The sequence below is a fragment of the Thamnophis elegans genome, chromosome 8 (assembly GCF_009769535.1).
Source record: "Thamnophis elegans isolate rThaEle1 chromosome 8, rThaEle1.pri, whole genome shotgun sequence".
NCBI lineage: Eukaryota > Metazoa > Chordata > Lepidosauria > Squamata > Colubridae > Thamnophis > Thamnophis elegans.
The window spans coordinates 57,793,930-57,938,108 of NC_045548.1; the positions used below are offsets into that span (position 1 = coordinate 57,793,930).

Genomic DNA, 144,179 nt, shown 5'->3' on the forward strand with positions numbered 1-144,179 from the left:
CTGAATTTCACCCCTGCTTCATACCAAATTGAGCTATAGTTCTATGTTACAGGTGTCCAAGATTTCAAAAAGGCATTTTCCCAACCTTACCTTAAGATCCCAGGGATTGGATCTGGGACTTCAAAGTAATGCCCTACACAACTGAGCTTTATCCCTTCAACAAAATGATATCAAAGGTAAAGTCTTCTTTGAGTTCAAACACTATCCAAACACCCCCCAAGTCTGAGATCAAATGAGATTGGCTAGGATTGCCACCTGCTATGAAAAAAAATGATATGACTTTATGATTAAAATGTTTGCAAACATCATACACTTTAATTTATTAGTGTGGTTGGTAATGCATTTCTACTGCATTTTAAGAAACAGGAATCTGTCTTAAGTATTCCAGAAAAAAAATAGTCAATATATGTGCGAATTAGTATGTGCTGACTGATAAATATGAATAATTATTAGGAATTGTACACTCTGATTTTAAAGAAAGGAAATATGTGCATACTAAGAGCATCAAATGTGCACAATCCCCAGTTTATAAGCATCTGAATTTATATTAACACCGCAGATCGGTATGGGGCAGACAGGATGAAAAAAATCAAATCTGCAGGTGCTGAAAGAATCCTAATCACAAAGATATGAGCTTCTATGTGCCATTCTGATGCACACTGAACTCTGGAACAGGGTGACTGATTTTTATTTGTTATAAGGCGTTCTTTATTTGGCGTCTTTCTCTCTTGTCCTACTTGTAGTTTTCAAATATCAGCAAATTAAAATTTACAATATAAAATGCCAGTAAGCAGGATAGAACTTAATAGAAAAGTAGGCAAAAAGAGTTTATGTGAACAGTTTGCCTTTGCTAGATCATGAAAATCTCTGCAATGTGTAGGAACAATGAAGGCTACACACAGTTTCTTTTTGATTCAAGAACATATACAAAGTACTGGGCACTGAAAAAATGAAATGTATATTTGTCAGTTAGGATTGATTGAACATGCATTGTAAGCTATTCACTGTTTAACAGAATTCAAATTCTGGAAACTACACATTTATTTCTCAGAGATTTTTTTAAAAAACAGGACAGCTTCAGTGTCTATATTTTTAGTTCAAGCTTTTTTTTTTTAATGCACACAACTTTGACTTAGAGTATTTAGAGTATTTATTAATACTTATAGGTTGCCCTTTTCCCTGAGGGGACTCAGGGTGGCTTACATAAAATGAGGGGAGTGGGTATACAAACAATAAACACACACAATACATAAAGTAAAATAATAAGCAACATTCATTCATAATTCGGGTGGGGGCAATTATCTTTGTCCCCAGGCCTGACAGGCTAGCCAGGTCTTGAGGGCTGTGCGGAAGGCCTGGACCGTGGTGAGGGTACGAATCTCCATGGGAAGATCGACTTATGACTTTAGTGGTGCCTGGAATGTTTTCATAACTCATGGCGGTCATAAATCCAGACATCCACATCACTGGACTTTAAGACTTTTTTGTGGTGGTCATTAAGCAAGTGAGGTAGGTATTAAGTGAATGTGGCAGTTGCTAAGTGAATACATGAATTCTATCAGCATTTTTTTTTGCCGGAAAGCAGTTGAACAGGCTGGAAACTGGAAAACAATATTGTAAATTGTGTCATGGGACTGCAGAATGCTGTACCAGTTGAGTAGGTTGCCAAGCACCCAAAATGCAGTTGTGTGACCATATGTGTGTTTGCGTGTGTGGGCATGTGGCCATTGGAACTTCGGAACCAGGTCATAATAGCTTTGTGAATTTTGAATGGTTGCTGAAGTGCCAGTCATTAAGTGAGGACTACCTGTACAATGGAAACATGATGGCTCAGTGGTTAAAAATGCTGAGCTTATCAGCTGGAGATTGACAGCCTGAGTTTGAGACCTGAGCTCTGCGTAACAGTTTTAGCTCCCATTACTTGCCCCAGCTCTGCCTACTTAGCAGTTCCAAATCATGCAAATGTGAATAGATTAATAGGTACCACTTTGGTGGAAAAGGATTCTGTGCACTTTTGGCATATAGCCAGGCTTAATATGACCACAGAAATTGTCTTTGGACAATGCTGGCTGTCTCAGCAAGAAAGGAAGATGAGCACTGTGGCCTAGAATCGGACATGACTGAACAGGAAAAACTTTACCTGTACAGAAAACAATGTTTTTGCATATCCAAAATAATATCCCCATCTTAATTTAGGACGTTGTGATTTCCTTGCTGTGGATTACCTTTTATTAAGTGAAATGAAAGTGAATGAGCAACCTTAGTTTAGACACTAATGGATCAAGCTTGCTGGTGTTAATTTGAATTTTTCTGGTTGTCAATGTTTTTTCCCCAGTATTTTGAGTTTTATCACAGACACTAAAATGGATGGAGTACGTTTCTGTGTGGCAAAAGACATTATACCCTTAAAGCCTTCTCAAGCTCCCGCACGGAGTAAACACGCTGAATCTATCAGCCCATTTTTCTTTGGTGACTTCATCAAAAGGTTTCTAGTATCTGATCTGATCACAAGCCAAGACCCTAGTCTTAAAAGGTTGCCCACTACAACAGGATGTTTTGTGTGCCAGGTCTTTTTGCATTAAATCTTTCTTATATATGAGGTCATGCACTTGATGTTCTCCTGAATTTACTCTTTTTTACAACTAAACATCTGTATGTTATTGTACTTAGTGTAAACTGGTCAACAAAATTTATTCAGCGATGGTATAGAAACTAAAAAGAGAAAAGTTTGTTTTCCAATACAACATTCAGGAAAACAAAACATCACATTCTAAACCTACCATTTATCTCCAGAGAGTTTCAAGTAAATCAGTGAGATCTGAATCATGAATTTATTGTACTTTATCATACACAAGCCAATAACCCGGCATTGCCCAGGTATTTATTTATAGGGAGAAAATGTCAGGACCTAATTTCTAATGTTGGATTATTCCCCTTACCAGAGGGAGCTCACTTGTGAAGCTGTTACTACGGCAACTCCACTGCGCTGCACAGTAGAAGCCATTTTAAGGCACAACAGGTTGTATCTTAATAGAACACACATTCTGAGGGGTTTTAGGGGTGTTTTACCCCCACCGTATTTGTTTCCAGAGAGTAAGTCATCTGTGTACCAAGTTTGGTTGAAATTGCTTGAGGCATTCCAGAGTTATGCTGGAACACACACACAAACACACACACACATTTTCCTACCAAACACTCCAAGCCTTCAGGATTAAGGGGTCTCATATTAATAGTCACTGATATTTTCTCTGCTTCACCTTACAGTTCTTTCAGCCTTTTTGCTAGTACAAATATTCAGAGCTTATAACAATACACATGGACAACTACTTCGCTTTTTTAAAAAAATCATGTACTGATATATGACTACAAAGCTGGAAAAAAATTATTTTCCCAAGAAGTTATATATGAAATTTAAAAATAAAGCTTATTTACTACATACTATTTTGTGAGTGCCTACTGGGGAAAAAAAACATGTTGGTATACAGCTTCTGTATGTTGAAAAACACATAAAATGTACTATGCCCAAATCAGGTGGCAGCACCTAGCTGATTTTGGCTGAACTTAGGAGACCACCAGAAAATGCTTCCATCTAGGAGTTGAAAAACCATCTCAGAAGGCAACAGCAGACCTTTATCTGCATTGCTGATAGTAAAACCACATGGACACGTCCATAAAATTATTAGGAAATAAGGATGACTTTCCTACAGTTTTCTGAAGTTGGTTATTATGTACAAAATTCTTCATGGGCAATTTTTCCCCTTAATACAAATAATAATGTTTGGGGGTGATTTTGATCAGGATCATAACTGAAGCTGAAACGGCTTATCTCAGGGGTGAAATTCAGCAGGTTCTGACAGGTTCTGGAGAACCGGTAGTGGAAATTTTGATTAGTTCAGATAACTGGCAAATACTACCTCTGGCTGACCCCAGAGTGGGGTGGGAATGGAGATTTTGCAGTATCCTTTCCCTGGAGTGGGGTGGGAATAGAAATCTTGCAGTATCCTTCCCCTGCCACCCTCTTCAAGCCAGAACCGGTAATAATAATAATAAAAAAAATTCACCACTGGTTTATCTTCCTATTCCATGCAGATCTGATGAATATTAGGATATCCACATCTAATATCAACACTAAAAATAGTATATGAAATTGCTGTTTATGTGAAACACATTTCTGTGATACATTAATTGCTCTAAGGAGGTGCAATATCAACTTGATGATCTTAATATCATGACCCATTGATCTTGTTCACATTGAATGCTAATCATTAACATTTGCTGCTCTGTTGTGTGTGTGAATTAATAAATGTTTAACAAACCATGATTTTAAAAGCCCTAATTTAGTACCTTTAGTCTTTCCCCCACCTTTTATGCTGTTCCAGCTTCCACAGGAGCTTACAACTGTTTGTAAGAACTCAGTGAGAATATCAACAAATCCATTAATCCATTCTGATTTCCTTGTTGGGATCAAAAAGTTGAATCGAAGAGCAGCAGCTGCTGCCTTAGGACCCTATAGGATCTATTATGCTGAACAAGAGGTTAATTAATGGACAATGAGGCTGCATCCCATTGATCTCTGGGAGATGCTTAAAGGACTACAGCATGTAGCATTCCAAAAACTTTGATGCATAGAGGGAGGTCAGAAGGCAAAGAAGTTTCTTCTATGGAGTCAGGAATTCTTGTCAAGTCTGCTAGCAGAAGGAACACAAGACTTTGTGATCGGACCACATATATTCTTCTATACTGGAAGGTAAAATACTGTAAATAATTTCTTTCTTTTTTTTAAATTTTGTTTGTACAAACTTCACACCTTTGCAACACATTACATTGTTTTACATATCTGTTGTGATTCTTTTATCTATACAAATAAATCTTTTAAACTATAATTTTATATATTTGAGCATTTACATTATTTCATACATTTTTTTCATTCTATATATAATATTCTAAATATTCTATGTATAACAGTTTTCACTACATTTAAGTCATTTTTTATAATATTTAGTTGGTATAGTCTATCTCATATTTCTTTTAATCATTTTCCGGTTTTGTAGTTGTCTATTTATTTGTTGATCTTTCTTCCTTTCTTTTTTGCTTTCCTGCTTCCCCCCCCACCTTTCCTCTAGCCAATTGTACAATAAATCCCATACGTAGTAGTATTCAGATTCTTCTTTCTCTTTTAGTTCTTTCGTGAACCTATCCATCTCTGCACATTCCAATATTTTTTTTATTACATTTTCTTCTGTTGGTGTATAATTATTTTTCCAGTTTTGTGTGAATGTAATTATCGCCGCCGTAATTATGTGTAGAATTAAGTATCTAATTTTTTTTTCATAATTTCCTTTTATAATTCCTAACAAAAATATTTCAGGTTTTAGTGCAATTTGGTGTGTAGTAATCTCCTCTAGCCAATCTTTTATTTTTTTCCAATACTTTTTCGCAGATGAAAATACTGTAAATAATTTTATTTAGCCTCCTTTAGATACAAGAAAACTCTTATCACTGTATAGATACTTAGCAACTTGCATTTCAAAGTGAAGTAAATTTCTTTGCTATTGTTTCAATACAAGTAGGTATGTGCTTATCCATGGTGAACTAACTATGGTTTGCTCAGTTTTAGGATTTGTACAATGTTCTAAAACAAACCATCCTCATGGGCCACATACATGGTTCAATGTGAACATGAACTCAGCCTATATTTAGCATCACAGCCACACCAGTTTGAGGCTAAATGTTATACAGTCCCTTAAATAAAAATTTAATGAAAGGCAGATACCATAAATTATTGTAAACTTAATGGGGCAGAGAATTTAGCAGGAAGTAGTAGTAGTATTTTGACACTGGTGAAATGTTTAAAAGACTCTAGGAAGTATTTATTTGATAATAGCAGTCCAGGGGTCTTATAGTTAAGCATTGGATGTAATGAAATTAATTATATAGATGAAGGTTTAGCCAAGGTTATGTAACAGAGATAGTACACTAGGTAACCTCCAAAAGTGATATTTCATCAACATAAATTGAAATACATTGCTCTCTACTCTTTTTATTCAAGGGAATTATGAAAAGCTTTAAAAGAAGCATTTTTTCAGTGCATTTTCCAATGTCGGTGGTAAATGCAAAGCAGTTTGTGATGCATTTAATCATAGAACAATCTGTGATAAAAAAAAAAATAAGGTGCTTATATCAATATGTTGATGCATCTGGCTTCAATATTTCCATCCTTTGCTCTGCATTTTTTTTAAAAGTTTGTCTTATATAGGTATTATTCTATTGTAGACTGATATTGTAAAATATCAGCAATGTTTTCTTAAGGCAACAGAACTTTCTTTGGGAATCCATGGTCTAACATATGCAAACTGCATAAATTACTAGGTGTCAGCAAAGTGTTGTGACTTTTCTGTGTCTCTTTGTTGCCATCTAGGGCTCATGCAGAAACTCAAAAATAGTAGCCCTCACCATGGAGAATTTAACGTTAAGAGGATAACTTGGAAATACAAGTTGCCATTTCTAGCAACAGAACCTATTCATTTCCAATAAATAATAATAATAATAAAACATTAAGAGGAAGAAGTAACAAAAGTAGAGATCTACCCAGATACATCGATTATTTTAGTACATGATATGAACTATATAATATCTCTAGCTCCTGGCTACCCTTTGCCTATTCTCTTTTCTCTTTACTCTCATGCCTTCCCCATTATTTTTGGTTTGTCTCCGTTATCTTTTTCAAACTTGTTTTCCTAGCCCGCTATCTTGTTTTCCTGCACAGATAGTCCCTGATTTATGACCACAATTGGAACTGGAATTTCTGTTGCTAAGCAAGGGGGCTGTTAAGGGAATTGCGCCCAATTTTGCAATCTTTTTATTTGAATCACTGCAGTTGTTAAGTGAACCATGAGGTCGCTAAGAGAATCTGACTTTCCTCATGTATTTTGCTTGTTGGAAATGAGCTGAGAAGGTTACAAATGATGATTATGTGATCCCAAAATGCTGGAACTCTCATAAATACATGTTGATTGCCAAGAGCGGGAATTTTGACCACATGCCTGTGGGGATGCTCTATTGGTTGTAAGTTTTTTTTTTCAATGCGGCTGTAGATTTGAATGGTCACTAAACAAATGGTTGTAAGTCAAGGACTACTTAAATTCTCACTTTCCTGTTTCTTTATTTTCTAGGACATACTTCATCTAACCTATTTGTCCTTCTCTGCAATAAGCTCAACTTTACACATTATGCTACACCATAAAATGATCAGGTATAACTTTGTATGTAGTGATATCTCAGCTATTCCGATTTGAAATTATGTGTCAGGGTCCCATTAACACCACTAACGAAAAAAGACTGCGAGGCATGAAGTTCCTCAAAGTTCCATTTTATTAGAGATGTCATATTGGCACATCTGGGAAAACCCGAATCTGAAAGTTTCCAGGTTTTCCCCACCCAATTGAAAGTGCAAGTCCCTGTCCGGCACCCACATGTCCATCACATGGTCCCATCAGGCACCGTCCCAACTGGAAATGCCTCCCAGTCACACCACTCCAGGTACAGGGCAAGACATCCTTGATTCTCTGAAAAAGGAGTGTTATTTTGACTATATATATCCCACTCCATATAATCTCCCCTCCCAATTTCCCACAGTATTAAATATGGCAGTCTGAAGGCCCAATGCAAAATATTCTAGGCCTGACATTATGGTTTGTGGCTTAAAGTGTGGCTTGAACACTTAGTGGCTAACCATTATAGCTAATTCAATGAATCATGTTGTTTTTTTTAAAACTCATGTTTTAGTACTTGGTGTAAAATCAACCAATGCCCATCTCAGGAAAAATTATACATTTATATGTCAGTATCTCATTATCAAAAGCCTCTGGCTGGCTTGCAATGCCATAAATAGCAAAGTAAATAGCAAGGTGCAACCTTAATGCTAATGTCAGCCCTCCCAGGTAAACTAGGCATGAAACACCATTAAATAAGCTAATTCTACTTTATTGTAAAAGTAGATTAACAGAATATTGCAAGTCTGAAGATACACATTTCCTGTTGACACTTTGAACCCCTGATCAATTGGGGGAAGGTCATTCCTATTTTCTTCGTCCTCTGTTAGGGTTAAGAGCCACTGGGGGCTCTTCTCTTCTTTTCTGATAATTTCTTAGGCAGCATCTCTTCCCCTCATCCCTTATAGTAATTCTCACATACCATTACATCTAATTCAAACCCTGTCAATTTGTTAGCAATTTATTAATTGCCCCAGATAGCATACAACTCCATTCAGAAGTCTACTACATATAACTTTGACAACAGCTTTTTACTTGGAAGTAACAATCATGGGCATCCATGCCAGGTTGTCAAATCTGAGAAATAGCAACTACAGTGTGTGATTCAGCACAAAGAATGTACAAAAAGGATAGGATTTGGATTATGACACTGTGCTATTATGGTTTGGGTGTGTGTGCAAATAAACACAAGAAGATATTCAAGACTCCAATGTCTAGATACCACTGCTACTGATTGGAACTATTCTTGCAGCTAGGTATGGAGCCACTCAAAAATATTTCCCCAATTCAGAAACAGGAAAAGATGATAATCAAGTCAGTGTTTTCTAATTAAGATGCATGGACTTCAGCTCCCAGAATTCCTCAGCCAGCATGTTGCCTAAGGAATTTGAGAAGTTGAAGCCAATATATCTTCAAATTACTATGGTTGAAAAACACTGATCAATGGTATAGAAAACCACTGAACAGCAAAGGAAGAATTGTGTTTAACCTTTTCCAACAAAAGATAATCTGTTAGATTCAAGTTATTCTGAAACAAACTGGGTCTGAAAGAACCCAAATCAAAATGGTGGTAGAAATATAAAGGTTTGGATGGGAGAGGTAAAGATCATTATTATAAATGAGATTTTAAAACTAAACATAAATTAATCATGTGGACATGATTGTAGGATCATTACATTAAGTGAAAAGAGATCTTGCTCTTAAAAGTCAGAAACCAATTTTGAACATGTTTAGAAACAAAATATGTTGTTTGCTTACCCGGGGACTAGAGAGTTGTAAATTTGAAATGAACTGGGCATTAACATTTTGGATAGACATTTATTATTTATAAGTCTAGCTTGTCAAAAATACAGTTATTATATTAGTTCGGTTGTATATACAAAAACCATACAACTGTAAACTAAAATGTTTGTAGTTCGTGTTAGAATTTCTTTTATACTGATTATAGAGTATTTACCAGTGCCATTAATTTTTAACATTGCTACAAGACATTGTGTGGATAAAGTGTCTATGAAAGAAAGAAATTCCCAAAGTGAGTAGAACATATTTTTTCCTAAGTGCCTGATAATTTTATTTATTTCTTACATGTTGAATTCATATATTTAAATATAGTGTGAGACAAGAGGATTGTATCCAATCCATTAATACAAAGTAAAACTCCATTTTCATCCTTGTGCTAATATCAAATAAATACTTTGATTTTAGATGAATTTTTCTACTGATTGAACTATGAAATCTATTAGTTTGTGCAATTGCTAGGGAAACATGCAGCCACAAAGAAAACTATGCTATATTTTGTAATTTTTCTGCTACTGCATACAAAATGTTTCATATTTCTATTACATATAATATTTATTGTATTCCCAAAATAATCACCCATTATTTCTAGCAAGGCAAGTTAAAATAATCACATTTGAAAAGAGTGGAATATTATCCATTATATTGCACCTGACGTAAGAAAGCTAAGAAAAGACTATACCATATTGTCATTGAATTTTGAAAAGATAAATTCAACAATATCAGAAGTTTGATTTTTAAAAATATTATAACAATGTTACATTTATATTAGATACATTGTGGAATAAAAGGAGAAACATTAATATGTGTCAGAAAATCAACACTCCCTATATAATTTAAACCAATATTTTTGAACTTATTATTTAAAGTAACTTAAACATTTATAAATAATATTAATAATAAATGTATACATTTATTGTACTGCATTAATTTCAGAAAGTCTTTCAGCAAAAAGCTGGAATATATTTATTACTATATTTAATATATATTTTTCTGATGAAAAGGCAGCTGCCATTGGATTGACTCACTATAATCTTAGTGGCTGCTATTTCTCAAGACTCTAAAATAACCTCTGTTGAGAGATTTGTTCTCTGCTCCTGTCCATCACTGAAAGCAACCATATGCCTTGTAAGCTGTTCTAGGAACCAACTGGGTTTAAAAATGAGTACACAAAGAACAAAATATATATCTTCAAATACTTGGCACATTGTTTTCCTTTGCTCCCAAAGGAACAATTGAAAAGATTAAATCCATAAAGAAATACCTGAGACATAAGGCATTAAGACATTCTATTTGGAAAATGTGGTTGTTATAATATGGATTGCCTGCACCAGCGACATCATCAGATGTGTTGCTTTGATGTTTAAGACATCTCAATGGCATGGTTATATAATTTCAAATGGGCCAGTTATGTCACATACATCATGTCTGTAAGTAAAGTGACCAAAAATGAGTTATATGGACTCACCAGTGAAGTCTACTTTAATAGCTACCCTAATATTTCATTTACTTATCTGAGCATTTTTTAAATGAAGACTTTAAATTTCAACTATTTTGAAAATCATGTATATATGTATGCTAATGTAAATTTATAAAAATAATATGCTTTCACTTATAATTTGTGAGGAAGAAAGAAAGAAATCCAATTAGAGAGTAGAAAACTGCCCATGTGATTTCAGAATGCATCTATTTAAAAATGGATAACCATAAACTTGCTAATGACCTTCAAGTTAAACACATCTTCCAAGGCACAGAAACAGAGTAATAAATACATCTGGTGAAAAACAGAACTGGCTCATGTATATTAACAATTGAACAACAGCTTTTTAGACAGACTATGCACAACAAATAATTTTAGTATTTGAAATTTGCATAGTATGAGCTACCAAGTGTAGATTCTAGTTTAGCTACTGACTAGATCAGCAATCTAGAAGGCTACTAAAATAACCACCTTCCAATTTACACAATACTGAATGCTGGGCAGGAAATATTTTAAATGAAATGAAATAATAAAGAGAAACATCTCACAGCTTACTAGCTAGTCCTAAAGGTCTCCTATAGCTCTTCTGTGCCACCCTGTTACAGAATGGAAAAATCTGAAACCTGGATTTTGTCAAAAACCACTTAGAATCCCAAAACTTTTCAGATGCAGAGAAGATGCCATAAACCCTCTTCTAAATCCACCTTTGCACCTACAAGCAAAATACTAAATCTTTCTGCCTCCTTTTCTTCTTATGTTTTATCTATAGAGTATTGGGATTCTATATTTTTGAATGTTTTTAATTGGTAAATGCACTTAGATTATTTGAAGCTCTAAACAAATAGTGAAGTTTATGGGCAGATGTAAAGATACAGAAATAATAAGAACAAGCATCTTTCAACATCTGTGAGTGCTTCTTCTAAGGACGATTTCACAAAAAGGACATGTGTCCTTTTGATTTCCTTTTTGCCTCTTTCCTTGTGATACACTCACTGGTGGACAAATAAGATTCAAACCTACAGTTAAGCACAGGTCTAATGAATACTTAATACTTTCAGACTAGAATTGAATATAAAATATATATTTCTACTATTACTAAATAATACGTGGAGAATGATACCATACTTGAATTAGTTACTGTATTTTTTGCTTTACATCCACATATCCGGTTTAGGTGCATTAATTACACGTTCACCGTGATCCCAAGAATTACAATGTCATTCCTGAAAAGTAACTTTCCGGTGCAGCTGGGCGACATAACACTTCTTTTACAAAGTTGTTCTAAACAGGTAGCGATTGCAAGGGCAAGTACAAATTCTTGAGTGGTCCTCTTGATGTAGGCGTGGCTTATTCGCACATTAACATAGTTGGCATACTAAACATCGAGGGATGCATTTCTGGGTAAATAACGCGAAGACGAGACTCCTAAAAATGATTTTTTAAAGCAGTTTTGGCTCTGCACCGCGAATGCCAACGCTGCGTTGGTTGGGAGCGCACGTTAGTAGTATATATGCTTGTTGGTTGGCTGGTATCTTTCTTTTTTTTAAATGGCTCTTCCACTTTCTATTTCTGTATTAACAACAGTTGCACGTGAACGCTAAGTACAGGCTCCTAGGCACTTTTTAATCTCTCTTTCTTCTCTCTCTCCCCCCCCCCCCCTTTTCAGTCTATTTCTGGGTAGTTTTCCAGCAGAACTATTTACAGGCGTGCATTTCTTTGCGGCGCAGTTTTATGTGCGTCTTGGTATTGCAATCCTTTCGTGGTTGAGGGAGACCCCCGGGAGAAAAAGGGCGTCCGGACGGCGGCTGGGGCCACGACCCCCGGGGGGGGAACTCTCAGCCTGGCGCGCTGGGGAGCAGCCCCTGGCCCACGGGGGGCCAAACTCATCCCCGCCGCCTTCCCCTCGCCAAGCCCCTCCTCCCCCTCGCTCGCCCCTTCGCCATTCCTCCCCGCTCCAGCCGCCCGTCTCCCTGGCAGAGCCTCCCCCCCCCACCCTAACAGGGCTGCAAGGCGCGACGGCTGGCACCCGTCAACTCCGAGAGCGCCAAGCAAGCGCGCCTCGGGACTGGCAGTTCCTGAGCCCGGGCTTTTCCCCGGGGCCAGGCGGATGCCCCCTGCGGGAGACGGGATGCTGCCCTAGATAGGCCCCGTGCTCCGCTCCGGCGGAACCTTCGGAGGTTTCTCTCGCAAGCCCTGGCGCTGCGCGGGAAGCGCGGCTCGGGGAGAGGCGGCGGCGGCGGCTCCAGGAAAAGGCACGGCGGACCAAGAGGGAGCCCGCGAGGGAAAGAGCCTCAAAGCGCGCTCCCTTCCCTGCCCCCTTCCTTCCCCCCCCCTCCCCTGTCTCTTTTCTCCTCTCCCTCCTCCACTTTTTTCTGCTCTTCTCTCCACTCTCAAACTCTCCCCCCCTCTCTTTTCACATATACACACACACACGCGCGCACGCTCTCCTTCTCTCCGGCTCTGTCTTTCTCTCTCTCCCCCCTCACCCACTACACGCGCGCGCGCGCTCTCACACCCGCGCGCCCTCCTTCGCCGAGCCTTTCCTTCGGCTCCTTCTGTTCCTGTCATCTCCCTTCCGCTCCTGCCTGGGCACCCGGCGCGCTCGCTCCCTCGCTCGCCTGCCCGCCTCCCTCCTCCTGCGCTCTTCCACTTCTTTCCCCCGTCTCTTTCCCTCTTCTACCTCTGCTCTCTCACCCCCCCCACCCCTCACCCTCACCCCGTCGCGCACCTACTTACCTTTTGCACCCCCTTTTCACACCCTCAGTGCACCTGAGCACCCGAAGAGCGGCGGGCGGCGGCGGCGGCACGAAAAGCACCGGCGGCGAGCAGCATGTCCCGAAGGAAACAGAGCAAACCCCGGCAGATTAAACGTAAGTTTTCCAAAGAGCGGAGAAAAGAAAAAGGGGTTGCAGGGAGAGGGCGGGGGTGGGGGGTGGGGGTGGCTGTTTCCCAAGGCTGCTTTTCTGGTTCTTTTCGCTTTCTAAGGCTTGGTTAAAAATAACAAGGGAGTGGGGAAGGGGTGGGAAAAAAAGACGAAAACGAATGGAGAGAGAGCACAGCTGAAGTGTGAGCGCCCCGGGTCGAGTTTGGAAGGGGCTATTTGTCTTTGGAGACCTGAGTTTGGACCTTCCTCTCCCCTCTTTTTATTTTATTTTTTTAAAAAATCCTTCTTTTTCTTTAAATATCTTTTTTGCTTTGAAGGATTCCTGGGCAGGCTGGTCATTTGGGAAAGTTAGCATTAAACTTCGCTCTTAGGAGTGGCTGGCTGGCTGACTGACTGGAGAGGGGTAAATAGGGTTTTTTTTACGCGTAGAGAACTTTCTCTCTTCTGGGAAGCGTGCGGCCGGAGATGTATTTGCCAACAAGCAGTCCCGGGGAACGGAGGAGGCGGGTGGTGGGCGAGAAAAGAAAAGAATCGCCCTGGAAAGCAGCCCAGAGAGCCATCTGAGCGCGTGCAGAGTGCCATTTCTTCTTGCACCCCCACCCACCCCTATTCCACTCGCAGCGAGTTCCTGCCACCAGGCCAAAGGCACGCGTGCTATTCCTGGGCTATGGACGGGTGGGGGGGAGAAGAAGGTGGCATCACGCAACAGCGGCAGCAGCGGCTCGACTTTTTTTGGAGTGGGGGAAATAGCACCCTCCTCCCCAAACTCTTCCTTTGGTGGGAGGCGAGGCTCCTTTGCAAACTTATTCCAGCGAATTCCCGTCGCTCGCAAGCAAGCGGCGCGCGTGGAGGTTTTTTAGCAAGCGCCCCCCCCCCTCGTTATTTTAATTAGGATAGAGGTGGCCCGGGGAGGTGGAGCAGGTGAATGAGAGTCAGACCTTTTGGCAACCTTTCCCTTCTCGCTTTCCCTGCCCCAGCCTAGGACAAACTTGGGGGATAGTCCCTTATGATGTCAACTTCCTAAACTTTCCTGAGCGCCGAGATTCCTTTTTGTTTTGTTTTGGCCTTGGTTTCTGTTCAAGTAACCGAAATTAACATTACGTGTTTACAAAAAGAAAGAAAAAAATTCCCAAAGAAAAAACAAACTAGTGGCCAAAAATCTTTTGAATATCCCAACCTCTCCTCCAAAATGTCTTTCAAAGATAGTTGTCACGTGACCTAACCCATTCCTTTCTGGTTTTAAAAAACATTGGGGATTTTTGTTTATTGCCTCTAATAGGAATTAAGATAAAGATAAGGGTCAAACCGTCCCAGAGAAATCTGGATTAATGTCGTAAAAAGAATAGTGCTTCTCAGTGTAACTTTCTGATACTCCCTTTTTAGCAAACACCACTTCCATAGCCTTAAAATATTTTTGTAACTTTCACTTTGTTAAGGCTCCTTGCCTTTTAGGAATAACTTCTGATCCTCTTTGCTTCATCTTTTGCTAAGGAAAAACAGTTCACTTAAGCAGTGTACACCCAGGAATATTACTGACTGGATGAGCTTTCTACTGCATAATGTGGCTTGGTTCTTAATAAATAATTAACATTAATTGGTCACCCGATACAAAGACCATCTCAGTCTATTTTTTTCATACTTTGTTATCTCCCAGTTTAACTGTTAAATGTTTTTTTATGCCTACCTTACAACGTCAGATAAAGGCTTTTGCACTAATTGAGGCCATTGAATACTGTGATAGGTCCCAAGCCAGTTTCTGTGTCTCTTTTCCTCCCTAGTAAGATGTGTTAAATTAAAGAAATCAAATCCACTGTTTATTGACGCATGTAAATATTTATGTGCATTCTTGTCTAGATGCAACACCCACACTATGGGGCCATTAGGGCTGTGGAGTATACTTTGGCTAGCGTTAGGTTTAACACTATCGAGAACTTTGAGTGCTGTTTCCCACTACTCAGATTTACTCGCTCTTTAAAGATAACTAGAAAGATTTTCAGAGGAAGAGGGACCCTTACGTTTGGAGAATCTGTAGGGGTTTAGTAGGAAAGTGGGCTAAAAAGGCATCCTGGCTGAGACTGGACTCTGCAGATGTTTTTTTTTAATTCTTCGACAGTGTTGCCTGCTCACATCTAAACTCTCCCCATGACCATTTCTTGAATATATTTAAATATTTAGCCCATGTGCAATTCTCCAGAACCGTGAGGGAGAACGCACACTATCCCTCCTAGTGAAACAACCCCTAGTGTGACCATCATAGTTGACAGCTAAAATAATAGGAAAGCTACTGGGGAGAGTAAAGCAGTACTTTTAAGCCTGAAATCTCAGTTGGCAAAGAAGTCTGGCTGATAAACCATGGACAATTTAGAAGCTGTTATGACGAGGGGTAGGAGGAAGTCAGGAAAAACTCCCAAGACAGTCAGTTCAAAGGACAAAAAGGTTGTTGGGCACAATTTCCCCTCTTTTACTTCATGCAGTTTTCTGCTATCTAAAATTGTGATTTATGCAGTATTTTAATATTTTGCTTATTCTTTCCCCTTGGGTGCTCTCTGGGCAGTGATAAAAAAGCGACGCTGAAAGAGCACCATTAATTTGCTCTGATGACTGGCCAGATAAGGGTAGATAATGGGAAAGATAAGCGGAAAAGATATACCATCAGAAACCCGATTATTACCATTAAAATTCCAGCCCAGCAATCTGCAGAAGCCTGATAATTCCTTCTCCGTTTCCACCACTTTGGATGATAAGGCAAAAAATAGTCACTCAGGGCTCCTTGATTAGACTGCCTGGATTTCGTGATAATACAGTGATAAATTATGTATTTTGCCCCATGTTTTGTCCAAACATTCAGATTTCTCTCTTTTTTTCAAAGTCTATATTTTTGCCTCCCTAAAAAATAAAAAAATAAATAAAATAAAATGCCTTCTCTTGTAAGCTTTTATTGTAATCCTACTTTGATAAAAAGCAGTGATAGGAGAGGTGGTGTTTTGTGTGGGAGACCCCCATATCAATGTTATCAGCCCATCTCACTGCACCAGCTGCTAGCTGTTGTTGTTTTTTTGCCTTATCATCTCCTGCCAATATGCCAATAAATTGTCCAGATTGTTCTCCATTTTGTGGCTGCAATGCAAAATTTATGACAGAAATGATTTTTTTTTAGAGCAAATGCATTTCTTTATATTAGCAGGGATGGCTATGTAGTTTCGTTATTGTTATTTCTTGTTGCAATCGTCTGGGATCTGATATTTTATGAACAGTATTATTTCAATTTCATTCACACTTACTGACGCCTGGGGAGGAGAAAATGAGTTGGTTATTTAGTCTGATTATTTTGAGAATAAAACATTGCCAAACTAACTGCTTCAAGAAAAGAGGAAGCTTGTAAAAACATTGTAATTGAATACCAACAAAGAGGTCAAGATATTTATTGGAAAAGATTATCAGAAGAGATCCAAATGGAACATTTGATTGTTTTGTAATATTTAGAAAAATGTACTGTGTTTTTAGGTTAAAATTAGATAGGGGAGAATAGCAAATTATTTTCAAATGATGCTTAAAGAGAACTTGTAAATTAAGCATATTTCATAAATTTTTAAAAGCCTATTCATCTTAGGACAAATATGTTTCTAAAACTTTCTGTTGCAAGCTTTGATAAAAAGTTTCTATTAATTTATAATATTTAATTTTTTTTGCCTATCAGTCTTCTGAGTTTATGCACTTTCATACTTTTTCATAATGAGCTAGAAGAAAGCTATTGTGTTAAGAAGTTTTCTCCCAAATACAGTAATAGTTTAAAATCACAATAAACTTAGCTTATTTAACATAAGAGTAGGAAAACACATACCGTAGTCCTTATTAATATTTTTACTCACGTACCATTTTTTTAGGCATAAAACTATTTCTGTCCATAGAATTTTGCTTGTGTCAAATCCTTTTGCGGAAGAGCTGTATTTTAAAACCAGTTTGTATTCTATATTATCAGTAACATCATTAGTTAATTCACATGGAAAAATAGAGTAGAGAATATTTCTTTATTTTGGAAGCTCAAGTATGGCAGGTTACTAACACTTACAATTCACTTGCCACTAACTCTTACAAGTGTTTAAAGCTGAACAATTGATTAGTATTTATTTAGTAACAATGTTACTTTGACCACGGTGATAACTAGGATTTCATGGCTGCAAAGTTGTTTTGCCTACTGTGTTGCCATTTTGGTTTTACTGTATGTTCTTGCATTCTAGTGGATATGTATGCATGTATGTATTGTATGTATGCATGTATGTATGTCTTACATATATAGTTTAGATTAATGCTATGTACACCAAAGAAATAAAACAATATTTTATATTTATAGCTTTTGCAATAGGAGATCTCATTTTCCTTGATTTAATATTATTAAGTAATTATAAGCAACTTTTCAGAAGCTAACCAGTTCAGTTAATATTTTGGTATTATCCAGGTGGATATTGACTAGAAAAAGGCAATATCCAGAAATATGTTCTGTTTTAAGTCTATTAAAAAAAGTTCCTGGAATAGAAGGCTTCTATTTAGATGCATGTGTTAAAGTTCATTACCCCTATGAACAAATTAAAATTAGAGAAGTTTGGAACATAATCTTCAAGGACTAAAGCCATATTAATCAGTTAATTAAGTGTATACTCTCCTTTACATTAGATTGTATACTATTTAAAGCAACAAACTTGGAATATTCTCTGTAAGCAAAACAGACCCAGTAACAGACCAACATCCCACATTGTTTGGATATGAACTATGCATGATTTTGTTTGCCTTGGGAGCCAAATATTAATTTTGTGAAAGTAAGTAATCTTTTTCACTATGAATTACATAGAGGAGTTTAGTTTAGGAAATGCATTTTATAAATATGATAAATATAGTTCGCATGTAAAGGAAAGCAATGAAATCCAATAATGCACTTATAATTTTCAGTCTGTGTTTTTATTGCCATTAGAAGTAGCGCCACATGAATAGATTCTTACAGGTATCAAGGTAATGAAATGAAAATGATTTATTTGTAGTGCCAATTATTTTACCTTTAAATATGAATTGAAACAATAAACATTGCAGTTAGAGTGCCAATAATAAAATGTATCTGAAGTAACACATTAAAGAACCAAGATTTGAACAGTTGATTAGAAAAAACATTCTAGCGAAGTATATTATATACAAAATCAGTAAAAATGTAGAATAATACCAGAATGTCCTCCACTTTATGCCCAATGTACTAAATGGAAATTTAAAGGGTTTTTTTTCCTAACTTTACAAATATTTTTAGTGGGTTTTCCAAAACTGACTTAAGTAACTTTCCCTTTTCATACTGGAAGAAGTTACTTAAATATGTTGATATGTACATATATTGACAAATATATAATAGGAAACAATGCTTAAGTTACAATACAACTAGTAGATTAGAAGCATATAATGCTTTTCTACCAAGAATGAATAAATCTAGCATTTTTATTGGATAATAATCATTTGGGGAACTCATTTGTAAGTTACATGGAGATTTTATTTTTATCTATGGCTTATGTGAACTATAGTCAGATTTGTATGAGAAATTAGCTATGTCTTTCTGGCAATGCATTTTAAGCAAATAATTATGCACAATGATTTCCTTCCTTCCTTCCTTCCTTCCTTCCTTCCTTCCTTCCTTCCTTCCTTCCTTCCTCAGAAAAAGAATGGATTGGAGCATATAGATCTATTTTAAAATTGAAATGTGTTTTTCCTTACGGTTCTAAAGAGAGATGCAATTAAACGAGGATATTTGAATGTGCTATGCATGGAACAGAGACACGTTCTCTTTAAGGTATTAGCATAAATCTGGCACATTTGTTTATTATGTTTCAAAATCAGTCACTGGTATCTCTGCCACAGGTAACAATTGACTTTTCAGGCTTCAAGTTAATAGCCTTGTCTCTTGCTTGTAAGGATCAATATTAGTATTAATTAATCACCATTATCAATCCTAGGATCTGGTTCTATTTGTTGTTACATCAGCAAATATCAATATAGAAAGTAGACTCTCTGATCGTCATGGCAACTTCATCTCTTGGGTCAAAGAAAGTTTATCTTATCTGTTCATGGAGAGTGGCAAACTGTTTAGGGATCTAGTTTGAACTCTAAGAACATTGATTTAGTTTTTGTTTGTGAATTGATGCTGAATTTCAATCACAAGGGATAGGAAAGATTTAAATATTAACGCCTAGAGGTATGTCCAAGAAGGTGTTATGCTATTACTGTCAGATTGTCTTTCTAAGATGACACAAAGAGAGGGAATGAGAGGTGTGTCATTTGGATTATTTCAAGCTCAGTAATTTGTACATTTAGCAAACATGTCTAGAATGAAAGTGAGTTAATTTTCTTGCTTGTATAGGATAATATGTTTTATCTTCAAAGGCCTGAGAGATTGGTATTGGTTGTGAAGCAAAGATCAGTGCAGGCTCCTTTTGTTCAATGGAATGGAGATGTATTTCACTGCTTGGTAGAACTCCTTTATTTTTTAAAAAGAAAATAACTACATCATTTCTTCTTATATCTCTCTAATAATGACTCCCAAGGAAGAACCAGAGGCAATCTAAATAATTTGTTAGATGCATCTTTGGAAATTGCTGAACTGATAAATATGATTTCCTGAGCCTGTAAAACGAAGTATGAATTCCAGTTTGCTGCTATTCACCATAATAAAATATTGATGTATAGCTCTGTTGAAAATCTCTCAAGAGTATTTGGTTCTGTGCCACACTTTCTTGAAATATTGACATACAAACACATCACTTTGTTGAAATTCAGAATTCAACATAGAGGAAATTCAAAACCTCATCCAATCTTAATATGGACAATATTTTCAAACACATTATTGGGAATAATTGCTACGCTCAACTAGTAGTATGGCCAGATATTTACAATATATTTTAAAAAAACTACAACATACTTTTTATGGCTATTGGTATATCAATAATATAATTAAGAAACTTTAATTCAATATTGTAATTGAGTAATACAGTTTACCTATTTACCTATCATCATTAATGCATAATAAAGCATCTCAACCCCAAATCCATACTTTTAGGGACTACTGTATGTAAATTAAATAAAATACCCATGTAAGTATGCAATGCACAAAATATTTTTAGTGCCAAATATCTCTGAACTTGGAATTGACGTCTCTTTATTGATTACTTGGTGTGATCAAATGTCCTCAAAAATTATTGCCATTGTGACATGATAATAGATCAGTATGGCTGTCACTAATGTTTTCTCACTTTACAGTGATTAAGTTATTTTAAAAAGAAACACATGAAGTGCAATATAAGATTTGAATAATTTGTATGAAATTCTTTGCAGATCTGATTTTTAAAAATCAGCCAATGAAATGCTTTATGTTAAGAAGTATAAAGTTAACAAAAATAACTCTTTATTTTTCCAAGACCCTCATTTCCATGTTTAGTGAGAAATGAAGAACATACATTGTTTTAGTTCTAAACATTCTCTTCTCTGAACCAGTTGGGAAGTACAAAGCAGTTGCTATTCTTCAAACTTAAGCAAATATATCATTTGCTACTAATTTTCTTTTCCTTCTACTTTGCAGTATACAGAATATTTCTGAGATAATATATTTTTCTGAAGGTCAGAAAAATAGAAATGTAATAATAATTGACTTTGGAAAAATGCTGAAGTAGAAACTTTGGAAGCCATTGGGAAAAAGTTGTGTTGTAACAATTGGGGGTTGCTGGAATACCGTATAGTTTTCATTGTTCAGACTTGGCATAATCGAATCCACTAAGGAGAAGAAATATGTTGGGCTAAAGAAACTTAGAAGTAGGGAGGACAATAAAGACTGTGTGCTTATTAATTGACTACTGCAGTCAAAGTACTGGATTTTGTAAAAAAAAAAAAAATCTTCTTTGCATCTATTGATTGATTGTAAGATATTCAGAATTGCACAAGTGTTTGGTAGTAAGCAACATGGATTTTTAAAAATTGTTGATATGTGGAGTAAATTCATTAATAAAAATGGTATTCTGAGTTTTTGGAGGGTGTGACATTGGTTCTTCTGAGCTGATATTTGCCTTTTATATAGAAGAAAGGAAAAAGATGATGTAAATATTCTATTGAACTGAATTCCTTATTATTTCTTATGCTTATAGCTTCCCTCTGCAACAACTATTTCAAAATAATTAGTCATATTTTTTCTTCCTAACCAAAGTTTTGTGTTCTGAATTCACTCTTTTTGAAATACTTCGTTTAGTAACATTTATATATCTGATACTATAAGAATTGCTTGCTTTTCTTATGTTTTTTGTTTACAAAAATAGATTAATTATAATGAAGATGCAGTTGCATAAACTCAATGTACATACTACTTTTGACAATTCTATTTCTAAAACATATAAAAGGGGTATTATAAATGATAGTTTTTGAAGTATCATTATCATGTACAAATTATTTTAACTGTTACATGTTGCTTCAGTGTGGCTGTCTTTGGTTTTACTGTATTACTATTACATATAATGTCTGCAATAATTTTTTTAAACTGTCTTAGAACTATTAACTCAATTAAAGGATTTAATTTTGGAAAATTTAAAAATATTTTTTTTACACAAGGTACACCTTGCCTAAAAGAAATAATGGATCCATAATGTTGGAAAGATTTTTACGTGTGAAGCTATTTATGTTTCTAGCAGTTTTTTTTAACTTATATTATGATTTTCTTCATAATTTTTTTGCTTTTATCATAGGTAGAAAAACATTCAGGCACTTCAGATTAAAAACAATAATTATGTTTATTTAAAAATAAAATCCTGAACAAAATACCTGTACGCATGATTATTTAAATGTAAGGGTAATGGAGAAAAATTGAATTATAACTTGACAGTTAAGTCCTATGAAACCTTAGTAGTCTGCGCCATTGTCTCCCAGTTCCTATGCATAGTATGTGATTGTGCTGTAATAGATTTTAAACTAGAAATATAACTTCCTACTTCATAAAGAGAAAACATTAAGGTACATTCCTATATTCATTTTCGGACATATAAGGAAGTCAATGTGACTTATTAATGACATTTATAGTTTTATGCTGCTGATTATAGTTGAATCAGAAATGAAACTCTCATGTTAACAATTTGTTCCACTCCATATATAATATATACATGAACTAGAATTAATAATGAGAATGTGTTACATAACTCTGGTTTTAAATATTCTTACCAACCTTTAAAACCTGTTTCTCTATTTTATATGGACAACGCATAGATCACCATGCATAATGAATTAGAGACCCCCTTTGAAATAGGACTTGAAAAGTAGTCATGAGAGTTCAATTCAAATTTGAATGCTTTATTTATAATTTAGTGTAGTTTAGACTAATTTAGTATCATTTGAAAGAGAGAGAGAGCTTCTAAAATATAATGTCTAAGTCCTTAAATAGTGGGCATCACAGACAAACAAATGCATATTTTGCCATCAAGTTCTTTTAAGCTTCTGAAGCCAGGCCTACAACTGGGTCAGATGATAAGATGAGCACAACAGCTAAAACGAAGAGCACCTCTGATAAAAACTGATTGATTGATGTCTGGCTTCCTCACCATTGCAAGCAGTTGACAGTTAGTTTGGGATCAGATGATTTGGCTTTTGCGATAGATGAAGGGGTCTGTTAGGTAAGTCTGAAGGACATACAGGACATTTCTGTGTTAGTCAGAAAATACTAGATTCCCACAAGGTGGGGCACTGGGTTGCATATTTTTTACCTTATGTCTTAACTTTCATGTTCAGTTAAATGTGTTACAAACCTAAAATTAATATCCATTCTAAAATTAAGACAAATGAGAGATTGTGATATCACTATTTTTGAAGATACAAGATAAATTCAAATGTGGTATGCCAGAAGAGTGGTGTTTTAGGAGGGACACAGCTTTGAGTCATTGGTGAACAGCTAAGCAGTTCTATGGGAGAAAATTATTTCATGCAAATAATATTTGCCCATTAATGTTACAAATATACAGAAAGTACTTAAATGGATATTATCTCAGAGGGACCACTTACTATAATAACATTAACAGAGATTACATTTAAGTTGACAGTTTTCTTTCAAACACATGGACATTTAATATTCAGGGACAGCAAATAGACAACTGAAAGATTATGCTGTTCATCAAACAAGGCTTTCAAATCAAACCACATTTTTTTGGCAGAACTGCTTTAGAATTGGAATGCAGAACAACTTGAATTTGAATTTAGATTTTGGACAGTTTTGTGTTTGTTGGAAATACATTATGATGTATCTCTTTACTCTGAGATTCAAGAGTCAAATCTCTAAAGAACAGTTATATTTCTTCTAATCTGTTAGCTTAATATCAGTAGTTGGTTTTTTTAAAGGATGTGTGTATCTGATTGTACTGAATATAATCACAAACAGCTGTAGTTATTTTTTTCTGTGGCTAATAATTGTAAACCCATACAGGTGAAATGTGGCCATTTCAAATATGATTTGCTGTACGTACCTCACAGTGCATGAATTACAAGGCACACTGTTTTCACATAAGAATCTAGGAAAAGTATACTTATAAATTACTTTTCTTGTCTAATGATATGTGCCTTGACATCATTAAAAATTAAAAATCAGTATCTGTAAGTTCAGAATACAAGAGGGCTTTAAGTAAAATCTTTTTTAAAAAATAAAGGGCTTTTTTTAAACCAAGAAAGATGTTGGTTCATTATTACTAATAGTGTGAATAATCAATTTAGCATTTCCATGTCTATCTTTGTAAAACTTGGTTATACTTTTATTACAACACTAAAATTGCCAGGAGCAATTCACACATTTTTGGAAAGTTAATAATATGTGACAAAGGTTGCATTTTTATTTAACACATTATACACTTCAGTTTACAATTCACAAACAGTGCAATTTTTATGTATCTGCTGAAATGTCTCATGAGATTTATTCCCAGGTGTATGGAATTACAGGCTAAAGTCATTTTTAAAGTGCTTTCCTTACAATTAGTGCTTGTGTAATAATTGTATATGATTCTTTTATAATTACCCATTCAGTACATTTTTCTCATCTCCTCTTTGCTGAACTTCTAAAAAATATGTAGCCAAGTAGTTTGATGTCTTACTTGATTTTCTTTGGAGTGTTCTACCTTTTATTAAGTAATTGAGATCCAGCTAATTATACCCAGAAGAAAATAAGGACTAATTAATCAAAGAAAGAAAAATAATAATATTAATTTAGTCAAAATGATCAAGACCAGCTATGTTACAAATATATAAATGGACAGTAACAATCAGCTACTTAAATTAACTACACTGTGTAATTTTATGATTAGTCCTGCAGTGTAGAGAATTTCATTTTAGTGCAATTGGAGGATATTTTGATGGAAATGGTCCTGGAATTCTCTTTATTATTCTTTGACTGTTACCTCAGAAATATTGCTGGTAAAGAAAAAGAAAGATTGAACTTAGGTTTGAAAAACATATTTAAAATTACATTTGCCACATGTACAGTATCTGTATACAATTCTTGTTTTGTATGGAAAATGTTGCTTTTCCAGTTGTAATCAGTTATTGCTTGATTGTTTCTAGATGTTATAAGGTCAAAAAAGGAGGAACCCCCCCCCCATATTAAATACAGCTTCCAACTTTTTCTCTTTAATAAAAGTGTTTTATATACTATTGGTTTAATTTTGCATCAGCATATTGAAACTTTTTTTGTGGTGTTTTCTTAAGCAAATTTATTCACAGTTAATTTTTTGTTAAGTCCACTAAGATGGACCATGTGGCAAATAATTAAAATTTCACATTTCTTTCTTATGTTTGGATAACATTAATATATTATCAACACATTTTAATATGAAAAAATAACGTTTTGTCTAGAAAATTAAATTTTTCACAAAAAAATTGTTAGGGTCATAAAACATATATGCATTTATTTTTTAAAAACTTAGCTGTATCCTGGAAGCTGCCAGAATACTTCCTAATATATTTTGCTCTAGAATTAACTATTGCAGTTTTTTTTCACTATGGAATTTTTTAAAAAACCATGGTTTTAAAAAATTAAATTGAAAGTTTTAAGTACTGTAACTCATACAAGGCAGGTTTTTTTTAAAAAAATAAGCTGTTTTGAGTCTTATATGTAGTCCCAATGGATACAAAACTCTTCTACATTTAAAATATTCACATTTAATCCTATGGCAGCAGTTGTATTAAAATATACACGTTCCTTTCACATTTAATGGACCTACAACTCAGTAAATGTTGATATCAGAAATCTAGCTTTTATGAGCTAATATGTATATTTGAAATGTTAGGAACATATTAAAAAAAAGTTACAGCCATTACAGTAACTCATAATAAAATCTCAATGTATCAGAAGGCGAAGTGATACGATTATTTCTTAGCCTGTCAATCCTTCCATGATGATGTCTACCAATTCAGCTTCCAGCTTGCGTTTGTCTTGTTTCAGGTTAGGGGGCACTTCCAAACAAAGCAGTGGACAATTGAGCAAGGAGCCTGGTGAGGTCTCTGGACGGATTGCTTTAGGTATATTGGCATCATGTTGTAGCCTGAGATACTTACCATAAGTTTAAGTAACATAAGTCATTCACTTATTGCTAGATTATAATACCAGAATAAATTAAAAAGGAACAGAATGGGAAAAATGCTATTAATAAAACATTTTCCTGGGAAGTGGTAATTACTGCTACTCTAGAACATAAGTTAAGAAATAGATTTGATGATAAAGCTTTAATTGCTGGGGGAAATTGTATGAAAGGCGTACATATCAACGTTGTAGAACTCTACTTATTTTACAGCTGATGGGAAGTACTTCTACACACTCTTGGTCAATTATTGAATAAAGGATTATGCAGGTAGTTCTCAGTTTAAGTTTCGTTTCCAAGATCAGTCTTTAAGTGAATTTGTATGTAAGCCAGAACAGTGTATAATACAGTGTAAATAGTATCGTGTAATGAACTTGAATCATTGTGTATTTAACTTGAATTTTCTTGGAATAGGCTCTCTTCTTAACTAGGTTTAAACTGGAGTGCTCTTAACCCAGGGACTTGTTATATATATTTTCGTAGATTTTCAGGGGTGTAGGTATAAGACCCGAATACAACAAGACCAGCACGCACGCACGCACGCACACACACACGTACGTGTGTGTGTGTACATGTAATGTTCAGCTAATGAACTTCCTACAACAAGTTTGCTTTACCACCCTAAAATATTTATGGAAATATTTCACTGAAGATTAGAAAATCTTATCTTGAGATCATAAATAAGTGCCTATGACTTTCTTCAGAGATAATCCTGCAGTTCCAACACCTGTTTTGCCCACTAAAGGTATGGATTTTTGTTTCTTCATATTTCAGTATCAGATTAATTTAGACCCCGTTTTTCAAAAAGAGGTTTATCTGTCCTTGTTGGCTGATGAAAATTTTATATTCTGAGCTGGCTGCTATTCCAGAAACCTTATATTTCACATACATCAAATGTTTTAAAATCTTCTAATGTTTAAAAGCTTGTCATTTAAAAAAAAATCCAAACAGATTTTTTTTAAAAAAATAGCCTGAAAAGCAAATATATTATTGAAATATTGTTATTTCCAGTTTATTAGGAAATTTATATCTTTAAATTATTTCCAGTATTATCTTGTCTGATATTGGTTTAGAATGTATGTTGCTATTAAAACTAATAGGGGAAAAATGAAGCGTACATGAAATGCATCAAAGTACATCTACATTTTTTAAAACCATAAACATCTTTTTGCCGGTAGGAGTGAAATAAAATATGAGTGTAAGCGAAGCCTATTGATTTCCAATAAATTAACTTTTAAAAGCGGTAGTCATGAAGATGTGATAGGATTGGCACAAGGATCAAAAATATAATAGAGCAAATGATGATGCCTTCTTTCAGCTTCTCAGTCAATGAAATTTGGAGTTAGGAAAAATATGTGCTGTTTACCCAATGAATCACATTTCAATTTTTGTGAAACGGATTGTAAAGTGATCCCAGAATCATATTATGACAAAGCTATAAAGATCCTGATGAAAACAGAACACCTGCCATGTTCTCAGTCTAAGAGGGGAAGAGAAATAACATTACTAGATCATGCAGTAATGAAAAATTATAGACATGTTTCTAGTGTTCTTGGAAATATGACGAATATCCATCAATTAGTTATGTGCTGATCCCTCACATGGGAACAAGACGTCAAAAGAGAAGGACACATCTCCAACCCTTATCTTTGTATCAATGCATAACTTGCTAGGCTATGGCATAGCACTCAATTGGTTCATTCTCAATGACATTATCATGAATGGCCCCACTAATTTCAGTACTAAGGCAGCACTCCAAGCAGATGTCTGGCTACTGTTTTCAATCATTATTCTGAAAACGTAACACACTGTTGAGATGGGCAGCCATACAAAATGAATGAATGAATGTACAAGAAGAATATTGTACGTAGGGCAAAATCATCCTAGATTGCAACCTGCACAAAACATTCCCAGGAAAAAGTGCTCAAGACTATTCCAGGACAAGAACTTTTTCTGCGCAAAATGAAGTGTCAAGTTATAAAAGGAAGGGAGCTAAAGAAACATTGGCAGCAGAAATTCCACACAGCTCATTGTAAGACTTGGTTTAGGAAGCCAAAGATGAGTTTCAGCTCCACAGGAGGAAGAATAGTTGTAAATGCTTGTTCTAAAAAAATATGCTATCAAATTAAGACAAAAATTTCTGAAGCCTGTACATGTCACAGTCATCACAAAATAAGTACCATTTAGCCATAGCAACTAACAGGTACTAGCAAATCATAAGCCATTCATTCTGTCTATAATACCAATTCCACATTGTATAGTTCACTAGAAATACAAGAGGAATCATAGCTAAGTCAAATAATATATTAAAATGCAGACAATGTAGTTTCAAATTCCGAACATAATTTATATATTGTAATTATATGCTAGGAAAAATAGGAACATCTTACAAATTATATACAATGTAGTCTCGATAGCTCAGTATCTCAAGGCCCGCAGCAACTTTCAAAATCAATAGCCTGTCTAGGTTGCTTGGCTCATTGTACCAATATCCTTGTTACCCCTCCACCTTTCACCCTACCTTATCTCTTTTTTCATTTATACCATTGACAGTACTATATATTCTGGAAGTAACATTCTTTTTTATTGTGCCAAAGGTGCTTTTCCAAAAGGCAATGAGAATTTCTTGGTTTTCTTTCTCGTAAACATTTTGCTTCTCATCCAAGATGTTTTCAAGAAAAAAACCCAAGAAAGTTCAGTTGCCTTTTGGAAAAGCATCTTTGGGACAACCATGACCCTGGATGATTGAGAATGTCCCTGGACATTCTTTTTTATTGCTGTAATTGTGTGACGTGCCTCCAATAAAACATTACTAATAATAAAAATTAAAGTAATATGAAAGTAATTGAAAGCCAAATAGTTTTATTCAAAATATAACGCCCGGTTAGCATAATATAATAGTATAAACAGAATATACCAAGATGCATTAAAATATACAAAATACTATTTAAAAAAAAACTATTGAAAAGAGTAGCCATATCATCATTTGTGCATCCTGAAGGAATGGTTCTATCCTACATCATTCTAAGGGTGTTAACATGTATAGGAGATGACCAGATTGAGCCTGAGGGCGGGGTGTCTAACATGTCATCAGTCTCAAGTCCCTTCGTCCCACAAGAGATCTAAGTCCAGCCCATCTTGAATTCAGTTGATGTTTCTAGGCAATGCCAGCTACTTGGTTGTGCTGTTTAATGTAGGCCTGTTTCTATCGCTATATGTTGGACTATCTCTGAGTCCCTTCGGCAGTTTGCATCTTGGATTCTGTCTAGTCAGGTCCTGCTTCTCTGGATTTGATACTTAGCACTTGTTCCTATATTGCTCTGATGTGTGTGTGTCTGTGTGTGATGAACTGCAATGCAGTAATCATTCTTTGTAGTAAATATGCATTTTATTACTGGCTGTACTCATCATGGCAACCATTTCGTAAAATAACCATATAATACTCTCAAAATTCCAAGCATCTTCTTGTTCCAAAAGGTCATATTATACAAATGGGTCACAGGGGAAATGTACAAAAAAGTCTCAGTGGTTACGCATAGTAGCATAATATTCTCCCATCCCTTCTGATTTCTATAGTGTTCGTTCTTTGAAGCTCCAGTTCAAACACAGAATAGGCTAAAGGTGCCATTGCTGTTTGTGTTGTGGTCCCCAACCGTGATGCTATTTGCCTAGAGGGGCAAGAAGTGTTAATGATGTACTTAAGTGTGGTTGGAAATGTTTTGAATAAAAATCTTTGCTTATAAAGTGCTCTTTCTTGTTTTTCCCTCGTTAACAGAGTGTTCCTTTGTAAGCTTGCAATATGCACAATCAGAAATGTAATTTGATCCTGCCTGCCTGCCAGTAGAGTCTTCTGTGCGAGATTTACACAATTTACGTGCCAATAGCAATCATATTTCTCGTTTCAGGACTTGGTGGAAATAACATTATAGATGGACAGTAATAGTTAATTAAAGAGATAATAGGGGTCCACTTCAATGTGAATTGAGTTAACTCAGGCCCCCTGGCCTGGCTTTGATATGAAGTATATACCTTGGGAATGTGTGTATTGAATTAAATATTTTACTTCCCAAATAAGTAGGTTAATACCAGCGGTGGGATTCACTTACCTTCTCTACCAGTTTGCAAATGTGGTGGGTGGAGCCTCCTGCCGCCACCGCTACTGATTGGAGAGAATTGGCTGAATACGACCTCTGGGTAATACCGGCGGCAGGTGGTGGCAGGAAGCTCCACCCACCTGCCTGATGTAATGTGTGAGCACTGCGCATGCGCAGAAGGCAGACGCTCACATTTGCAAACTGGTAGAGAAGGTAGTAGGCAGTAGGTAGAAGTTACTTACACACCTGTCCGTGCTTTTATATCACACCACCTACACTAAATTCACATAGGATTGACCAGAGAAAATAGGATTTAATTTCTTTAAATCTCACCAATCAAAGATTCCTTTTGGTTTAGCAATTCCTTTCCTTTTTTTAAAAAAAATCCCTCATTCTTACAAGATATTGTCAGTATTGTCCCTTAGCTTAGTGTCATTGAGAAGGCTGCCTAGAATATGGCTTCTAGAAGAACTGTTTTGAGAGTTTCTATGTTCAAACATACATTCTTCTCAAATAGACACCAGAACACTGTCATAGCCCAAACTGACCTATTAATTAGCTGTGCAGATTTTTTCCCCTCAGGAATCCCATTTTATTTTGCTATAAGAGAGAATGAATATTTCTGGTTATCAGAATTTTTTTTCCAGGAATATGCCTTGGGATTAAATTAGTCCACATCACTGTGATGGTCTGCTAAACCAAAAGGAATCAAAGATTCCTTTTGGTTTAGCAATTCCTTTCCTTTTTTTAATGGAGGTTGGTTTAATAGGTGTTCAATTGACTGCTTTAAGAATTTTTTTTTGTATCTTTGACTCAAACTTGACATCTGGCCTTGATAAGTCCATGCAATCTCTTGGCAATATTTTCTGAAGTGGTTTGCTGTAGCTTTCTTCTTAGAGTTGAGAGAGAGTAACTGGCCCAAAGTTATGCAGCAGAGCTTGTGCTAAAAGTCTCCCAGTTTAGCCTGATAACTTAACTGCTAAACAATTTGGTTTTGAGATTAGTTTATCTTAAATGGTGAGCTATGTAGTGGAACCGAATGAGAAGACAGGTAAATAATTTGGAAGGTATACTCATACATCCTCAAACTTCATTTATCCCAAGGACAAGATTTTTTAGAAATAAAAAAATGGGGAAGTGGCTAGAGACCAGGCTAGAAACCAGGAGACAGTGAGATCTAGTCCCATTTTAGGCATAAATCCAGTTGGGTGACCTTGAACAGTCACTGTCAACCTTAGGAAGGAGGAAATAAAAAGCCACTTCTGAAAAACCATGGCAAGAAAACTGCATGGACTCTTGCAGCAATGTCCAAGAACAGATTGAGCTGGAAAAAAACCCCAATATTTTCTAACAGAAAAAACCTATATAGCTCATCGGATGATTTTTATTCTGAGGATAGAAGGAACAAAGGAAGAGGATCAGATATTTGTAGTGTTTTTGGAGAGTTTCTTCATACCAGTACTTAGGCATTTCCAGTGAACAAGTGGGTTTTAGGCCCTAAGATGAGCAAAAATAATTATCAGGTGCTTTTCCCAAGGGCAGTTTGAGAATAATTTCTATAAAGAATAAGGCTCATTCCATCTTCACAGAAGTCATTGCTTATGGTTTCAAGGAATAACCTCTCTCAGCAAGTACATTTATTCTGGGGGAAAAATCCAATACTAGATGTACAATACTTATAGAAGATAATACTTGTAAAAAGTATTTTCAAAAATTAATGTCTTTATTACAATAGTGAGTTATATGCAACTTAGAACAGGCAGTTAACACATAACATAGTTTTGGTCAAAATGCATTTCAGGTAGTTTGTGTTACGTGATTTCATTCATTGGAAATGATTCAAATAACAGGTTGAGTTTTCATTTTGATTACACATCCATTTCATGTCTATTTCATATTTTCTTCCAATGGTTAATACTTCCACCAGTTCCATTAGATGATCAGAATGTTCCGAGAAACCATCATAAATAAACCCAGTTCTCTTTTAACATTTAGATAAAGCAATGAAATCATTTTTTTCCTGCTCCCTTTTGCTCCATTGTGACCTATAGTAGATATATTAAATATATCTTATTATTTTCATAGATATTTTCTCCAGTATTTTGCATCATCAGGATCACATTCTACAGTAGAACAGAAGTTTATGGATGAAATTGTCTGTGTATGATTAGGTAAGCTAGTGACCTATTATAATGGCACACTGACTCCTAAATTCCTTGACTGCATCAAGAATGTTAACAGGATACCCTTGGAAATATTTGCATTTACATTCGCCAGAATGCATTTTTCTTGTCTGTTTCAATTTCTAACTATTCGTAACATGTTAATTTAAAGAAACAAAAGCTTCATTAATTGATCTTAATGAGGCCTAAGATTCTTCAAGCAGAATAAAGGAAAAGAAAAATGCTTGTGCATTGTTGATATTTCAGTTCAGGATTATCAAAAGTGAAAACATTGTTTATCTTGATATATGAACTCAGTCTAAGACTTGTATTCAACGTTTGTTCCCATCATCAATATCAATCCTTAAGAACTGTCTGGACTAAGCACTCTTGAACTGGGGGGCTCCTTTTGCTACAACCTTAACATTTTCCATATTGCTTCAAAGATATCCTTGCCATTGGCAGAGAAATGTTGATGGACACACAAGGCTTTAGGGAAAAGGGAATTTAGCCTCTTTCCTTGTTATGCCACTTGGTCAGTGGAAATAACATGGTAGATATATGGAAGGTTTTCTTATATGTAAAGGCCTTTGTAGACTAGAACTATTATTAACCTATGGATGGTTAAATAATGAGAGGATTAGAAGAAAGTGCAGTTTTTTCAGTAAAATCTATGCCTTAGAAAAATGACTGACTTTATTATTGTAATTATATTACTATATAGTTATACTATTAATATTATTGTGATGAATATAACAAATATGTGAATTATGACTGTTCAAATAACTGTACCCAGATCACACACTGTTTGATGGAAATGGAAAGTAATATAAACAAAACAAATAAAACATGAAAAAATAAAATAAAAATGACTGACTTTAAGATGCCAAAATGCTGGTTGTTTTTTTTTACTGCAACCCATTAACAAGATTATTCCTATTCAGTTGTTCTACATATGCATTGTTTGCTTGTTTTCTATCACTAGTACGTTTTGCCTGAGTTTGCATGGCATTCAGTAGAGAATGCTGTTTTTAAATGCCTAAGTCAATAAATGCAGTATTTATTCAAGGTTTACAGAGATCATAGAAGAGGTTGAAAAGGGAATCCACAGGGTTAAAAGCGAAGTACAGATTCATGAGCAGTGAGTTGTTGTGTCTCTAAATCCCAGACATACTTTATTAGGGCAATCCAGCTGGTTTGTTATTTCTGTCTCCTCATTATCAACACGCTTATGGTATGGTCTCTTCCCCCTCACTTTCAGTGCCAAGAATTTGGCAGAGACACCAGAGAGGAGGTCAGAGACTGACTTGGGAGGAGAGTTGTGAAACAGAAAGTGCAACAGAGAAATCCAGTGGTTGCAAAACTAAATCAGGTTTGTTTTTATCATGGGTAGGCTACCACAGTATGGTTCCATTGGCAAACAATAATTACAGCTATGTGTAATTAATTACAGAAAAACTGATATATTGGACTCTGTTCTCTTGATACTTTATGCTGGTGTTAACTTAAGGCAACTACATGGATGTCTACAGAATTAATAAGGGAGGAAGTTAATGGGAAATGTTACCTTTAATTTCTGCTAACATGATTTGTCGTTTTAAAGGTAGATAATATTTGGGAAAGTGTTAGATAGTGTCATGTTAGAAATTAAATACTGTATAAGCAGTATATTTGAGTACACTAAATATGAGTGCATGACAGAAAGGAAATGTGGATGCAAACAAACAGATGCAGATTTATAGGAAAGAAACTGATGGGAAATTATTTTTCTCACATCTCCATCAAGTCTCTTTTCAAATAACATTCGAGAAAACATAACCTAAATTTTGGTATTTGCAACTTGATGTTGACTATTGCATAGTGTTCTTAAACAGGAAGCTGCATTTCACATTTCAGTGTCAGCAAAGAGAAAGGTTATGGATATAACCTTTCTTTTTCCAGAAATTGGCAGTCAGTATAATTTAGCAGTGTATGTATTTCATGCGATATATGTGTAAACTTTCAGTTGTGGATTATACTCCCCCTTCCACACACTACAGGCCTTAAATGACAGCTCCCCACTTCGCTTTCATATAATTGTTTTCTTCCTTCTGTCACGTTAGTGGCTAATTACTACTGGGTGCTGTCCAGATCCATTAAAATTAATGGGAATATTGCCATTGAGTCATTAGTTGGCAGTTCTGATTGTGTAACACCTCTCAAATATAACAAGAATTATTCATTAAAGTAAAGACTTTAAATAAAGACTGAAGCCTAACTTTTTCAATAAGTTTGTACTGATGATATATTTACAGAATAGTTCCCAGTATATATAGTGCTACAGTGGTACTCTATGAGATGAATATTTATTTATCTCTATATCTATTTATTATTTATTTATTTATTATTGTTTTTTATTTTTTTATTTAGTCACATGTGTACAGGAATAAGAATAAACATGAATGAGAACACAAGAAATGGGTACAAATAAATGGGGACAGTAGGACAGGGACATTAGACATGCTGGTGCACTTATGCACCCCCCCCAATTGTCAATTGTCATTACTTTTTAAATGCTGCATACATTAATGACAGAGAAAATAAATAAAGAGAAGTGAAGGCATGAATGAGTAGAAAATAAAAAGGGAAGCAATCTGCAGAACTTTTAGTTACACGTGCCTTTTCAATTTACAGTGGGTTTGAGAATAAGAGAGTTCTGTAAAAACCATAACAAAATGGGGTTGATGAGAATTTGACAAGGGGTATGTTTTAAAACAGTGGTTTGTAATGCATGTGTGAAGACAGTCTCAGGCCAGTGTATTAGCAAAAATATAGAGGGGAATTTTAAATAGTATTCCTTAGAATAAATACATAATATTTCCATGTTAATAACATTGAACTAATATATTTTATTTAAGCTGTACCATTAATGAGAAGCCCTTGGACATGAATGCACTCTGTATAGGTCCTTAGTTTGTACAAAAATTTTTTGTAGAATGTGAAATAGGCAGGCCTGATAATAAGTAGCCAAAGCATTGCCTCTACTAAAGAACTTGGAAATGGATATTCCAGGGATACTGAAGAATATCATATGATCTGAATTTGGAAGGGAATCACTTTCTCATTTTCCAGGTTAATGCATATATTGGAATGCATTTATCCTTTTATTTACGCTTTTTAAAATGTTTTTCATCTTAAATGAGCATGAATGTATGCATGAATACATACATACATACATACATACATACATACACACATACACACACACACACACACATATACATACTTTTTTTTAGAAAATAGAAAATCTTTGTGTAGAAAATAATTTATTTTTATTGCAATAGAATATATTGTAAGTTTTATATTCTATTGCAATAAATTTTATTGCAATAGAATATATTGTATATGTATATTACAGGAAAAAAACGATTAAGAGCTGTTCAGCAATCTTAGAAAGTGGTGAAACCTAGAACTAAGGAGAAATTGCTTATGGAGAACAATTCATCAGTGGAATGACTTGTTTCCAGAAGATAGAGGTGCTCCAACACTGCAGGTTTTTAAAGAAGAGATTGGACAGCCATTTATCTGAAATGGTACATCTGTTTCTTGCCTTAGCAGAGGGTTGAACTAGAAGATCTTCAAGGTTCCTTACAACTTTGCTATTCTTTAATTCTGTTATTCTTTGTGATTTTTACTTTATTAAACAGATAATGAATGCTGTAATAATGGATATCCTATATTGGGAAGCAGTTGATCTACAATTGAGTTCTCTTTTAGTTATGTAATTTCAGTTTAGTTGCATACTAAGATAGAACTTCAGGTGGTATCAGACTGATTGAAGTCATATAATAAAAAAGTTGTTTAGCTTTTAAATAGAATCTGTTCAATGCTATTCTTTTCCTCCATAATAGCTTGTGTAGTTCATCCAGTGGATTAATGGCATTTTGCTCTGTATTTATCTACTGTGGCCGATGGCAGTCACAGTAATGCTATGGAGTAGGACAAAGTAAAACACTGTGTGATAATATCCAAAATGAAAGTATAGTCTACTAAATGAAGTTAGTGTTTAAAAATAGCTCTGTGTTTTTATTATTTCATTACTAAAATGAGTTTATTGTAAAGTGAATGCACCTCATGGTATGAATGGCATGGAGTATAAAGTGTTAACAGCATTAACCTTAGTGTTAATTTAGGCAATTAAAATCATTATTTGTTTACAAAAAATAATATTAAGAAATCAGAATCCTTTTCTAGTTGCATGCTTACATGAACACCATGGATAGGGACAAAACCATGGTGTGTACATATATATTATATGTATTAGTTCCATTGATTGATTGATTGACACAATTTTTGTACCTTATATGCATAAAGTAAGTCTAAAATCATGACAGCACAAAAGTAATTATAAACTGATCTGATAGCGTACCATCACCCCTCCTCCCATCAAGATTGAAACTGGTAAGAATGAATGGTGTTCATTTTTGTTCACAATATTAAGGAGGATACATCTTTCCATTAAGGAGGAAATTATAAATAAAGTAGTCTTCCTGTTTCCTATGAAGTTGGGAATACATCTTTATGGATACATGTAAAACTGGCAAAACTTACTTGGAACATAGTATTCTAGTTGTAAACATAACCCAGTTCATGAATTTTAAGTAACAATCAGCATTTTCAATTATATCCTGAAACTCATAAGTTTGCCTATATTTTACTGAATTAACTTTTACCTGTTAGCAGATAGCCTGTAGATTACCTATTTTTCGGAGTATAAGATGCACCAAGGTTTTGAAGAGGCAAATTTTAAAAAAAGTTTTTGCACCCTGCAAACCTTCCAAAAATGGCCTGTTCTTTTCCCCCCAAAAAGAGGGCATGAATAGCCTTTGGAAGGCTTATAGTGTGCCTCTGGGGCGGGGGAGGGAATGACAAAATTGAGCAAAAAATGGTGCAGTGGTTAGAATGCAGTACTGCAGGCTACTTCTGCTGACTGCTGATTGCCAGCAGTTCGAATCTTACCAGGCTCAAGGTTGACTCACCTTTCCATCTTTCTGAGATTGGTAAAATGAAGACCCAGCTTGTTGGGGGCAATATGCTGACTCTGTAAACCGCTTAGAGAGGGCTATAAAGTACTGTGAAGCCGTATATAAGTGCTATTGCTTTCTAACTCCTTGTAACCACTAGATCTGTGACCCATACAATTTCTGATCTTGTCAGGCTTCTCCCAACAGATAAATAAACATAAATAAGCTCAGAACCTCTGATGAGTAAAATTTATTATAGAAAAGCTATGACACATTTTCAATGATTGTTGTGTATCACACATGAGTTCTATTTATAATGAAATCATTGCTCAAATTTCTACATGTCCTGCTCCTACCAATGTAATAGAGTCTGCTAGAAGAAATTCTCTTTTGTGCAAAAAGAGTCAGTTATCATCTGTTTCTTGTCTTGGTAGCCACCAGATCTCGTATTAAGCTGTTTGCCTCTGAAAGTGTGACAGTGTCTCAGACACACTGGGTCATGAAATGAAAATGACAAGAACCATATATGTGGGTGATGAACATGTGTCGCTCAGGGTTGTAATATTACATTGCAACATTTCCCTGTTTCAACACACAATAATCAATCAACACCTAGATAAATGTGAGTGATATCCTTAAAAATGTAAATAACCCAAAATCAATTACAGTTCAACAATTGGGGAAAAAAGTTAAACCTCTTCTGATGACCCATTCCAACACATAGCTCTCAAGATTCGTGATTACACAAGAAGCAACTAACATGCAAATCATGGGTGAAAAACACATTGTCAGGGTTCCAAATAGCATCCAAAATTAAATCAGAGTCCAAGGCAAAGTACTGCTCAACGTTCCAATTTATTAAGAGAGCTATGTTGGCACATCTGGGAAAACCCAAATCTGAAAGCTTCCCCATTTTCCCCACCCAGTCGAAAGTTCAAGATCTTGCCTTACACCCACCAGCCCATCACAAGGTCCAATCTTCCACTGCCATGCTGGCAGTTCCACCCATCCAGTTCCGGTTAGGTGCAAAGGTGCAGAGTCAAAGGGTGACCTTGGCTTTCTAGAAGGAATTTTGTTTTTGCTACATAGCATCTAACTCTGTACAATTCCCCCCTCCCATTTTCCCACAACACAAAAGGCATAATAGAATAATAGAAAGTGTGGCAGGCCAAACATCCAATAGAAATATGGCTGCAGGCCTGACACACATCTTATCAGCCAAATAAATAACCTACCATCAATAAGGCATCAGTTACTTGCAAAACAAGGTTTGCCCATAAGTTCACATCTCACTTCTCTCAAACCCCTTACAGTGATAAAGTTACCTAATTGGTCTCCCTCCCGCCTCAGATTTGGAGAAATCTTGACAATACAGTAAGATTCAGATAATCAGTTTCTTTAAAGATCTTCTGCAACTGAGCCCTAACCACTTCTTCCAAAACCTTTCCCTAAGTAGTCGGAGACGTGGCTTGTCAGATCTAAGGATGGCTTGTTCAGCAGATGACATAGCACTGACTCTTTCAAGATACATAAAGCAACGGAGGAGGAGGACAAGATAGGATGTGCATAAAGAAATTATTTCATGTTTTGTTCCTAAATTTAACACTGCTGGTTATAGCCGTTATTTATATACTGTATGTGGTAAACTTGTGACATTTCTGCCCTTTCATAATAGACATCTAACAATAGAACAGCTCCAATTAAGAAGAGGAACATCAGCCTCTGGCATCTTATTCTGTTGTTCAATCTCTCTCTCTCTCTCTTCCCCTCCCTCCCTCTCTCTCTCTCTCTCTCTTTCTGTTTTTTTTTGGCAAGGAAGAATTCATTTGTTTCTTAATTAAGAAAAACACCAATAGCATGAAAAATCTTCTTATAGTACCTGAATGATAATTAGGTGAAAGGTATAAAAACACACACACACGCACACACACATTCCATCAGCAGCCAAAATGAACTTGAGCTGATAAAAATGAACTAAACTAGCCTTGCATAAATCGAGGCTGAGAGAAGTGTACAGTCATTATGGCTAAGACAATATGCAAACTATCTTCAAAGAAATCAAATTGCTAGAGTGTTTTCATTTGCATGTATTAACTATTAACATAATGAGGAGAAGTGACATTGGACCTGGATTGTGTGTCTGTTTGAATTGATAACTCCACTGTATCTGCAAATAGGCACCCAAAAATCACACTAGTAGTGAGATCAGTGTTGAACTCTGAAGAGTGTCTTGGAGCCCTGAACAAACCTGATGGAGTGATGAATGCAAACCATCATTTTTGACAACAGTTTTATAGCAGAGTCATTAGTTTTGTGTCTTAAAGGTACAGATTTCAGTTTTTAACTTTTTCCTCTTAAATTATGATCACTGGCAATGGAAAAAGGCTAGTACTGATTTCAATAACATCTTCATGCTATATTTAGTCAGGTTTTTACATTTAATTTGAGAGTCAGCGTGTTAGAAAGTTTGACTTGAAAGACCTGCATTTAGATAGCATCTCTAGTATGGTCTAATTTCATAGTTGTAGGGCAACAGGATTAAATTATTCATAAATAATATGTATAATTGGATGATGAAACATTTAAATGTTATGGGAGCTTTCAGAAATATGTTTGTGCATGTGCATATATGATAAAAGTAACAAAAATATATATTTGGGTGATAAATAAAAATTGCTTGCCAGAACAAATCCATCTGTGAAATCTAATAATATGCAAAATGAATGCTTAATGAAGCTTCATTGGAAGGCTGTTCCTTAATTTAAGAACCATAACTTTTCTGTTCTCATCAGTGTTCTGCTAATGTTGAGAAAGCAAGTCTTTTGAGAAAATATTTTATAAAAAAAGTTACTTTGATTCATGAGAAGTGATTCCTTGAATATTTATTTCAGGTATTTATTTTAAGAGTGATGATTTCAGAGGGTAGAGTTACCACTTGAATTGATCCTTGAAACAAGTGAGTAGCTAATGAAGGTAGAACAGAATTTGCAGGCTGTGGGAAATCCTGATAAATACCTGATCATGGCATTATGTAATTCCATCTTTATGTATAACTTATTACTGTAATTCAATCCACAGATGATTAAAACATGAACATGAAACATGAACAAATGAGACTAGATTTGATTTTTCTATGGGAAAGAAAAGCAGAGAAACAGGGTTTGTAGGTGGGCTGCTGCCGGTTTGGACTGGTTCGGGTGAACTGGTAGTTCCAATCACTGGCTGGGCCCTGCCTGTCCTATTTATCGCACTCTCTGGCTTCCTTCCCCTTCCACAAAGCCCAGTTGATTGCCACACCTCACCTGTTATATTCAGCGCAGCCGCCTGAGAAGATTTGCTTTGTGTTTGAAGCCGCACGAAAGTGAGGAAGGCGCATGCGTGAACGAAGCCATAGTGCATGCGTGCCCGCACACATTTCCGGAGAACCGGTTGTTAACATGCATGTGCAGCCCACCTCTGTGTAGAAGGTATAGCTGCTCAGTCCTTTCATATATAATTCTGAAAGTTATAGCAATTAAAACAACCTGCCTCACAAGTCATACACCATAAAAGTTGTACAAACTTTCCGCAGATTAAAAGTTCAATAGCTAGAACTATTATTTGCTTTTATTGTTTCTGCAGTAAGTAATCCCCATGTTGCCTCTTCCACCAGAATCTTCATGCATGAAAACACTGTCAATAAGCAGATGATCAAGTTTGAGTTTAAGCTCAGCTGAATTCTGCTTCTTGGTTTGGCTAATTAAATGGCTGTTTACAAAATTCTTTTAAAGCATTAATATGATTACAGTTGGGTTTTCACCTCTTAAATATTACATGAATATGGCCTCATGATTATTTAAACAATATGGCATATTGTTCTGTGCATACAGGAAAAAATATATCTATTCCTTCTATGTATTTTATTCTTCTGAAGCAGAAGTCTTTGAATATTCCATCTTACTCTACTCTATATATTTGTATATAATTGTAGCTATACAATTAAAAAAGAGAGAAAAACAGTTATTGTTGGAAAGACATATATAAAAGATGAGGTACAATAACACAAATTGTTCTAGAAATGTAGGCCCCATGACAGAGAATAGATAGTGTTAGCATTTTGTGGGGATGTTTTCTGTTGCCTGTTATTTCCATCTGCCTTGGGACACTGACAAAATGGTGGCATCCTTATTAAAAAGCCCGTGTTTAAATTCCATCTGTTATAGTAAGCAGGTCTTCCAGGGGGCAATAAGGATTTCCCCTATGGCTATACCTGATTGCTTTGTGCATCTGTTTGTTAATCTAAAAAGCCAGCACTTATTCTGTACTGTAGAGCTTGAATTCTCCATCCTCCCTGCCCCCATAGTTTGTCAAAGGACTGCAATCAGGCAGACTTTTGCAAGTTAAAATACTGGAACATCTGAGTAGCTCACTACTTTACTTACAGTGTTCACAGTGGTAGCTAACATGGGCACTGACTTCCACAGGAATCTTTTAAAAAGAACCAAGTGCATGCACTGTCCTATATCACATTTCTAGGGAGGATGCAAAACTGTGATTAGGTAAGATGTTTGAAACCTAGTGACAGTGAAACAAAACTCAAATTATTTTGCATTCATTAATAAGGCTCAGCCTTGGAATTGAATTTTAAGGTTTAAGATTGAGGTATCTACGGCAGCAGATAGAATCACACTAAGGCCCATTTAGGCTATCAGATCTAAACTCCAGCTCAGGACAGGAATAGATTTAGTAAAATTAAAGCCACCCTGACAGATGGTTGCCTTGCCTCACTTAAATATATCCAGTGAGGCAAAGGTCACCACCTCTTTGGGTAATTAGTTCCACTGTTGAACAACTTCTACTGTTCAAAATATTTTTCTAGCATTCAGTCAGAATCGGCCTTTTCACTATTTTAAATTTCTTCTATCTCCTGCACTTGGAGATAACAAATAACATATCTTAGCCTTATTTTCGGTGGCATTCTTTCAGGGATAGTGAATCTTGATTTACTGACCTAGATCAACATGCAATGGATCAGTTTACTGTTACTTGGTTAAAGACTTAATCACACAAATGACATGAATTACCACAGAATTGTGTTGTCTATTTAATAAATACTAGGGACCCAAAGATACTTTTTCAAGAAGCAACTGGACTTTTTGATTTTTCTTTGAAGATGTTTCACTTCTCATCCAAGAAGCTTCCTCGGGCTTCTTCTAACATAACTTCTACTCCCCAATTTGTGTATTAAATTAAGGTTTAATTGCATTTGAAGATACATTGAGTTCTTTAGGATTCTTTTCATATTTGCCTCAAACACTTCTTTACAGAGTTTAAGTTTCTAGTCCCATAATCATTGTTGACATTTTGAACTGTTTGTCTGAATGCTTCTTTTAGTTTTTAGTGTCCAGGATTGGATCTGATTACTGAAGATCTCATTACTGTAGAAGAAAGTGAAAATATTATTTAGTATATATAATAGTAACTTAGGAGCTGGTACATATGCTTATAAAGTTTGTTTATCAGTACTCTTGCTGAGGTTAGGAGAAAAGCTATTATTTAATGTCAAATATAATCCAGTTACACTTCAGACATACGTTGAGGTGGTTTTTTTGTTTTTTTTTTACTATTGTGCTGATGCTAAGAATCAAAATTCATCGTTCATCAATAGAATAGAGGCTTCAAAAGCAAAGTAGAACTTGGTTATTTTATATCCTGCGTCATACAAGGATAAAAGAGAAGAACTCCAGTACTTAGATTGTTTGACTTTTAAAACATCTTAATATGTTCTTGGAGAATTGCTTAACAAAATGCTGTTATTTTAGTGAAACTTCTACTTGCTAGAATTTTATATAAATTTCAATGGCCTTAAATATGTTATTTTAGTTTCATAATACTAACAATAAATGTAATGTAGTTTGATCATGATATGATGTTCAGACAATAGTGGCCATGATAATAAAAGAGGCTCTGAAACTTATTCAGAGAAGAATCTGGATGGATTACTCCCTTTCAAATCACTATAACGCTGTCCATTAAAATGTAAAACATTGACAAATAATATTTTACCTGTATACTACTAAAACTCTTGTTATCATGAACCTTTAACTGGTTGAGTTGGTACATCATAGGGCAACAACTTTTGAATAAGATACATATCTGAAATGGGCTAACTTACAAAAGCTGGGATCAATGATTCCCAGAATGAAATTTGGAGAAGTTGTGACTTCTTCAGTGTTATTGGCAGCTGCTGCGCTGCTCAACTGGTGCTGTGATCGTATCTTAATTTTCAATGTTCTTTGACAGTTTTCTAGCCAGGCTTGCATTCCCTGACTTCCTCCCCCACCCAGCAGCACCCACTTACCTGCCTGATGGAAAGCAAAAGGAAGCAAAGGGGGAAGGAAGGAGGGAAAGAGATTTCTAATGCTCCCTGCCAGATGCTTTCAATGAAATGGGAAAGCCAGCAGGAAGTTGGAAGTTACTTTTGCTCAGTTTTCCTCTCACTGCTTTTTTGGCTACCTTTGGTCATTCTGTTTCTCAGTAAGGAAATATGTCTGAAATGATGACCCAATGGGGTAAGGTTTGTCTAGTTAATATTGGAACTATCCATGGGACAATAGGTAATATCACCTGGAATAAGTTTCAAGAACACATTCTTGTCTGCTAGTCTGCTGCAGAAAAATAGTTCCTTCCTTCCTTCCTTCCTTCCTTCCTTCCATCCATCCCTCCCTCCCTCCCTCCTTCCCTCTCTCCCTCCCTCCCTCCCTCCCTATCTTTCTTTCTGTCTGTCTGTCTGTCTGTAATCTCATATATAGAGAAGTAAGTATACAGAATCCATTTATGCCATCTTGAAAGAAGGTATTTGAAATAATTTTTTGTGTTGCCCAATCTTTACATTTTACATTTGTTTTTTTCTATTCTGAAGGTGACTATATAATGTATGTCAAGGTTTTTATACTTGCCTTTTATCAGTCCACTGTTTTTTAATTTACTTGTTTATTTGTTTTCAATTTACTTGTTTCAAGGAATGCATCCAAAACCTGGGACACATTATTTCCTTGGGATTGAAATTTGGCAAACCTGTGGCCACTTAAGTGCTGCCAGAATGTCTTATACATATTAAACAGGACAGGGAGAAGGCTGAGTCTTGTGAAATCTTTTAATGGAAAAACTAAAGAGCAGGTCCTCCTTAATCATTGAATTGGACCTCCCATTAAAGTTCATGGCTTTTCGTTTTGGATTTCCAGATTCTTAAGATCATCTAAAAAAAATGCACAGATGAGCAATAAAGATGATAAGGTGTCTGGAGGCTAAATGATATGAAAAGTGATTAAGAGAACTAGGCATATCTAGCCTAATGAAGAAAAGGTTTATGTGTGACATGATATCCATGATGTGAGGGGCTGTCACAGACAAGAAGGGGTTAATTTATTCTCCAAAGCACCTGAGTATAGGACAAGAAGCAATGGGTGGAAGTTTATTTAAGAGATATACACCCTGAAATCAAGGAGAAATTTGCTGACAGAATAATAAATGAATGGAACAGTTTGCCTCCTGAATTTGGGAGTACTCCATTGCTGGAATTTTTTTTTTAAAAAAAGATTGGGCAACCATTTGGGGATGGTCTGGGATAGTGAGGATAAGATCTCCTGCTTTGGTCAGGGGGTTGGATTAGAAGACCTCCAAGGTCCATTCCAGGCCATGATTCTATGCGTTCCTTGAGTTGCTTTTCTTACCAAGTTATCAAATGGAGATCTTTGCTTGAATTTCTGATATTTATCTAAGATGGAATCATTCCTATCAATTTTGGTCCGATCTGTAGGAAATTCTGTTGGCCTACCCATAATGAACAAGTCACACTGAATTGTAAAGTCAAGAATTGATCCTGATCATTCCTTCCCTTTCAGTCTCACCAGTAAATTTTCAAGGGAATGGAACCACACTATGTAGGATATGCTTTGCTTCTGGCTGAGGTAAGCCTTGCCCCAAATGGTGTGGTAGCTGTATCATGGCATTGTGTAGGCTCATCATGTCTGAATCTACCTGCTTTTGATGCTTGATAATGTATCAGTCACTTGTTTTGCAGACAGCAGGGTGTCCTGAGGATATGTTGCCATATTCCAGTTTTACAAGTGAAATCTGATGCCTCTCTGATGAGAGAATAGTGAAGCTTTCAAGATTAACGTCAGCAGTTGGAGATAAACAAGGTCAGGAAACAGGAGTTGCTAACAGTCTTGTTAGAGTATTGAAGCAGAATCTTGAAAGCCTCTCAAAGTTCCTTGGTACTTATATATAACCCAGCCAAAATGAAGTTGTTTTGAGTTTCTTTGTCATACTTTCTACTTTCCCAGGATTCAGCTTCACATCTTCCTGACGTTTCTGTTCCAAAGACTATTCTGAAGTCTTCAGAATTCTTCCTCTCCATCTTCTCTCCTAAGAACAATGGACTTGGCCCTCTTCTAAGTTATCTCTTCCATTTTCACTGCTGTTCCTGATCTAATTGTCCTCTCTTATACATGTCCAAACAAACTAACTAACTAACAAACAAAGGTTTCCTTTGAGTTTTTGATATGAAAACATGATAAGAAGATGTGAATGAGGAAAAAATATTTTACACAACTTAGTATTAAAAGAACATTCATATACCCTGTTTCCCTGAAAATAAGACCTCCCTGGATAATAAGCCCAATCAGGCTTTTGAGCGCATGTGCTAAAATAAGCACTCCCTCTAAAATAAGCCCTCCCTGAAAATATTGTAACACAGCAGCTACCATGAGGTGACCACGCTCTCCACCTCCTACACCTCAAAAATAATAAGACCTCTCCGAAAATAAGGCCAAGCACTTATTTTGGGGGTCAAAATAAAATAAGACCCTGTCTTATTTTTGGGGAAACATGGGTATATTCTTAATTAGGAATAAATGCTCCTGAGTTTGGGACAAATTCCTCTAAATAGAGAAAATTTGTTTGATTTCAATTAGGGATCCTTTGATTACTAATGTACAGCTGGTTTGGATAATTATTCCATATCTTCCTTGTATAGAGTTCTATTCAATTTGTTTTCCACTGAGGTGTTAGAATTGTCTGTAAGGTAATTCTTTCACAAGGTAGGTATTGTGGGGAAACAGAGGCTTAATGACTGTTGAATACACATTGTGGATGTCTATGAATTACTCTCCGTTGGATTGGCATTCTGATTCACAGTTGAATAGCCATTCTAATCCTCTATCAGCATGCATACCTCAGCCCACAGATATAATTTGCATCAGTTTGCCTGTTTATAAAAAGAAATAACCTCAATGAAAATGCATATTTTGTAAAAATAAGATATCTGAGACATTCTATGAACTTTTTGTGGATATTATATCATATGAAGAAACAAAGTGGATCTCACTGGGGAAATTAAGGAATAGGTATGACACATTCCTTTTTTATACTTGCTTTTAGTCCTTTATGATAGCCAAACACTTTTTTTTCTTTCAGAATGAGTCCCTTCATGCTGCAGTTCATAGTATAAATTTTCTTTTATACTTTTGACAATTGCCATGAATGCAGATTATGAGCTTTTAAATCTGATGATTTAAGGCACTGTTTCTCAACCATGGCAACTTGGAATCTGAGGGTTGAGACCCATATACAGCATTCTGGAGTCGTCAAAGTTGAGAAACACTATTTCATCTGCAATCATTTGTAGACTACTACTCAGCCACTGAAAGATTGCTGAATTAAATGTTGAAAGCCACTGAAAGAATCCTAAATTAGGTTTTGCTGTGAGATGAGATTATTCATTTTAAGGCCTTGCATTCAGAATTAGCGATGTGATCAGCAATGTAATTTCATTTACTTAGAGAAGTCATAAATCTAAGAACTGTATGATTCCTGACAAAAAAACCAGATCTTTATAATAGGAGAAAACCTAGTGAGTTTTCTGTTTTCTCTTTAAACTGCCTATTCTTATGCTTTATTCAGTTTCCTGACAGATTATATCTGTTATGTTCATTTAGGCTAATATACTCTTTTCTGCACATGCTCCCCACACAATAGTGGACAATGCGTACCCCAACCATTGTCACTGGCTTTCAACATTAAAGCTGGAGTCTTGCTGGTTGAGCTATTGCAATTTTTAAAAGAGGATGAAATACTATCAATGGGATTTGCAATAGACTGTCATTCTGCATGTTTAAGATCGGGCAGCTTAGAAAGTTTAGCATTCTTTACTTTCCAGATTTGAGCTAATGGGAAATACACAGCCTAAAAAATATCTTAATGGAAAGCAGACTCCTAAGTCTGAATTTGTTGAAACCTGATTTTAGTCACCTCCCGATTCGAACACTCTTAGTCTTTATAAGCATCAATCTAACCCCACAAGGATTTTATTTAAATGGGATGCCATATATAACATATGTTTTTAAAAACATATCCTTATATGTTTTTAAGCCAGTCAAAGCAGTTTAAAATATCAGAATGCAGCAAGATAAGGCAGGTTGTGGATTTTATTTAGCTTAGTTTTGTATTGATTTTGATGCAGAGAAGAAGAATGTCATTCTGAATGAATCTCATATTTCTTAGTTAGTTTGTAATAAACCTCTTTCTTGCTGGCACATAGTTTAAATGTTATGGCAATGACCTGTAGATCTTAAATCGGTTTATATGTTTAACTATTTGATAGTTATACTATAGTATTACTATAATATACAGCTAGTACTATATACAGTAAAGTACTCTCTGGGGATAGTACAGATAGTTCTCAACTTATGACCATAATGAAGTCGGGCATTTTTGTCATAAGGACGGTCCTCAGTTGAGGAACCCACCTGACTGGAAATTATTTTATCACTTTTGGAGGGGAAGTTTTTAAGTGAATGCCATGGTTGTTAAGTGAACACAGCTGTCATTTAACTAACCCAAAGTTGTTAAATGAATCCATGAATTCCTATGGGTGGTCATTTGTTAGGTCATTACAATTTAGCTGTAATCAGAAGTATGACTTCTATGGGTCCGACTTTGCTTCTATACAGTTTATAACAAAGGTTTTGGGGTAGCTTATAGTCAGATTAGTTTATAGTCAGATATTATACATACATATACATATACATACATACATACATACATACATACATACATACATACATACATACATGTATGCATAAAAATATCCCTACATAGAGAACAGCCACCTTAAGCATTTTAATAGTGATTACTTTTTTGCTGTTTTCCTGGAGTTCTTTACTTTTTAATAAATATATTAATTGAGTTTTGGAAGGCTATTCTTTAAATCAATATTGAATGAGTGAATGATACATAACATGTAAATAAATAACTGCCTAGCTGATTAAATAATTTTTAATAGAACTCATTACATACTTAATCAGTTGGGATACCTTGCTCTTAACCAATTATACTTGAATAGTTTTTACACTATTTCATTCCTACAAATAAATATATTTGAAATTTTTTCTGTAGGGTACCTAAGCATTTGTGGTTGGAAAATACATCTACTTTTCTCTGGTATATAGAGAATATATATACTAGACATATAGTGTAGTTTGCAGATATAATTTGAACTTTCTTAATGCATTTCCCTGGTATCTATTGGCAAACTTTGACCCAGCTATAAAATCACACTCTAACAAAAAGGCTACTGTAAAAGGTTGGTTGTGGCAGCCACTTATTCCAATGATTGTTTTCTTCCTAGATGTAGAAGGATTTAAGCCATAGGAGCTTTCAATAGCATTACCAAGACATGAATGTTAAAATGAAAGTGACATAAAATATGGGTGCTAGTGTTTTTCTTTGTACTTTGGAAGAGGAAATGTGATTAAGATATACTATAAAAAAAGCTATACAAATGCAGCAAAATTGTTAAAATATTCAAATATGCCATAGTGTAACAAGGAAGCACAGTAATGCACTGAAATCAGCAATAGAACAGCTGTGTTTTAAAGGACAGTACTTTGAATGTCACTTGACAATTTGCTTTCAATTAGAAGTAATTTACAGGAAGATGCCCACAAGCTAATCTTTACAGGATAATTAAGTTCCATTTTCTTTACTTTTAATTAAAAAGCAGAAAAGATTCAGCTGATCCATAAAAAATATTCTATTTAAACATTCATCAGACTTCACACTCTTTTTTTGTTATTTGTTATAGCAGATGTTATCAAAACTGCAGTCTGTTCTGTTTTAAAACCAGAATACTTGGTAAGTGAGATGCAGAGTGGCAGTAGGCGTGTGCAGCTGAGGTATGAGCATCAAACATCTGTATTTTGAAATAGTTGCCTGCGTATTATTTTCATTGCTCTAATTTTGTTAATTTTTACTTTACTTTTAAGCCTCTTTGCAAAGCAAAATAATTCCTTAGTATATTAGAATGTAAGAATAAAACATTTGCCATGTTATCCAATTACTAATGTTTTTATCATCTAGTTCAGAATGTAAATTCTCTCTCTCACTCAAGTACCCACCATGAAACTTAACAGTAAAATATTTTTTCAAGTTTCTTCTACTATTCTAGAACCAATAGTAATTTTTTAATAGTAAATTAAAAAACAAAGGATAGGCAGTGAGAAATAATAAATGCCTAAGAAGCAGTAGAAAGTAACTAAAAATATTGCATTAATTAAAATTCTAAGGGTATTTTCCACCCTTATGAAATGGTTTGGTGAATGGGTAGGGAATGGGGAGACCTGAAGGTTTTGTTCAATATCTTACGGATAAAAATAGCAATGTGGGAGAAAAACAGAGTTTTATCTAACTATTTACATTAACATGCATTTACTCCTTCAACATGATTTCCGTGGAACTGTGCCTTGTAACATTAAAAAAGAACATAGGGGAAACATAGATAGAACTTAGACAGTAGTGTGGCTCATCATGTACTGTGGCCTTGCCACAAATGTGGCTTATCTTGTTGAGGGGATGTATGAAAATGATGATGAGCGATGCTCTCAGAGTAATAGAAACTGTAAATATATGGATTATTTTAAAGACTTGCATCCTGCTCTATAGAGTTTGTTTGAATAGAGGCCTTATACAAGTTGTTAACAAAAACATGCTTGAAAAACAAGTATGAAAAACTTGTTTATATCTTTTCTCTCATTTATTTTTCTTAAAGATAAATAGAAAGGAACATATGAAAAACAACAATTTATCTTACTTTTCAGGGAAAAAGTATTTTTTAATGGAATAGTTCAGAGGCGCAAGCATATCGTGCTGTGGTGGTTTTATTCAGCAATAAAACTGCAGCTCTTTTGTCACAGACTGAACTGTGACAAAAAGGCAGGCAGTGAAATTATATATTGTCAAGAACCTGTTGAGCATTTGGGATGAAGATATTCCTCTACATAAGATTTGGATCGAGCTGGCTAAAAGATGAACTGGCCAGAGTGCTGAAACTACAAGACAAATCTGCCTTTAAATGGTCAGCAAAATAGAGTTCCTTTTTCCATTTGGGGAGAAAAAGAAAATAAATTGAAAAACATTCCTCCAGCAGGTCTGCTATTAGTATCCTTTCGCCAATCTGTTTGTCATTTTTAGCCTGAATTGTTCACAGACAAGGTGAGCAAAAAACTGAAAAAAGTCTGTACATCTCTCAACTTCTTTGAAACATGATATTATATCCTTGACCTGATTGTATGGACCATACTCTGTATTTTCCAGTGGAAGAAATTTTGTCCATGTATATACGAAACATATTTTCACCCTACGACAAATGAAAAATCTCAGCTTATATCGAATTAATACAGTTAAAATATCAATAATATTAATCTTACCATTTTTTGAATAAAACAATGTATGGTTTTAATTTGCAAAAAAATTCCTAAAATTGTTTCTAGAACAAAACTTCAAATGTGCTTATAACAGGCCAGAGTGGCAGTTAGTTTTTTAAAACAGTTCTAAGCAATTGTTTATGTGCTATACTTGTTTAATATGCAGCTACTCCATCTTAATATTAGCATCTTAACAGCTGGTTTAAATAAGTATTCCTAACTGAACTGCTACAAGTGTAAACAATGCAATCCTATATATAGCTTATACAAATTCTCCCAGATGAATGCCTGCAAAATTAGCAACCAATGCATTAAAGTAAAAATGTTCATATCTGCTAAATTGGAAGTATGTTTTCCTTAGAAGTCAGCTTACTATAGCAGAGGATTTCACTGCAGCAATGTAAAAAATGTTAAATTTAGGGTTTTCATTTGGATTCATGGGAAAAAAATCTAAAGTCTTTAATATGACATAACATTGAGAATTTCTCAGTGACCTTAGTTTACTTATTTTCTTCCAAAGGACTTGACCTTCCTACAAAACAGTCATGTACTGAGAGGAATTGTTTAGACCTGTGGTTTCCAACCTTTTTTTGGCCATGCCCCACTTAAGCTTCTCTAAAATCCTAATCCCCCCCCCCCGATATAATTCATACTTTACTCAAAAAGTGAACTCTACTCATGCGGAGGAAGCCTAAAAGGCCATTAACTTGGTTTAAGGTTCAAATTGCCTCCATTAAAAATCAAATTGCCCTCCTGTGGGGTTTCGGCCCCATGTTGGGAACCACTGCTTTATATTGAATGCTTGTTCTTCTAGGAATTAAAACCATCCCCATTTACTGAAGAAATTACTGTATTGAAAAAAAAATATCTTTCTTTCTCTCATCATTAAAGTTTCAAGAAAATATCCAATAATAGTATGGGTGATAACATGAGGAATTGCTTGGTTAGAATCTAGTTAAGTGTTTGACTAGATTCAAGTGTTTGACTAGATTAAGAGTCAAGGTGGCATAGTGGTTCGAGTGCAATATTCCAGGCTACTTCAGCTGACTGCTAGCTGCAGTTCAACAGTTCAAATCTCACCAGCCCAAGGTTGACTCAGCCTTCCATTCTTCCAAGGTGGGTAAAATGAGGGCCCAGATTATTGGGGGCAATATGTTGATTCCGTAAACCACTTAGAGAGGGCTTAAAAGCACTATGAAGCAGTATATGTCTTAAGTGCTTTTGCTATTGAGCTCACACCATTATTTTTTGCTAGTTTAATGCAATTTATTCTTTGGGCAGCTGAACAGCATGATATCTAATACACAATACTGATAAACATAATAAACAGCATTTGCTTTAAAAGTCACTTCAAGGAACAAACTGATTGATTATATGACTTGTTTAGCCATTAAGATACTTTTAATCATGCAGCTCATATAAGATTTTTCTTAAGGTTTTTTTTTTTTGCAATATATATGTTATTATCCTCCTCCTGTTCCCCATGTTCCTACTTCTCCTTTTCTATTATTTTGTACTATTGAGTCCTTGTTAACTGGGTATGCTACAAATATTGGAAAATAAATAAATAGTTCAACTACATTTTTTGAAAAAGAAGACTTAAGATTCTAGATTCATATTTGTTTCTTTGAGTGAAGGAAGAAAGAGGAGGAAAACCAAAAGTATTTCCTGTTGTGATCTAATATGGTTAGGCAAGATTATCAATAGCGGAGACTATTTATAGCTCAGGGTTGAAATGAGGAGTCCTCTCTCAGCTTGCTTCTAGTGCTGATGATGTTACCTAGTTTGGGTAATGAAACATATGCAAGAAAACAACCAAGCTTAGGTAAGATTATATTTTTGATTGGATCATCTTAAATACTTGAAATGAGGTATATTGCTGATCGTTACCTTTAAAGCCCTACATGGCTTGGGACCTGGATACCTGCGGGACACCTCCTGCCACACACCTCCCAACGACCTATAAGATCACACAGATTGGGCCACCTTCGGGTACCGTCAACCGGACAATGCCGGTTGGCGACTACCCGGGGGAGGTTTTTCTCTGTAGCCGCCCCGGCCCTGTGGAACGATCTTCCCGCAGAGATCCAGACCCTTCCCACTCTCCCGGCCTTCCGTAAAGCCATTAAAACCTGGCTGTTCCGGCAGGCCTGGGGCTGTTGACCCCAAAATATGGTCCAGCCCCACTCAGAATGGAGTGCATGATGTGTTTTTTAAATCTATCTTTTCTTTCCTCTTCTTTTTTTTGATTTACTGTATTGTTAGCCGCCCAGAGTCCCACGGGATTGGGCGGCATACAAATGTTATTAATATGCTGCCTTTTATCATGAAGTTGTGTGATTTGAAATATTTCCCAAGGTGATAATTCCTTCCTACAATAGATTATTATAGGATGGTTGTTCTGACCTAGGCTTCCCAAAGCACAAAGCCCACTCCTCGTCCCGATAAAACCCTTTTATTTAGTTTAAAGTGAATTCCTCTCGAGCAAAGCCCCAGCCAAAGTCCCAGTCTTTCAAGAGATTTCACAACTACAGATCTTTATCAGGCTTGGAGAGCTGCCAGGCCAATATCTTCCAAACGCCACTCTGTAGCAGACAATAGTAGAAAATTTTTTGGTAGGAAATATTAACATTTATGGGACTTGGTTATTCCAGTACGCATGGTAAAAATAATTCTTTTTTAAAAATTTCATTAAGATCCATTAAATTTTATCCAACATTTTGTAAAGAATATCATATAAAGATTCTACCTGATATTTAATGCATTAAATGAGAAGTTTATGAAAGGCCATAATTCATGCTTTTAACAACTCCTTTGCTTTTAGCAAGCTATAATGTGTGTATAGATAAAGGTGCTAGATTAGTGAAGGCTAACATTTTTCTCCTCACGTGCCAAAACCATGCCCACACCCATAATGCAATGAGCCCCGTCCCCTACACATGCGCACACTACCCCTTTGATCACCCTCCCCTGTGCTAACCCTCCCCCATGCATGCCCCTGACTCCACCCCCCATGCACATGACCCTCTGAACAGGCCTCCCTGCAGCCTCCTGGGACCAAAAACAGGCCACGAGGTCACCTCCTCATGCCCCTTTTGGGCCTACAGGTCTCCCTGCAGCCACCTGGGACCAAAAATGGGCCACGAGGGTGCTGCACCCCCCCATGGTCCATTTTGGGCCTAGCAGGCCACCCTGAAGCCTTCTGGGAGCAAACATGGGGTGCAGGGGGCGTGCTACACCCCCATACTTCGCCCCGGCATATGCGCACATAACCCTTCCTCATGCATGCGTGTATGTCCACCGCCCCACAAACACATGCGTGCACCTCCTCTGCATGGCAGAGACCCAAAAACAGCCAGCAGGAGGGGTGCGCACATGTGCGGTGGAGCTGAACTGGGTGATGGCTCGTGTGCCCGCAGAGGGCTCCACATACCCCCTGTGGCATGTGTCCCATAGGTTCACCATCATGGTGCTAGATTAAGATAGGAAGCACCAAATTTCAAGATTCCCTATATCACTGAACATTTTTCAAGTCAATTTAGCTCATTTGTTTTAGAGAAAATAGAGAGAATGTACTGTACAAAAAATGTTTGTGAGATTCTCAATCATCCAGGTCATGGTTGTCCCAAAGCTGATTTTTCCAAAAGGCAACTAGATTTTCATGGGTGTTTTATTTTCTTTGAAAATATTTCACTTCTCATCCAAAAAGCTGAAGAAGAACTGAAGAAGCTTCTTGAATGACAATTGAAATGTTTTTTTAAAAACATTTGCCATTTGGAAAATCACCTTTGTGACATACTGTACACCAACTTCAGCTCTTGTATAAAAATAGTAGGATATTAATAAAAAAAATTGTACTGATATCTATAGAACATTTGTGTTCCAAATTTAAAATACTTCATAGAACTACTAGATATATTGCAGATAATCAGGTTAATGTTAAGAAGTGGGCAGCATATTTGATTCCACTGCTCAGATGGAATCAATGGATTCCAAAAAATTGCCATATTCCATTGTGTCATTTCATTGGCACATGCCAAGAACTTTGGTTTTCAGGTTAGTAGTATAAGAACCCACTAAAATCACAATTCATTAAAACTCCATTTGTGACATCAGTTGCAATAAAGGTTGTTTCCAAGCCAGTCCAGGTAACTGGCATCAAAATGTGATATTGTAATTTTCATTTGTAGAATACATCGTAATTACATCATAGGATTGAAAAACAATAATGATGCAAGTGACATGGGTGCAATGAATTACATAAATTCAGACTAAGTGGACATTTAGACTTAACAGACATCCTGTTAACAGCCACACATGCACACCAAATGTTCTGTGAAATTGAGATTTTTACAGAGCAGTGAAATGGGATATTCCACTAGACCACAGTTTACAAGTTCATTGAGAATCACATATTTTCTATTTGACCATTGTTAGATTTAGGTTATAGAACTGGTCTCACTAAAGTCAGAGTGTCAGCACTGAAATTGGAAGAATTGTGAATTTGATGAATGGTTCCAAGAGGCAGCAACAATGGGGATTATTTTTAATCCTTAACATAGTTCCCTATGTACTTGCCAACTCTGTTCCACAGAGTTAGGTAAACTTGTAGTTTGCCATATTTTTCAGAGTATAAAACGCACCCTTTTTCCTCAAAAAAAGAGGCTGAAAATCTGGGTACATTTTGTACACTGAATACAGCATTTTTTGCCTCCCGAAACCCCGCCCCCTTCACCAAAATGGCCATGGGTAGCCTTTAGGAGGCTTATAGAGTGCTCCTGGGGGCTGGGGAGGGAAGAAATGAGTGAAAAACGGGCTGTTTTTCACTCAATTTTGCCCCCCACCCCAGCCCCAGGAGCACTCTATAAGCCTCCTAAAGGCTATGCATGCCCTTTTTTTGAAAAAAAATAGGCCCGTTTACGTAAAAAAAAAAGGCTGTTTTTGGGTGGTCTGTAGAGTGCAAAAACTTTTTTTTAATTTGCTTCTTCAAAATCTTGGTGCGTCTTATACTCTGAAAAATACAGTAGATTCTAGATGTGAACAAATGAATGAGTGGGAATGAAAAAGAAGAAAGCATATGACAATATAATAAAGGCAAATAAAACAGCAGTAATTAGCCCAATCAAGGCTACAGATTTGGCATTTAGTATCTCACAAAACAAAATCTGTATATCTCATTTTGAGAGATGATACTTTTCTAAGACTCACTGTGAACTGATCTCACGGGGGAAAAACTTAATTTAATTATGCCGTTATCTGTGTATAACATTTCTGCTTAATTTAGCCAGACTTTATAAAAGGCAGCAAAGAAAACTAAGGTAGTCATTGACTTATAACAATTCACTTAGTGACCGTTAGAAGTTACAACGGCCTAAAAAAAGTGACTCATGACCATTTTTCACACAACCCTTGGAGTATTCCCATGGTCACATGATCAAAATTCATACACTTGGCCATTGGCTCTTATTGATGATGGTTGCAGTGTCCCAAGGTCATGTGATCAGCTTTGGTGACCTTGTGACAAGCAAAGTCAATGGGGAAGCCAGATTCACTTAACAACTGTGGCCAGAAAAGTTATAAAATGGGACCAAACTCACTTAACAACTGTCTAACAATGGAAACTTTGGGCTCAATTGTGGTTATAAGTTGAGAACTATAAGTTGAGAACTTCAGGAATAGACTTTGAGTTAAAAATATTAAAAGAAATGCCTGTAATAGTTAAAGTATTGAGAAAAATGTTGCACCATCTATAAATCAAGATTATATAATGCCTGCTGAGATCACTGATAGAAGAAATAATCTGCCTATACTACTACAGAGAAAGTAATAATAACTAACTGCAAAAGTGAGTTTGAGAAAAAGCATGAACAAAATGAAGAATGGAATAGAAAAAAATTCTTTATTGAACAAGTGTGATTGGACACACAAAGAATTTGTCTTTGGTGCATATGCTCTCAGTGTGCATAAAAAGATATATTCATCAAGAATCATAAGGTATAACACTTAATGATAATCATAGGATACATATAAGCAATCAAGGAAACAATAAATATCAATATAAATCATAAAGATATAAAAAAGAATACTGCAATACATAAAGCAAGATTCTAAAGGCAAAGTAATAGTTTAAAATTATGATCATTCATCTGAATTGGTATTACTACATACCAAGTTTTAAGATAAAAAGAAAGCAGTTTATGTCATGAGAGTATCATTGTATGAACCGTACAATTCTTTTCAGGAATAGAAATGAAATATATATATTCAGAGGATTATACTTATAATACATGAAACTTACTTAAAACTTTTAAAACTTTCAAAGCAGAAAGTATCCAATAAAATTTCACTTCATTCTACTCTCAAGCAAGAAGCTGTTTTTTTTACAACCCAAGACCAGGACAATGTACAATGAAGTCTTTTTAATTTTTATTAAAAGCTTCAATAAAAAAGACTAATGAAATTCCATAATACACCCCCTTGGGATATCACAGTAATTAATCATAGAAATTAGTGGGATGGATGGGTGAAATTTATTTGCTACCCATCTCATGGTTCCAGCAACTCTGAGCAGCATAAGATAGCTCCTCTATAGGTAGCTAGTAACAGAGTTTTTCTTTGTTTTAAGTTATTTATCACGGGAAAAGTAAGTTTGCATCCTCATAAAGCTATAACTATAAGGGACACGGTGACTCAGTTGCTAAGACGCTGAGCTTGCTGATCAGAAAGGTCGGCAGTTCAGCAGTTCGAATCCCTAGCGCCGCTTAACGGAGTGAGCTCCGTTACTTGTCCCAGCTTCTGCCAACCTAGCAGCTCGAAAGCATGTAAAAATGCAAGTAGAAAAATAGGGACCACTTTGGTGGGAAGGTAACAGCGCCTTCTATGCACCTTTGGCATTTACTCATGCCGGCCACATGACCAAGGAGACATCTTCGGACTGTGCTGGCTCTTCGGCTTTGAAATGGAGATGAGCATCACCCCTAGAATTGGGAAAGACTAGCATATAAGTGCAAGAGGGACCTTTACCTTTTTAAAGCTATAACTATTACCACCTCTATATAGGTGTTTTTTAAAAAAATAAAAAATACTAACTACATATGTTTAATCAAACAAAATTATTTTCTGAATTCTGCGCCAGTGAATTGTTGCTAATCTATGGCAGAAATCTGTTGGCAACAGTCTATTGCAATCATTAAAATAAAACAAAACAAGACAAGACACCCTGTAGTCACTATTGACTCCTAGTAACAGCATCCATGCAGTTTTCCTGGCAGCATTTCAGAGAGGCCCTGCCATAAACTCTTTTTTTTTGACTTGATAGTCTACAGCACTGGACTTCCCAGGAGTTCCCTATCAGGCACCATCCAGGGCAGGTCCCAAGATCAACAAACTCAAACTGCCACCCGCTGAGTCACTGCAATGGCTAGAGGAAGGAGCGGTTATAGCTTTTTTAAAACAGAAAATTTGTTTCTAAAAAGCTTTATTCTTGAATCCTTTACTTTTGAGTCTATACAATATCTGGACTCATTAGAGAATGGCCCCTGAACATCGAGACCACAAAGAGTTGTCTTATTCACAAACCTATTTCAGCAGAGTTTAACCACCCCAGATGGAAATCAGCTAATTTAATTATCACAAAATTTGTCATCATGGTTAAGGTGTTTTTTAAGACTAGACTTAATGGTCTGTGTTCCAGTTTTAGCAAAGTCCAATGGCTAATTTAGCCTGCCCTTGTGGTGAGGATTCAATCAAATCTTATTTTTCATAGATTTGATTGAATTGCTATGTCATGTTTGGTTTACAATTATAAGTTAAGGCTTCTTTCTTCTACATAGTCCAGGTCAGCTTCAAGAGTTTTATTTGACATTTTTTTATCAGAGAGTCCTAGTTTTTTATAACAGTGCCAAATGTGCATAGCTATTGGTCTCAAGCCTTCATTTATCTATATTTTAATTCTTTTTGTTTACACATGAGTAAAAATCCAGATTTTACAGTACAATTGCAGATATTATTAAATTACTTTATTATAAATTGAGCATGTACGGTCCCTCTTAGATTTAGATACTAATTTTATCCAAGAATTTTAGTCTTAGTAGTGTGCACTACTGTTTAATATTTTTATTCTGTTTATTCACACCTTATTCTATGCATTTTATTTAATTGTACTTTTTATTTTTTAAACATCAATCAAAATTAATAGAATCTAATCTAAAGTTGATTCAGTGCATTGTAGACCTATTGAAAAGTAGGTGCTTTTCAAGGGCAGTTTCATATAAAGCATACTGTAATCGTCCCAACCTGAATGTAACCAGGCATGAATGACTATGATCAGGGTCTCCAAGGAAGAACAAGATGATCTTTTAAACTCCTTCTGGCCACAGCTGTCAGCTGGCCTTTCAGCAGAGTCCACAAGTACCTAGAAACGGTGTTCCAGCTCTGTCTTGGGAAAAGCAACCTCATCCAGGTGCAAAGATAGACAGTCTCCAAGGTCAAGTCAAATAATTCAAAAGCCCTTAGCCATTCAGCCTGGCTTAGCTGAACCTCATTGCTTTCAATTAAGGTTCCACAAGCTCCATACTTAATGAGCTAATAAATGCAACAACTTAAATTTAATCAAGTTATAAAACCATTGTTATTTCTCCTAAAAAGTGTTGGATCACGTAAGCATTCAGTGTAATACACAACTGCAATCCAGAAATGTTAACTTCAATTCCATATCTTTAAAAAGAAAGATATCTTTATCTCAAGAGCAAGCTATATAACAAAATAAAATAATAGCTGCATATTACTTGATTGTAACTAGTCTTGGCTACATATAGAACAGAAACACTTTCCTTAGATTATATTTCATTTATTAAATAGTGATGTAACACCTATGAAAACCATAAGCATAAAATCTTGGAGCATTCAAACATCAGCTAGGCTTGATTTACAGATTAGTTTATGGTGAATCCACAAACTGTACTCTGTCATTGGCACTTAATATTAATATGATTTCCGTAAACAAAACAGCAATTGCAATTTACCGGAAAGGGATCTCCAATTCCAGCTTTTATTGTTCAGTCTGAATAGGTCAATTGATCTCTCTTTCTCCCACACACACCAATCCATCTACTCATCCATTTCACCCAGTGAATCAGCAACCCAGATTGAGAATGGGAACTCCCCTTTTTTTTATTTTCCCTGTGAAGACATTCATTTGCATGGCCAACTATAGTACTGATTGTTATAAAGCAGCGGAAGAGAGCAAAAACCAACTTCTAAATAGCTTATATATAGGCATATTTAGTGCATCAGCATGTTTTATATGTAATTTAGGGTGTGTCAAATTTTTCAACTTTCAATTTCCAAACGTTATGGGTGTTCAAAGGTTTGTTACATGGTTTAAGGATTGTAAAGATATTTTGGTTACTTTAATATAATTTAGACTTGCTTGGTAAGTAACTATATGGATATAATAGCTTTTTAACATCTTGTGTGCATACCTGAGAAAGTTAGCTTGTTCAGGTTTTATGCCTCAAAAGATAATCACCAAGCACCAGGAAGGAAAGCCAGGCATTATGTGCTGTTCTCAATTTCATGAGCCTGTCCCTGAAAGAAGACTTGAAGATGTTCCATTATGTACATTCTTGATATTCAATAGGGATCCAGGCATACATTTCTGAAATCTTCCTTCCTTCCTTCCTTCCTTCCTTCCTTCCTTCCTTCCTTCCTTCCCTCCTTCCTTCCCTCCTTCCCTCCTTCCCTCCTTCCTTCCTGGGGGGTGGGGTTGCAATTTAGGAATAAGGCTAAGATTAAGCCATCCATTCATTTCTTAAAATTTCTGAATTTCGCTTACAAAATAGTCTGTGGCTCAACTCACTATTAGAGTGTAGCCTTCAAGTTGACAGAAGAATCCACTGTTACCTTAAGATGTTTTTTCTATGTGTAACACTTGGTGCATTTATCCAGAGCCAGCTGATAACCTGTTGTGCATGATGATGCCATTTTGGCATAGATTAGTATTGAAATTTACCCCTGAACACCAATTCCCTTGTAAATGAAACATAGCTTGAAAATGAAAACTATTCATGCAACTACAAAGTGGATAATTATCTGCCAAGATATAGTCCTGTTCATAGCCTTGTGGTTGATTTGATGTAATGGTTCATCTCTAAGTTTTAGGATTCTTCAATTGTAAAACAGACAATTGTTGAGGTGTGATCTAATCTTTTTTTTATAATTTGCTGCAAGTTTTAATATTAAAATTCATGATTTTCAATAATATATAGACATGAAAGTACACTAAAATGCATCTCTTTTAGGGTAAAAAAGATTAAGTATGTTTCAGCATGTCCTTAAAACCGAGTTTCTGAATCTCAGTAACTTTAGGATATGTGGGTTTCAACTTCCAGAATTCCCCAACCAGCTTTCAATCCCAGTCTACCTTTCTGCCTATTCTGTGATGACCTCCACCAGTCAGAACTCTGAATTATATGAAATGGGTGAGGGAATGGAGGGAATGATGAGGGAAGGAGGGAGGGAAGGAAGGAAATCTTTGTACTCATTCAAAAGTGTGTTCTAATACAAGCTTGCATTAAAAAATACTGTAAATCTTTTGCACAGAACATATTATATGAAATCATCTCTCAACCACGTTTTATTCCCTGCACTTCTGCTTTCTGCTCATAATTTAGACAACTCCCATAATTAATTCTTAGAATGTAAATGTCTCATTCCCACTTGCCATGAATCATTTTTAAAATTGCCCTATTTCCTGGCCTACTAATTATTGCTTGTCTGAATTCCATTAGCCCTCCCCCTCCCCCCTTTCCTGCTTTCCCAATCAGACAAGTCACACTTCGAGACATCTTGTAACACAAAATTGAAAACTGCACAAGGTAGATTTAGGATATAAAGTTATTTTTAAATGCAGTTATTAACAATAATTCATTTTCTCCAGGAACCACTTTTAATTAAAGATTATTATGTCAAATGGCATTGCCCACCTGTACATTCAACATAGCAAAATTTTATTCCCATAGTTCTGATGCTGTAAGGATATATCCCATACAACAAAATATCATGGTACACTCAAAACCAAGGAATACCTGGGATGGGTGTCTTATCTATTTATATTATTTTATGAATTCTGTCTCTAAAGTACGTTCCGTTTTTTTAAAAAATAAATTCTGAAACAAAAATATTCCAGGGGCCATTCCATATTTGAAAAGATTTCAATTTTAAAACAATGTAGAATATATACATAGCGATAAACTTACTAGAAGCAGTCAAAAACAAATCAAATTAAATTTAAAAACTTAACAAAATAAGCAGTTTTTGCCTAAAACAAAATGCTAGGTTAGCTCCTCCCCCCCAAAAAGTAACCTATAGAATTTGAGATCTATCAGAAAAAAATGAAGCCATTTTTCAATATCATGCACTGAATGTGTGTGTGTGTGTGTGTGTGTGTGTGTGTGTGTGTGTGTGTGTATGTATGTATGTATGTATATATATATATATATATATATATATATATATATATATATATATATATATATATATATATATATATATAGAGAGAGAGAGAGAGAGAGTTATAAAATAATATAAATATATAATTCTAGATAAATAGATAGATAGACAGACAGACAGACAGACAGATCAACCGATCTATAGACCAGGTTCCGTCAAGAATGGCAGAAATGATAATATGCCAGATGAATTAGGAGACACATTCAATCCTTGGAGGAAGAACAAGATCAAAATGTTATTACAATGTAAAATAAGTTATGATTGCTCACTAAAAAAAAATAGCACAGTATTCATCCTAAATAACGAATAAGCTATACTGGAGTGGTATGAATGCTTCTGGAAAAGGCTGTTATCCTAGTCTACAGTTTTTCTTTCTCACATCTTCTTCAGTAGATTAGAAAACAGGGCTGTAGAAAAAGTTATAATGGCTATGACAGAAGCACAATTTCTCAAATCTTCTATATCCTCCCCCCCCCCCCAGCTTCTGTGGCAGGTATGGAATTGTTTCAAGGTGTTCTTTGGATGGCAGAGACTTTACAGAGAGACATGGCAGCCACTCCCATAATGATTCAAAAACTAGTGTTTTGTATGAGTTCCTGTGAGTTCCAAAATCCTTCTTTAGAAGATGGTTGCATTAGGGGAGAAGAATTGAGAAAGGGCTGTGGGGGAAAGGCGTCCATGAAAAATATTTCAGCATCTTGCTTCAATTCAACTCTAGAAAGAGCACAGAGAAGAGCAACAAAGATGATTAGGGGACTGGAGGCCAAAACTTATGAAGAACGATTGCAGGAACTGGGTATGTATGTTGTTATAAAGTAAGAAACTAATGCTGCTCTAAAGGAGCACAAAGTTTTTCATATTAAGTGAAAAGCACCACATTTTAGCCACTACAACATCATTAGCATCTGAATAACAGCAGGAATATAATATTTCCTAACCCCAGTTATTCAAAGGATTTATAAGACTGATAGAATTGGGAAACTATCAAAGTACCTCCGGGAGGGCTGCAGTTGGAACATTGCTATAAATCAGATTCTGAGCCACACAGAGGAAATATTAAAATAGAAGCCCAAACATCAATCTCTTTTTGAGATTATACTTTTCAGAATACCCTTCAAGTCAGCCTATATATTGCAGCAAAGCTAGCCGTAGAAAGATGTAAAATTAAAATTTGCTTCAAATCAAGTCTGAGGTCCAGACAATTTAGTGAGAGTGGCAATATATATATTTTCTTAGCAATAAGCTGAATTGTTTGGTTGTATATTGGATCTTTTTTACTTCCTAAATTATTATAAAATTCTGGGGTTTCCTGGTTATCTTCCTTTGGCGATCGTATCTCTTTTTAAGATCAGCCAAGGCTTAGAAAATTATGTACCTGCTTGCTTGCTTGCTTACTTATATGTCTGTATGCCACATACTCCAAATATTCTATACCAGGGGTGCCAAACTCACATCGTCACGGTGGCATCACTTGATGAATTGGGTTTTCCCTTCCCCCCTTGCTAAACCGGGCATGGGCATGGAATGGCCAGCATGTGGCCCCTATACCAGTGTTGTGGCATCCCAGCAGCCGAGGATCTGGCAGCAGATTCAGACAGTGAGGAGGTTGGGGAGGAACATGGGCAGGGGTGGATTTCAACCAGTTCGTGGCGGTCCCCGCGAACCGGTTGGTCGGCGAACCCGGAAGTAAGTAACTTCCGGGAACGGCGAAGAGCCGACCTGCCCGCCCGCACTCCTTACCCGGTTTTGACGAGTTCTGCGCTTTCACGCATGCGCAGGACGCATACAGCGCCTGCGCGATCCTCCAGGAGCAGCTGGAGCATCGTACAGACGCTAGTACGCATGCGTGCACTGCACGCGTGCACGAGGATGCTGCTGGCCCCGTTCCAACCGAACCGGTTGGAACGGGGCGAGAAACCCACCCCTGAACATGGGGCAGTCCTGGAGTCTGGGGAAGGCTGATCAGGGCTCTGCATTGGAGGCAGAGATGGGACCAGGACCATCTGACAGTTATCAGCTGCCTTCAGAATCGGACATCAGTGGGGCAGAAGAACAGCTGGAGCCTGTTCCCAGTGTGCGCATGCGTAAAGCTTCCAGAGGGAACAGCTAAGGAACAAGGGTCAACTGGGGAATAAAGCCACAGGTGTACAGTGAATGGCACCTCCCATAGTAAATAAAGAGGAGTGAAAGGCGAGGGGACAAATTAGTTTAAATCATTAGGGTGAATATCTGTTGCTGATTTCTTGCCAAGTATTGTCTGCTACAGAGTGGCATTTGGAAGATATTGGCCTGATAGCTCTCCAAGCCTGATAAAGATCTGTAATTGTGAAATGTCTTGAAAGACTGTTGGCTGGGACTTTGCTGGAGAGGAATTCACTTTAAACTAAATAAAAGGGTTTTATCGGGATGAGGAGTCGGCTTCGTGCTTTGGGAAGCCTAGGTCAGAACAACCATCCTATAATAATCTATTGTATTTTTGTTTTACTTTTTCCAGAGAACAAAGAACTATCACTTACTTTGGAGGGAAGTTATTGAGGAAAATCCATGTTTTTCTTTAAGGAATGGAAATCTAGTTTTGCTAGTGGTTCATGTACTTACATATTGTTCTATTCACTATAATTTCAGTATGATTTTAAAAACGGGAAAACTCTTACAGTTGTGTCAATTTCTTTTTTTATAAAAGATTTACTCTTATGTATTCTCCTTTATGTAAGTACTTTAATACATGCTTTTTTCTAAGTAAGTACCATTATATACCCTATATTTAAATGGAAATGGCTCTGACGTGCTTTTTTAAACATGGCTTTTCCAAATATATGCTGATTGTAATTATTTTTTTCTAGCTGAATATAAAGAATAGCTATGGAACTTCTGTATGGCAACCAATTCTGCCTTTGGAATAACTACATTTCAGTGTAAAAGAAATGTGAGTTACAACATTGTTTCTCAATCTTGGCAACTTTGGGATGTTAAGTCCGCACATCTTAAATTTGCCAAGGTTGAGAAACATTGGGTTTACAATTTCCTATGGCTGTTTATAGGGAACAGTGAACATTTATTGAACCACTTGGTAAAAAGCAAACTGGCTTTTTATGAAATTGAATTGTTTTCTCTGATAGAAAAGAAAATAATTGAATTAATGGTGGGCAGTTGGGGTTGTAAAGCCATCTGAATAAAGTAACAATTTAGCACTCAAATTGTATTAATAGCTATTACACTTCCAGTCAGAACAACAACAGAATGGATAGAAATCCTTGCTGAATGTTGAGGAAAGGTTGTTTATTATTAGTAGATAAACTAGATGCAGAATGTTATGATTTAGATAATAGAATCTGTTATTCTTTGCTACTCCTGAGTACAACAGGAAACTCATAGTAAGTTAATTAAGTTAATAAGAAATTATTATGTTGATAACAAAGCCTGTAAATATATTTCAAAAGTATGATTATAAATTAATATTCATAAAGTACCAGAAAAAGTATTGTTAACTACTGAATCATGATAAGATAAATTACACATCCAATGGAAAAATGATAGATGAGAGTTTTCTTAGAAGAATGTTTCTATTTTGGTGACTAAAATGTGTTGAGTGCTTGGGATCATCTCCAAAAGACAGCCACATCACATTCCTACTTAAATATGAAGGCACAACAGATAATCCTAGAACTACTAACAGTTTATATTCCTATCTGTATTTCATAGCATTGTGATATCTATTAGTACTTTTATGGATCTTAAGTTGATTTCTTGTGGAAATTCATTGGAAAGTATTTTTAAAAGATTTTCAGGTGTGAAACTACAAAAAGTGTTTGCAACATACAAATAAGCTTTTACGTTAAAGTTAATTAGTGTCTACATCAGGATAATTTGAGCCTGGTCTTTGGGCCTTGGGTGAGAACTCCATTTGATGATCCATTGGTTTATTTTCTTGTCTGTACACGATACTCTCAGAGGTTTTCTCCAGTATTAAAATGCAAACATGTCAATATTCTTCATACCTTTTAGCATTACTATTAATTGATATGTATTTTTTGTTCTGATTTATGAAACATATCTATACATCTACTTGCATGCTATAAAAAGTATCAGGTATTGATGATGAAAACCTAAAGATTAATAAAATATTAAAAGTTTCCTATATCATCTGTTTTGTTTAAATGTTAATAGCACAATTTTTTAATTTGGCTTTATGTGCTGCTTGTAATATAGGTTCTGCATATTATTTTATTCTTTTAATGTGGATACATTCTCTTTCTGGTGGCTTAATATAATGAAAAATATAGCATGTCTTCCTATATAGATTACCACTATCTAATGAAAACATGCTGTACAAACCCATAAAATGACACATAAATGTTTAAGATTAAAATGTGGTTTCATTTAAGAGAGTTGTAACATAAGCATTGCATACATTACACATGCATGCATACATCTGCAAGGAGGGAGATTCTCCCAGTTAGTAAATCAGCCATCTGTATTAGCCAGCAGTGATATAGGAAGATCATACAGATAGATGCATTTTCACTTTGTGAAATTTTATACAACATGGGAGCTACTTCTATATTTTACCAGAAAAATTACATGGGTAGACAATGTAAAATGATTGGCAATAGAGGTAGCCTTCACTTAACAATGGTAGTCTGCACTGTAATTTCTGTTGCTAAGTGATGTGGCCATGATATCACATGCACTACTGCACTAACTGGGAACTGCACTACTTAGAAATGACAATTCTGCCAGTTCCCAATTAGTGCCATTAAGGAAGGATCACACATTCTTAAGTGAGCACGTCAAGAGATTGTGATTTCTGACTTCCTGCTGGTTTTCCCATTGATATTGCTTGTGGGAAGCTAGCAGGAAAGGTCACAAGTCATAATCCTATGACTGTGGGGCACTGCAATTGTTGGAAATCCAGGTTTTTTGCCTAGTGATCATATGACTATGGGGCTCTGCAATAGACAGAACTTTGATTGTAAATATTATTCATTCACTGTTATTGCAAGTTCAAATGATCGTTGAATGGGTATAGTATGGATGATGTGTCTCTCACGTAGGATAGGCTATTGAGGATCCTTTGCAATACTCATTGCCTTTATAATGTGGATATATTTTAATTGGTATGCCTTTAATTGCTTTTGGTATGTCTAATTGGTCATGTTTCTACTCAGGAAAAAGAAAACCACCTTGCTGCTGGTCAAATGAGACACAGTGCAAATCCTTGTGCAACATCTCCTTAATTTCATATGATAGCAAAATAATGCTCATCATCCAACATAGCTTAGTCACCTACATGAAAAAAGATGACAGAGATTCAGACTAGCCAAGGAACATGATACATTGCTGATCCATGTGTTTCATAAATTATAGAAAGGCCTTTGATAGGTTTTGATTTGATTTTGATGACCAACATGCTTAGGAAAATGGGAATCCCAGAATTTTCATTGCCTTCTTACAAACCTTTGTCCTTTACACAGGACAGGAAATCCCATTTTGCATGGAACATAGTGAAACAGACAGGCTCCTGGTTGGCAGAAGAAACAATTGATAACATGCATTATGCGGATTCCTCCACTCTAATAGCTGAAAATCTGAAATTTCTACTAATTGAAGTTAATTAAAGTCAATATTGACTCTTGTCAACTGCCTGGATAAGTCCCTGCAATTATCTTGTTAAGGTTTTTCAGAGGTGGTTGGCCATTGCCACCTACTTCCTAGGGTTGAGAAAGAGTGACTGGCCCAAGATAGCCCAGCTGGCTTAGTGCCCAAAGCAGGACTAGAACTCACCAATTTCTAGCCTTAACTCCTGTATTAAACTGATTCTCTTACATTTCTGGAGATACCTATTTTAGAAACCTGTGAGCCCTGTTTTACTTGCTGTGAATTTTGTTGTTTGCTATGGTTTATGATGATTGCTATGCTATCCTCTGCTATGCTATGGTCTTCATAGGTATAGAAATTAAAAGTTAAAATATTTAAATTAATCATCTGTAAAGGCTTACATGTTTTGGACATATGCTGATGGAATTCAAGGAAATGCATTCAAAAATCTGCAAAGGATTATAGTAGTAGCATTTTTGGATTATATGCCTGAAAATCCTTCTTTGTTTAATATGATTGGGTGATGTAAGTGGTTATCTAGTAGAGACAGAATAGAATAACAGAGTTGGAAGGGACCTTGGAGGTTTTCTAGTCCAACCCCTACCTAGGCAGTAAACCCTACACCACTTCAGACAAATGCTTAGCCAACATTTTCTTAAAAACTTCCAGTATTGGAGCATTCACAAGTTCTGGATGCAAACTATTCCACTGATTAATTGTTCTAAATGTCAGGAAATTTCTCCTCAGTTCTAAGTTGCTTCTCTCCTTGATTAGTTTCCACCCATTGCTTCTTGTTCTACCCTCAGATGTGTCAGTGCAGTGAGAACTTCTTGAAGTTTCACTCATAGAGCATATTCCAGATGACCTATGAAAAAGAGCTGCTTCTGGCAGATGAAAAGCACTCATGTGATACACTGCTGTGGACATTGTGGATTGTGTTGTTGACAAAATAGGACAGCATTGTACATAATTACTTTCAAACTCATCATTTCTTCTCTGTTATATTTGTCTGAGATATCTTGTGATCTTTTCCATCTTTCACTTTAACATTCGTGAATTGTCAGGAATTCTGATGTAGAAAGCATGAATGGGAGGCACCATGGTATTCTTCTGCGACGACTGCGGGAGGTGGGGGTGGGAGGCGCTGTTTTACAGTGGTTCTCCTCTTACCTCTCGGACAGGTCGCAGTCGGTGTTAGTTGGGGAGCAGAGATCGACCCCTAGGCCCCTAACGTATGAGGTGCCGCAGGGTTTGGTCCTGTCCCCCCTTCTTTTCAACATCTACATGAAACTGCTGGGTGAGATCATTCGACGGCACGGGATAAAATACCACCAATATGCGGACGATACCCAGCTGTATCTGTCCGCCCCGTGCCAACTCAACGAAGCGATGGATGTGATGAGCCAGGGTCTGGAGGCTGTTAAAGACTGGATGGGGGTCAACAAGCTTGTGCTCAACCCAGAAAAGACCGAGTGGCTGCTGTGTTTCCCTCCTGCGAATTGGCCAAGTGTTCCATCTCTCAGGCTGGGGGGGTCAAATTATACGCCCCTCAGACAGGGTTTGCAACTTGGGAGTCCTCCTGGATCCACAGCTGACCTTCGAGCATCATTTGTCAGCTGTGACCAGGGGGGCATTTGCCCAGGTTCGCCTGGTACGCCAGTTGCGTCCCTACCTGAACCGGGAGGCCCTCACAACAGTCACTCGTTCCCTTGTGACCTCTAGGCTGGAATACTGCAATGTGCTCTACATGGGGCTGCCCTTGAAGAGCATTCGGCGACTTCAGCTAGTCCAGAATGCAGCCGCGCGAGCGATTGTGGGTGCACCTCGCTTCACCCACGTTACACCTATCCTCCGCGAGCTGCACTGGCTGCCTGTCGATCTCCGGGTGCGCTTCAAGGTGCTACTTATCACCTATAAAGCCCTTCATGGTAGTGGGCCTGGGTATTTGAGAGACCGCCTACTGCCAATTACCTCCACTAGACCGATACGATCGGATCGATTAGGCCTCCTCCGAATTCCATCTACTAGCCAGTGCAAACTGGCAACTACCCGGAGGAGAGCCTTCTCGGTGGCTGCTCTGACCCTCTGGAACGAACTCCCCATGGAGATTCGGACCCTCACCACCCTTCAATCCTTCCGCGCCGCTTTAAAGAACTGGATGTCCCGGCTGGCCTGGGGTTAAGATTTTAACCCCACCCGAATTGTGTGACTGTTGTGCTCTCTTCTAATATGTTGTATTGTTTCCATATTGGAATACTGTTTGTCTTTCCCCCCCCTCCCTTTTTGAATTGTGAGCCGCCCAGGGAAAAGGGCGGCATACAAATAAAGGAAATTCAATTCAATTCAATTCACCATCATAAAACTAGAGAACTAGTGAAGTGAATTCAAACACTATAAACATTCTAATTCACATTGTGTTAGTAGAAATAGTAATAAGTTAAAACATCAGTAAGTCAAAATGATAGGTTTTACAATAGAATTTAGCAGTCCTGCAAACTAATTCCTAATTCAGTTTCTAACAAACTGAATTGCTTAAAAAGTAATAAAATACAGCATTCATTCAGAATTTAGCAATAGCAATAGCAGTAGACTTATATACCGCTTCATAGGGCTTTCAGCCCTCTCTAAGCGGTTTACAGAGAGTCAGCATATTGCCCCCAACAATCTGGGTCCTCATTTTACCCACCTCGGAAGGATGGAAGGCTGAGTCAACCCTGAGCCGGTGAGATTTGAACCGCTGAACTGCTGATCTAGCAGTAGCCTGCAGTGCTGCATTTAACCACTGCGCCACCTTGGCTCATTACCTATTGAATTACCTCCCATTACCTATTGAATATGTGGAAACCATTTTTAATATCCATCTGTGACATCAATATATAACTATGACCCTGGTTTATTTCAGTTGTTCTCAGTCCTCATATTCATTGTCTACAATTTAGTAGTGAGTATCCTACTTTAATATAAATCAATGGCATAAATGAGGGGTAGGCAACTGCTTAATATTAGAAATGTAAGAAAATGCCATTATTGCAGTCTGAAGGATGCTATTTGTCCATGATGGGATAAGGTTTCCTGCCTTAGGCAGGAGTTGAATTAGAAGACTTCCAAGGTCTTTTCAGCCTTATGATTCTATGAGTTCTATGAGTAACTGAAGTTATATTTTTGTCACATTCTTGGGACAAATAATTTCTGAGGTGTGGAATAGACACGTGATGTGTTAACTGGTTATCTGGCATTGGTAGTGATTAATAAAGTGTTTTTGCCCTGAATGTTTATTTGCTGTAATTAAATACATTTACTTATTTGGCTAAAAGCCAGAAGAGGAAAATTATAATATAAATGCATTATAAAACCTGTGAAGAGTATTTGTATAGCCGCATATCTTCTGATTTCCAAAAGTTGTTGTTTTACTTGAAATGCTGAAGAATGTATTTTAGCTGAATTTATGGTAAATAGACAATATAAAAACTGAAGAGAAATGCAGTGTTATTTATCAAATCATAGAATAGAATTTGGCTCAGGATTTTTTAATGGTTAACGAGGGACTGAGGGAAGGATCAAGAAAAGACTATTTCTTAGTCTCTCAGGAGTATTACAGTAAAACAGTATTACAATAAAATATAATATAAAAATGATAATATTTGCTAGGGATGAATTTGGAACACAATGGCAGAAAATCACACATATAAAGAAATTACCACTAAATGGTTAAGTTGATGAATGGCTGGAGTTAATAGTATGTGGAAGTTCCTAATTAAGAGATGTTGTATATAAACCAGATATAACTGGGATATATTCTGCTTTGTCCAACGCACTGGTTTTATATTGTTCCCATGCATTTTTTCCTGAAGAAAAAGAGCTTTTCCCGTTAACTTGATGATCTGTACTGTTAAATGCCAGATTGACTCTGAAACCAAGGGGGGAATTGTTCATTTAAACCTTATCTTAATGCTGATTTGTTTGTTCTTTTTCAGTTTAGTAAAGTTGGGTGGACTGGTCTTGATTGCTGACTGCTTTATTTTTAGCTGTTGATGGTAATAGTGTCCTTTTTTAAGGGAATCCTAGCCTTTGTGCTGTTTTAAAATTATGGATTTTTTTCTGTAAAATACAGAAAATGTTTGATTGAAACTGTTTGTACGAACCATTTTGGAATTAATTTCAATTTGGAGCACTAATTGAAAGCATCAAGAATGTGGTTGGTTGCATGAGAAAATTACTGTTATTTGTAACTTTTGTAACCTGATTATCTGTCATCACATTTTTGTAGACCAAGAAAATGATAATAGAGTGTTTAGCACGGCTTCTGTTCTGCCTCTTTTGCACATTGCATTGAAACCCACACATCTTAAAAGGACTGAGTTTGTGCTGTAATGCTACTTTACTATTAAAAAAAAAACACGATAGCTTTTGTTTTCCTTGCAACATTCAGATTATTTCTCATAATCTCTCCATCCTGCACTGGTGGGATGCCAAGCACATCTATAAGGATTCACCCTCTGCCTCTGTCGCTGGCTTCAGAGGAGAGGAGAGCAGAGGGCAGGAGGGAGGAGAGGTGTGTAGAGGTGAGGAGAGGCAGCCAAAGTGTTTGAATTTGCACCCTAAAATTCTTATATCTTGTTTTCCACTTGCAATTTGAATATTTGAGGCAAATGAGGATGGGCCTTACAAATGCTTTTTTTCTATAAAAGTTTGGAGACTGATGAGGAAAACAAATTTGTTTGCTTAACTTAGGATTCTAGTCCATTTTAGTAACAGCCAATTCCATGAGTTTACATTTCCAATATTCAGTTAAAAGACTAGGCAATGAAACATAATAATCCTGTCACCTGATATTATGCCATGTAGCAACTAAGGAAAGATCTGTATAGCCATTAACCCCAGGGAACTTTTTATGGTTTCCACTGGTCTTCATCCCTTTTTGAAGTTTGATTCTTACAGTGGTATCAAAGTGTTACCATAATGCCTGGTGGTATTTTATAATATATAGCGATCTATGAAGATTTCTATGAAGCAATCTACACTTTCTTTTTAAATAGCAGTACAGGTAGTCCTTGACTTAAAATTTTTGTTGTCAAGTAAGACATTTGTTAAGTGAGTTTTGCCCCATTTTACGACCTTTCTTGCCACATTTGTTAAGTGAATTATTGCAGTTGTTAAGTTGGCAACATGGTTGTTCAGTGACTCTGGCTTCACCATTCAGTTTGCTTGATAGAAGATCGCAAAAGGGGATCACATGATCCCAGGACAGTGTAACCAGAATACATATGAGTCAATTGCGGCTGAATTTTGATCATGTGACCACGGGGACCCTGCAACATAAGTGTGAAAAATGGTCATACAAGACTTTTTTAGTGCCTTTGTAATTTTGAACGGTCACTAAATGAACTTGTTTTAAGTCAAGGATTACCTGTCTAATTTATACAACTATTTCTGTCTTGTAAAACTATTTATATTCAAACTAATTTATATTTCTGCAGACGTAATCATGTTACGTAATCATTGCTTGTGACAAACAGATCTGCAAGCCACTTTTTAATGTTTCTTCTATATTACTAACATTACCTGACCATCATATTTACTACTGCAGTCTGTTGCTATGATAATTTACACTTTAATTTGGATTTTCTACTGTTCCATTAAGAAACAGTGTTAAAAATATCTGTCTTTTAATAATTTGTTAGGCTAATAATAAAATTCTTACACAAAGTTATAATAGATGTAGTTTGTATCATTTTCTAATTTAACTCATTTTATTTTAGATGGCACTTTGTAGTGTTTTATTTCAGTTGTAAAATTTTGTAATCCTACTGTTTATTCTATGCAGCTTATTAAGATGCCATGCCCACTCCAAATTTTCTGTAGATGTTGTACCTCTATTTACCCAAAGTGCCTACTAAATTCACTGATGTAAATATGTAAAGAGAACTGCAAACCATCTAGCTTTGCTGTAATGTGTTAGTGTTTCTCAGAGATTCAAGAAAGAATCTTTCCTATCACTATAACTAGATGCTTTTCCCAGTTTGTTACATTTTCAGTTATTTCCATTCTTGGTTAAGATAACAACACCACCACATTAAATTTATTTTCTGCCTGACTCCTGGCTAGTATGGACAAGTAAATATTATAGGAATTCAACATATACTACATGCTTGTAGTATAAACATATATTATGATCTCCATCTAGAAGAAAATGTATATACTGAAGTGTCTGAAATGACTTCGTGTGGAAAAATCCTCCTCAGTTATGTTCTCAGCATTTGGTATTCTGGAATATCATCACCGAAAGAATAATATATGTATGAATCATTTAAATTTGTTTCATTCCTTCACTGAATGCTTTTGTGTTGAATTCCTTAGTATTAATCTTATTATACGATTCTAATTCTAAATATTTGGCGGCAAAAATCTCTGTCTACAATCTCATTGAAATGTTTACTTTTGTAGGATACCTTGTTTAATTTTGTAAACTTTCTAACTTTCCTTAATTACCTTTATTCTAAGAAAAAAAAAAAACCCAAACTTTGCTTTCCTTCCTCATTCAAAAAAGGTGCAGTTTCAGCTCCTTGATCTTGATGCTGCTTTTTTGTACATTCACCAACTATATTTTCTGCTGTGATTGTTTAAATTTTGTATTTGTGTTAATGGGGAGGTCATATCAGGTGAGGGTCACAAGACCATTGCAAGATTCATTGACCATTTTTCAGCTATCCCCATTTCACATTATAAAAGACTATACTTGGGGCTGAATGAGACATACAGCCCACCAAATATTTACTTAAATCTGTTTATTTAATCTTGCAATTTATCAGAGTACCTGAAGTGCTCTTTATTTGTAACCAATATTCAGTGTTCACTTCTAGAGCTTATACAATCAACCACTTTTAACAAAAACAGAAAATAATCATGATTTGGTTTCTATTTTGTGTGTAAGTATACCTTCAAGAAGTTAATTACAATGACTGATGCAAATCGAGAGCAAAATAAATAGTTCTTGGTTAATTGGAGTTTTTTATGATCTGAATCTTTCATTTCAGGTTAAATAGCCATGTAAACAATAGCATGATCATTAACTTTAGGTAATTATTGTAGGCGTGTGTATGGAGTTCAGATTTCACTGGAAATATATGCAGTTGTTCAGTATAGCTGACTGTAGATTAGTGTAAGATCTTTAAGCTAAACTTTGTAGTTTAGCGTAAAGCATTATTTTTTTAAAAAATTCAGAAAAAGCAAAACATGGCAACATATATATTAAATGAAAGTGGATTTGTCCTTATATTTTCTAACTAGTATATCATTTCCCTGCTACCAGTTTGTTTTCATTCAAGATCACTGATCTTAAATCATAAAAGCATTTGCAGCATGGGATCATAATATTTGAAGGTGCACCTCTTCCTATATATTTTTACCCAATTTATAAAATAATTTATCAGAAGATCTAATTTGGGTACCCTTATGTACTTAGCTATTGTACTAAAGATGTCTGGGAAAAGACCTTCTCAGTGTCCCTTACCTCCCTAAACCTGAAATGCCTTTTTAGTAGAAGGTGCTTAGAGGCTTTTAAATACAGTAATATATAGTGTGACAATATGCTATAAGGGAGTCTTTGAATTCATTTTCCTACTATCATATTGTACTTCTCAAATAGTTATGCGCAAAAGAAATTACAACAGGAATAGTGAAAAGTAAAATGAAGTCTCATTAATTCTATTTATCACCGACATGATTCACTGAATTTCTCCATTTCTTTCTGGCTTTGCAAATGATCCTTATATACACCATGTCTATTTACCATTTCATACTTTGTCTTTTGTTCTTTAAACTTCTCATAGCAGTCTCATCTACGACATTATTGGTCTTTTGTTTCCTCTGAATCTTTTCCTTTCTTTATAGATTTATTTCATGATTTCATACTCACTTATCTGTACAGCCATATTACCACATTGTCCTTCTTTTGTACTGGGCACTTTCTGATGTATTTAATCCCCACCTAGTCATCACCCATTCATTTTTAACCCTGTCTCGTTATTTTACCAACGCACTTCTTAAATATACTATTTCCAGAGTACTTGGCTTAACTTTTATGTTTCTTGCCCTTCCTTACAAATAGTTCACTCTATTTTTGCTGTCATATAGGACTATCTTACTTTCTAGTGTATTACTTTTCAGATTCATGCTCCTTTTTGCACTCTACAATGTAATATTCACTGCAAATCATTCAAATGTTCAGTCAACACGGCATGCAAACTCACATTACCAACCAACACTTATCTAACATCACACTTTATACATATATCCATAAATAGATTCAACAGCCAGGGGGACATAACATTGTTTTATTTTACTCTCTGCTCAGTATTGAACTATTTATTCACTAAGCATTCAGTTTATTCTCATGCTTGTCTTTTATTATAAACCAATTCTCTAGCACTCAGAAATCAACTCTGAACTTCCACACTGATACAAAACTATGGGTCACGTGTATTAGCATACACTTCCAAAATTAAATACTTGTGAATATTATAAAAAAGAATCTGAACCAATTAATACTAGAAAGTATTCATTGGTTCCATTTGTATCACGAGTGGAGGATACTGAATATTGTAATCCAGCTAGTGATAGAGACAGAACTGAGTTGGTAAAAAAGCATAATCAGAAGTAAACCTTCCACTTACAGTATGCATGTGTTACCAAATGAAATAGTTCTGGGAAAGCAATATACAGTAAAAACTGTTAATGATCATGAAGGGAGTTATACAAATGGACATACTCTGAGCAACCAATAATTCACAGACTACCACCAAATCCATTACCAAGATGAGGCAAGATAAATTGTGCAGCAATTTATAAGAGGGCAGAAGTCCACAGAGGTCCACAGAATAAGGCAACTAGAATTAGAATTGAACTCGTGGCCCTTCAGGGAAACCTAGGATGCAACATTTTATTTATTTATTTATTTATTAAATTTATATGCTAGTCATCTCACTGATAAGGCAAACCTGGCATACAGGTTTACACAAAATATTCCTGAGGTTAAAAACAGTTTTGTTTATGAAGATACTCAAGGAGAACAAATGAAATAGTCAGAGGATGATTCAAATACTTCAAAATAAGAAATGACCAGAGGCCAACAGATATGTCAGACTTATATATAACCACTTTGCAAGAGAAGAAGCCATTTGAACCAAATCCAAACTTAAGTCAATCAACACATTTGACAAAAATCTAATATAAAGACAACTATCCTACACTTTCTTTAAATCAAAATTGTAATTTTGTGTGTTTTTAATGATCTTCCATAAGATCCAGAGCCAAATCTAGTCTCTACAATTCCTGGCCAGTATGAATTCACTGTGCTTCCTACGTTTACTGTACTTCCATTGTCGTATAATTTTTTTAAGATTTGATTTTGATGTTTGAGTTAACAAGTTGCTGTGAATCTAAAAATAACATTGAAAGATTATAAAACAACTGTGAAGTCAAGCTTATGTTTGGAGATTTCAGTCTTTTTTCTGTATAGTTTTCCTGACAATAAGGTAGAAAAACCTTTTTGGTGTTGCTTTCTTCCGTGATGTTTTTCTGACTTTCCACTCTAGCAAACAGCCCTAGCAATCTCTGGTGGTCTCCCATCAAAATATCTGGGCACACTTAGCATAGCCTTTAGCCTAGAGAAGGTTGAATAGGCTCTATAATTTGCTGTGATATAAAACATATCCTAAAGTGATGTTTTGAATATTTTCTTTCTTTGCCTGTAGATAGATTAAATATTCATATTGCAAAAGACTACCCATATTTGGTTTTCCTTCAATAAACTGGTGGGATTCTTTGCCTGCTTCAATTGGGTATGACTTAAATACAACAAGATGTCAAGCTTGACTTGCATAATTAGATATTGGTAATGGAATTTGGTGGTGATGTAAGTCTTTTAAATATTTATATTTCCATTTGTATATATGAATTATATACATGTATAAATTTAAGTATATTGTTCCTGTGTCAGTAAGAAACATTGGTTCTGTGATATAGAGATGGAGCATATAACGTGTGTGTGTGTGTGTGTGTGTGTGTGTGTGTGTGTGTGTGTGTGTAGAATGGATATTCTAAATTAATCTGGCTTTTGAAGAAAGAAAAGAAAGTAGTGAATATTTAAACAGGAGATGCAAAATTTCCGGAAGAAATTAGTGTTCGTTTTCTTTGATCTTGCACTGATCTTAATGCAAGGTTCACTTAATCGTAAGAAGTATGTTAATCACTAAACACACTGGAGTATTATTATAGGCTTCAAAGCTTTACTTACATCCTATTTTTATTTCTTATAACAGATGTGAATAGGCAAAAACTTGTTAATAGCAGTGCTCAGTATATGTAACTTGTACAGTGTTTTAAGGATATTGAATGGATACATGGGGCATTCTTTATTTTGCCCTTATCCAGTTTTACTTTACAACAAATGCTTCGTTAGTCTCTAGAATCTGTTATCAAATATGTAAACTAGTCATAAGTATCTTCATTAAGGCATGATCAAGATTCCTTAAACTGGGATAAACTTACTTATGGTATTTATGGTACTCCTACTAATAACCAGAGGTAGTGATAGGGATAGAATGTGAATATTTCCCATCATTTCCAGATAAATATTTTCAGTCAAGGCAAGTTCTCAATGTGTTAGTCATACTTAGAACATATAACGTGATAATATCATATATTAAAAATATTGTTATCAGGGTACAATAATCTTAATTTAATTTTTATGTTCACATTGAAGTTAGTATCCATTACCTGCAAAAACTGCCATTCACCATTATAAGACATCAATAGTACCTGATTTTATATAAGAAATATAAGAGATAATACCACCTGATCTCCATAGTTAAAAATTAAAAAAAAAACTCTACTGAGGAGAAGATGGGTTGGATTGGATCAGATATCTCCCCTCAATGGAAATTTCATTCAAACCTCTTAAATAAGACAAGTGGAAGAACATTATTAAAATACTGTAAAGTTCTAAACTACTTAAACATCTAAAGGCTTTTGAAAACTTTATACCCAAGCTTAGTTAATTCTGTCATGCACCAAGGTGCCAAAAGATTGAGAAATGATGAATGTTAATCCACTTTTATAAAATCAAAGGGTTCATTTTTTTTTACTGTAAAGAAATTATTTGAATAAAATTTGACCTTTTCTTGAATAGTTTTTAGGTCAAATTGAACCCTGTGTTAAAATTCTCTAATATCTTCCTTGTATTAGCATTTCAAAACTCAATTTAAATACCCATAGAGTTCTTTTTAATAAACTTTGTAAAATTCAGGTAATTTCCTTCAACTTCCTTGATTGAAAAAAAGCAGTAGGCAAAGATATATAAAAAGATGCACAGCTATGAGCAAAACCTGAAATCAATTATATATAAAAATAACATAACACATGGAACGAAATTAATCAAAAGAAAAAAAATGTACTATATGATTCTCTAGTCTTCTACCTGCAGGCAAGGAACATAAATGAAAAAAAAAACCTCGCACAACATTCTTCTCTCAGATAAGGAAAAAAATTAATAAAAATGTTTCCTTCCAACAGATCCCCTGATGCAACTAATGTTAAAAGTGAGCAGCTGCAGGAAAAAAAAACTTGTTCATTTAAAATACTTTCCATTTTCCTCGGCCAAAGAAAAAATAGCTTTTGTCTTCTGGATTAACTCAATTACATCAGGTGTGTGTGAATCTGCAGTGTTCAAAAACAGTGCCATACCCTTCTTATCCTTGTCAAACGGCTCTAAAATGACTTGAAATTATTTGACACAGAGTTTGAAAAGAGAGGGAAGATGGATAGGTAGGGATAGATGATAGATAGATGATATTTGATATGACTTGGTTTTAACATTAAATCATTCTAAAACTTCTATATAGGTCTTCATTAAAAGCCCTGAATTATGCTCATATTTAATCATTTAAATGAGCCAGCAGTTTGCAGCATCCAACAAAAAAGCCAACACAGTTCTAGGCTGCATAAACAGAGAGATAGAATCAAGATCACGTGAAGTGTTAATATCGCTTTCTAATGCCTTGGTAAGGCCACACTTGGAATAATGCATCCAGTTTTGGTCGCCACAGTGTAAAAAAGATGTTGAGGCTCTAGAAAGAGTGCAGAGAAGAGGAACAAAGATGATTAGGGGACTGGTGGCTAAAACATATAAAGAGCAGTTGCTGGAATTGGGAATGTCTAGTTTAATGAAAAGAAGGACTAGGGGAGACATGATATCAGTGTTGGATATCTCAAGTGTTAGATATCTCTTCACAAAGAAGAGGGAGTCAAGCCATTCGCCAAAGCAACTGAAGGCCGGACAAGAAGCAATGCACAAAAAGCAATGGATTGAAACTAATTAAGAAGAGAAACAACTTAGAAGAAAGAAGAAGAAATTTTCTGACAAACAATTAATCAGTGGAACAACTTGCCTCCAGAAGTTGTGAATGCTCCAACACTGGAAGTTTTTAAGAAGATGTTGGATAACCATTTGTCTGAAGTGGTGTAGGAGGTCTTCTAGTCCAACCCGCTGCTTAGGCAGGAAATCTACACCACTTCATAACCACTTAAATGGTTATCCAACATCTTCTTAAACAACAGAGTTGTTATTCTATACCTAATCAGTAGTAGAATGAGACTTTTTATGTATTTATTTAATTGAACTTGTGTGTTGCCTCAATTAGCATTAAAGGAAAAAAAATGAAAACAAAAGATAAAACTCACAAATGATGATGATGTTCATGTAAAAAAAGAAGAACACATCAGAGAAGAACACAACAAAGACTGCAATATGTAGGTTAAAAAAAAGAAGTCTAATATTAAGGAACAGGTCATAACTACTGTATCCCAGGTTCTGGTGGAAGAGCCAGGTTTTGTGAAAAGCAAATGGGTGAAGTCCACATAAGTAGGGGAATGTTGCTCTGTAGGGCAGGTGCAACCATATAGAATTTTTATGCTACATCATTGATTAAAAATGGAAGTTAAATCTGAGGGTAATCATAGTTGAATACTAAAGTAGGTCTATATTACCAATACTCATACAGCTCTATAGCATGCATTGTCTAGATCCAATAGCTGAAAATTAGATTGTTTGAGCTGTATTCACACAATTACCCATAGTTTCATTCAGATGGCTTCCATCTTTGAATGTTTAATATTTCATAATAGATCAGCTTTGCAGTTTTGTAGGACAATTTAGGTAATATAATACTACATAGCTAAATCTGAAAATAGGAATTTAATTTATCAGAATTCAATTTAGAGACTGAGATGAATTAATTTTTTTAACTTCCCTTTTGAAATTTCAAATACTGTTTTGATGGCATATATTTTTAGGAATACTGGTAATGAAAAAAAAACCTGTCAATAATTCCCCAAATAGAGGAATGGTACAATTGAAATGATCAGGAGCATGCAAATTGTTATATTGAAAGTCTACTTTTCTCTTAAGTTCATAATGTAATAATTTATGTTTTAAATATGGTGTAAATTTGGTGCAGATTCATTTTCTATTTATTGCATTGTAGCTCCTGTAACTGATACTGCTTTAAACCTTGGTAAGCTACTGACTAAGTTCTGTCATGTGATGCAAGAGAATGGTAGCATACACAGTTAATTTAGATAAATATTGAAAAGAGGGGACTAAGTTCTCTTAGTTTAAAAATGTATACAGATTTCTCTCAGTTTTTATTTGGGTTATGTTCCCATGAAACCTAATATAACATAAATTTACATGAAGAGAGACACTGAATTGCTGGGGAAAAATGGGATTGTGGGATACGGTGGCAAATTTTGTAACCCAAATTGATATACAAATGTGCTAATAAAACTTAGAGCTGTATTATAAACATTACTTTGCTCATATATGTTGACTCATGTCCTATGCACATGAAAAGTTTTTTTCCCCATTTTTATTATGGCTGGCATTTTTTAAAATTCAGTAAAGGAGTTTTGGATAGGAAAAGACTCGATTTGAAGGTCATGAGAATATGGCTGTTTTCTCATTAGTAGAGCTCAAATTTCCTGTTTCTGTAAGTTGTTTTGCATTCAAATTCTTTGATTCGTTTTATCTATTGAAGGATATGTTTGGGCTGAATTAAAATGATTCAGAAAAGGTGTTTTAGAATGCATTGGCATGTTAATGCACTGTCTCTGTAAAGTAGCCATACTATTTTTTCTGAGTGAGCTTTTAAAACTATTAACATTGTTTTAAAATTTAAAAAAAGGCTTCCTAAATTAGCTTTATTTGTTTTCTGGACTTGGAAGTCTGAGAAAAGATACAATGCATCTGTAGACAATATCCCATTTCATTATAAACCAGCCTTATCAGGTGGAAATTCAAGGACATCAATGCTCATAGAAGTTTTATTTGTTGGTCACTTTGAAATCATGGAATGTAATACTTCTAATGTTTTGTTTGTCTCAATATCCTCTTTTTCTGTCTTACGAAAAAGGGTTAAGATTCATTTATAATGTGTTATTTAAAATAGTGTTATTGTTGGCTCTTATATAGCTATAGTTTTATTTTTTATTCTTTTATTCTTTTGATTTGTTTACACTTTCTTGCTATTCCTGTGGAGAGAAAATATTTTTTTTTGCTTAATAAGCAAGATAAATACATGAACGGGTGTGAACAATAAGGCATTCATCAAAACTTTACAACTGATTCGGTGATTTTAAAAATTGGTTATCTGCCTATTTATTTTTAATTTGGATATCTTCGCTATAGCAGCCTGATTAAAAACTTGGAATACACTAGTTAGCATAGCTCAAATGTAATAAACAGTAATAAATAGTTAACTAGATTGTGGTTGTTCCTTTGAGATGTAATATGAGTCCTGGCTTTGCTGCTTGAAGTTAGATAAAATCTATTTTTAATAAAAAGATTTTTCTTATTTATTGGTAAATGATATTTTTATCAGTACTTTTATATAATACTTTTAAATAATATTGTTTAGACTGTAATACTATTTAATGGAAATACTTTTAATGAAATTTTAGTAAACATAATTTTAATGATATTAACATACTAATTTCAAAATGTAGTTTAACATAACTTTTATAAATACTATGTTTTGCCTCTGAACAGTAAGGCGTTATTGGGACTTAGATGAATGATAATTCTAGAACTGTAGAGTGTAGATTTGGTTAGACTTAATAGCAAGATGGTGCACAAAAATAGCATGGTTGATAGTGCTGAAGCTGACACTATGGACATGGAATACAACCTGAGATAGGCTGAGATAATTCTAGCATTCTAATCTCTCCAAAACAATTGATGGGACTCTAAAATCCTTAAGGAACAAACCAGAGTTCGTAAATGATGAGAAAAGAGGAATAGTAATAGGAGGCTTACCAATGTAAGGGACAGACACAAAACTGTTTGGATCAGATAAGAATAACAAGTTGAATTCTGCCTTTCTGTTATGCATATCTTGCACATGGTGAAAAAGTTACCAAACTGACTTATTGCTATATTTTCCTGCTTATATACAAGAACAGGAAAAAACTTTTCAGGGAATAGTAAAGCCATGCATAAGAAGAAAGTGCTCCTGATATATATTCGTTAGGAAGATTTTTTTTTGTCAATTTGTAATTTAAGAAAGGTAATCTTCTGATCTTAATTCTCATTCATTCATTCTCTCCCTCTCTCCCTCCCTCCCCCCTCTCTTGTTGATCACCTGTTTCTACATACAGAATCCCAAATCAAATCTTTAGGTATGGCTTTTGCTGCTGTATTGGTACAGTGTTCTTGTTTTTTTAAAGGCCCCCTTGAAGATGCTGTTGAGGATGAAGAGGAAGAGTGCCTATCTGAGGAAAATGAAATTATCTCCAAAGAAGACTTTCCCCTGGAGGGAAACTTTTCTGCAGAATTTGAGTCTGGGAATCTGAACTGTGAAGATGTGGAATACTTTTGTAATAAAGGTAATCAGTATTATGCAGTTCTTGGTTCAGACATAATGTAAATTGATTTTGTTTTCTTTGGAACTGTCTTATAAATTTACAGTGACTCCTTAGACACTATAGGCCACGGATGTCAAAGTTGATCATATCACGTGACTTATTTTTTGCCTTTGTGGAGCCGGGGTGGGCGTGGCCTGTGCATGCCGCCAGTTTGACACCACTATTATAAGGCATATATCTTTCTGGGAGAGCAATATGTTACATAAGGCCACTTCTTAGTAACCTTTTTCGTAGCAATTGTGTCTTAATGCTTTATTGACAATTGTACACCAACTTTTCTGCCTACTGAGGTAATCTCTGATGTCAACTTGAGAAACCACAGGCTATAATGCAACTCTTCTTTGGTGCTAGATTGATTGATTGATTATGCATCATCAATTCATTTTCAGTTCCTAGCAGACACATAGATAGAATTTCTTCCTAATGATCTATATCTATGCTGGTCTTTCAAATCCTCCAGCATTTTCTTCTCTTTCTTTCCCCTTTTCTCAGCATTAGAGCCTTTTCCAGAAAGCTAGGTCTACATATAATGTGTCCAAAGTAGAATCATTGAAGCCTTGTCCTTTTATGTCTTGAGTGGGAATACTAGGCAGATTTTTAGATGATACAATGGTTTCATTTCTTGGCTTTCCATATTTTCAACAGTCTATATCAACGCCAAAGTTCACAGGAGTCAATATTGTCTCTGTTCTCTTGCTCAGAGTTCAATTTCACTCCCACAAAGTGTCACAGAAAATGCCATGGTTTACATGATTCTGATCTTTGAGATAAAGAGATATCATCTTTTCCATGGCCTTCATGGCTATACCAAGTGCTAATCTACAACATTTCTTCCTGTTTATTCCTTTACTATTGATGGCTGAACCAGAGGTGGACATCACATAATGTAATAACCAGTTCGTCCAGAACCGAAAATGTGAGTCCGTGCCTTCCGCGCATGTTCGCTTAATCAAAAACACGTTTAAATAGGACGGGACAGCACCAGGGTGGATGGATGGGCCCAACCCAAGTTTGGTATTGTATGTTTTAAGAATTCAGGGTGTCTATATGGTAAGAGTCTAGATATGAATAATAACTTGAAGTCAGATAAAGTTGATGATGATTCCAGGAGCTGGGCTTCAGAATTTGAGTGAATTTAACTAAGGATGTCAGCATTCATTTACACTGATCCCATTGTTATTTGATTCAGCATTTTTCTCTTTCCTGCTGCATTTGTAGGTATCTTTTTTGGGGACATTTTAATGCTAACAAAATCTTTGGCAAACTGGAAAAGTTCCTATTATATCCACTACTTTCTTCTTTTATGTGACCACGTGTAAATATTTTCTGCAGCTTTTATGTTTTGTTCATACAGCCAACTTATTTGCTGTCTTGTCTGTGTATATTTAAGATAATCAGAAAGGTCAAAAGTAATTTTTTTTTAAAAAAAAAGATGCTTTGAATCAGTAATGATTTTCTACCTCCTCAAGACTATCTTTTGTGTTTTCCTAATGCTAAGTAGCCAGAAGCAGAATTAAGACAAGGCAGTTCTACCTGTAATCATTTTGAGATCCACGGGGAAGCCTTTACGGATGATAACTTTGCTCCTTTTTTCTTAGCAGGATTAAGAAGTCCCATACTTTGCATGTCTTGCATATAGTGATGAGTTTTTCAGGGCGTGCTTAGCCCAAAGAGTTCAAAAGGGAAGGGAAAAAAGAAACCCTCCCAAAAAGCCAATATGACTTTGTTTTTTACCTTGCTGGAGGAACTGTTTGTGCAAATCGTCTATAAGCTTATTGACCTGAATCTTTGACTCCTTGTTTTCTCTGGATTTGACTGGAGTGTAGACACTGATAGAGCCGTGATAGAGGTGATTGAACAGCCCCCAGCTTGGCTTGGCATCAAGCCCCACAACCCCCCTAGGACTGACATTATCATTCTCTGAAAATACTTCATGTCTTCTCAAGCTAACACAGTCTTTTTTTAAATTTATTTTTAATTCTTCCCAGAGCCTTTATGTAAGAGTTTTAAAGAAAATGAAGGGCACGACAATTTTTAATAAACAAAGATAGTGTATAAAGTATGATGAGAGGTATCTCTTAAAACAATAGGATAAAAAAAGCAAAGTTACTGTTTGTAATTTGTGAAAATGATTTTAAAAATCAGCACTATCAGATGCCTAATTTTATAAACAAAAGTGAAGGAATTTTCTCTTGGATTATCTTTCATTATACAAGTATAGTCACTCCGTGTAACTGTATGTATTCCTCTGCTGTTTTTTCTAAAGCTTGAGGTTGCTTTTTCAGAAGGACCAGTTGTTGCAAAAGTAAAAAAAATAATCAGAAGGAATATTTTTCTGCAATTACAGTTCTTCTGGAATATGACTTGTTTTCAAACAGGGATAGCTAAAATTTGATTACCACATTTGAGATAAAAAATGTTTCTTTTGTAGGTCTGGTTGACCTTAAACTTTGAGGGAAATTGCTTGTAGAAGAAATTTAAAGAATATATTTGTTGTGGAATATATTTGGTTTCCAATTATGGCATACTGGTGTTAATGGACTTGAATAAAAAATATTGAAGAATATTTGATCCTGTGTCCTCATAAACCCTATTGTTTATATGTTTCCAAACATTCAATTTTATGTAGATTGCATACTCAGGTAATTAAATATCCTTTAAAATGTTCTTTCATGTCTTCTTTTCTGTGCTATCTATATCACATGATCACATATGTACAATTCCTGGTGAATTTTTAGGATCTTCTGTATTCTGGACTTCATAGAAAAGATGCTGTATTGATCAGTCCACTTCTGTCAGAGATACATTAATGACCTTACTGGATTCCAAGCAACATGTTAGCTTTCTCTCTTAGTTGTCATGATCTGATCTAAAATAAGTGATATTTACGCCATTTCATTAAAACACTTCCTTGACTTTAGTTCAAGCAGACATTACAAATACACTATTCATATAGTATATATACAGAGATTGTACCAAGAATGCATACATAACTATCCATTGCTTGATAACCTTTTGTCTGTAAATAATTTTATAGGAGTCCTCTAAAGAAAATGATCAGCTTAGTATTTCCAGAAGAAAAACCTTTTGGTCTCTATGTTGTGTGCGAATGTTTCAGGAATGTCAATAACAGAAGATTCACAATGCTTTCCTGAAGCTGTAGAATGGGAGTTTGCTTCAGTAGGGCAACAACTTTATCAAAAGCCATAGTCTTACCAGGATCCTTATTAATGAAGATCCAGATAGCTCAGCACGAGTACTTGCTTGCATGTTGAAGGTCTCAAGCTGAGTTCCTATATTTTGTGTTTGATGGAAATTTGGGAAAGTTGCTTGTTTGGAGAACCTATTGACAATCAGTGTGGGCAGTGCTCAAGTACAGTTTATCACCATCACTTAATAATTTCTGATTTAATTGGTTAATTATTCAGCATCTTTGATTAAGACAGGTAACTATGAGAGAGGGTAAAGAAGGCAGGCTGGCTACTGAAAATATTACTATATATCTTATTATAATTCATCTAATTATTATATAATTATATAATTCACAGAATTCACATGGAAACCCAGCTTAGCAGATCCAACAGAAACTTAACCTTCCTTTTGTAGTCTGTACAGAGATCATCCAGAGTGTTAAATAGTGACATTATGAATACTTAGCTTAAGAATTCAGTTGATATATTTCTTTCCTGGCATATATTATTATGAATAGATGCAAAGGATTGGTTACATTCTGGTTACTTATGGTATATGTAAAACTTTCAGTTACTGTAACTCAATTAATTGTAATTTCCTTGCTATAGAAATTATGAAATAATTCTATATTAATTTTAATGTTCATGTACATTATTCCTGAATATTGGCATGTGACATTTATATTATAATCTCAATTTTGAGCACTATTCCTTGAGATATGATTGGTTTTCCTTTTTCTGTTTGGCAATTGGAAAACTATGCATTTCACATAAAACGCAACACAGTGCTTGTCACAAGCATTTTTTAAAATGCCACTTTGTAAGTAATAAGCACCTATTACTAAGTGATAGACAGCAGTCAAGAGAAAAAAATCATGAAAACATGGAGTAAAATGGACCTAAATTATTGTTGCAGAAAACCTGTGATTACCTCCCCCTTCATCCCTTTTTGTCCATAACTGTTGAGACAAAGTTGAGTTTCAGAAAAGAAACATATATACTGTAAATGAAACATTTAAAAAAGATAGAAAATAATATCATGTAAAGTTTTGTTCTTCTATATATTCAATACAATTTTGGTCTCAAAAAGTATATGTCATATAATATTGAATATGGATTTTGAAACACAGTATATGTATAAATGCAAATATTGAGAAGACACTGGCTTAAAAGAACACATTTAAATATTGATTTAAATGCAGATTTTCATATTTTCAACTTATTGAATTTACGAGAGAATGCAGTCAGAACTAATGTACTGAAAAACATTAAATTTTAAAATGCCACATTGAAGTGATATATGTTGATTCAATTTTATCACCTCCAGATGAGATGCAGAAGTCCAGCAGCCTAAAATTTCATGAAGATGTGTTGGAGAAATGCAGCAGACTAAAGTTGCATAGTCAGACTTCTCAAACTGGAGGCTGGAATAATACTAGAGCTCTAAGCAATGTATCTGGGAATATTGTATTATTAACTGAACCGTTATCAAGCTGGTTATCTCTAGATGTATTGCAGATTAAAGTTAAGTTCTCAAGCTGAGAAACGTGGAAAATATTAGGGCCCAAGAAGTATGTCTGGGATTTCTCTTAGCATATCATAATTTAGTGCAGAGCTAGTTTATATTCTAATGTTTTGTTGGATGACTTTGTAGGAAAAATGGGAAAAGAATGTGGTTGTCCATTAAATAAAGGTTGTAGGGTTTAAATTATGCCAGTTCTTTCCTAACATAATGTTACTGAAGTTTAGTAACATCAGGGAACTTTGTAAATTGTGCTTATCTTCCTGTACCTCTGATAATTTTATGACACAGAGCAAGGATGTGCATTGTGCAACCTGTGCCAAAAGCCAGCCAGTCTTACCTTAAATTAGAGCATTTGTTGACCATTAATGTTCTTTTGCTGTAATTATATTTGTATATGAACAGTTCTCCAGTAGCATATTCACCTCTACTGAAGTATAGTATCTTATTTGGAGTCTTCTATCCTTCTATACACTATACATCTGGAATAGAACCACAGTATGAAACCTAGATTATTCAGGTCAAAGCTACTAAAGCAACTGGATAAAGAACGAAGTGTGGAATTTTTAAATCACAGTTTCTTTTTTAAAAAATTGTTAACACATTGTCTTTATTGCTTTTGTAAGCTTTTTACTTTTTTAAACACTTTTTTACCTACTCTAGGTAGAGATGGTAGCAAAGGGAACAAAAAACATATAGCTATAACCTTCAGCATTTCTTAGATGTTAGCCATTACATTTTGCTTTTATTTTGACTGACTGATGTAAAAAGGAGGGGAAAAAAGGGGGGGGGAGGAATGTTCTGTCTGTTTTTATATCTTTGAAACTCCTTGTAATTTTGTGCAGTTTATACAAATAGTAGACATGCAACCAGCAGCAAAAACAAGGCTTGCCTCTGAACTCCAAAATGTAATATTCTATTTATGGAATATAGTATCATTTAAGGTCAGCAGTTTGGAATAAAGCATTAATATCCGGAATTAAAGCTCAAGAGATTAAAGGCAATGACAGTTAAAGCATTAGGAGCTTGATGAAAAGTATGTTTTACAACTTTTTGAAAGTTTACAAAGATATTAGGGTTTCTCAGCTAAGGCAGGCAGTACGTTCCAAATAATTGAGGTATAGAGAAAGCTTTACTTCAGGTTGATTCATAATTTATTGATGGATATATTGATGGACTGACTGATCATATTTATAAAGGCGTTCTTCTACCAAATTCTTCTATCATTCTTCATTCATTCATTCATTCATTCATTCATTCTTCTATCATAAACTGAGTGCAAAACATACAATATTAAACTTGCAATGAAATGACAAAATGAATCTTCAGTAACTATGAATTTTGGAAGCAGAGTTTTTATTCAGGTTTTGTTTTTGGTACTGCTGCCACTTTACTTTTATATGTGCGCACCTGAACTTCATCCAAATTTTCTACATTTCCCCCTCTGTCTTTTAGGCAGCTTTCCGTTTGTACTGGGAAGTCCTTACTGAAAGCTATCTCGTCTGATGATAAGACCATGAGTGTATGATGCTCACACATTTTTCATCTCTTTTATGACCTTATCTTTCACAAGCAGCTTCTGTGAAGGTATCCTAACTATAGAAAGCACCTGGAAAACATATATGATATCTATGCTGTGATAAGCAGTTGTGAACAAGAAACTAGACCTGTCAGCTCTGAACTGTTCATTGTTAAAAAAAATACTTTGTAGATATAGGTGATTGCAAAGTACATTATAGGGGAACCAATAGCTGCTGTGATACTCAGTCAAGGAAAAAAAAACACTTCAGTAGTTGTCTTGTGTAAGAATGAACACACACGCAATACATATGCACACACACGCAAACACACACACAGACTCACACTCATACACAGAGTATAAAGCAACTGAAATGCGTAAGTTGAATAATGCAACATGGCAAATATTGGAACTTCCGTTATTTTTTTGTATTGTATTTTTAACCAAGTGATTTTTAAAAAAAAGAAAAGGAAAGAGAAAAAAAGGAAAAGAAGAAAAAAACATACTAAAATAGAAAAGTAAAGTAGATAAGGAATTTATAAGTATCGTAGAATTAGGTTACATTTTTCAATTCTGTATTTTATTAACTACATTAAATAACTAAGTCTATGAAATCATTTTTGAAAGTATCAGTCTTTAGAATCCAAATAATATATACAGTATATATAAAAAGCAATAGTCAACATAGTATAAAGCAAGATTAAGAATTTTATAATTTTGGTCTGAACCATAGAAATTTTAGAGGTACCAAAATTTCAAATACAATAGAATAAAACAAATTTTAAAAGTTGGATTTCCTTTCTAACCTGCTATTTTTCAATTAAATAGCCCCAAACCTCACATTTCTGCAAAGCATATGGTATTAGCTCTGTATATGATAATTGATGCAAGAATGCTTTTATAAAAAAAATATGCTTACAGGTAGTCCATGACTTACAGCCATTCATTTAGCAACCGTCTGAAGTTACAGTAGTGCTGATCAAATTGATTTACAATAGTTCATTGCCCGTAAAACAATTGCAGCATCCTTGGGGAACTTGACAACTGACTTGCATTTGTGACAGGCATCCTGAGGTTACATGATCACCATTTATCCCAGCCAACTTCCAACAGTCACTGAGGAAGATTTCAAATCACAGCCATTTAACAACTATGGTGATTTTCTTAAGGACGATGCCAAAAAGGGTGATCAAGAGGCTATTAGGTGTTGTTGTGTGATGATCCTCCTAACAACTCCACTGATTAATAATGAATTTTCCAGTCCCAATTTAAGTTGTACGTCGAGGAGTACAAATTATTGCTTCTACAGAAGAATGGCTAGTGAACCCTTGGAGATACCTCAATGTCTAACTTAATTTTGTATCTTAAAAGTAAATATGACACAAAATCTAACTTGATTTGGAAACAATTCTGGATCACAACTGTAAATAATAGGTTCTGTTATAAATCATTTCAGAAAATTGTTGCTTTTTATTGTACAACACTGCTATCAAATATGAAAACAGAATCCAATCTGTTCATTGCTTTTGCAGTAATTTTTAGAAAATGAACTGTCCAATTTAGCAAAGGAGCTAGCTCATCACTGACCTTGTTAAAGCCAAAAGCCACACTCAGTCTTAGGAAGAAGGCAATGGCAAATAACCCCTTGAAAAAAATTGCCAAGAAAACTACAGGGACTTGTCCTTTGACTTATACACACACACACAGAGAGAGAGAGAGAGAGAGAGGGAGAGGCAGAGACAGACAGACAGACAGACAGACAGACAGACAGAGCAAGCTTCCCATGTTTTTTCTAAGCATAGTATTTAGCGTGAATTCTTTCATTTTCATTGTTGTATATCAGTTATTGTGTTTAAATTCCCCATCCCCTTGATTATACTTTAAATTTAAATCCCCTTTAAATTTTTCAGTTTCCAAGTCGTATTTAACAATTTATAAATAATAATAAATACTTGCTATAAGATTTTTAAATTCAGTCCAGTCTCTGTGTTTCCCTCCTTATTTTAGCAGTTCCTTTAAAGCAGCGTGTCAAACTCACGTCATCATGGTGGCGTCACATGACGTATCGGGAATTTTTATCCCTTTGCTGTACTGGGCAAGGTGAGGCCAGCGCATGACATATCCAACCTGTGGACCGAGAGTTTGACAGCCCTGCTTTAAAGTGTTGTTTTTCAAATTTGGCACCTTTAAGATGTGTGGAGTTTAACTCCCAGAACTCCCTGTCAGTTCCCACATATCTTACTCACGTATCTTAAAGACTTCAAGTTTGAAAAACACTGCTTTAAAGCCCTACTGCTTGGCTGAAGATATTGAAATCATTCTAGTGATTCAGATCATTCTTAAAAGAACTTCAAAAGATTTTATCTTTCTCTTATTAATAAACAAATCTTGTGGTAAGAATTGTTACCTGTCCACTGAGCAAATTTCATTGTGCTTTGCTTTTCAAGCAAATAAATATTCAATAATGAAGCGAGAGGTGATAAGCCTGGATGGATTATTTTCCTTTATTTATACAAAACTTTTAACTTCAATGGTAGACATGTTTGATTCCTGGAGTGTGTGTGTGTGTGTGTGTGTGTGTGTCAGGGTCCATTCTGATTGTATTGTGCTTTCTAAGCTGTCTGCATTTTCCATTACACCTGAATATTTACTCATTTTATTTATTTACTAACAGTTAACCCAGCATTGCCTAAGTATTTATAGACGTTGAAGCGTGTCTGACAGGGAGCCATTGAGAAGGACCTTTTTCCCCCCTACTCCCATGGCCATCATCCCTGTCCTCTCCCTTCCCCCGCCCATGCGCTCCTCTTTCCCTCCCTGGCACTTTGTCCCAAATCCATCAATTGCTTCCCCACCGGAGGGCGAATGTCACGGCTGGCTTTCCAGAGGAAGGTGCGAAGAAACTGAGTTAGAGTTAGAATGTTTAGAACCCCAGGATTCATTTAAACAACCTAATAATTTACTGTATATCTGGTAATAAAATTGAAACCAATACATAACAACTTATGATAATTTTTTGATTCCCATTTCAGAGTCTCCATTTTCTTCTCTTAAAATAAAACCATATTAATGGTATACATTTCTTTGGCAAATTAATAGGTGATGAAGAGGGCAGCCAAGAAGCAGCAGATTCTGATGGGGATGCACGTTCAGATAAACCAGGACCGCTTAAGCTTGAGACAGAAGACTGGGATGGACCAGGTAAGGAAGTATCTAAGGAAAAGAACAGCTTATATCTCATTGCTCATTGCTATAGCAGTTTACTGGTTGAACCGCATCTGCAGTTCATTTAGAGGTTAATAGTGAACCCTAAAGCTAAGAAGTAATGTTTGAAAAGATATGGCATAAGTAATTCTTTTATATGGAAGCAACACCATATAAATAGTTGATTTTAACTAGAAATATTATGGTAGTCTTTAGGTAGGTATTTTTTCCAAATGCAAATATCCGTATGCTGCTAAATGCAAGTATCTACATAGTATTAAACTTTTGTCCCTGTGTGATTGGTTGTAACCTTCAGTTGGGTCATCGTAGGACAACCTTTTTGAATCAATGTTTTTCAAATAGAAATAGCAATAGCAGTTAGACTTATATACCGCTTCATAGGGCTTTCAGCCCTCTCTAAGCGGTTTACAGAGTCAGCATATCACCCCCACAATCTGGGTACTCATTTTACCCACCTCGGAAAGATGGAAGGCTGAGTCAACCCTGAGCCGGTGAGATTTGAACCGCTGAACTGCAGATAGCAGTCAGCTGAAGTGGCCTGCAGTACTGCACTCTACCCACTGCGCCACCTCGGCTCCTTATGGGCAATGTGCCCAGAATCTGGGGACCTTTGTCTCACGGGATGAAATTTGTCATAATTGTGGCCACTACAGTGCTATGGTGAGTTGCAGTCATGTGATCATCAGTTCCAGAGCTCCTTGTCAGCTTCCTACAAGAAAGGTCAATGGAGAAGTTGGCAGGAAGTTGGAAATTACTTATGCTCCCACTGCTTTTTTGCCTGCCTGTGGTCATTATCTTTCTTTGTTAGGTTATGAAATATCTCTGAAATGATGACTCAGCAAGTCACGGATTGTCTAGTTATGACTAAAATGCAAAGGTTTATCTCAAGATCTGGTTAAAATGCCATTTGTTTCCACATATAGTGGGGAGAGGTGTACTTTATTAATTAACTGATACTTGATTGTCCCTGCTAAAAGCATTTGTGTTGACTTCTGTTTTGGAATAAAACAGTCTTTGAAACAGTTCAGATATGAAATTCACAGTCTTCAAATTCAACACTAATAGTAACTACATTTCTGAATGTGCAAAGAGTTTACTCCTTGGCAATACATATGTCCAAATCCATGAACATACCAAAAATCTGAAATTGAAACTTTTGATTTGTCTATATGTGTATCTCTGGGTGTGAGAGAAATAGAAATGGCTCGCAATCTCTTGAATAATTTCCAGAATATCATTCCTATTTCAGCATTAGGAAATATAGACTCCAAACCCATAAGTTAGAGTAGAAGAACATCATGATTGAGAAATCCAGGAAGCTTAATACAAACTGTTCCACTCTTTTTATTTATAAACAAAAGTAATTATCAGGATGACAAAAGCAATCTTTGTCTTTCAATGAAAGACAATGAAATTCAATGAAAAAGGCAAAATGGAAATGGATCAAAAGTGTTCTATCAAGAACCTTGGATCTACTTAGCCATGGGTTACCATAATTCATATAACAATAGCAATAGCATTTAGACTTATATATTACTTCACGGTGCTTTACAGCCCTCTCTAAGCAATATACAGAGGCAGCATATTGCCCCATACATTCTGGGTCCTCATTTTACTGACCTCAGAAGGATGAAGAAAGGTTGAGTCAATCTTGAGCCGGTCAGAATCAAACTCCTTGTATGAGCAGAGAATTAGCCTGCAATACTGCATTCTAACCACTGCGCCATCATGGCTCAGATGGCGAATTGGTGCTAACTAGTATTGCCAAATCAGTAAGAAATGAACTTTGGAGAATCCAGGTAAACACTAAATACTTTTCCTTTTCAGTCACTGGATCATTCTTACCCACCCAAGATTATGGATACATCTTTCCTTCCATGTGCAAAACCATTTTGTGGTCATGAGGTATGACTTATATCTGCAAAGCCACATGCAAACAATAACTTTAGAAGAGACATCTTCATTATTTGCAGATAGCTGCTGAAGTGTTTGGGTGGGATTTAGAGGCAAGAAAAGTCATGTTCCATCCCAGAGTTCCATTAGAATGGCACAATATTACAACAGAGTCATTCCAAGATCATTCTTATAGGAAAAGAAAGGCTACAGTAGAAATTAAAATAGTTTCAATTCATTCTAAAAAGTCCCTGTTTTTGCTTGCTGCTATGGTAAATTTTCCTTTATCTTTGTCTCCTTTGGGATATCCCTGTGTCTTTAAAACACACTTCAAACTCACATCAAATCAGCATTTCCTAATTGTGGCCCTAGATTTTTTAAAAGGATGGAGCTAGAAAAAGGGTTTCCTTTTCCCCCCCCTACTGGTTTGCTTGTGTGTGTGCTCTCGTGAGTGCACGTGCATCTGCGCAGGTGGGTGGAGCCTCCTGCCACTGCCACTGCCACTACCATTTCGCCCTATCTGGCCCGAACTGGGAGCAACCCACCTCTGAGCTAGTACTTCCTTAAACATATTTTTTGGGCCAGAAACTAAGTACTTATTATCTAGTTTCCAATTCTGAACTTACATTAGCAGCACGTTGCATTTAACAAATGGATATGACAGTCAATGATGTTTTCAAGGACTTTTCTTATCACTTTTCATTTGATATAAATCATTTAACACACCCTGGTCATTGACTTCACAGTTAAGAGAGAAACCTGCAGACTGCAATCAATAAAGTGTAAGAGCTTCGTGTTTAGGCAGAAATGTAAGCTAATATTTTCTCTTACAAGCCGTATAAATAGCGCAGATGGAACCTGACAATGCTGGAAAAGGTGGCAGTTTCATCAGCATGAATAAAAATGATCTAGAGAGCTATTATCTGTAAATAATGCAAAACTTGATTTGTGAAACAAAAAAAGAGAGCAAGAGTTAAATTTCTTGTTAAAATTATATTGAAATGCCTCTCTCCTTGAAATAATTTGAATTTTTCAATAAAAAAGTAAAAATTATTCCATTGTTATATAAATGATAGCTATATAATAATGAAAATTATATTTAAAACTATATTCTCAATATATAGCCGTGTCTGCAAATGTCTAAAAATGAAGAATATTCTCTTTAAGCAGCTGAATAGAGCTAGAAAAATATTACAATGCAGTAACAACATTTGCATTAAAACAACCTCTTACATTTCAATCACATTTTCATCCTTGCTTGACTTTGCAAATTGCTGTATTCTGTCCATGAAGAGGAAAAGAATTTCAGCAGCAATTTCTGAAATCAGTAGGTGGAAAATATAGGGCAAACAAGAATGAAGGAAGATAGTATATCAGATTATAATGGTGGTATTTATAATGTTGTTAATAATTTACAAAAATATGCCTATATTCTGTACAAAGCATCTAGCATTATGTAAAAACAAGATTTGCCGTCAAACATATTTCAGTGTAGTTAAAGTAGCATGGAATCCATTTAAAAATGAAATTACTTGCTTAGCTTTGAGGTAATGTAGCTTCAACTTTTTTTTAAAAAAAGTAATTACTTGCTTAGCTTTGAGGTAATGTAGCTTCAATTTTTTTAAAAAAGTAATTTATTGCAATTAATAAAATACACATTGAAAATTGCACTTTCTTGTGATTTCTTTGTTATGTGTATTACTGACCAATTTTCTTTAACATGTAACGCTTGGGTAAGATCTTAGGAGATAAAGAAATTTTGAATCTACTCAAGGATAAAAAGATCTATGAATAGGAAACTGCTGTAAATAGAATGTATATATACAAGATATCAGAAGTATAAGAAATTCAGAGGACAAAAAATTTGCTACTAGCATTCTGGAACTTTTCTTCTTAGCTTTGAACTTGTCTGGTTCCAGTCCATTTATGAAATTGCCTTATGTTGGATCATACTGTAATATTGTCCCATAATAGAGCAGCCTTGGGTAACACCATTTTAGTTAATACAAAAATTATGATTGAAACATATATACATTCCATATACAAATATACTTTGACATTCATAAATGGTTAGGTTGCTGACATCACAAACAACATTCTCAGAGCAAAGAAAGTTTTAGGATTTCTCTATGGAATAAGAAAGAGCTTATATTGAAATATTTATTTATTTACTTATATAGCTATCTATCAATCGATCAATCAATCAATCAATTTTTTATAGCCTTCCATCTCAGTAAAGGTGATTCTGGGTGGTGACACCAGGTTTGAAAGTGAGAGACTGTGAATTGTAGTCCCACCTTAACCATGAAAACCAACTAGGTGACTGCACTGTCTGTCAGCCAGCCTACCTCACAGGGTGGTTGTGGAGGAAAGTATGTTGGATATATTTGCCTGCTTGAGTTAATTTGTAATTTGAGAGATAGATTAATTGACTAGTTGATTGATTTAAACTGGCTTTGGGCAGATCACAATATATTGACCCATAAACACAGAATTCAAAACCAGATGGGATATGCTCACACTACACAAAAACAAAACTAATAAGGAATCCTTCTTTCTTATACCAAGATTTGGGAGAACAAGCACATCTTTAAGGCCACATGGAATGCCAACAAGATAGGAACAGCATGGATTTTAGGGGGTATCTCAGAGAACAGGTACCAAGATAGAAAAAAAATGTTTATAATAAGGCTTTGTAAATAGAATGGATTGAAAGATTGGATGTTAAATTTCAGACGTTCGCTTAATAACCATGGCAAAAAGGGCCATAAAATTGGACATGATTCACTAAACAACTATTTTGCTTAACAATGGAATTTCTGATTCCAATTGTGATTGTAAATTGGCAATTGCTTTTATCCCTGCTACCATAAAGCATGGGAATAGCCATTAGGGGAATGCTAAACCATATTAGACTGGGGAAAGGCATGGGTCTATTCTACAAACCACTTCCCAAATAACAAAGAGTATATGTTCAACAGTTCCGAAATGGCTAAAAAGATTCAACAGCATTTTGACTGAAAAGTGTAAAGAAGTGAGAGAGGGAACAGAAAATTAATTCTGATATAATTACCACTACCATTATTTCTTCTCAAGAATAAACATTGGGATACAATGAACTGTCCCAGTTCATTTTTTTTTAGGAAAAAAAAAACCCGGAGATGAAGTTTACACTGTGGTTAGAATAAATTGATTGGCAAATAAAGGAGCTCACTAAATTTTCCTGCTCATTTGAAAAAAAAGAGGACATATTGTCATCAGTTCAGAATTTTAGAATTTTATTTGCAATGTAATATAACTGAAAGTTAAAATTGAAAGCAAAGCAGAAATTCCTTGAAATTATAAATCAACTGTTTGACTTAATAACCATTTAAGCGTCATGGAAAAGTTAGGTTTTTTATATCTTAGCTGCCATCTAAAAGTTTGGCACTTCCAGGTGCAATTAGTAGACAATAGTTACTGAAGAGCTGGAGGTTGAAAAATAGGATTAGCTATGGAAGTTGGTTTGGAGGCTATTAATTAAGCAGAAGAGGAAACAAGAGCTAGGACTTCAGGGAGCAGCAGCTATTGGAAAGAGAGTTCCGTACTCTGCCTGTTGTAGAAGTATAGATGCTGAGTCTTCTTTGTTACACTTCAAATTACAAATATTAAGAGAAAGGCCAATCAATTTCAAGGCTCCTACTTGCTAATTAACCTTGACTTCTTAAAAACTGCAGAAATCAGCTTTTCCTTATGGCCGTCCTAAAAGTGCTTTTTCAAGAGGCCACTGAACTTCCTTTGTTTTTCCTTGAAGAGTTTCACTTCTTATTCAAGAAGCTTCTTCAATTCTGACTGAATGGTGGAGAATGGAAGGATTTAAATGCCTTGCAGTCATCTGGCCATTAGCACTCCCTCTAAGAGTCATTGGGGACACTTGGAGGAATATCTATGCCCTCAGAGTCACCTGAATGGGTGTAAAACCTTCTTGCAACTGCTGAAAGGACTGTGTTGTAAATAGGAGATAGGTGGTGTGGAGTTCCTTTCCTTCTGTTGAAAGAGGGGTGTTTAATTTTATCATAGATGGCCTCTCAACTCTTCTTTCAAACCCATGGTCCTCTCTATCCAGAATATGGACTTTGCTGTCTCCAACTTTTGTCTTTCAAATGCAGAGGGACTGCTGAATCGTTTTCTGATGGGTTTGTTTTCCTATGTCAGTGATGGCGAACCTTTTTGGCACCAAGTGCCAAAAAGGGAGCGTGCGCCAGGGCCGCAACCCGGAAGAGGAGCAGCCCAGGGGGCGTGGTCCTGGGAAATGAACTTGCGCACTGGCCAGCTGGTCTTCGGTACGCATGTTCACATGATAATCAGCTGCCTGGCACACATGCGCATGCTGGAAACCAGAAGACCATCTCTTCCGGTTTCTGACACAGCCACACATGGGAAGGCCAACTGCTCATCGCACCAGAAACAAGGAAGAGGAACAGGTGATGCTGCGTGTGCCAGGCAACATGGCTCTGCGTGCCACTTCAGGCACACGTGCCATAGTTGTGCCATGTGTTTGTGAAGAGGTTGCTTTGTTTCTCCAATGTACGATCTGCACATGTCTCACTGCACTGTACTACATAGTAGGGTTTCCTGCCTAAGCAGGGGGTTGGACTAGAAGACTTACAAGGTCCAACTCTGTTATTCTATAATACGATATTGAACAAATATCACATTGCTCAGTTTGTGTTTGGGTGTCTTATACTTTGGATGGACAAGCTTCTGTCTTAGTGCATTCTTATCTCCATAAACATTTCCTTATGGCCTGTTCTTCTTTATGGCCTAAGAGAGATGTGAGGGGCAGAAGAAAATGCTAAGAGTGACGAGACTGAGGGACCACAGAAACCAATTGAACCAATTACTGCCACAAGGTTTTCTGGCATGAAATATACCCTTACACGCTAGTCCATGTATGATAAATAAATAAGTGTCATTACAGATCCCATCTGCAATACACAGTACATTAACATACTATATTGCAGTGTTGCAGAGAGAAATTGGGGAAACATAGTACTTCAGCTTTTCTGAATTGCAAGAGGCTGAATCGGGAGTAACCCACCTCTGACTTAGTGGGCTGTCTTTGTCTTAGAATAAGGAGGTTGTTTGGATTTGAGAATTCAATGAATTACTTTTAAGATAAGAACATTTTAAACTATTTGCGGATATTGTTATTACTCATTGTAAAAACATTTCATTGTATCAACGCCTAGCAGTCAGGCTACACAAGGATTTTTCACTTACCACTGTTTAGAAACTTTACTGTACCTAATTACCCCATGCTTGTATTTAACTCTAAATTCCTCATCAGATTTGAGGTAACATTATGGTAGGCTCTGCTTGTTTTTGTAATTCTGTTCCCCTGTTTTTCTCTCCTCACTCCTTTAAAAAAATTATAATCAGGAATGTTCCATAACATCTTTGTTGAGCATGATGTAAATATGACATTTCAGATGTTACTATTTGTGAACCTGTATAGACTCTGTTGGCTGGCAGAGTAGCCAAAAATCAGAGTAAAAAAGAGGAAATATTATTCACAGGAAAATAACTGATTTGAAATGCCCATAAGCCAATAAGTAGAATGAAAGTCTTTGGTTGTGCTATGCCTCCCTTCATCTTTTAAGCAAGTTCTTGTATTTTGGAACTTCACTTTGTTGACATTGATTGATTACTCATCATAATTAAAAAAATAACACAAAAAGTCAATGAGCAGATGCTTGAAACTTGAGGACTCTTGAGTTTAAAAGTCTATTCAAAATTGAAGAGATTGTCCAAACCAAAATGATAATAAAAATGCAACAGGTTTTAAGGATCATGAATCATTAGAAAGAAATTGACTGGCTCAGTGAGGCTTTATTTTCTGGACAAACCATGGATAAAATTGGGTAGCCCTGCTGATGTGAAATATGTGCAATTTTCAGTCTCCCCCCCCCCCCCCCCCACTCATTGAAATAAGGAATGAGGCATCTGGGTAAAAGAATCAGATACTTGGGCACCACTTTTTAAAAGGATATGCCTAGCCTAGTGAGGAAATTAACAAAATGTAATTACTTCGAAATGAAGGAATTGATTTTGTCAAATATGAATTATGAACAGTGCCATTTTAATGGAAAGTGCTAGTGATTTCTGCACTATGTTCATGATTTGGGAGTGGGAGTTTGAAATGCTTATTTTAATCAGTTTTATGCAATGCCCTCCCAGCCTTTATAAATTATATTTTTATTTGGTGCTATAAATATTTTGGGGTAGAAAGTAGACAAACTAGTTAGCATGCACCAGAGTGAATGATTACAAATAAGACACAGAATATTCATATGTATGTATGTATGTATGTATGTATGTATGTATGTATGTATATATATATGTGCGTGTGTGCTTATATATGTATATATGTATGTATGTATACATATACATATGTATGTATGTATGTATACACACATATAAATATACAGCACACAGATACAACGGTATGAATATGTGTATCTGTATATATACACAAACATTTAATATATAGAAATATGCAAACGCACACACACACACACACACACACACAAACACACACACACACACGTATATCCCAAGAAAGACTTGAAGATTACTGTCTTGATTTTGTGTCTTTTTTTAAAAGGTAGAAAATGTGGTAGATATGGGATCTAGGAAATGCTATTTGATGTAAATTAACAAAAATTCATGATACAGAGTTAACCATTGATATAGTCTGACAGTAAGAAGAATATGGTAAAAAAAGCAAAGGAAATCATAGGATGGCTGTGTGCTACTCTGACGCTGAATCAGTATTATCTTGGCTATCAGATAATGCAGTTATCATTAATTTTCACATTTGCATTTCAATCTTAGGAAGGAAATGACTCTTGCTGGATGAAGATAAGAGCTCTGTACTACTATAATGAACCATCATTTTATCCTGATGCTTTATATCCATATGAAAATGAGTCTGGGTGCTGATGTGTTGAGAAGGAATGTGCATGCAGGGAATGGGTCATAGAAACATTATAACAATGTGTCAAGATTACTTAAGACTTCAGGGTACTTTTAAAAAAAAATAAGACGACTAAATACATCTTCTACATTGAAATAAATTAGTGTTTTTCAACCTCGGACATTTTAAGATGTGTGGATTTCAACTTTTAGAATGATTGCTAGAGAATTCTGGATGTTGAAGAGTACATATTTCAAAATGGCGGAGGTTGAGAAGCTCTGAAGTAGTTGTTGAATGAATGAAAGTCAGGCTCCTCTGTTGAAAGATAAACTGGCCTTTAGGATGGATGAAGATCTTCCTAAGGATCTAATTCCAGCTTCCATCATATAAATATGAAATATTCCAAGAACATGAGGATATCAATCAAGATAGAATCCTTTTCATTTTAATGGAAGCATGCCTGTGCGATATGTTACCTACAGTAACCGAGTCTGTGAATATATCCCAGGACGTGTTTCTTTTTTAAGTCTATAGCTAATTTCATATACTATAGGAGGAAGTATTTCAGGCAAAAAAATGTACTGTGGGAATGTTGTTTATAAAGACTTAAAAACATGCACAATATTGACCTGACTTCATACAGTTCAGTTTAGCAAGCAGATGTCAACTGTGGAACACAGAAAGCTTAAGATATGACACTGAGATACATCTTTATGAGAATTCTGTCGTGTTTCTGATTGAATATAGAAATATTTGTTATATCTTAGAAGAGCCATTTGTGAATCCTTTCTTTATTAAAGAAATATGGCACTTCTCTGCACAGTCCAATATGCTATTCTTATGCATATTGTTAAAATGTGGAGGACAAAATAGCTGGGTCATAGGTAGTATTATAGTATGGTTGGAGGCAGGCAAAGCATGAGTACACTGAATTTCCTGGACAGATGCTTGTTAAGTGTGGACAAAGGGTCACAGTCTATCCTACGTAATTGCTTGGCTCATTGGCCTCAATAACATACGTGTGGCAATGCAGTATTAGTGCATATCCACAAGGGACAAACTGTCAGGAGGAAAATGAAAGCCCATTTTTAGACATGAAGATATTTAGAAGTTCAACGTCCTGTAGATTGTGCAATAAAGGATTTAGAGTTAGAAATTCTATTGGGAATCAACAGACATCTGCATTACAATACATTATTTCTTGTAGTTTCATGCACCAAGAGACCCAGAGAATCTGGCAGGAAGCTTTGCACTTTTCAGCTGTCTCCACTGTATTTTGGTCATAAAGGCAATCACATACTCCGGTAATTGCATAGGACTAGGAAACAATGTCAGCTTCTGGAAGCAGATGGGTTGAGAATCAAAGGGGGCATGTAATTGGTCCTCAACCATTTTGCTCTTTGTTGTGTTTTTCTCATTAATTCTGCCAAGATTATTCCTGCATAGCAATAATTTTGAACTGTTGAAGGACGGGTCTGTTAATATACTGAACAAGTGTGCCCAACATGGAATCATTTTGGAGGAAAGCTACAGACGAACAAGTGCCTGCAAACAAAGCGTGAGCTAAAGCTATTTTTCAGTTGATTTTAGTTCATGTTTTCTGTGCTTTTACACACCAAAGTAGTTTCTCTAACAAGATTTCCCTCCCAGTTCGTTGGAATCAGTTTTGCCCATTCTTTTCTTTAGTGTAACTATTAGATCAGTAGCAAAAAGATAGCATATTTTATATATGCAATCTCCATGAATGTAACAGAGTAAGATATTAATCCAGAAATATTCAATTGTTAATAATTATATAAACATGTCATTAAAAAGTAGTATTATTTTTCAACAAGCTTAGAAAACAAGTTCTACGAGGATGAAGTTGGTCTGCCTTCTCCTAGTCTAAGGACAACCACTTCTTGTCACTGAGGACACCTGAGTGTGTTGGCCTCCATTATAAGAATTGTCCTGCAAAAGGAGGACGGACAAAGCAGGCATTGTATTTGAACTGCCTGAAATAAGTTTGTAGCGTGACGTTCTTGAAGAACAGCCAAAAAATTAACCAATTGACTCGAACCAGATAGATTGCATGCTTGAATTCACTGAAATAACAGACTTGTTGGTGTGTGTGTGTGTGTGTGTGTGTGTTTATTTGTGCTGATAAATAAATAAAGGGAGACTAGTATAGATCTATTTCAAGCTATTTAGCTCTCATCAGCTAGCCATACCCTTACTGGGATTTGAACCTGGGCTATATGGCATACTAGGCACACTAGGCAGAGATCTTAGCCATTAGGCCACAGGCTCTTATCCGTTTATCAGCGAAGCCAGGGTGAAAGGTATCTATTAGATTTTTACAACCCCTGGTAAGCCCCAATTATGGGAGGAAGCTAACTGCTTCCATCATCTGTCCTTCGGCTCGTCACAAGAGTCCATCACGACAGAAACCCAATATTTTTACTGTTGCCTTTGTTATATTTGTGTTTTTTTTATTTGTGCTGATAAATAAATAAAGGGAGACTAGTATAGATCTATTTCACGCTATTTAGCTCTCATCAGCTAACCATACCCTTACTGGGATTTGAACCTGGGCTATATCTTATCCGATAAACGGATAAGAGCCTGTGGCCCAATGGCTAAGATCTCTGCCTAGCGTGCCTAGTATGCCATATAGCCCAGGTTCAAATCCCAGTAAGGGTATGGCTAGCTGATGAGAGCTAAATAGCTTGAAATAGATCTATACTAGTCTCCCTTTATTTATTTATCAGCACAAATAAAAAAAAACACAAATATAACAAAGGCAGCAGTAAAAATATTGGGTGTCTGTCGTGATGGACTCTTGTGACGAGCCGAAGGACAGATGATGGAAGCAGTTAGCTTCCTCCCATAATTGGGGCTTACCAGGGGTTGTAAAAATCTTATATATATATATATATATATATATATATATATATATATATATATATATATGTGTGTGTGTGTGTGTGTGTGTGTGTGTGTGTGTGTGTGTGTGTGTGTGTGTGTGTGTTTTATTTGTGCTGATGAAGTCCCATAATTGGGGCTTACCAGGGGTTGTAAAAAATCTAATATATATTTATATTTATATTTATATTTATATTTATATTTATATTTATATTTATATATATATATATATATATATATATATATATATATATATATATATATATATATATATATATATATATATATATATATATAACACAAATATAACAAAGGCAACAGTAAAAATATTGGGTTTCTGTCGTGATGGACTCTTGTGACGAGCCAATTGACAGATGATGGAAGCAGTTAGCTTCCTCCCATAATTGAGGCTTACCAGGGGTTGTGACTCTAAATATATACCTTCTTCCCTGGCTTCAGCTGATAAGGAGGAGACCTGTGGTTTAATGGCTAAGATGTTTGCCTAAGATGCAATACAGCACAGGTTTGAATCCCAGTAAGGGTATGGCTAGCTGATGAGAGCTAAATAGCTTGAAATAGATCTATACTAGTCTCCCTTTATTTATTTATCAGCACAAATAAAAAAAGACAAATATGACAAAGGCAACAGTAAAAATATTGGGTTTCTGTCGTGATGGACTCTTGTGACGAGCCGATTGACAGATGATGGAAGCAGTTAGCTTCCTCCCATAATTGGGGCTTACCAGGGGTTGTGACTCTAAATATATATATACATATATATACACATACATACATACATACGTACGTACGTACGTAAACATACACACCCACACACATCCACCCACCCACCCACACCCACATACACACACCATCTTCAGGCTGGATGACAAATGCACGGTACTGTATATGAGGCGATGATGAATGTGTATGAGAGAAGGGATACGAATATACACATACCTATGAATGTACATGAATGAATTGCTATAAAAATATATATATTTATACTTTTCATGGTCTCTCCATGTGGGAATATGGAAGTGGGATGTATCTAGGTTTTGTGCCTTCATGTTTGTGTGTCTGAGAAGATGGAGGTACTAGAAAAAAACAAAAAACCATCAACCCTAACCCCAACCATCAATGTCACTTCTTTCTTACAATTTCGTATCATATCCTACCATTTATCTACTAATACCTGTGCACAAAATATATGTTTCATTGAAAACCATCTCAGTAATGAGAGACTACACATGAACATCAGGATAATTCTATTTCCACCTGAGATTTGTCTGTACAGTACAGAGCAAGTATATTGGGGAAATTAACTATTCCCTCCTTATAATCCCATTGAAATGTTCTCTTATACTCCTATTACTTTTAATGTTGGGGTGAGGAGAAGAATTACATCCACACTCTACAGTTCATGTGCACCTTGGGTGAACAGTTGAATAATGGAGCTCGAAGCTACACCTCTCTTCATAATCTGACTGGCTGAAAGTGATGCCATCAGTCAAATTATACAGTGGAATTTACATACCTTCTTGAAGAAGATGTGTTACCAATCTTATGAGTGGAATATAAAGTCAAGGATATGTTTCTTGGGAATGTTTATATAGCCAGAGGAATTTATAAAAATCTGTCAGTCACTGATATCCACTGGAGATTATGCATAATGCTTGAAGATCTGTGTATTCATTATATTGACTTGGAATTTATCCATACTTATTTGAGAATATTCAGAATCCTAGAAATATAAACATGTTTCCTAAGGCCTCTTAGAGAATATGTTTATTGTGAGGGAAATGCGAACAGTAGTCTTTGTGTGTAAATTATTTGCAAATTCAACTTGGCAAATGTGCAGAGTGGTTCATGAGGCTCCTAATGCAGTATACTTTACACAATACTTGGGTTCTATTCCTTCAACGAAACAAATGATAGTGTTTGTTCTAAGGCTAGTTATTGTACTTGTTGTCATTACTTTGGTTTTTCCCCCCTTAATTTTAGTCATATTTTAATATCCTTTTTGAGTTTTATAACTGGTGTTTTCAGTTCCTTTACATTTTTGGCTATCAGATTGGTACAGTGTTGGCGAACCTTTTCAGCACCAAGTGCTGAAATGGGAGTGTACGTGTGTGTGTGAGCCGGAAACCAGAAGAGAAGCCACTCGGTACGCATGCGCACGCTGGAAGATGATCTTCTGGTTTCCAGCACGAGCATGTGCCCTGGCCACCCGGTATTCCGGTTTCTGGCATGTGAAAATATCAGCTGGCCAATGCATATGCGTTTGCAAGAAACTGGAAAATTATCTTCTCTTCCAGTTTCCAGCGCTCCCGTGCATGTGAACACCAGGTGGCTGGCGCACCGGAACCCAGAAGAGCAACAGGCAATAGCTTACTCCAGGAGTTCGAGTCTGAGTGGCTGAAGGTTGACTCAACATTCCATCCTTCCGAGATCAGTAAAATGACCCAGATTGTTGGGGGCAATAGGCTAATTCTGTCAAGTATTATGAAGTGGAATATAAGTCTTACGTGCTATTGCTATACACTACAGTATGTGAAAATTCCCATGCTTTTTCAATCTGCATGTTGCACTGTTTAGGCTTTCTTGCTATTTATGTACATTAAATGGAATTTAAAGGAATTTAAAGGTATTCATATTCGTAGATCTGAAGCAGACTTAAATATATTATTTTATATTTTGTATATATTTTCAGAAGCATTTGAATGATGAAATATAGCCTTTGTTTATAAATGAAGTGTGACTGTGTGTTCTTCATTAATGCATGCATTTTTCTTTATAACCATTGCATTCATTAAAGGATATAAAACTGAATTATCCTAATGATCAACCATTTTACTGTGTGTGACAGAATTGCAATGAATAAATAAGTCTAACAGCAATAACAAGAACAAAAAAAAATAGGAGGAAAAGAGAGCTTGTCTACTAATTAAGGCACCGGCTAGAAACCTTTTTCTGAGTACAAGTAGTGTTCATTCAGTGATTTTTTTGGACAGTAACCACTTGCAATTATGATGGTCATAACAAGATAACTTTGCAAGCTATGTTCTAAAGGTGCTTTTTCAAGAGACAACTGGACTTCCTGGTTTTTCTTTGACGACATTTCGGTTCTCATCCAAGAAGCTTCAGACCTGGGTGACTGAGAATTTCCATAGGCATTTGCAAGCTATGCCTGCATTTGAAAATTTTGCAGGGTATCTCTTGAGTCACATGTTCACCATTACAGACAGTCTCCATGGAGATTCTCGGTCATCCAGGTCATGGTTGTCCCAAAGGTGCTTTTTCAAGAGGCAACTGGACTTTCTGTTTTTTTCTTTGGAGGTGTTTTGCTTCTCATCCAAGAAGCTTCTTTAGCTTAGAGTTTAGAGCTGAAGAAGCTTCTTGGATGAGAACCAAAATGTCTTCTAAGAAAAAACCAGAAAGTTCAGTTGCCTCTTGAAAAAGCACCTTTTGGGATTACAAATAGTTCTTCAGTTATGACCATAATAGTGTCTGCTCATAATGGTTGTAACTTGGGTTATAGATATGACTGACCTGATTTTATGACCTTTTTGTGGCAGCCAGTAAGTACTCCTTGATCATGAAATAAATGACACAATTGTTAAGCAAACAAGTGGTTTGTTGCGGGCTCAGTTTTACTAAAAATGGGAAATAAATGCTAGTTTTCAGCAAAACCATTGTAAAATGTTGTCATGTGACTATGGGATGCTGCAAATGGCTATAAATACATCCTAGTTGTCAAGTGCCCGACAAGTGTGATATCGTACCTGGGGTGGGAACTGCTGAAACTTTGAATCTGGATCATAAGTAGGACCTCCAGGGAGGTCCATCATAACTTTGAACGGTCACTCATAAGTTGAGAAATAGCAGTACAGTCAGTCAGTTACTACACATTCTCCTGTACCTGACCCATTTTTCCCATTTTGAAGAGTAGAAAGATATCTCTTTCCTATCCCTATACCTTCCTGAGCTGATTTTTCCTGCAGTGTAATACATCTAGAAAAATATACAAACTGCAAGTTAACAAGGTTAACTTGTGGACTTACTAAGCTATTTGGGATTATGTCCTCTTGATGCTGAAGTAAAATTGTAAGCACAATTGCAATTGTGAGATTTTTACTTAAGAATTGCTTTGCTTAATGACTGAGTTGGCAGCCCCAGTTGAGGTGGCTTGTAGCATATTTTGTTTAAAAGGATGAAATATTATCAAAGCTTAGGACAGTGATTAGTTGGTACACCAATCATTAAAATACTCTGGAAAGGTTATGAATGTCTTCTATCTGTCTTATTCTTGAAAAGGATACCTAGAAAGCAGGGGTGGGTTCCTGCCAGTTCTAATCTCTTCTATAGAAGAGGTTCCACAAATCTACAGTGCCGTTTAGAACCGCTTATAGCTTCTTCCCCCCCGCCCCTCCGCACATCATCAAGATGAAGAGCGAGAGGAGGAATTCTGGGAGTTGAAGTCCACAAGTCTTAAACCTGTCAAGTTTGAACACCCTGGGTTTTTTTTTTTTGCTAAAGGGTTAGTGGTGCAAGGGTCTTGTAACTTTACTTGCATGCTTCAAATGCCAGAGTTTCTGAGTCAACATTTTGGTTGCTAAGCAAGAGTGTTGTTAAGTGAGTTTCACCACATTTTACAAGTTGGCCATGCCCACCCAGTCACATAGCTGGCAAGCCACTCCACCCAGTCACATAGTCCACAAGCCACTCCCACCCGTTCACATGGCCAGCAAGCCACTCCCACAAAGCAGGCCACACCTACAGAAGAGGTTCTAAAAAAATTTGAAACCCACCAGTGCTAGAAGGAGAATCATAACTTTAGATTCATTTCATTTTCTTCATTGTAATAATAAACAGAAGTTTAAACATTACTTTCCCTTTCCCCTCCAATCATTTAGGGAAAATTAAGAATTTCTGCCACTTCTCCTTCTCTCTAGAAGATGTCCAGATCCTGTCTTCGCTTCCCTTCATTTGTTTAAATTTTTCTGTTCTGTTTTACTCTAACACAGATCATTTTAGCGCTGAGTGTCAGGATTTTTGTTCAGTCCCCAATGTCTGTTTCCAGTTCTCATGTTCCATTTTGAAATGCTATATTTGAAATTTTGCCTCTGTTAGGTACTTGTCTGAAAACATAACTTCTGCTCAGTGATGTATTCCTAGAAGGACAGTATATGTTTCATGATGTTGCAGTTGATGTTGCTGCAAGCGTGTGCACAAAGTTACAAGACATCCGATATATTAGCATAAACAAACCTTCTGTTTAATAAGAACACAAATGCCAAAATGGTTTTTATTATACTAAACTGAAGGTTATATTGAGCAAACAGCAGAATATTGTAGTATGAAATTACTAGCTTTTCAAATGGCAATAAAAAACAAAACCTTTTCGCCATTTTTAATGTTTAAAGAAAATGATTTCATTTTTTTTATTAACAAAGAGCCATCAGTCTTGGTGTTGGAGAATGCTGGAACCTGATGAAACCAGCTGAAGAGACAAACTGAGTGTACAGATGCAGATTAGGCTTCAGAAGATGAGGGTATAAAAGGGATTTAATGGTAGGATGGATTATAGAAATCCTTGTAACAATGTTAAATAATTATCGTTCCAGCCGAGATCAAAGCACTGCTGATTGAACCCCCTCAAGCTGTTAATACAGAGTATCTTGAAAAGAAGGAGGGGAAAAGTCCTCAGAGATTGGTCAGCCTATACTGACAGTGTCCTCTGATCTATAAAAGTTTCAGCTGCATTGAAGGTATCAGTTGTGTAGGAGGAAAAGACCTTGTCAGAATGACTAGTATTAATTATACGTGGCTTTTTGGGGGGAGGTATTGGCTCTGAAGGGTGCTTTCAGGCTTAATTGTTATTGGAATACATTTAGCCTTCTCTATATAGGGCAGAAGGTGATGGCATTCACTTGTTAAGCAGAAGGCTAATTTAAACCCCAATGTAACTCTGAGAGTGTTATACATAAATCCATACAAATAAGCTTGATATGTGGTTTCAGTTGTGATCCAAAGGTATATGGTTTTAATAAAAAAAATGTAAAAGTTTTACTTAGTAAATACTACAGAAACCAAAGAGATCAGCTGTGTGGAAGAGAGTTGAGTGAAGCTTCTCCACAGGATGAATGGATTTGCTTTCTCACCCTTTCAAAGTTTTACATCTCAAGTCCTTACTATTCTCTTTATTTAAAAAGAAATGAAAAGTTTGATTAAGTCTTATTAAAAACAAAATCAACTGTGTCTACTACATCAGGAGTGTCAAACTCAAGGCCTGGGGGACAGATGTGGCTCGGGGAGGGATGTGCTTAGATCTGGCCCGCGGGGCTGCCCTAGAAACAGCAAAGGACTGGCCTGCTGTTCCTCTGCCAGCAAAAATGGAGCTTGAGAGGGCCACGTGCGGCTCCCCCCACTTCTGTTTTCACTGGCAGAAGATGGCAGGAGGCCATCGAGGCTGAAAACAGATCTCAAGAGCCCATTTTCACTGGCAGAGCGCTCAGGCCACCACAGACGTCCCTGACACAAGTGACGTCAAGCTGGCCAGGCCCACCCTGGCCATGCCCATTTCAGCCCCTGAGGTAAAACACAACCCTAAGGCAGCTTTCAATGAAATCAAGTTTGACATTCTTACACTACATTATGTCAGTGATATACTTGTCAGTCATTAAGATATTAAAGATGAAGAACAGTTAAAAAAATTGGCCAATTCCATTTTCTCTCATTAGAAAAAAATCATTTTCTTTCTGTCATTTATTTATTCATAACATAATCAAAAATAGATAAATTCTTATCATCAACATTATCTGTTTCTTTTGCCCTCTATGAATGTCTGCTCATGGTATCACCATTATCTTTATAAAGCCTTCTGTTCATCATGACAGATAGAATGCCTATCTGTGGTTTCCACTGTAGTAGTGATAATCAGCAAATTTTTCAACTAGCTGTACTTTAAAAATGTGTTTAAAATTCAAAATGCCTTAGAATTAAAAGATATTTGGACAATTGTATTGTTATTCTGTTTTAAAGAGGATTGATGTTTATCATCACAATATTGCAAGTTTAAGAGCTGCTCTCAATAAAACAATTCGGCAAACTTTTAAATTAACATCCCTTAGAAATGCTGTGATTTTGGAAGGTAAGGCTGATACATGTCTTCCTTGGAGTAAAGACTAAAAATGTTATCCCATTCTTATTTAAATATTTTTTGAGATCATCCATTCGATTAACTGAGAAAGAAGGAAGGAGCAAAGGAATAGTAGAACCAAAGAAGGCAAAATTTTGCTTCACAAAAGGAATAATTTCTGATTATATAGCTAAATGGCTATGGAGATTCTCAGTCATTCAGGTCATAGTTGCTCCAAAGATGCTTTTTTTTCTCAAGAGGCAAATGGACTTTCTTGGTTTTTTTGGAAAACATTTCACTTCTCATCCAAGAAGCTTCTTCAGCTCAGAAGTTGAGCAGAAATCTCCTGAATCAAATCCTCCAGGTGTAATAACTAAAAAAATCAATATAGTGCACAAGCCAACTAAAATCCTTCAAAATATCCTAAGCAAACCAAAAGCCCCAACAACCTCATAAGAAAAACCAGAAGTCATCTACAATATACAATGTAAGGACTCCAACAACCATTATGTAGGACAAACAGGCAGAAGACTGGCAGAATACATCCATGAATAACAACTAGCAGTCTGAAGATACAGTGAAAATTCTTTAATTTTACAACATATAGACAGATTTAACCATAGTTTCAATTGGGAAAATGTGACAATCCTGGACCAGGCCAAATCTAAAAATGCCAGGGAATTTCTAGAAGCCTGGCACTCTGACAAATTAGCCATCAATCGATACATAGACATTAACAACATATATAAACTATGCAAAAGAGACAATAAACCAGCCCAAAAGGCAACAAAAAGACTCAAGCATCTTTCCACCAGCAATCTGTACCCAGGTCAGCATAAATTTACTCCAAGGTTAACATCAGACCAACAATCAAGTAAACAATACCCCAATCAAGAAATTGCCAAAAAGCCAACAGTAAACAGTTCAACCAAAAAATCTCTAAGACCACCTCACCAAGACTGACAGGCAACCCACCAGAATATAAACTGGCAGCAAATCACACTCTTTACTAGCACTGATGATGTTACCCAGTTTGGGCAACAACAACAACAACAAAAAAAAGCAAGAAAGCTCAGAGAGCACCAAAGATCCCTCATTTCAACTCAGCAACAGATATTTTCCTTTATTCGTACTAAAATATAGTTTCCTACCTCTATTCAGTTAACTAGTCATTATGGCTGATTCTTTCAGAAGAATTACTTTTTGCCCTTTGATTTTCCAATGGAACAAATCATCAGAAAAAGATGATCAAATGTGTTTTGATGTACTCTGAAACCTGTCTAGAATGATTCCTCCAAGAATGCACAAAGCAGGTTAACCAGACACATTGTCACCTTGATAAAAAGGAATATTTGCATCATACTTGTACTTGACACCTCTTGGGATTTGAGATAACTTGGTTGGGAATATGCTTCATCACCCTTTAATTGCCATTAATCTGTTACTGTTTTTTGTGTTTCTGCATAAATAGAATCCTTCCTTCCTTCCTTCCTTCCTTCCTTCCTTCCTTCCTTCCTTCCTTCCTTCCTTCCTTCCTTCCTTTGGTTCTCTCATCTTGTGTAAAGCTAGTTTTATTTGAAAATATTCGATTTAATTTAAGGAAGTACTTTGTATTGCTACAACAGAACTCGAGCAGTCTTGTCATAAAGAGTCTTGTAAATATTAATTCTTATGAACTTCAAATGACATTTTTTTGTCTACATTTTGTTTTCCATTTATTGCACTGAAAATTTCTTTGGTTCAGCACAAAACACTTTAAATTGAGAAAGCTGCAAGTAAAAGTGGAAATGCATATAGATTTGTCTATTTAAATTGCATCAAGCAGGGACTCTTTGAAGCAATTTAATTTATATTTATCAAGACTTTCCTTTAGGAACAAATTCCAGTGGTCGTCAAAATATTGGGACATATTTATTAAAGAAACAAATTCTCTAAACTGAATTTCTGCTTAGCCGCTAATTTGTAATTTCTTGCAAATACAGAACATTATACGCATGTGAACATAATTGGATATTGATCTAGATACTCCAGTAATCTTAATTTCTGGTGGCTATTCTTTTGATACTTTCTGACAATTTTCTATATTGAAGTAATGAAATGGTAATTATGAATTTTATTAAGTAATGGTAATAGCAGTCACCATAAAACATTTATTAGGAAACTGAAATAGCTGTTATATAATTTATTATGTTATGTTATAATTACACTGAGTGGTGATTATCACTTTTGTTCCTAAGATGATATATCTGCCACCAAACAGAAATGTTGCTGGGTTAGAACAGAAAATGAGGATGATTTACTTCATGTCACCTGGGTTTTCTCCTCTCCTTCCACTCCCACTGACTTAAGGACAGGACACTAAATGCAAAAACTGAATGGGGCACATGTTTGGTGGCATGGGTAAAGGCATAGATATCTTGGAGATAATAGGGCTCAAGACTGATGGATTCATAATCTACTTTGATTTGCCACCACCAGCATAAGTACTACAGAGATACCCTATATTGCTAAAAGTATTCGCTCACCCATCCAAATAATCAGAATCAGGTGTTCCAATCACTTCCATGGCCACAGGTGTATAAAATCAAGTAACTAGGCATGCAGACTGTTTTTACAAACATTTGTGAAAGAATGGGTCACTCTCAGGAACTCAGTGAATTCCAGCATGGAACTGTGATAGGATGCCACCTGTGCAACAAATCCAGTCATGAAATTCCCTCGCTCCTAAATATTCCACAGTCAACTGTCAGCTGTATTATAAGAACATGGAAGTGTTTGGGAGCGACCGCAACTCAGCCCTGAAGTGGTAGGCCATGTAAACGCGTCCAACATCAGTGTGTGATCTCACAAATGCGCTTCTGGAAGAATGGTCAAAAATTCCCATAAATACACTCCTGAACCTTTTGGACAGCCTTCCCAGAAGAGTTGAAGCTGTTATAGCTGCAAAGGGTGGACCGACATCATATTGAACCCTATGGATTAGGAATGGGATGTCACTTAGAGTAAGTTCATATGTGAGTAAAGGCAGGTGAGCGAATACTTTTGGCAATATAGTGTATGTGCTGGGTTTTTTGATGGAGAGATTTAAACTGGAAAATTCAAATAATCTAATGGACCCTAATCTGCCTTCTACCAAGGCTATTATTCTTTAATACTGAGAAAGGATTCATTTTTATTTTCTTTCTTGCTTTTTTGGAGGGTAACATTAGAATATTCTGTCTTTCTTCCTATTCTTTCTGTTCAAGGCAGCAGCTACCTCTATTTAATAAAGTGTGTATAATCAGAATAGAGTGGAAGGGATGTTGTAGGTCTTCTAGTCCAACCTCCTGCTCAAGCAGGAGATTGTATATCATTTGACACAAGAAGTGGCTATTCTGTCTCTTCTTAAAACTGTTCAGTGATGAAGCACCCACAACTTCTGAAAGCAAGTTGTTCTACAGGTGAATTGTTCTCACTGTTAGGAAGTTTCTCCTTAATACTTAATATAATGCAGTAAAAAAGATTATAGTCATATGATATATTTCTGCATTGTGTATCTTTCCTGATTTGTTTTCATTCATTCCAGTTTGTTTCCTTATATCAAACTGAATTTGCCCTGATTAGTCTCTTGCTTATTTTCACTTTTTAGTAATAAGCTGCATCCTCTCCCACTGAGAAACATACATTAAAGTGAATAATAATAGTAATAGTAATAGTAATAATAATAGTTAATCAAAAAACGGCATGTGTCTTTATGATTGTGCCAGTGTTCTAGTATTCAATTATGCAATTTTCATTGGCATATTAATCATCTTTTCAACAAACAAGCCAGCGTTAATTAAAGCAAACCATGGATAAAGACATGTTGCCGGATCATCATTCTGTTTATCACAGTGCACAGGCTGGCCGTTAAGTAAATTCTGAATTGTGAGATGAATTTCAATGTTGGCCTCATCTATTTTTTTTTTTTTTTTTTTGGTTAGAGTTTGAATGCAAGTCATCAAACAGCAATCACAACAACAATGAACTTCAGGCCTCAGAAGAGAGAGATGGATTTATTTGTAATTAATGGGCAAAAAAATAATCAACCCAAAACAAAACAAAAAAATACCCACCCAAAACTAAAGGGTTGTATTCTAGCAATGCAAAGTCCCTGAAACACAGGGAAGGTGTCCTGTGTCTATTTTCATAGTAGAATCACTTTCTTATTAGCTTACAAAACACAAAATGTTTAAATTTATCTAAAATATCTGTGTAGTAGTATATTTAGGAAATTCAACAGAGTAATCTTACCCTTAAGTACTATAGAATCTAGTCTAATTCTTTGCACAGGAACCCTAGGGTCATTTTTTTTAATACTCTGGCCTTAGCGATTTGCAATATGAACAAATACGAACACATGAGACTAGGAAAATAAGATCAGCTGTTTTGCAGAGCAAATCTGAGTATCATTTAAAATAGCAGTATTTTCTTTGTAACTTTTATCTTTCTATTACATATTAAGCCAGGGTCATGAGCATTAAAACAGGCTCCTTCTAGATCCCTGGGCTACAAAAATCTAGACCCATCATTAGATGTAGAATTTACTATATTTTAATTTTAATTGAACTCCTTATAAAACTGGTGGTAAGGTTGCTATTTTCTTATGACTGAATACATAGTCCTTGAGTAATACTGAGTTCATTGAATTCATAAGGAAGTTGTGAATTCCATGGGATGAATTTTAAACTTAGGTAAACATTGATTTTTTTTTGAAAGACTAAAAGATGGTTATATTTTGGAAAGTGGAAATCTTCCTACCATAAGACTTACCTGTGAAATGATGTTAGTGTACTTGATTGAGTTTCTTGTTTGGTATATCTCCCTTTTCTAAAAGAAAGGAAAGTATTGGTGCCATATGTAATACTAACAGAGACCTGATAGATACTGGTAATTCATGGATTATGTAGTCTTGATATTTCTTGGGAAGTCATTTTCAGGACCTTTTATTTCTGTGGACATGCTACATGAAGACTAAGGGTTCATTACTGTAGCAAACTACTGTATATAATCAGAGATTATGATCATCATTAATGAGTACTATTTCTAATGAAGGAATTTTCCACCTGTGGCTATATTTCTAGTTGGCAGATCAGCATTTCTATCAAGGTAGGAACTAATCAACATAATTTTGATAGCTCAAGTCTGATAATTTATTGTAATATTCTGAAAGCATGTGTGAAGCCATGTCAGTTTTAACTTGAGATTGATGTTTGCTTATGTAAAGATAAGATTCTTGATTATTTTTGCTGCTTGCTCTACTTTTTCCAAAGTATGTGTCTTGTGCTTGAGGAAGAGACTGGTAATAGAGGCTTGCAAGCATAATAGGGAGTTGTACACCCTTTTTTCATCTTTTGTGAACATTTGTTTGGGATTCTTGAGCTATTTGTTATAAGATGTTTTCACATTCCTAAATATGAGAAGAGATTGTCTCAGGATGTGGATCATAAATTCTGCATGAGAGTCTTCTAGCTAGTTTCCAGTTGATGAAGGTCCGTGATGACGAACCTATGGCATGTGTGCCATAGGTGGCACATGGAGCCATATTGTTGGCACATCAGCTGTCAGCCCCTGTGCAGTTCCAGAGGGTCGGGGGAGGCTGTTTTCCCCAGGCTTCAGGCTTCAGGAAAGCCGCTGGAGCCTGGGGAGGGCGAAACCCCCCCCCATGTGCAGGGGGTTGTGCATGAATTCGTAGGTGGGCAGGGTGCATTGAATTGTGGGCACAGACATGTGCACAATAGTGCACAAACACAAACAATTTTGGCACGCCTTCATGAAAAGGTTCGCCATCACTGGTCTAGGTAAATTTAGGTGAATGTAGTAGCAACACCAAAGAATTATCAGTACAGTGCTTTTCCTCCCATGTCTAGTTCTCCCTAGCTTTTTAACCTGGGGGGGGGGTTAGTTCCAGTTTTTGATTACTCTTTTGTAATGCAGAAGATCAGCAACAAGAATAGCTGGTTGTGTTTATTTTGCATTGGTCCTGGATCAATATTTCAAGTATTGGCCTCCTTTATAAAACAGCTAGTTCTTTCAGATCTTCTTGTTGGTGTTTTAGCAGCACACATTAAAGTTATCATCCAAAATGATCATTGGGGAATATAAAGATTTTGCTTGCTTTCTCCAGGAAGAAATGTGCCATAAATACTTGCATCAAGACAGTCCTGGCAGGGCTTCATAACAGAGCTAGTTCGATCCTCATTATTCAAATAGGAGTAGTAACACTGTTTGATCCTGGAGATAATCAACATTTGGGAAGTGTTCTGATGCTGCTAGGATTTTGGCAAAAAATTATTAAGCTCATTTCTTCAACTGTTTCTTCTCTTTAGATCTTCCTTGAAGGTTTAGATAAGAAATTGGACAAGGAGGTATGAGTTGGCCTTTTCATCACATTTTGTGAAGATAGTTGAATTGGATGTAGGATTGAGTCATTTGGGGTTACATTGAATCTGAGCAAATGACAAAGTTATGAGTTATCATGTCAATGGCAAAAACATAGAAAGTCTACTGATTGTATTAAGATTAATGAAGGCAAATCAAAGCCTGACCCATCCATGGAACACAGAAGCCGTGAAGGTTATATAACATTGTCTCCTACTTTCTGCAAGATTGGTTTTCTCCTTCTATCAGTGGAGGGGACGATAACAAGGTATAGTAGATACCCATGTGATACTTCTGCAAGACCATAGAATTGCAGCTTAAGTCTTAAAAATGGGACATATACCAATAGATTCTTAAAATAAATTACATTCCGGTAAGCATCACATAGCCAACATCATTCCTGAAGATCACTGCCTTGTTTAAATTTGTTATATTTAATTAATTTAGCTTTCTCTATACCCTATCATGCTATTGTAACATTGAAAAAACAAAGAAAAACCTGAAAGCACTGATAATTATAGACCTAGAGTCACTCAAAGGATCTTTTGTTTCTTGTCTGTGAAAATGAATAGTAATTAATCAAGCATTGTAATTAATAAAATAAGGACACATACTGTTGTCAACTTATATAACAGAATCCTTTCCTTTATCACAGACATTTTCACAAATCTGATACAATATGTACCTATAGGGCAAGAAAAATGTCATGTTTGGAAATGTCAGGCACTAGGAACATCAGGACAGTATACATGAAGGATTTTTTGTTCAATACAGACTAAAAATTGAAAGACTAAAAGATTTAGATTGACCATGTTAAAACTGTGATTTTAAGTAAATGCCCTGTGATATTAAGGCTCTACTCTCAAAATAATTTCAAATAAAGATGATCCAGCCTTTGTTTAAAAAAATACTTGGACATTCAGTTCAGCATTTATTTTAAAATTTTCAGAACATAGTCATTACAAAAGGATTGCCGTCAGAACAATGAAATGCTGAAATATCCAAGCAAAAAGAAGAGCTGATCCTCACAGTCTAAAACCTAATTTTTTCTGTAGTTCTGCAATTTAGAAGCATGTTTTCTACTTTTGCGTGTGCGTGTCTAAATCAAAAGGGAGACATAGAAAATACATAGAAAATGTCGAATAACTGAATAAATAAATAAACTATTTGGTTTGTGTGTGCATACAGTGTCTATATGTCTATGCATACTGTATGTATATGTAATATGTGGAAACACACACTTTTGAATATATATGTATATTCAAGTATATCAAGTACTTTTCTCGTTCCCTATGCAGCATAACAATTCATTCTTGACTTCCATGTTACTGAAAGCCTAAAGCAGGTGTGTCAAATTCAAGGGCCATGGGCAAATCTGGCCCTTGAAGTGCTTAGTTATGGCACATGGGGCTGCTCTGGAAACAGCGAAGGACCGGCCCATGGTGCCTCTGCCAATGAAAACGGGTTGCTGATCTCTGTTTTGGCTGGGATAGCCTCCTACAGCCCTCTGCCAACGAATTCGGAGCTCTGTTTTCACAGAGGGTTGCAGGTGGCCGAAAACAGAGATCGATAGCCCATTTTTGCTGACAGAGCTCTCAGGCCACCACAGGCTCCCCTGATATGGGTGATGTCAATCTGGCCATGTCCCCTGGCCACGCCTCCCCCAAGGTCGACACAACTCTGATGCGGCCTTTAAATGAAATCATGTTGACACCCCTGGCCTAAAGCATCCCATAAACACTTGGAAAGTAAGAGCTAAAGTAGAATCTGGTTTACATTTTTAGATCTGTGGAATCCATACATAGCAAATTCACAGAGCTAAATACTTTCTGAAAAGTTTCCCCTCAGAAAAAAAACAAGAATGTTCTTTTTTCCACCTCATAAAGGAAATGAAAGGAGGTAAAATTTGTCAAGGCGACTAACCGATCAACTTCCATCAAGATAACTATCAGCCAAGTGGGAGGCAGCATTTTTACAACTGAAGCTGTTTGAGGGTGATGTCATTAAATATTAGTATGACATGATGCAGAGCTACTCATGCCCAATTTGTATAGTACATTAGGCGCAGATTTCATTTTTTAAAAAAAATGTTTTTTTCATTGCCGATTACTATCTCATAACTGGAGCTACATAATCATAAATATTGGCTGCAGTCATGCATTTCAAACCATCTCTCTTTATGGACCCATTCCCAATATGTACCACATTGCAATTTTGCTTGGAAGATACAGATTATAATAATGAAGAACAAATATAATTGATATTACAAAAGGCAATAATACAAAATAAAGAGAAATATACATATTGGAATATTTGCATACACAACAGAATTACATTCAATAAATGGAATATTGTCCAGAGGAAACTATATTGCTCAGACTTTCCATGATATTGGTGGAAGTAAATTATCATGTAAAAGGTTTAGACATGACTTCTCTCCAAGGTTGCAGGTCAGATACATTAGAATCTTTCCATTGGGGTAAAAACAATGTCTTAGTGATCCATAATAAATTCAGAGTTCTTCCTACATTGATAGGTTATCTATTTTTCAGAATATAATTGATCTTATTTATATAGTAGACCCTTATTCCTTTTTCCAACATTTTTTTTCCAAAAGTGTTAACGTAGAACACATTCAAGTCAATAGTTTGTCTGATTTGTGCTTCCAATTTAAAGAAGTTGAAACCCTACATTTGCAATAATACTCTAGGGTATCCATTAAACTTGGAAAAAATAACTCTGGTTAGATTAATTTAATTTTAATATCATGAAATACTAATTCAACACTAGCCCACTGATTAATTGAATAGGATATTTTAGTTCATTATTCCAAAATTTCCCACAAGTGTCCTACATTTATCTTAATACAACTTTTCAGTTATGCTTAATACTAGATTTAGGAATTTCAAATAAGTTGAAATTCTAACAACATTAATAATTCAGAAGCTTCAGTCACAGTTAATACTTCTGGACCAAGTATTAAAAATTAAAAGATGCTTTAACTGGATATATTGTCTCACAGAAATTTTAGGTACTCTATATGTCTTTGGAAAGCATAAAATGTTTTAAAACACTGATTAATTTTAAATTATTCAAATAACTAATGCCTTTTTTGCCTTAAATTTCAGAAGAATGATTTGCTGATAATTTTCTTGGATTGTCATGTAAAATCAATTTATCTTGAGAGTTCAGATCAAATGTGAATCTCCTTCCCAATGTATTCCAACTGTGTTGTGCAGTAATGCAATAAAAACAGTTGAATTATAATTTATAAAGCAACTAAGAAGGTACTGTACTCATGAAATGAACCTCTTTTGTAGAGTGTCACGATATCAATTCAAGTCAGCATTTCAAATTAACTTTTAATTTTTATAATAGCAGTACATTTAGTTTATTTCACCTTTTTTCAGTGATTCCAGACATGCTTATTTATGCTTATACTTGTTGTATGAAGATATAACTATAGCTTTGTAAGATTATTGCCATTTGGTGCTCTTTAAAATGGTACAGTTGAATAAGTCTAGTAATTGGGGAATCCCAGATTTTTGTGTTTCTATAAAAGATTATATATAATAGATTTATTCAGATTGAATATATATTTCTTATATTTAATTAGAAATTGTACAAACCACAGAGAACAAGTGCTCCCAACACTGGAGGTTTTAAAGAAAAGACTTGGACTAAGATCTGTCTGAAATGGTATAGGACCATGATGGGAACCTGTGGAACAGGTGCCAGAGGTGGCATGGAGAGCCGTCTCTGTGGGCATATCCACTATTACCCCAGCTCAGCCATCTGGTTGCCGGGTTTCTGGTGCTCTGGAAGGTGCGCATGCCCACTGGGGTAGCCACAAGCCTTCAGTTTGGGCACTCTGTGCCTAAAAGGTTCGCCATCACTGGTATAGGGTTTCTTCTTCTTAGCAGAGTGTTGGACTAGAAGACATCCAAGTTCCCTTCCAACTTTGTTATTCTGTTATTCTAAGTTTGCATAAATATCAATAAAGAATTAATTGTGAAACAAAAATCAACATTAATGTTTTTTAACAGTCTGAATTTAAATAAATAATAAAATGTATGTCATACTATTAAGGATATATATTGGTCGAGCATTCATGATAAGTGAATATTTTCAAGAAAAGTCTAATACTTTTATTTTATCTAATATAAAAGCAATTTCTTTTAAAAGTATTCACTTAATATTCACATTTTTTACTTAATATATAGGAACTGTGTAAGTCTGTTGGGAAAATTAAAGCTTTTTCTATTTGAAAGCAGTTTATGTTCTGATACCAATGATTCTCCAGTTTTAGTAAATGAAAGGCTGTTTGGTAGATATTTTCAACTCTACATAGATTTAGTTTCCTTAAGTATGCATTACATGATTTTCTAAATTGATTGCCCTTTCCACATTGACATTTTAAACAAGATAGAGTTAATAATAATAATAATAATAATATAATAATAATAATATATATAATAATAATAATTCTTGAAGCAAACAGTTGAAGAAGAAAAACATGCACTGGCTGATTATTTAAAAGACACTCAAGAACATCTATTAATCGAAGTAAAGAACAAAAATCTACTGAAGGCCCAACAGACAAAACAAGAATACAGAAAAGATGTGATAAATCAAGAATGGAGAGTTGGCAGAACAAAGCACTGCATGGTCAATTTCTGGAAAAAATAAAAGATAAAGTGGACAGTGAACAAACTTGGTTATGGTTAAAAACAGGTACATTAAAGAAAGAAACAGAGTCACTAATCCTGGCTGCGCAAGAACAAGCTATCCGCACAAATGCCATTAAGGCCAAAATCGAAAAATCCTCTGATGATGCCAAATGCAGACTTTGCAAAGAAGCTGATGAAACTGTTGATCACATACTCAGCTGCTGTAAAAAATCGCGCAGACTGATTATAAATTGCGGCACAATTCAGTAGCACAAATGATCCATTGGAATTTGTGCAAAAATTATTATATTAAAACAGCAACAAACTGGTGGGAACATCAGCCTGAAAAGTCACCGAAAATCAGATGGTCAAGATCTTGTGGGATTTCCGTATACAAACCGACAAAATACTGGCGCATAATACACCAGACATCACACTGGTTGAGAAAATAAGGTCACAATCATAGACATCGCAATACCAGGTGATAGCAGGGTCGCCGAGAAGGAACATGAAAAAATCGCAAGATACCAGGACTTAAAAATCGAAATTCAACGACTATGGCACAAACCAGCAGTGGTAATTCCAGTGGTAATTGGCACACTGGGTGCTATTCCAAAAGCACTGGAATTACATTTAAAACAGTTAAAAATTGACAAAATCACCATCAGTCAAATGCAAAAAGCCGCACTGCTTGGATCTGCACGCATATTAAGAAAATACTTTACGACGTCCTAGGCCCCTGGGTGGGGCCCGACTAGTAACCAATGCCAAATCCGGCGAAACAACTGGCCGCTGTGATACAATTGTATAATAATAATAATATAAAAACCAGGAAACTAATGACAATGCACTACAGTTTACATCCACGTGGTGATACTGATAGACTATATCTGCCCCAAAATCAGTGGCAGAGGATTATTACAAGTGAAGCAAACAGTTGAAGAAGAAAACATGCACTGGCTGATTATTTAAAGAAAGTCAAGAACATCTATTAATCGAAGTAAAGAACAAAAATCTACTGAAGGCCCAACAGACAAACAAGAATACAGAAAAGATGTGATAAAATCAAGAATGGAGAGTTGGCAGAACAAAGCACTGCATGGTCAATTTCTGGAAAAAATAAAAGATAAAGTGGACAGTGAACAAACTTGGTTATGGTTAAAAACAGGTACATTAAAGAAAGAAACAGAGTCACTAATCCTGCTGCGCAAGAACAAGCTATCCGCACAAATGCCATTAAGGCCAAAATCGAAAAATCCTCTGATGATGCCAAATGCAGACTTTGCAAAGAAGCTGATGAAACTGTTGATCACATACTCAGCTGCTGTAAAAAATCGCGCAGACTGATTATAAATTGCGGCACAATTCAGTAGCACAAATGATCCATTGGAATTTGTGCAAAAATTATTATATTAAAACAGCAACAAACTGGTGGGAACATCAGCCTGAAAAAGTCACCGAAAATCAGATGGTCAAGATCTTGTGGGATTTCCGTATACAAACGGACAAAATACTGGCGCATAATACACCAGACATCACACTGGTTGAGAAAATAAAGTCACAATCATAGACATCGCAATACCAGGTGATAGCAGGGTCGCCGAGAAGGAACATGAAAAAATCGCAAGATACCAGGACTTAAAAATCGAAATTCAACGACTATGGCACAAACCAGCAGTGGTAATTCCAGTGGTAATTGGCACACTGGGCTATTCCAAAAGCACTGGAATTACATTTAAAACAGTTAAAAATTGACAAAATCACCATCAGTCAAATGCAAAAAGCCGCACTGCTTGGATCTGCACGCATATTACGAAAATACGTTACGACGTCCTAGGCCCCTGGGTGGGGCCCGACTAGTAACCAATGCCAAATCCGGTGAAACAACTGGCCGCTGTGATACAATTGTATAATAATAAAAAAATAATAATAATACAGCAGCTGTAAAAAAATCGCGCAGACTGATTATAAATTGCGGCACAATTCAGTAGCACAATGATCCATTGGAATTTGTGCAAAAATTATAATATTAAAACAACAACAAACTAGTGGGAACATAAACCCGAAAAAGTCACCGAAAATCAGATGGTCAAGATCTTATGGGTTTTTCGTATACAAACGGACAAAATATTGGCGCATAATACACCAGACATCACACTGGTTGAGAAAAATAAGGTTACAATCATAGACATTGCAGGTGATAACAGGGTCGATGAGAAGTAATATGAAAAAAATGCGAAATACCAGGACTTAAAAATCAAAATTCAACGACTATGGCACAAACCAGCAGTGGTAATTCCAATGGTAATTGGCACATTGGGTGCTATTCCAAAAGCACTGGAATTACATTTAAAACAGTTAAAAATTGACAAATCACCATCAGTCAAATGCAAACGCCGCACTGCTTGGTTCTGCACGCATATTACGAAAATACGTTATGACATCCTAGGCCTCTGGGTGGGCCCAACTAGTAACCAATGCCAAATCTGGCAAACAACTGGCCGCTGTGATACAATTGTATAATAATAATAAACTTTTCAGCCCCCTGGATGGTTTGTGCCTTCTTCAATCTCTGGTCCTCTACCAAAGATTTGGGAGTTTAAGGGTTCTGTGTAATACCTTAATGTTTGTAGCATTGCATTCTTCTGGACGGAGAGCTCTGAGGTTATTCCTGGGACCTGTTGGAGCTGCTCTCCCAGCTTAGGAGTCACAACTCAAAGTGCCTCTACCTCCATTGGGACCACTTTGGCCCTTACTTTCCACACACCTTTTGGTTCCTTCTTCAGACCATGGTACTTGTCCAGCTTTTCATACTCCTTCCTAATGCTGCTCTCACTTGGCTACATCTACAATGTTTGTGTGTATATATATTGTGTGTAGCATATATGTACAGTATATTCTATCTATCTATCTATCTATCTATCTATCTATCTATCTATCTATCTATCTATCATCTACCTATCATCTGTCCGTCCGTCCATCCATCCATCCATCCATCTCTATCTATCTATCTATCTATCTTGTACATATATGAAATTGGCAAGCGTTCTTATAAGGAGAAGTTAGTGACAATTTAACTGGACATCAGTCAAGTACTACGTGTTCACATTCTTGCTTAGATCTGCATTTGTTGGCTGGTTTTGAACTAATCAGTATTTCTGTAACTAAAATACTCCACAGTATGTTTTAGGAATAAGATATGAAACGTTATGGATATTAAAGGAGATGATACTAATGTAATAAGTAGATGATATTATTGCTCATCTAAGCACATTTCTAAGGTTTATTTTTATAATGCTATGCAGAATACAATGTCATAATAAATATTGGTAGACATGAAATTAAATTATACAGTATATTACTTGCTAAATCTTTCATGAAGGATCTAAGCAAATACCTGGAATGAATGTAATATAGACAAACAGTTGTGGCTAGTTTCTTTTTGTTTTGTTTTGTAGACTTTTTTTGTGTGCAAATGTGCTAATTTTCTATCGTTAAGTCATGCTGCTTCCTGGAAGCAGAACAACTGTATAACTTTGTTTTCCTTTGTTTTAATCCATGTTACTTTAGAGACACCAGCATGTCATAGAAATAATTTCCTTGAAGACTCTAGGATTTTTTTTTTTAGTTAGAACACAATCACTTTGTGCAGAGACGATAGGAACAAATGTTATGGAAATCAAGTTAAATTATACATAAAGTTTATTAAGACTACAGCAGTCGTACAATATAATTTAGTCAGATACAATGTCATTTATATATTTCTTTTGAATCTGAAGAAAGTAACCCTAAACATATTATTAGAGGGACGCAATGGCTCAATGGCTAAGATGCTGAGCTTGTTGATCAGAAAAGTTGGCAGTTCAGCAGTTCGAATCCCTAGCGCCGTGTAATGGAGTGAGCTCCCTGTCTCAGCTTCTGGCAATCTAGCAGATTGAAAGCATGTAAAAAGTTCAAGTAGAAAAATAGGGACCACTTTGGTGGGAGGTAACAGCATTCTGTGTGCCTTCGGCATTCTGTCATGCCAGCCACATGACCATGAAGACATTTTTGGACAGCGCTGGCTCTTCGGCTTTGAAACAGAGATGAGCACCGTCCCCTAGAATCAGGAACGACTAGCACATATGTGTGAGGGGAACCTTTACCTTTACCTAAATATATTATTACAATGCATTAACCAAAAATATTATGTATGTATGTATGTATGTATGTATGTGTAAATAGCTTGAAATAGATCTACTAGTCTCCCTTTATTTATTTATCAGCACAAATAAAAAAATAAAAAAACATATATTTATTTATATATAGATTTATATTTATATATAGATTTATATTTATATATAGATTTATATTTATATTTATATATAGATTATTTTATATATAGATTTATTTATATATAGATTTATATTATATTTAGATAGATTATATTTATATATAGATTTATATTTATATATAGATTTAGATATATATATATATTTATATATTTATATATATTTATATATATTTATATATATATATATATAATTATAATATATATCTATATATATATAAGTCTCCCTTTATTTATCAGCACAAATACAACATTATATATATAAATACAATTGATAAGCTTATCATTAACCAGATGTCAACAAAAAGTGTCATCTCATTTTTTAAAATCAAAGGGTTTTCAAATAAAAACAAATTCATGCCCTGGACCCATCTCTTAAAATGACAATAACTTGCTTTTCGATTTTGTAAAATTATGCTTTTTGCCGTACCTCTGGATTGATAGAGCTGAAGCTCTCCACATTTTAGAAATATAATTTAACAACACACTAAGATTTTCACTACATTATTTCTTCTAAAATTGTATTATCATATGCAGTGATTTGAAACCAAACCAAAGCTATAATAGAACAAAACCAAATTGTGTCGGTTAACAAACCGTTAAATTTCTTACTTTGCCAGCCTAAGAAATCTAGGGTCTGTTTAAACATTCTTTGAATGGTCCAATAAATATTTTCTGATGAATTAATTTCATTTTAATCATTGATTGATTATATGCCATAAAATCAGTATTGACTTTTAGTGACCACATAGATAGATTTTCTCCAATGGTGTCTATCCCTAACCTGGAGTTTCGGGTTTTTTGATTGATTATCTATTGTCACTGTAACTGAGTCCATCCACTTTGTTGCCTGCCTTCCTCCTCTTTCCTTCCATCTTTTGCAGTATTAGAGCCTTCTCCAGAGATCTAAGTCTTTGTACAATGTGTCCAAGGTAGAATAATTTGAACCCAGTCATTTGTGCCTTGAGTAAGAACTCTGGGTTGATTTCCTCAATTATCTATTTTAAATCATGGCAAATACATTTCCCATTTTAAACATCTAGAGATACTGTTTCTCCAACAATTGGATTTTCCACATTGAACATTCCAACTTGTATTGTTACCAATATAAATTACAAGATATATTGACTCCCATTTCACCTTTACTAAAAATTGAATTGTTGCTTTGCATTTAGAGCTGCATCACTAAAAGAAGCTAAAATTGCAAGTATCTTGGTTGTTGCTGTTTAGTCAATGAATGTTTTAGGCCCACGTTGGAGGTAAGTCAAAAGATAGCTTGACATCTTAATTATTTTTAAAGGAGTCTTCCAGATTTCAGTTGTCTGGTTTGGTGAAGATTGTTAACTCCCTACTAGAGTTCTACATGGAGAAGAAACCACCTGCAGAATGCTTTATGCTCATGATAGGAAACTTAGGCCCAGCCATCTTTAGGAATACTGATGCATGAGAAGTGTGCCTCACCATCTGCACAGAATGAATTGCTCCCACTGTTCCAGCACAGCATGAGATGAATAAACATTTGCCAAGTTCTATCTCTTCTTGCCAACTGTGCTTTATATTTGCGAATATGGTGTGACAAGGGTGTGTGTGCTTTGTTGCCAGCCTTTCCAAAGGATTTTGGGGGGAATAAAGGAAGCTAGTCACAGCTGCGTAGGAATAGCCTGCTTCCTAATGAATTGAGCTCTCAATTTGTACCACCAGGATCCCAACGAATAGGCGCAGAACATTTGAAAGCACTGGCATATAGATCGGCAGCAGGGAAAGTTAATATCTGAAAGATCAGTTTATTTAGTCACCAAGTGCCATCCCTGTTGTGAAAAAGAGGACTTCTTTGAACTTTTCCCAGGTTGCAAGGCCAGTTGAACCAGTGGGCTGTGGCTGTGGTTGCAGTACAGAATGTTTCTCAAGTAGCAAAATCTGAGTGATAAAAGAGAAGGCTCCTCTGTTTCTAGCCTCCCCGCTACCTCCCTTCTCCCCATCTCAATTTAATCAATGCTTGACCCGTTCATAAATCAGACTTGCATCTGCTTTATTTTGTTTTTATCAAAACGTATTTCTATCGTTGCAGCCGTTAATACTTTAATAAGGCAACTTAACTGGGAACATTAGGAAGTTAGTTAGAGACATTCTGCAGGCGCTTTCTCCCTTGTCAGTGACAAGGTAAGGTAATCCTATACACAGGCTGCTATTGTGAGATGAGAAACTGGCCTCCTTCTCTGCCAGAGACCAGATGCACCTCTCTCTATCCTAATCTGTAAACGACTTAAAGGAGTCTTATCTCGGGGCTCTTCTGCTTCATTTCATGCTTGATTTACTTTAATTTGTCTGATAGGGCACAAGGATTTGGAGACGGCCCATCTTTCTGCAGAAAACGTTCAGGTTTTTTTTTTCCACTTGGCATTGTTGTCTTGGGGATTTTTTTGACTTAAGAAAAAAAAAATATGGAACAAATCTTGCTCCAGTGCAGCAAGCTGCTTGAGTGTGTTTAGATTTAAGCTACCCCAGCAGAAAAGTTTGTGAAGTGGTATGATTATGGGATGTGGGCCACATTTACATTGAAATCACATTTTCACGATATATCTGGCCTCCTGACGGGAACGGTGCAGTGGAGCAGCTTGTGCCCACAAGATACTTTGAAAAGCACTAATATAGTAGCAACAATTGATACGAGATTTTACAGGAGTCTTTATAAATATGTAAATGGATGTTATCAAATTGGGGTCTTTGGCTACACATCTGTACCTCAAAGGAAGTGGAGCTGTGAGAACTACTAGAAAATAGTCCTTTTGCATTCGAAACATGTCAGAGAAATAGAAATGTCTCACAGGTTGACAGCAGTTCATGGAGGGGGTAGGAGGTTTGCATACTTTGCAGGTAAGTTTCTTTGATGTGGAGTAATCTCTTTACTTAAGCAGAACAAGAGTTGCTGTTCTTCATTATTACTATTATTTTTGGAACCATCAGGCCTTCTAAATCGCTCTCATTTCTTTAGATTGTCTGTACTGTACACTTGTCCCTTTTGATTAAAGTCGCCTTTAATCATTAAAAATAATAAACTGCATTCATTGAACCAAACTGAAAAATGAGGTCTTTGGCACATTGATCCCTTGATTGGTTATTTCCTAAATGAAGATAGAGGTACTATTAAAACAATATTACATCTTAATAGCTGAAGAATCAATAAATGGCTCCCCTGTGCTTCATTAAAGTTCTTAATGAAGCTATTTTTGATAGCTGAACTTTATCAGCTGCTTCATTCAGAGATTTTTTACCAGGGAATAAGACTTTAAGGTAAAAGTTTTCCTTTTTCACTCCAGAAAATCACATTAGTCATTATCAAAGTATTTTTATAATGAACAACAGAAGAGGCTTTTCTTCATATTCTACCTGATACAAGAACCAACCACTGGTTTCATGAGATATAACACTCTAAATTATATTAGGACAGCTTCAGACCTTAACAGTCTCAAGTAACTATTTATATGTTCTCTATACAATAAATAGTATGTTTTCTTTTCCCAAATAGATATGATGTTCATACAGCTAATTTTTATTTGCTTATTTTGTTAAGATATATAAAAGGTAGAGAAAAATGAGGAAAGCGAAAAGGAAAAGAGATTTACATATCTTTTTCTAAGATGATATTTAAATAGTAATTTTGAAGTAACAGTAGCTAATGCTGCATTTGAAAATCTCTAGTGTCAATTTAAATTTAAAACCATTACTAAGTCAATATTAAATATATAACTAGAATGGCCAGTGTAATATGAATCATAAATCAGAATATTAACAAACATTCATATCTATCCTAAAAATTCCAAAAAATGTCTGTGCTGTACAATTTTTTATATAACTCTTCCAATTATCCACTTTTCTACTTAACCCACATTTAGTTTAGTGTAATCAAATGAAAATTAGTATTCTTTTTCCTCTATTGAGTAGAAACAAGAATCTGACCCATAGCTAAAAAAATTCTCCTCAATTCATCTTCGGATTGTATAGGAGAAAATATAAAAATATTTTAATACATCAAATGATAGTAGCCATTGTTTTGATTATCGTTTGCTGTATCCAGCCTTTTAACACTAATCTCTTCCCAAGGAAATGCTTCATTTACACGTACCAGTTGATATGACATCTTTCCATCTTGAAATGGTCATATGGTATTGTTTCCATTGTATCTAAGAATGAGAATTTAAGTCAAGGAGTGGAAAGAACTACTTATAGATTTAATTTATTTAAACAGATCACTTATGGAAGGTTTCTCTGGACTTGTCATTCACATATTTAGTGTAAAGTTATATTAGAATGAAGCTCAGTCCTTGGACTGAACATGTAATTCTATGGTAGAGAGTATGTTTTATATTCTTGAAAGTTATAGGTCTGTTCCAGTCATGTCTAATTAAAAAATGAAGTGATAGATAAGAAAGGCTTTTGTTTGTGATGTCAAAATGTTCGTACCACTCATAAAAGATAATTCTGAGCTAGATGAATTAACTCTGAAAGTATTTTCATAGGTTTAGGTGACACCTTTCATTATTTAAAAAATGTTTTAGATAGTTACTATATATATTAGCACATGCAGCCTCTTTCAGCTAACACTCAACCTTCAGTTCAAGTCATTTACATTGGGAGATAATGCAATGTACATTTCTCTGCCTGGACATGATTACATAGGTCTATGTTGGTAACAATTTAAAATCTGTTAGTGAAGACAGGTTGTGTATCTTGAATGTTGCTTTAGATTATTCTAGTCACTTTTAAATTAAGGCAAACAATCCTGAAATATGTAAGAATATTCATTTGTCAAAGCATGTCAAAATTATATTCTATGTAATGATAGTTTTCAAAATTGGTATTCCATTTTGTTTTTGTCAAAGGGAGGAAAGCAATGAATGGCAGCAAGAAAAGCAGAGTTATTGATCAGCTAATGGGATAGATTACATTTTATCTGGCAAGAAAACAAAGTAAGCACTTCATCGGACGTAAAGGAATATAGGACACACCCTTTACACAACATTTGAAATGTAGCTGCTTGTCTTGACATTAGTAGCTTTGGAGAACAAAGTTGATTTTTTTCTGGTTGAGCTGCAATGTAGTTCATAGGGATGACATTAATTACTTTTTAATTACTCCCAAATATTTCATAGTTGGTCATGTAATTGTCTTCTCTTCTGCTGAATTTAGAAGTGGAGGACAGGCAGAAAGTGTGATCCCAACCAATATTCCCTGCAACTGTCTGTTTAGGATAATGCAAAAACGGCCATTCACTCAACAACCAGTACTGCAATGTAACAAAAACTGAGGAAGCCTTCCCTACAAGAGGAGGGAAAAATGGTTTGTGTTCCTTCTCTGCCCATATTTTCAGTAAATGCCGTGTACAGCATGTTTGATCGTCTTGCAAAAAAATGTGATGCAATGCTTTGGAATGGCTTCTTGTATAAATCTCCACTGAAATTTGCGATAATGCCCTGATTCTATAATTTTGCAGCTTCTGTATTAGTAGGTGCATTGTAAGGTTTCCATATATTGAAGATAGGTACAAACGGAGTAATATCTTGCTTAGAGGTTGGGAAGCAAGATGTAGCATGACTCTGACGCATATTGCTTCTTAAGCAAGGAAAAGCAAAATTTTTATGGGCTTTATATAAACTTGAGTAAAAATTGGTTAGAAGCTTTAAGGCTAGGTTCAGAGGTGGATTGCTCCTGGTTCGGCCAAATTGGTAGTGGAATTCAGGCCTGAGTCACAGAACTGGCAGAGACCCAGGCCTTCCTGAACTGGTTGCCTCACTGCTGCTAGGCTGCCACCATTTTAGTTTTTAGTGACTGTACATGCACAGTTCATTATAAATCGTTCTGCACATGCAAAAAGAACAATTTACATTGAACAGCGCACGTGAATACAGGTTGCAAACCGGTAGTAAAACCGGCAGCAACTCACCCCTGGCTAGATTTGCTGTTAAGTCTGGCTGAGAAATTTACAGAGAACTCAATAGGTTGCAGGAGGCTAAGTTCTATAGCTATGTATGTTGGCCAATCTCCAAGCTTTTATAGAGCCCTATTGTTGTTCCATTTGCAAGTTTAGGCTTGCAAGATTCTACTGTTATAGACCAGTGTTTCTCAAACTTGGCAACTTGAATATGTGTGAAAACTCCAGCAAATAGAATTCTCCACTCAACCTCGCTTATACTCTGTAAAACTCAGGTGTCAAACTCGCCACGTAACATTGCCCTCATGTGATGTTTCCCAATGTTTTTCCCATTCATGGAGCTGGGATGGGCGTGGCCTGTGTGTGAGATAATATCCAGCCCGTGGGCCACCTGTTTGATACCTCTGCTATAAAATATCATTCTAGAATTCCAGCAGAATCTATTTCCTGATCTCATCTACCTCAATCTGCAAGACAGATTATGCTTTACCTCCTCTCCCTCTTATATCTCAAAGAGGAACCTTTTTGAATCTTATTTCTCAGAAATGTAAGTAACGTTACATAAGCAAAGATAAGTAATGTTCCAGCCCTCTTAATTTTGCCTGTTTCTTTCAAGATCACCTTTCTGCTTCTTTATAGAGATATCTTAACCTTTAGCTGAAAGACAGGATGTGCATTTTATACACAATTTAAGAAGTGGCAAGACTGCACATGCAGAACTTCCAGGTGTGTGCATCCTGTCCCACTAAATTAGTTTTTCCGTATTAACGTCCTTGTGAAGTGGACAGCCATGCTTCATTTGACTACAAAATGTGCTAAGTCCTTAAAAAGTGCTTAACAAGATCACTAACCTAGGTCACTTTGTAGAAATGAATTCATCATTATAAAAATAGGGTTTTTTTTTACATACCAGTTTTTTTTTACATACCAGTATCGTGCACTTGAGATTTAGGTAGTGAATAACAATTTTCCTCAAATGATAATAATATTCCATTGCAGATGGCTTTTCAAAGCGATTCCTGAATTCCAGCTTCTGTCTTTTCTTATATTTATGGTTTCACTAAAATGTTCAGGTAGAGAAATACCTGCACTCATAAATCATTGCAGATAATAGCGGTTCAGACACACTCTGTCCAAGTTGATAATGGGTATCTGATCCAAAAAGGATGTCTTCCCCTCCCTTCTTAAAATTGGTGGAGGTGGCAGACCAGTTAAGCAAACCATATAAAGCTTTGTTTCCAATCTTATATTCACTATCAGTTTGATTAGTTGGTACCTTAAGTGCAGAACTGGGTAGCACAGAAAACTACAAAAAAGCAGTATTTTTTTTTAACTTCCAATGAACTTGATGAGTCTAGCTTTTCTATATAATAAATGATGCTTTCTTACAGGTTTTATGAGTTAAATACGATGCAAAGTCCATAAACTTGTGAAAACATAATGGAATTCAAGCAGTGGGAAGTTGAATATATATATGTAACTGCAATTTTAAAAAGGAAACAAGAATGGGAAAAAATCCAGTGAAGCTGAAAATAATCTCCAATCTAAATGAATCAACTTAATTTTATTTAACACTTGCAACCTTTTACGTATATTGCTTATTTACTTTTTTGTTTACTTAGTTTTGTCACTTTTTATTCAGACAAGTTATTTCCTAAAGCAAATCATAGTAGACAATTATACATTTAAAATTTATATAGCTATATCTATGGATATAATATTTATTTGTGCACTGATTTATTCATTATTTTAATAAACTTCATGGAATCACAAATAATTTGTGGTTGCTTACATCATTATAAGCCACAGGAAAGCTTTTGTAATAACGGAAATCCAAAGAAACAAATTAAATCAATAGTACTATTAGTCTATCTAATAAATCAGGTTTAGAGGACAAACATTTTCTTTCCCAGCATACACTGGAAGAGTATAGATTTCACAATCTTTTAGAAGGCTATCACAGCAGAAGCCACAGCTTCTAAAGGAAGTCCATAATGGAAAACACTATTTTCACTGTTTTATATAGCTGTCCACTTTGCAGTAATATGATTCAAGGTAGCAAAACTAAAAAAGAATTAGAATAAAATAACAAAAATACAAAAACCAAAGACACAGTCACGGCATAGCAATAAAGTTGGAGTATTTTATATTTAAAAAAGAAATAGTCATAAGGATTAGAATGATGCTGCAAATTTAGGTCTGAATATGAAACCCCTATTCAATTCAGAATTTGCTGCCTGCTATTTTTATTGCCAAAGAAAGTCAGTGGAAATCTGATCTTTTAAATTTACTGATACAATATATATGCAAGTGTATTTTCTGTCAACAGTGTTACTAATTTATTTGAAAGTAAGTTACTTTCTTAAGGCTTGAACGATTGATTGGCAGTTTTATCACACATTTTTGAATGCCTGAACAAGACGTAAAACTCAGAGAGTATCAAGACATAAGCCTGAAATATAGTATGTTCTATATTAGGAGGTGCATCTGGGGTGCATAAATGGGGAAGAAGGACTCTTCTTAGATAAGGTATCTATCTGGGCAGTCATTTGACAGATAACTCTGTATACCAATTAAGCACAGAACAATGATCTGTATCCAAGATAAAACAATACTATAGTTATTTTCTATATGACAACCTGCCGCCGCCTATACTTTCAGTACTGTTAATTTTCAGAGCTGCTTGATAGCAATCTTTTTTTTTCTGTATGGGAGGACTGGAGTAATATTAGCTACACTATCATTATTCAAGTAAGTTTCTATCTTATCTTTGCAATTATGATCCAGAATGTGGTATCAACCGCGTTCTAAACATAGCATGCAGTACTTACTGTACATTATTTGATTGCACATTCAGGAGATAATGCAGCAGTGTTAACATGAACTACTGTGTAATTACTATTGCTTCCAATGAAATTATTCTGTAATGATCACCTAGTATAATATTTGTAGTAACTAAAAAAATGATTACTATAATTACTATTTTGAGAGACTCTACTCATCTTTGACCAGAGCATACAATGACGAATTGGTAAAACCTGAAACATCAAATTAACAATCCCCTTAGAAATCAAGACTTACATATTGCCAGTCAGACTTTGTGTCTTACATTACTCTATGTAGGAATTTTGCCACATTCAGTACTGCATATGTAAGAATGGGCAGGAATAAATCCATCAAACAGACTTATGTTTCTTAGTGATTTACTGGTGACTCGCCAGGTTCTCAAGAAATTCCATAGTTTGAATCTATTTGTTTGTTTGGTTTGATTTGTAGTCAAATAAGAAATAAATTTTAAGCAAAACCCATACAAAACCCATGAAATAACTTTATTTAAGTATCTTGTACACTGCAAACTCATAACCCTAATAGCTGATACAATAATATCTATTATTGCGATGCCTGTTCTGTCTTCCCTAATTCCTTTTGGACCTTTTCCCCTAAGTTGCTGTTCTAACCACTTAGAGGAAAATATTTGGTAATCTAGAGTGGGGAATTGCAAAGATTGTTCATGACAATTCCCGATACTAAATTAAGGAACCATTGTAGATTGGTGCCATTTTACTAAGATTGCATTGGTAAATTGCTGTATCCTAATGCTTGTGAAACCAAGAAGCATAGATAGTTAAATGGGTAAGAGGTGGGAATGTTGGAGTACAGGGAGAGCCTGGAAGGGGTGATGCAGGCTATTTCCTAGTCACAGGAAAGAGCCTGAGATACACTAGCTGGTACAAGAGGTATATAATTCATGGGAAGCCAAGGGAGAACTGATGCAGGTTGCTTATAACTTGGGTGTGTATGTGCTGACGGTAAGAAAATACTTGGGACTTACTGAAGCGACTTGTGATCTTCACTTCTTGGCTTCTCCATTGACTTTGGTTGTGAGAAGCTGTCAAGATAGGTTGCAAATAGCAGTCACTTGACCATGGCTCCCTATAATGTCATAATTGCGAGCTAGGCATCCCAGTGGCTAGAACATGATCACAGGATTGTGGGGATGCTGTGATGGCTAGAACTTAAGAGGGTTGGCCATATATCCTTTTTTTTCCCAATGCCCCTGAAACTTTGTACAGTCACTCAAGAAATTTATTCACATATATTATATTTAAAAACCACCCATTATAGAGTGGCATAAGATGAGAACGATGTATAGTTAAATGTTCAGTCTAAATCATTAAGTAGTAGTAGGAATATGACTGGGAAGAAAGTGAATAGGCTAGAAGTGCTAGTTTCTTACCATAAATTGATTTTTTAATATTAACTTGTGTTATGTTTTAAACTACTCTCAAATCCTGAACTTGCCTTTTTTTCCAGAGAAGATGGCAAATAATGGCAACATTGCTTTGTGGTAGACCTATTTATAACATTATTGAGCTCCAAATTAGGGGAATGTAGATTTCCCTAGAATACCATTATATTACTATTATAAGTCCACTGTTGTAAATGCAGCTGATTGAATGCGCTGTTTATTCCTAAACTTGTTAATTCCCTTCTAAAAACACAGTGTTTACAGTTACAGAACATTTCTCCTATACTACCAGTTGATAGTGCAAGTTCATTATAGAGCTGTCATTGTTATTGGCATTTTGCCCCTTTGCCTAATGGAATAATATGCTTTATAGAAAAATGTATATCTGTTGGCTGATTCACATAGCAACACTATCTAATTTCTACCATCCAAATGTCCTCAGGCTTTCAGTTATGCTTCCCTTCATTTACAAATGTGCAGTAATAGTGAATTGGCAGCAGTCAGTTTATATGGTGCCCAACCAGTGGCTACCACATAAAGCAGATACATGCTGAGCTTCTATCTTACCATATTTACAAATATGGTAAGTGAGATATTTCTTAAACAGGAATATCTCATTTACCACATTTGTAAATCAGATCTCTCTAGATCAGTGTTTCTTAGTCTGAGGAAGTTTCAGATGTGTGGAATTCAACATCATAAAAATTTGCTGGGTCCTTAAATTCTAGATGCATATTTAATCCATTATGCCATATCCTGATAGTTGGTATATTTAAATAAAATTGTCAAACTGCAGCCATAATTTCAGTGTCTTAAAATATAGAATTAATCCTAAGGATTTCTCCTGGATTGGTATTTCAGTTGTTAGAAAAAAATACACATCTTTCTAATATAGTTAGACATTTTAAGGTTATTGTTAGATTCATCAGATGTAGTCCACTAATACCTTTTCTGACTGCCTAATTCTATTAAAAGATTCAAATTTTTGAGAGTTCTTGCTGACCAAAACTTGGGTATAAAATATGTAAGAAAGGGGACTTCTAGATTCCTCTTGATGTTAAGTACCCTAGACTCAGTGTTGTATTAACCATTAAACAGACTAAGCATGTGCTTAGGACACCAGGTCCAAGGGGCACCAAAAAGTTGAGAAAGAAAAAAAAACCCAATGAAGATTGGTATAGTATGTACAAAGGAGGGGAGCACCAAGATATTTCAATGCTTAGGACACCAGTGAGTTTTAATCCACCATTGCCTAAACTAACAGAGCTCTCCTCCTTCAGTGTCTTATATAAAATAGTCTTGTATAAAACAGATGGACAGTAGTGTCACATACGATGCTGTGGTTTTTGTTTAGTTCAGAACTGAGAGATTAATTGAGGGTTAGTGCATGATGATTAACCTGGAGATGTGTGAGAGACCTTGTCCTGTTGCCTAGAAACTCTGCCCCTGAACAAGTATCAACTTTTTTCCAAGGTTATAAAAACAGATCTCTCTCTGACAGAGATCTTAATTTTTGTTGCCTCTCTATGTGTGCATTTGTGTGTGTGCTCACCCTCCTTGATATATTTTAAAAGAAAACCTGTGGAGGTGGTTTTATAAATAGTGTGTTTTGGTCACAATGCCTTGATAACAGTACAAATGAATAAATAATATCTCTTGTTATGAAAAAAATGCAACATTTGTCTTATTGAAGCATTTCATAGCATATTCCATGTTTTCTCAGTTCTAAAGACTAAAGGCATCTTTCCCCCATTTAGTCCATTTTCTCCTGGCCAGATTGATGAAGGCACTCTTTTATGCAGTACAATAATCACCTAATACATTGATTGATTGGTTAAATATATGCCATCAAGTTGTTGACATTAAACAAACCTCTAATAGTTGTTATCCAGGAGAAAGAGTGTAAGATTTGTGCTCATTATCCTTTGGCAAAAAAATAAATATTGGGAGGTAAAACATAAAATACTTTCCTTAACTCCTGACCTGTATTCACAGATCTGCTGTGCTACTTGGCACAACATGTAATTCTTTTTGCTCAAATCTCCTGCCAATTTAAAGGCATGAAAAATGCATACCTTTATAGTTTGCAAGACTATACTCAAATACTACAATATCTACCACCAGGTTTTTGTTAAATAGAGGCAGTTAAATACAGGCAGTTTGGTGTAGTGGTTAAGCTGCTGGACTAGAAACTTGAAGAACAAGAGTTTTGCTCCTCTCGTGAATTAAAAGTACCTGGGCCATTTATTCTTTCTCAGTCTACCCCATTGGTTTCAGGGAGAAAAGGTGGAAACCTTAGATAGGTTACCATCTTGAGTTGTACAAAATAATGACAGGATTTCTACCTAATAATAATGATATTTCAAAAAGATGGCAATTCAGACATTTCTTTTTATCTACCTTTCCAATGGCCTCAGTACAGACAACTGGAAAACAGCAATCCTGGTGAGAATTGTAAGGAGGAAAGAAGCACTAGTATCACTCATCCCACTATCTTTGTAGCTAAGAATGTTGTCTCTCTCTGATAATAGGTAAAGAAATAGCAAACATACCTGCACTGGGATCTCCTGGAAGAGAGGATAGCTTTAATTTTGCCTTCTCAAGGGCATTGATGCAAAGATAGGCTGCAAAAAAAGCATTGAAAGAGTCAAGAGATGCTTCATCTTATGTTGTCGTAATTAAAACTACCCTTGGTTACTGAAGGCCCTAGAGATCAGTGCAGCTCCATCCAGAAAGTTTACTCAGACCAGAGCAGTATATAGAGAGAGCCAATTTGGTCTAGTGGTTAAAGCAGTAGGCTAGAAAGCAAGAGACCACTGGTCCTGTCTTATTGATGAAAACTACCAGTAGCTGGGTGACCTTGGACCAGTCCTCTGTTTCTCAGCCCAACTTACCTCACAGACTTATTGTGGGGAAAATAGGAGGAGGAGGGTGTGTTGGGTATGTTCATTGGAAGGATATAAATAATAGATGCAGTATTTTAACTTACTTGATGGCATAAAAATAGTGCTTGCTCAAATGAAACAAAATAAATTAAAATGTTTAATTATCATAGTAGAGTGGTTGTTTTTGAGGTAGGATCTATTATAATATACGTAAAAAGTGAATAAGGATCTATTAAACCAAGAGCTGTCTGACTTCTCATAATTGTGCAATTCTGAGTACTTGGTTTATTAATTATTAGCTATCTGAAAAATAGAATAATAGTGAATGGTCTTATTATTTTGTAAACTATGAACAAGGAGTGTGGAATGCAATATTAGTCAAGACCAAAGAGTAAATTATAATGAAAAAGTTATTTCATAAATCAAGTTTGAAGAACAGGCCAGAAGACAGGTAGTTTATAGATAAGTGCTAGATAAATAGGGATATTTAGAATAGGGAGATTTATTTAAAATATTTGTAAGTTACCTTAGGCTAACACAGCGTATAAAAACACCACACCTTATGTGAATCAAGCTGGTTCTGTAAAATATATGTCTTTTCATTTGTTCTAAGCCAGAATATCCCAAAGTTGCCCAGAGAACTTAATATAGACTTGAGTTTTTCTGATAGGGAAAATATTATATTTTCTCACATTACTATTAATTGCCTTTTACTGTAATATCTCAGGAAATAAACTTTCCTGAAAAAATATTTTATTAGCTAGTCAGTTACAGTAGGGAAATTAATTCTGAGATACTGTTCTGAATGTCTAAAAACAGATAATATGAAAGTTTCTCATATTGAATCCAACCATTATCTTCTGGACTCATAGTGTCTCCTTTACTCACTTCATACTCCTAGATTTTAAGTAAAGCATCTACTGGTTCTTTATGGACAAGTCAATGGCGGAATAAGGGGCCATTACATATCACTTTGTTGGAGATAGATGTGTCCTTGAATTTAATTAAGAAAATCCAGTAACAAGTTAGGATTAAAAAAAAACCACAATAAATAATTCAATGTAATACTTTATTTTTATTTTTACCAACTGTGATTAAACTCACAAGGAATTTATCTCCAGTGGAGAAGCTCTCGGTGTACATGTAAAGCAACAGAGAAACAATAACAATAATACCATCGATAAGAGGGGTAGTAAAGAATGAGAAGGATAATACTAACAATTATAGCCATACAAATGGGTAAATATACTTAGACATAAGACAGTTTTGTGAGAATTAGGTGTTCTGCAGTATGACACAATGGGAAAAAACTGTCCCATGTCTAATTGTTTTGGCGTGGAATGCCCTATAGCAGTGTCCCAAGGGGAAGAGTTGAAACAGTTTATGTCCAAGATGTGAGGGGTTAGACATTTTCTCAGCTCTCCTTCTGACCTTCACAATATACAGGTTTATTTTATTTGTTTATTTACTTATTTAGTTATTTTGAATTAGTTAGGACTGCAGAAAAAAAAATTGCGACCTGCCTGCCTTTCTTAACAGGTTTCAAAGTTTTTGTTTGGTTCCCAAAGCATCTGACAAACTTATGCTTATATTTTGTATAACGTTGTTAAAAATTTCAAAAATTGTAGAAAATAAAAATCTACAGAAAGTTGAAATTTGATGTAATTATAGCTTACTGGGTGTAAGAAAAGATAGGATATTTGAGTATGTGATACTCTGGCTTCTATGTTAGAGATAAATAAAGGGAAATTCTCACATTTTAGAGAAAATGGCCTTTTCTTGAAATACTAATAATAACCCCAAGTTGTTGGAAACAAAAAAAAAATTGTAGTCTTCATTAGTTACCAAGTACAATATTTCAAAATGTAATTTAAAAAAAACTTTATTTGAATGCTGATTCATTATAAATGAATCTGAGAATAGAATAGAATAGAATAGAAGAATAGAATGGAATGGAATGGAACAGATGGTTAAGTGTGATTGGACAGACAAGGAATTGATATTTTGGTACATATGCTCTTAATGTACATAAAAAGAAAAACATTCATCAAGAATCATAAGATACAACACTTAGTGATAGCATGGGATACTAAATAAGCAATCAAATCATATTAGGAAACAAATAAAACAATATAAATCGTAGAGATACAAGCAACAAGTTATAGTCATAAATTGGAGGAGATAGGTAATAGGAAGGGTGGGAATAATAATAATATAATACAGTAAATTATTTGACAGTGTTGTGGGAATTAGTTGTTTAGCAGAGTGATGGCATTCAGGAAAAAAACTGTCCTTGTGTCTAGTTGTTCTGGTGTGCCATGCCCTATAGCATCGTTTTGAGGGTAGAAGTTGAAACAATTTATGTCCAGGATGTGAGGGATCTGTAGATATTTTCACAGCCCTCTTTTTGACTCGTGCAGTATATAGGTCCTCAATGGAAGGAAGTGATTGTTATTTCTGCAGTTTTAATTATCCATTGAAGTCCGTGTCTGTCTTGTTTGGTTGCAGAGCCAAACCAGACAGTTTAGAGGTGCAGATGGCAGACTCAATAATTCCTCTGAAGAACTGAATCAGCAGCTCCTTGGGCAGTTTAAGCTTTCTGAATTGGCGCAGACAGAACATTCTTTGTTGTGCTTTTTTGATGACATTTTTGATGTTAGGTGTCCATCATATCATGAGATATGATAGAACCTAGAAACTTGAAGGTTTCTACTGTTGGTACTATGTTGTCTAGTATTATAAGAGGTGGTAGTATAGAAAGGTTTCTCCTAAAATCTACCACCATTTCTAAAGTTTTGAATGTGTTTAGTTCAAGATTGTTCCGTTGCACCACATGGCTAGTTGTTCAACCTCCTGTCTGTATGCAGATTCATTGTTGTCTCAAATGAGACTAATCACTATTGTATCATCTGCAAACTTCAGTACATTAACAGAGGGATGGATGTTTAACATGCCTTAATTTGTGTAAAGACTAAGAATGAAATGGAAAGAGCGTATGATTTTTAAAATAAACAAATATTTCTAGTTTTTAAATCTGCATACACAAAGATGCATTATTCATAAATATATTTTTTTTCAAAGTTTTTGTTCGGTTCCCAAAGCATCTGACAAACTTACGTTATGGGCATGAAACATCTTTTTATTTATATAAAAAAAGACTTTATATAAAAAGGACATTAATCAGGCATAACAATGTGCCAGGAAAGGAGCAAACCTCAGAATCTAGAAGG

The 144,179-nt window shown here is 35.6% G+C and overlaps 1 protein-coding gene across 1 annotated transcript; it reads left to right on the forward strand.

The window, feature by feature from the left end:
• The first annotated feature begins 12,991 nt into the window (after window positions 1-12,991).
• LOC116512015 (zinc finger protein ZFPM2-like) lies at window positions 12,992-94,878 on the forward strand. Its single transcript, XM_032222289.1, has 4 exons — window positions 12,992-13,418; window positions 83,940-84,098; window positions 93,469-93,570; window positions 94,844-94,878. The coding sequence occupies exons 1-4, from the start codon at window positions 13,379-13,381 to the stop codon at window positions 94,876-94,878; spliced, it is 336 nt and encodes a 111-aa protein (XP_032078180.1). The 5' UTR covers window positions 12,992-13,378.
• The last annotated feature ends 49,301 nt before the right edge of the window (window positions 94,879-144,179 follow it).

What these genes read in the sequence shown, in the direction of transcription:
- LOC116512015 (XM_032222289.1), top strand. Translation starts at nt 13,379, where the DNA reads ATGTCCCGAAGGAAACAGAGCAAACCCCGGCAGATTAAAC. An exon ending in GGAATACTTTTGTAATAAAG is followed by an intron (nt 84,099 to 93,468) that starts GTAATCAGTATT and finishes GCAAATTAATAG; the next exon opens with GTGATGAAGAGGGCAGCCAA. An exon ending in AGAAGACTGGGATGGACCAG is followed by an intron (nt 93,571 to 94,843) that starts GTAAGGAAGTAT and finishes TTCCTATTTCAG; the next exon opens with CATTAGGAAATATAGACTCC.